The sequence below is a fragment of the Dendrobates tinctorius genome, unplaced genomic scaffold (assembly GCF_039654945.1).
Source record: "Dendrobates tinctorius isolate UK_male_01 unplaced genomic scaffold, ASM3965494v1 ptg000204l, whole genome shotgun sequence".
NCBI lineage: Eukaryota > Metazoa > Chordata > Amphibia > Anura > Dendrobatidae > Dendrobates > Dendrobates tinctorius.
The window spans coordinates 2,823,347-2,965,618 of record NW_027361871.1 but is presented as its reverse complement, the minus strand read 5'-3'; the positions used below and the strand labels follow the sequence as shown (position 1 = coordinate 2,965,618).

Sequence of the window (142,272 nt, the reverse complement as noted above, 5' to 3'; positions counted from 1 at the left end):
GAGCCGTGCAGACAGAGCAGATAGGGAGCCATGCAGACAGAGCGGCTAGGGAGCCGTGCAGACAGAGCGGCTAGGGAGCCAATGCACAGATAAAGCTGCGAGGGTGCAGATGCACAGATAAAGCTGCGAGGGTGCAGATGCACAGATAAAGCTGCGAGAGTGCAGCTTTATCTGTGCATCTGCACCCTCGCAGCTTTATCTGTGCATCTGCACCCTCGCAGCTTTATCTGTGCATCTGCACCCTCGCAGCTTTATCTGTGCATCTGCACCCTCGCAGCTTTATCTGTGCATCTGCACCCTCGCAGCTTTATCTGTGCATCTGCACCCTCGCAGCTTTATCTGTGCATCTGCACCCTCGCAGCTTTATCTGTGCTTTATCCGTGTCTGCACGGCTCCCTAACCGCTCTGCCTGCTCGGCTCCCTAGCCGCTCTGCCTGCCCGGCTCCCTTAGAGCCCAGCCTACTCCGCACTCCTGCGGCTCCGCCTACCTGCACCTCCTGTGTGAACAGGTCCAAACCTGTTCCTTCATATTCCACTCCTTTCTGCCTGTATCCATACCTGCACCTCCTGTGTGAACAGGTCCAAATCCTGTTCCATCATACACCACTCCCTCCTGCCTACACCTGCTGTGTGAATAGGTCCCTACCTGCCCCTTCTCATACCACGCGAATCTGTCCTGTTTCTCCAAGCCGTGCCCGACTGTCCTGTGTCTCCAAACCGTGCCCGCCTGTACTGTGTCTCCAAGCCATGCCTGCCTGTCCTGTGTCTCCAAGCCGTGCCCGCCTGTCCTGTGTCTCCAAGCCGTGTCCGCCTGTCCTGTGTCTCCAAGCTGTGTCCGCCTCTCCTGTGTCTCCAAGCCGTGTCCGCCTGTCCTGTGTCTCCAGGCCGTGTCCGCCTGTCCTGTGTCTCCAAGCCGTGCCCGCCTGTCCCGTGTCTCCAAGCCGTGCTGGCTTGCCCTCTGTCTCAGCCTGCTTGTCACTCGCACCTGTCCAGGTGTCCTGTTCCCGAGTGGGATCAGCAGCCACAGCCAGACACCACCCTGGAGTGGCACCCGGCAGCTACCTGCCGCACAAGCCTGACCTCACCATCAGAGGCTCCAGTGAAGACCAAGGTAGCTGCCATAGTTACGCCCCATCCAAGGTAGTCTGGTTTGTGGCACAGTGGGGCCACAACCCCCCGGCTCGTGCCATTCAGCCAAGGCGCGAGCGTGACAGTTTGCACAGGCCTTGTTTCAGTGGGAGTGGCGAAACTAAATAGTCAAGGGCTCCAGGTGATTGGTAAGGGACATATTACACAGGTGCACCATGACTGCATAAGAACCAGAGAGTTCAGGCGCCGCCCCCCTATACACACAGTCTGGAAACATGGATAGCAGAGGCACAGAGCTGGCAACAGACAGAATTCACAGCATGGCTTGAAGCAGAAAGTAAGTTGGTGTGCGGGGGATGGGAGGCCATGCAGTGATGCCAGCAGGGTTGTTACAGCTTGTTTTGCTTTTTTCTCCTCGGTGACCCATTCATAACAGAATCACCAGCCATACCGCAGATTCTAGGGTACTCAAAAGCAGGAAAAAGTTGTTAAAAAAAAAAAAGAAAAACGAAATGAAAAAAAATGTCAATTTTTTAAAAAATATTTTTTCCTCTTTTTTCCTCTGGGGCCGTAGGAGGATTTTTTTTTCTTTTTCCTAATGGAGATTAAGCAATTGTCTGATCGTGTGGAGCAGCTGGCTGCTGAAGTGCAGGGAATTTCCACCTACCTCATTCAGTCACATGCTGCTGAACCTAAGATTCCTACTCCTGATGTGTTTTCTGGGGATCGGTCTAAATTTCTGAATTTTAAGAATAATTGTAAATTATTTCTGGCCTTGAAGCCTAACTCATCGGGGAGCTCTGTGCAGCAGGTGAAAATTGTCATCTCCTTGCTGCGCGGCGATCCGCAGGATTGGGCTTTTCTCTGACACCTGAAAATCCTATTCTGACTAATGTGGATGCATTTTTTCAAGCCTTGGGGTTGTTGTATGATGAACCTAATGCTGTTGATCAAACTGAGAGAACCCTGTTGGCATTAAACCAGGGTCAGGATTCTGCAGAGTTATACTGTCAAAAATTCCGAAAGTGGGCGGTCCTTACTACATGGAATGATAGTGCATCGGCAGCTCTCTTTCGGAAGCGTTTATCAGAGACCATAAAAGATGTTATGGTGGGATTTCCTGTTCCCTCTGGTCTGGATGATTCCATGTCATTAGCCATTCAAGTTGATCGGCATTTACGTGAACATAAAACTACACGGGAGGTGCTGCCACCTTTTGAACAAACGTCTGAACCTATGCAATGTGATGGGGTTTTGTCTAGGGCGTAACGTCAGGAGTTTAGAAGGCATAATAAGCTGTGTTTTTTCTGTGGAGACGCCTCTCATATTATTTCTGTCTGCCCAAAACGAGAGAAACGTTTTGCACACACATTTGCTGTGGGCAGAATACAACCTAAGTTTCTATTGGCAATTACTCTGATCTGCTCCTTATCTACGTTTTCCACGAAGGCTTTTGTGGATTCAGGAGCAGCGTTGAATCTGATGGATTTGGACTTTGCTAAACGTTGTGGTTTTTCCATGACGCCTCTGCGGACACCTATTCCTTTGAGGGGTATTGATGCTACTCCTTTGGCGGAGAATAAACCTCAGTTTTGGACCCAGGTGACAATGCGAGTTGCCCCAGACCACCAAGAAAATTGTAAATTTTTGGTGCTGCATAATTTGCATGATACTATTGTTCTGGGTTTTCCTTGGTTGCAAACTCATAATCCAGTTTTGGATTGGAAATCTGGGTCTGTGGTGAGTTGGGGTTGTCAGTGTGTTCTTAGGGAAGCTTCTGTTTTCTCCACCTCTCCTCAGTCTCATAATATTCCTGATTATCTGGCCGATTTTTCTGATGTATTTAGTGAGAGCAAGTCTGCGTCTTTGCCTCCTCATAGGAGTTATGACTGTGCAATTGAGTTGATGCCTGGGTGTAAATTTCCCAAGGGTCGGCTTTTCAACTTATCAGTACCCGAACATGATTCTATGTGATCCTATATTAAGGAGTCATTGGAAAAGGGTCATATTAGACCATCCTCGTCACCTTTAGGTGCTGTTTTTTTTCTGTGGCCAAGAAAGATGGTTCATTAAGACCGTGTATTGATTATCGTTCCCTTAACAAGATGACGGTTAAATATCAGTACCCGTTACCTCTGATGTCTGATTTATTCACCAGAGTTAAGAGTGCCTGCTGGTTTACTAAGCTTGATCTCAGGGGGCATATAATCTTATTCGCATCAAGCACGGGGATGAATGGAAGACGACGTTTAATACTCCGGAGGGACATTTTGAGTACTTGGTGATGGCTTTTGGGCTCACTAATGCCCCTTCTGTCTTCCAGTCCTTTATGAATGACATGTTCCGTGACTTTGTGGATAAGTTTTTGATCATCTATCTGGATGATATTTTGATCTTTTCTAGTGATTGGGATTCTCATGTGGAACACGTCCGGATTGTGTTCCGGATTTTGAGGGAGAATTCCCTGTTTGTTAAGGGATCGAAATGCCTCTTTGATGTACAGAGGATTTCATTTTTGGGATTTATCTTATCTCCATCGACTATTGAAATGGACCCAGCCAAGGTGCAGACCATTTATGATTGGGTTCAGCCTACTTCTTTGAAGGCCCTCCAGAAGTTTTTGGGTTTTGCTAATTTCAATCATAAATTTATAGGTAATTTTTCTGGTATTGTCAAACCACTGACTGATCTGACCAAGAAGGGCGCTGATGTGCTGAATTGGTCTCCTGAGGCTGTCTCAGCATTTCAGGAGCTTAAGCGGAGATTTACTTCACGTCCAGTTTTACGGCAACTTAATGTCTCACTTCCATTTCAGGTGGAGGTAGATGCTTCTGAGATTGGTGCAGGAGCTGTTTTGTCCCAAAAAGACCCTGTGACTTCTAAGATGAATCCCTGTGCCTTCTTTTCTCGAAAGTTCTCCCCATCTGAACGCAACTATGACGTGGGGAATCGGGAATTGTTGGCCATGAAGTGGGCATTTGAGGAGTGGAGACATTGGTTGGAGGGAGCTAGACATCAAGTTGTGGTCCTCACCAATCACAAGAATTTGATTTATCTGGAGTCGGCCAAACGCTTGAATCCTAGACAGTCTAGATGGGCCTTGTTTTTCACGCGTTTTAATTTTGTGGTCTCTTTTCTTCCGGGCACTAAGAATGTTAAGGCAGACGCCCTTTCTAGGAGTTTCTTTGCCGATTCCCTTAGTGTGACCGAGCCTACTACCATCCTAGGTGAGGGGGTAGTTCTTTCTGCCATTTCGCCCGATTTGAGACGTGCCCTGGAGGAATTTCAGGAGGATAAACCTGAGTGTTGTCTTATGGGAAAATGGTATGTTCCTGACCAGTGGAGAGAGTGATGTCTGAAATTCATTGCTCCGCATTGGCTGGTCATCCAGGTATTTTTGGTACCAGAGATTTGGTGAGTCAGTGCTTTTGGTGGCCTGCCTTATCTCATGACGTTAGGAATTTTGTACAGTCCTGTGGGACTTGTTCTCGGTCTAAACTCTGTTCTCGTGGGCTGCTGATGCCCTTGCCGGTGCCCAGGAGGCCATGGACCCATATCTCAATGGATTTTTTTATGATCTTCCTGTCTCTCAGAGAATGACTGTTATCTAGGTGATTTGTGATAGATTTTCGAAGATCGTTCATCTTGTACCACTCACAAAGTTGCCATCTTCCGCTGAGTTGGTGCCCTTGTTTTTACAACAGGTCGTTCGGTTACATGGGATTCCTGAGAACATTGTGTCCGACAGAGGAGTCCAGTTTGTTACCAGATTCTGGAAAGCCTGGGAATCCAGTTACCCTTCTTCTCCGCGTTTCATCCCCCAGACCAATGGACAGACTGAGAGAACAAACCAGACCTTGGAGTCTTATTTGAGATGTTTTTTTTTCTGCTGATCAGGATGATTGGGTCTCATTTTTGCCCTTGGCCGAATTCGCACTGAACAATAGAGCTAGTTCTGCCTCTTTGATGTCACCCTTTTTCTGTAATTTTGGGTTTCATCCTCGATTCTCTTCAGGGCAAGTGGAATCTTCGTCCTGCCCAGGTGTGGACACTGTGGTTAAGAGAATGCAGCAGATATGGGACCAAGTAGTGGATAAGTTGTCACTCTCTCAGGAAAAGGCCCGGCGATTTTCCAACCGGCATAGGACCATTGGTCCCCGGTTTAAAGTGGGTGATATGGTTTGGTTGTCATCTAAGAATATTCCTATGAAGGTTGCATCTCCTAAATTTAAGCCAAGATTTATTGGTCCTTATAAGATTTTGGAAATTCTTAAACTTGTTTCGTTTCGTTTGGCTCTTCCAGTTACGTTCAAGATCCATGACGTATTTCACAAATCTCTGTTGAAGAGGTTTGTTGAGTCAGTGGTTCCTATGGCAGCACCTCCTGACCCTGTATTGGTTGAAGTCAATGTGAAATATGAGGTAGAGAAAATATTTGATTTTCGTTTGGTTAGACGGAGACTCCAGTATTTGGTCAAATGGAAGGGTTATGGTCAGGAGGATAATTCTTGGGTCTCTGCCTCCGATATTCATGCCAATAGATTGGTTCGTGCTTTTCACTGGGCCCATCCTGATCAGCCTGGTGGCGTGGATGAGGGTTCAGTGACCCCTCCTCAAGGGGGGGTACTGTTGTGAGTTCATTCTCTGGTTCACCAGTTGTGAGTTCTCCAGGTAGTGATTGTGATTTGATCGGTGGAGATCTGCCACCTGAGAATGAGGATGATGATTGGACCTCAGGAGTCTCAGATTGGATTTAAGACAGCCAACGCCCTATTCAGTTGCTGGTGATTCCTTCTGGCTTGTCAGCTCTTGGTTTTCAGCTCTGTTCCAGTCATCTAAAGCTAAGTTTTTCTGCTAATGTTCACCCTTGATTTTGTTGGTCTATTCAGTTTTTTAGTGTGGTCAGCCAGCCCCGGCTGGGGGCTGTGCTGAATTTCCACTCTTATTTATCAGTATTTTGCCAATTTGCTTGTTGTCCCTTACTAGTTTGGTCACTTTTTGCTCTGTCTCAGAATATTTCAGAGTGCTGATATAGTGGGAGAATTCTAGTGACTTCAGGGTTAATTTTGCTATCAAAAGTGTTGGACATTATTTTTGTAGGTTTTTTTGCAGGTTGCAGACAGTGTCTTTCCTTTCCTCTCTAGTTAGTTTGGGCCCCATCGTTTGCTCAGCCTATTTTCCTGCCTGTGTTTGTGCCTTCATCTTGTTTCACCGTCAATACATGTGTGGGGGCTATCTATTCCTTTGGGGTCTGCTCTGGGGCAGTTAGTTTTCCCCTTGTCATGCTTCAGGCTTATTTAGTCCTCCGGCTGTGATGAAGTGTCTAGAAACATCGTAGGTGCGTTCCACGGCTGCTGCTAGTTGTGTGGTAGGATCAGGGATCTGCAATCTGCATAGTTACCAACTTCTCTGATTTTCTGTGACTTAGCTTGTTTTGTTTTTTTCTCCTCGGTGACCCATTCATACCAGAGTACATTATACTATATGGAGGACTATGGGTAGTGTATTATACTATATGGAGGACAATGAGGAGTGCATTACACTTTTTGCAGGGCTATGGGAGGTGCATTACACTGTATGGAGGACTATGAGGAGTGCACTATACTGTATGGAGGTGTCACAATCCATGTTTGGATTGTGGCAGATCTGGCTCACATATAACCTTTTTTTCTTCAAGCCTCTGTGTTATGAATGGGTCACCAAGGAGGAAACAAGACCAAGCCAAGTCACAGAAAACCAGAGAGGTTGGTAACTACGTGGATTGCAGACCCCTGATCCTAACCACACAACTAACAGCAGCCGTGGAGCGTACCTACGATGATTCTAGATGCCTCGTCACAGCCGGAGGACTAAATAAACCTAAAGCAAGAAAAGGGGAAATCTAAAACTGCCCCAGAGCAGACCCCAAAGGAATAGACAGCCCCCACACATGTATTGACGGTGAGACAAGAAGAAAACACGAACACAGGTAGGAAAATAGGCTGAGCAAACGATGGGGCCCACACTAGCTAGAAAGGACAGGAAAGGAAAGATACTGTCTGCAATCATGCCAAAAAACCCTGCAAAGATGTCCAACACTTCTGATAACAAAAAATACCCTGAAGTCACTAGACTTCTCCCAATATATCAGCACTCCGGCATATTCTGAGAACAGAGCAAAAAGGGGCCAATCTAATACGGGTCAAAAAGCAAACTGGCACATACAGTGACTTAAGAGTGGAAATTCAGCCCCAGCCAGGGATGGCTGGCCACACAAAAAACTGAATAGACCAAACCAAATCAAATGTGAACATTAGCAAAAATAACTTAGCTTGAGAAGGCAGGAACTAAGCTGGAAACTAAGACCTCAGGAGGCAGGAAAAAATCACCAGCATGGGAATAGGGAGTCGGCTGTCTTAAATCCAGTCTGAGACTCCAGATGTCCACTCCTCTTCCTCATTATCAGGTGGCAGGTCTCTGTTAATTAGATCAGCTTCACTACCTCCTGCCACCACCAGAGGGAGCCCGAAAAGAGACCTCACAACTCCTGTCAGCACAACCAGCTCCCTCACCAGAAACCAGAGGCAGACCAGAAAATGAGTTCACAACACCTTTGGCTCAATGTTAGTTTTGCCACCGGTGGCCGCTGGGGTTATTACAACCTTGGTTGCTGCTAATGGGTTGCCCCCGGTGGCCGCTGGGGTTACTACATGTGTAAATTAGCCAGCAGGAGTTAACTGTTGTGAATTTTCTTTCTGGACTCCCTCTGGTTATTACTGAAGGTAGTGGAGCTGGTCAGATTGACAGAGGGGTTGCAAGTTCTCTTTCTGGGCTCCCTCTGGTGGTTACTGGAGGTAGTGGAGCTGATCTGATTGACAGAGGCTTGCCACCTGATAATGAGGATGATGATTGGAGATCTGGGGTTTCAGATTGGGGTTTAAGATAGCCGACTCCCTCTATTCCTGCTGGTGATTTTCTTCCTGTGCCTTCAGAGGTCTGATGTCTCCTGCTCTGTCCCTGCATGGTTTAGCTAAGTGGTTCATTTGCTTTTCTGTTTGCATTTGATATGGTTTTGTCTATCTCTGCTTTGTGCGGGTCAGCCAGCTCCGGCTGGGGCTGTGCTGAATCACCTCCCATATGTTAAGGCTTGTGCCAGTTTGTTTTGTCCCCTGTTATATTGGTCTCTTTTTGCTTTGCTTTCAGAATATACCAGAGTGCTGATATAGTGGGGGCGAAGTCGTGCGACTTCAGTGTTTTTTGTGCATCAGACGTGTTGGACTTTTTGCAGGGTTTTTTGCGTGATTGCAGACAGTGTCTTTCCTTTCCTGTCCTGTCTAGTCAGTGTGGGCCCCATCATTTTCTCAGTCTATTTTCCTACCTGTGTTTGTGTTTTCATCTTGTCTCAGTGACAATATATGTTTGTGGGCTATCTATTCCTTTGGGGTCTGCTCTGGGGCAGTTTAAATTTCCCCTTTCTTGCTTTAGGCTTAGTTAGCTCTCCGGCTGTGCCGAGGTGTCTAGGATCATCCAAACATCAGAAAAAATGAGAGGTTTTTTTCCAAAAAAAGGAAATTATTTTTAAAGCAAAATAGTACAATGTTTTGTCATCTATATAAAAGTTTTTAATTTATTGAGTACAAATACATTTCTCAAAAGACAAAACACGTAGTTACAAAAAGTTACACATAAAAGGCAGGTAGTAATGCAACCGTAGTTGTGACATGGAGACATATGTAAATGCCTAGATGCTAGAAACTCCCACATATACAACAATGGCCACACTGTAAACGCCAATAAGTACCATCTCTTAAGCATTCAGGTAAACACAAGTAACAAAAGAATGCAAATAGAGATTCATTATGTAAAAAAGAACAGTCCCCTTGAGGGATTACATCGCCCCCCGAGGAAGCGAGGTTCGAAACGCGCGTCGGGGTGTTCCTGTGTGACGTGGTAAGACTTTGCCAACAAGCAGCAACCTTGTACGCCTTCAGAGTCCTCCTGGATGGAGAAAGAAAAATGTTGTGAAGAAGAAACGGAGAGTGGTGGTCATGGGGGATTCCCTGTTGAGAGGAACTGAGGCCGCTATCTGCAGACCGGATATAACTTCAAGAGAAATGTGTTGTCTTCCAGGTGCAAAAATTAAAGATGTGTCTGACAGGATATCAGGACTCTTCAGACCTACAGATGACTACCCATTCCTGCTACTACATGTGGGGACAAATGACACCGCAAGAAACGACCTGGAAACCATCTGCAGAGACTTTGAAGACTTAGGCAAGAAAGTTCAGTCCCTCTGTCCTTGTTCACATTCACGTCACTTGACAAGTGGAAAGGTTTTAAATACAAGAGTTAGGACTGTCCCACAAGGGTTGCCGTGACGTGGCGGGATGGCTTCTACATTATTTTGATCAAAATTATGTTAACTAAATACCCTTATTACTATTATTACTACCTTCATGCAATTTTTGCAATATATTTTTTTTACTTTTTTATTCCAGGATATTTGTTTTGTGTTTTGTTTTTGGTTTTCTCTGTGTAAAGGTCATGTGTTCATATGCAATTACATTTTGCATGCACATTAATTTACTTTTTCTGCTCAGACCCAGTTTCTCATTTGTTTCATTGTGCATTCTGTGCATATAAGGGTGTGACCGCCCTGTTTCTGAGTTGGAAAATCCATCCTGTCTGGCCTATACTATTACTGGTGGTTCAGTCCCTCTGTCCTTGTTCACATTCACGTCACTTGACAAGTGGAAAGGTTTTAAATACAAGAGTTAGGACTGTCCCACAAGGGTTGCCGTGACGTGGCGGGATGGCTTCTACATTATTTTGATCAAAATTATGTTAACTAAATACCCTTATTACTATTATTACTACCTTCATGCAATTTTTGCAATATATTTTTTTTACTTTTTTATTCCAGGATATTTGTTTTGTGTTTTGTTTTTGGTTTTCTCTGTGTAAAGGTCATGTGTTCATATGCAATTACATTTTGCATGCACATTAATTTATTTTTTCTGCTCAGACCCAGTTTCTCATTTGTTTCATTGTGCATTCTGTGCATATAAGGGTGTGACCGCCCTGTTTCTGAGTTGGAAAATCCATCCTGTCTGGCCTATACTATTACTGGTGGTTCAGTCCCTCTGTCCTTGTTCACATTCACGTCACTTGACAAGTGGAAAGGTTTTAAATACAAGAGTTAGGACTGTCCCACAAGGGTTGCCGTGACGTGGCGGGATGGCTTCTACATTATTTTGATCAAAATTATGTTAACTAAATACCCTTATTACTATTATTACTACCTTCATGCAATTTTTGCAATATATTTTTTTTACTTTTTTATTCCAGGATATTTGTTTTGTGTTTTGTTTTTGGTTTTCTCTGTGTAAAGGTCATGTGTTCATATGCAATTACATTTTGCATGCACATTAATTTACTTTTTCTGCTCAGACCCAGTTTCTCATTTGTTTCATTGTGCATTCTGTGCATATAAGGGTGTGACCGCCCTGTTTCTGAGTTGGAAAATCCATCCTGTCTGGCCTATACTATTACTGGTGGTTCAGTCCCTCTGTCCTTGTTCACATTCACGTCACTTGACAAGTGGAAAGGTTTTAAATACAAGAGTTAGGACTGTCCCACAAGGGTTGCCGTGACGTGGCGGGATGGCTTCTACATTATTTTGATCAAAATTATGTTAACTAAATACCCTTATTACTATTATTACTACCTTCATGCAATTTTTGCAATATATTTTTTTTACTTTTTTATTCCAGGATATTTGTTTTGTGTTTTGTTTTTGGTTTTCTCTGTGTAAAGGTCATGTGTTCATATGCAATTACATTTTGCATGCACATTAATTTACTTTTTCTGCTCAGACCCAGTTTCTCATTTGTTTCATTGTGCATTCTGTGCATATAAGGGTGTGACCGCCCTGTTTCTGAGTTGGAAAATCCATCCTGTCTGGCCTATACTATTACTGGTGGTTCAGTCCCTCTGTCCTTGTTCACATTCACGTCACTTGACAAGTGGAAAGGTTTTAAATACAAGAGTTAGGACTGTCCCACAAGGGTTGCCGTGACGTGGCGGGATGGCTTCTACATTATTTTGATCAAAATTATGTTAACTAAACTAAATACCCTTATTACTATTATTACTACCTTCATGCAATTTTTGCAATATATTTTTTTTACTTTTTTATTCCAGGATATTTGTTTTGTGTTTTGTTTTTGGTTTTCTCTGTGTAAAGGTCATGTGTTCATATGCAATTACATTTTGCATGCACATTAATTTACTTTTTCTGCTCAGACCCAGTTTCTCAAGAAAGTGAAAGAACTGGGAGCGCAGGTGGTCTTCTCTTCCATCCTCCCAGTGGATGGCCATGGAACAAGGAGGTGGAATAAGATTCTGCAGGTGAACAACTGGCTACGTCGATGGTGCCGTCAGCAACGATTTGGATTTCTGGATCACGGAGTGAACTACTTATACGATGGACTACTTGCTAGAGATGGGGTGCACCTTACGAAGACTGGAAAGCATGTATTTGGAAGTCGCCTTGCTACACTTGTAAGGAGAGCTTTAAACTAGAACAACATGGGAAGGGAAGCAAAAGACCAGAAAAAGCCATACACCTGACAAATGCTATTGAGAACTCTGCTATTAGAAGTGGAAAGGAAGAACAAAGACAAAAGAATCTAATTAATAAAAATATTGGAGAAAGAGAAACCAATCACAAACTAAAATGTTTCTATACTAATGCACAAAGCATGGGCAACAAACAAGGAGAATTGGAACTACTAACACAGGAAAAGAAATATGATGTAATTGGAATCACTGAAACTTGGTGGGACAATACACATGATTGGAATACAAGACTAGAAGGATACAACTTATTTGCAAGAAACAGACTTGATAAACGAGGAGGGGGTGTCGCATTGTATGTTAGAAACGCGTATATCTGCACAGAGATTGAAGCCTCAGAGACTGGGAGTTCTGTGGAAACTGTTTGGGTAAGAATACAAGGAAAGAACAATGGAAAGGACACCATTGTAGGCATTTACTACAGGCCACCTGTGCAAGCTGAAGATATGGATGAACTCTTTATGCATCAAATGGCCAAGTTCTCCAAAAAATATGACATAGTTGTCATGGGAGATTTCAACTATCCAGACATTTGTTGGGAATCTCTCTCAGGCAAAACTAACAGGTCAAGGAAATTCTTATCCTCTCTTGCTGACAACTTTATCTTCCAAAAGGTAAGGGAGAAAACAAGGGGAACTGCTACCTTGGATCTAATCCTTATAAACAGGGAGGAAATGGTTGAGGAGGTACAAGTGGCTGGGACCCTAGGAGGTAGCGACCATGCTATTTTAGAATTTTGGATAACTAGAGGCGGAAGACCTGTGAAGACTCAGACGTCAAGGTTAGATTTCAGAAAGGCAGATTTTAAGGGATTCAGAAAGAGAATTGGAGGGATCCAATGGCTGGATATCCTTAAAGACAAAAATGTCCAGGAAGGATGGGAAATCTTGAAAAATGTAATTCTCAAAGCACAGTTGTTAACAATTCCGAAAAGAGGGAAGAATAATAAGCATTTAAGGAAACCAGGATGGATGAACACAGAACTTAAGCACATGCTAAAAAGGAAGAAAAAAATGTTTATAAAATGGAAAGAGGGAGGCATATCTAAAGAAGAATATAATGCTGTCTGCAGAACCTGCAGGGCACAAATCAGATTATCTAAAGCTGAAAATGAATTGAGGCTTGCAAGAGATGTCAAAAGCAATAATAAAGGATTTTGGGGATATGTCAAAAGTAAAAGAAAAGTCAAAGATGCTATAGGATTTTTACAGGATGAAAATGATGAAATGGTAAGACAGGATGTTGAGAAGGCTGAACTTTTAAATTCCTATTTTGCATCTGTTTTCTCTCAGAAAGGAAATGTAACATCAACTGTTATTCACTGTCCTATTAAGGGAATAGAAGAATCCAGGATATCTATAAACAGAGAGATAGTGAGGAAACACTTAGCTAACCTAAATGAATTCAAGTCTCCAGGTCCAGATGAATTACACCCCAGAGTACTGAAGGAGATAGCAGAAGAAATTTTTGAACCCCTCTCTATAATCTTTGAAAATTCTTGGAGAACAGGAGAAGTGCCAGAAGACTGGAGAAGAGCAAATGTTGTTCCTATCTTCAAAAAGGGGAAGAAGGTGGACCCAGGTAACTATAGGCCGGTGAGTCTGACTTCTATACCAGGAAAGGTCTTTGAACAAATTATTAAACAACATGTATGTCAATACCTGGATAAGAATGAAGTGATTAAACAGAGTCAGCATGGGTTTGTAACTAATAAGTCATGTCAGACTAACTTAATTTCCTTCTATGACGGTATCACTGATTGGGTGGATCAAGGAAATGCTGTAGATATAGTATATCTTGACTTCAGCAAAGCATTTGACAAAGTCTCTCATACAATCCTTATTGAAAAAATGACTAGGTATGGAATGGACAAGGCAACTGTTAGGTGGATTCATAACTGGCTTAGTGATCGGACCCAAAGAGTGGTCGTAAATGGCTGCACATCCAGTTGGAAGAATGTCTCAAGTGGGGTACCACAGGGCTCTGTCCTGGGCCCTGTATTGTTCAACATCTTTATCAACGATTTAGATGAAGGAATTGAGGGTAAACTGATTAAATTTGCTGATGACACAAAGCTAGCAGGGATGGCTAATACTAGAGAAGAGAGAGAGAGGATTCAAAAAGATTTAAACAAACTGGAGAAGTGGGCAGCAACTAACAGAATAGTTTTTAACAGGGAGAAATGCAAAGTACTACATCTGGGCAATAAAAATGGAAAAAGCATATATAGAATGGGAGGAATAGGGCTAAGTGACAGCACATGTGAAAAAGACTTGGGTATACTAATAGATCACAGACTGAATATGAGTCAACAGTGTGATGCAGCAGCAAAAAAGGCAAATGCAATTCTAGGATGTATTAACAGAAGCATACAGTCTAGATCACGTGAAGTCATTATTTCCCTCTACTCCTCTTTGGTCAGACCTCATCTGGAATATTGTGTCCAGTTTTGGGCACCACATTTTAAAAAAGACATCAACAAACTGGAGCAAGTTCAGAAAAGAGCGACCAGAATGGTGACCGGTCTGCAAACCCTGTCTTATGAGGAAAGGTTGCAGGATTTGGGAATGTTTAGTTTGCAAAAGAGAAGACTGAGAGGAGACTTAATAGCTGTCTACAAATATCTAAAGGGCTGTCACATTGTAGAAGGATCAACTTTATTCTCATTTGCCCAAGGAAAGACTAGAAGCAATGGGATGAAACTGAATGGGAGGAGACACAGATTAGATATTAGAAAAAACTTTTTGACAGTTAGAGTGATCAATGAGTGGAACAGGCTGCCACGAGAAGTGGTGAGTTCTCCTTCAATGGAAGTCTTCAAACAGAGGCTGGACAGACATCTGACTGGGATGATTTAGCGAATCCTGCTTTGAGCAGGGGGTTGGACCAGATGGCCCAGGAGGTCCCTTCCAACTCTACGATTCTATGATTCTATGGTAACATTTCCTTAATATGGGTGAGGAAACTCCCGTGGTCTGTTTATGTATATGATCACCATTGTTAATGCCGTTTGTAGGACTGTATTGGGACTGTTCCTTTTTACATAATGAATCTCTATTTGCATTCTTTTTTTACTTGTGTTTAACTGAATGCTTAAGAGATGGTACTTATTGGCATTTACAGTGTGGCCATTGTTGTATATATGGGAGTTTCTAGCATCTAGGCATTTACATACAGTATGTCTCCATATCACAACTACGGTTGCATTACTACCTGCCTTTTATATGTGTAACTTTTTGTAACTACGTGTTTTGTCTTTTGAGAAATTTATTTGTACTCAATAAGTTAAAAACTTTTATATAGATGACAAAACGTTGTACTATTTTTTTCTTTAAAAATAATTTCCTTTTCTTGGAAAAAAAACCTCTATTTTTTTCTGATGTTTGGCTATTGGACAGAGAGTGTTCCTAAAATTAATTAAAATATGGTATTATTGTATATCCATATCCCTGGTTATGTGTTTATGTCTAGGATCATCGTAGGTACGCTCCACGGCTACTGCTAGTTGTGTGGATAGGATCAGGGGTCTGCAATCCGCTTAGTTACCAACCTCTCTGGTTTTCTGTGGCTTAGCCTGGGCCTGCTATCCTCCTCGGTGACGCATTCATAACAGAATCACCAGCCTAACTGTAGACTCTAGGATACTCTAAAGAAAGAAAGTTAAAAAAAATAGTGTCAGAATTTATTTTTATAAATCTTTGCCTCTTTTTTTTCTGGGGCTGCAGGAGGATATTTTTTTGTCTAAATGGAGACTAAGCAATCGTTTGATCGTGTTGAGCAGCTCGCTGCTAAAGTGTGGGGAATTTCTGCCTATCTCACTCAATCATCTGCTGTTGAACCAAAAATCCCTACTCCTGATGTGTTTTCTGGGGATTGGTCTAAATTTTTGAATTTTAAGAATAATTGTAAACTATTTTTTGCTTTGAAACCTAACTCATTGGGGAGCTCTTTGCAGCAGGTAAAAATTGTCATTTCCCTGCTGCGCGGCGATCCCCAGGATTGGGCCTTTTCTTTGACACCCGGAGATCCTATTCTGGCTAATGTGGATGCATTTTTTCAAGCCTTGGGGTTGTTGTATGATTAACCTAATGCTATTGATCAAGCTGAGAAAACCTCATTGGCATTGAACCAGGGTCAGGAATTTGCAGAGATATATTGTCAAAAATTACGAAAGTTTGCGGTCCTTACTAAATGGAATGACTATGCCCTAGCAGCTCTCTTTCGGAAGGGTTTGGCAGAAACCGTAAAAGATGGTATGGTGGGATTTCCTGTTTCCTCTAGTCTTGACGACTCTGTCATTGACCATTCAAATTGATCGGCGTTTACGTGAATGTAAAACTACACAAGAGGCGTTGCCGCCTTTCGAACTAACTTCTGAACCCATGCAATGTGATAAGGTTTTGTCTAGGGCGCAACGTCAGGAGCTTAGAAGGAGTAATAAGCTGTGTTTTTTCTTTTGGGATGCCTTTCATACTATTTCTGTCTGCCCTAAACAAGAAAAGTGTTTTGCTCACACATTTGTGGTGGGCAGTGTACAGCCTAAGTTCCTTTTGGCGATTACCCTGATCTGCTCCTTGTCTACATTTCCCGCTAAGGCTTTTGTCGATTCAGGAGCAGCTTTGAATCTGATGGATTTGGACTTTGCTAAACGTTGTGGTTTTCCCATGATACCCCTGCGGACTCCTATCCCTTTGAGGGGTATTGATGCTACTCCTTTGGCGGAGAATAAACCCCAGTTTTGGACCCAGGTGATAATGCGGGTCGCCCCAGACCACCAAGAAAATTGTAAATTTTTGGTATTGCACAATTTGCATGATACTATTGTTCTGGGTTTTCCTTGGTTGCAAACTCATAATCCTGTTTTGGATTGGAAATCTGTGTCTGTAGTGAGTTGGTGTTGTCAATGTGTTCTTAGTGACACTCCTGTTTTCTCCACCTCTCCCCAGTCTCATGATATTCCTGACTATTTGGCTGATTTTTCTGATTTATTTCGTGAGAGTAAGTCTGCATCTTTGCTTCCTCATAGGAGTTATGACTGTGCAATTGAGTTAATGTCCGGGTGTAAATTTCGCAAGGGTCGGCTTTTCAACTTATCAGTACCTAAACATGATGCTATGCAATCTTATATCAAGGAGTCGTTGGAGAAGGGTCATATTAGACCATCCTCTTCTTCTTTAGGTGCTGTTTTTTTGTGGCCTAAGAAAGATGGTTCATTAAGGCAATGTACTGACTATCATTCCCTTAACAAAATCACTGTTAAATATCAGTACCCGTTACCCCTGATTTCTGATTTATTTTCCATAGTTAAAAGTGCCTGTTGGTTTACCAAGCTTGACCTCAGGGGGCGTATAATCTTATTTGCATCAAGCACGGAGATGAATGGAAGATGGCGTTTAATACTCCTGAGGGACATTTTGAGTACCTGGTGATGCCTTTTGGGCTCACTAATGCCCCTTCTGTCTTCCAATCTTTTATGAACGATATTTTCCAGGACTTTGTGGATAAGTTTTTGATCATTTATCTGGATGATATTTTGATCTTTTCCAATGATTGGGATTCTCATGTGGAACATGTCCGGACTGTGTTCTGGATTTTGAGGGAAAATTCTCTGTATGTTAAGGGATCGAAGTGCCTCTTTGGTGTACAGAGGATTTCATTTTTGGGATTCATTTTGTCCCCGTCTGCTCTTGAAATGGACCCAGCCAAGATACAGGCCATTTATGATTGGGTTCAGCCCTCTTCTTTGAAGGCTCTCTAGAAGTTTTTGGATTTTGCTAATTTCTACCGTAAATTTATAAGTAATTTTTCTGGTATTGTCAAACCACTGACTGATTTGACGAAAAAGGGCGCTGATGTGGTGAATTCGTCTCCAGAGGCAGTCTCGGCATTTTAGGAGCTTAAGCAGAGATTCACTTCTGCTCCGGTTCTACAGCAACCTGATGTCTCACTCCCATTTCAGGTGGAGATAGATGCTTCTGAGATTGGTACAGGAGCCATTTTGTCGCAAAGAGATCCGGTGACTTCTAAGATGAATCCCTGTGCCTTCTTTTCTTGAAAATTTTCCCCATCTGAATGTAACTATGACGCCGGGAATCGGGAATTGTTGGCCATGAAATGGGCATTTGCAGAGTGGAGACATTCGTTGGAGGGAGCTAGACATCAAGTTGTGGTCCTCACCGACCACAAGAACTTGATTTATCTTGAATCAGCCAAACGCTTTAATCCTAGACAGGCTAGGCAGGCCTTGTTTTTCACGCGTTTTAATTTTGTGGTCTCTTTTCTTCCGGGCACTAAGAATGTTAGGCGGACGCCCTTTCTAGGAGTTTCTTTGCGAATTCTCTTGATGTGACCAAGCCTACTACCATTCTAAAAGAGGGTGTAGTTCTTTCCACCATCTAACCCAATTTGAGACATGCCCTGGAGGAATTTCAGGAGGACAAACCTGAACGTTGCCCTATGGGAAAATTGTATGTCCCTGACCAGTGGAGGAAAAGAGTAATATCTGAAATTCATTGCTCCGCGTTGGCTGGTCATCCAGGTATTTTTGATACCAGAGATTTGGTGAGTTAGTCTTTTTGATGGCTTCCCTTATCTTGTGATGTCAGGAATTTTGTGCAGTCCTGTGGGACTTGTTCTCGGTCTAAGCCCTGTTCTCGTTCTAGTGGGTTGTTGATGCCTCTGCCAGTGCCCAGGAGGCCATGGACCCATATCTCAATGGATTTTATTTCTGATCTTCCTGTCTCTCAGAGAATGACTGTTATCTGGGTGATTTGTAATAGATTTTCGAAGGTAGTCCATCTTGTACCACTCCTAAAGTTGCCATCTTCTTCTAAGTTGGTGCCCTTGTTTTTACAAGAGTTGGTTCGGTAGCACAGGATTCCTGAGAACATTGTGTCGGACAGAGGAGTCCGGTTTGTTTTCAGATTTTGGAGAGCTTTTTGTTCCAAACTGGGAATTCAGTTATCTTTCTCCTCTGCATTTCATCCTCAGACCAGTGGGCAGACTGAGAGAACAAACCAGACTTTGGAGTCCGATTTGAGATGTTTCATATCTGCTGATCAGGATGACTGGGTTTCATTTTTGCACTTGGCCGAATTCGCGCTAAACAATAGAGCTAGTTCTGCCACTTTGATGTCGCCCTTTTTCTGTAACTTTGGGTTTCATCCTCAATTTTCTTCAGGGCAGGTTGAATCTTCGGTCTGCCCAAGTGTGGATTCTGTGGTAGAGAGAATGCAGCAGATTTGAGACCAAGTGGTGGATAAGTTTTTGTTCCTCTCAGGAAAAAGCCCAACGGTTTTCCAACCGGCATAGGACCATTGGTCCCTGGTTTAAAGTGGGTGATATGGTTTGGTTGTCTTCAAAGAATATTCCTATAAAGGTTGCGTCTCCAAAATTCAAGCCAAGATTCATTGGACCTTATAAGATTTTGGAAATCCTTAATCCCGTTTATTTCCGTTTGGCTCTTCCAGTTACGTTTAAGATTCATAACGTGTTTCATAAATCTTTGTTGGAGAGGTTTGTGGAGCCAGTAGTTCCTATGGCGGAGCCTCCTGACCCTGTATTGGTTAAAGGCAATTTGGAGTATGAGGTAGAGAAAATATTGGATTCTCGTTTGGCTAGACGGAGACTTCAGTACTTGCTTAAATGGAAGGGTTATGGCCAGGAGGATAATTCTTGGGTCTCTGCTTCTGACATTCATGCCGAAAGATTGGTTTGTGCTTTTCACCGGGCCCATCCCGACTGGCCTGGTGGTGTGGATGAGGGTTCAGTGACACCTCCTTAAGGGGGGGTACTGTTGTGAATTCTCTTTCTGGCCTCCCTCTGGTTATTACTGAAGGTAGTGGAGCTGGTCAGATTGACAGAGGGGTTGCGAATTCTCTTTCTGGGCTCCCTCTGGTGGTTACTGGAGGTAGTGGAGCTGATCTGATTTACAGAGGCTTGCCACCTGATAATGACGATTGGAGATCTGGGGTTTCAGATTGGGATTTAAGACAGCCGACTACCTCTATCCATGCTGGTTATTTTCTTCCTGTGCCTTCAGAGGTCTGATGTCTCCTGCTCTGTCCCTGCATGGTTTAGCTAAGTGGTTTATTTGCTTTTCTGTTTGCATTTGATCTGGTTTTGTCTATCTCTGCTTTGTGTGGGTCAGTCAGCTCCGGCTGGGGCTGTGCTGAATCACCGCCTATATGTTACTGCTTGTGCCAGTTTGTTTTTTCCCCTGTTATATTGGTCTCTTTTTGCTTTGCTTTCAGAATATACCAGAGTGCTGATATAGTGGGGGCGAAGTCGTGCAACTTCAGTATTTTTTGTGCATCAGACTTGTTGGACTTTTTGCAGGTTTTTTTGCGTGATTGCAGACAGTGTCCTCCTTTCCTGTCCTGTCTAGTCAGTGTGGGCCCCATCATTTTCTCAGTCTATTTTCCTACCTGCGTTTGTGTTTTCATCTTGTCTCAGTGACAATATATGTTTGGGGGCTATCTATTCCTTTGGGGTCTGCTCTGGGGCAGTTTAAATTTCCCCTTTCTTGCTTTAGGCTTAGTTAGCTCTCCGGCTGTGCCGAGGCGTCTACGATCATCGTAGGTACGCTCCACGGCTACTGCTAATTGTGTGGCTAGGATCATGGGTCTGCAATTCGCTTAGTTACCAACCTCTCTGGTTTTCTGTGGCTTAGCCTGGGCCTGCTATCCTCCTCGGTGACCCATTCATAACAGTTAACCCTCCCCTCCTTCTTATAAAAAGGTGTCAGGTGCTCTGAATCACTGTTGGTGATATTGTTCATTCCCCAACCAACCTTGGAGGAGAGAGTAGCTATTGGGAGCAGTGCTTTGAACCTCATCCAGAGCTTTGGTGTATCAGCTATTCAGGTGGAAGCTGTGTCCGGGTGCCGTACTTTGTTGCCTCAGGATCATTGGTAACAGAGAAAGCTAAGTTGTTTGTTTTTCCCTGTTCATTATTTTTCCCAATGTTATATTAGTACAGCGGTGGGACCAGTGTCCTTACTAACCAGTTCCCTAGTAAGGGATAGGTGCAGTGCTAGTGATGGATTCAGGTATCCTGGTCGGCGACAGGTGAAGAGCCTGTTTAGGGAATGTTAGGAGTGTTCAGGGACAGTGCCTCAGGGGAGTGCAGGATGTCTCCACGTCCCCATTCCCTATTGTTGGGCCCACCATTGTAACTGTGTCCCCGGTGTTCCCTTGTCTGTCTTGTTGTTTCAGTTACCGACCTGCGGGTCGCGTCACACAGGACAAGTCTGCGCGAGATTATCACCAACCCTTACCAATTTTTTCTGATAAGCCATGACCCACATGCAGGTCTCTACCCAACTGCTTCAGCCCCTCACTGATGAGCTTAGGGTGCTGCGTGGTGAGGTGGTGCATCAGCTGCAGCAGTTGGTGGGGTTTGGGGCCTTGGTTCAGGTGCAGGCTCAACCGGAACCCAAGATTTCTCTCCCTGACAGGTTTTCTGGAGGGAGAGACAAATTCTTGGTTTTTCAGCAGGCCTGTAAGTTATACATCAGGCTTCGTCCTCGTTCATCAAGGAGTGAGGAACAATGGGTGGGAATTTTTATGTCCCTTCTTAAGGGGGATCCTCAATCCTGGGCTTTCTCCCTGCCGATCAATTCACCATCCTTACGATCTGTGGACAAGTTCTTTGCTGCATTGGCGTTAGTGTATGGGGATCCTGATGGCATCTCCCTGGCGGAAACCCGGAAGCAGGGAGCCCGGCTTGCTGAGGAGTACTGCTCAGAGTTCAGGAGGTGGGCCACTGACAAGCATTGAAATGACCCTGCACTTAGGAGTCATTTTGTGCAGGGTCTGTTTCCAAATTTGCAGGATACTCTGGTGCTGTGCGCTGCCCCAGGTTGCTGGAGGCCACCATGTCCCTTGCCATCTGGGTGGATAGATGCCAAATGTACCCCCTATAGTCCTCGCTAGGAAGGAGGACACACCAGTGCGGACTGAGGAACCCATGCAGCTTGAAGTAGTTGGGGATAAAAAGGGGTTGCCTGCGGTTCACCGTGGGGTGGGGGTATGTTTTTCCTGTAGGAAGCCTGGCCATTTCATAGGAGCCTGCCCAGTGCGTGCCAAACCTCCAGACAAACCCATACAAGTAGGAGGAGCTAGTTTTCATACAGTATTGCCTGCAGGTCGTGGAGTGGTGGGGGCATGTTTTACTGTGGGCAGACTGATCATGTCCTAAAGGCACCAAATTATCTGTTCCAGCTAAGAAGCTGTGTTCCCCTGGTCATGTGGAGGGAGACGACCAGGGAGTGTAGATTTCCTCCATTTTGCCCTTTCAAGGTACTATGTCAGCAGAAGTGGTGGTTGGCGGGGTACCCAAGGGCATACCGGTACTTGTGGACAGTGGAGCAGGAGTCAGCCTGGTGGATGTTCGCTTTGTCCAGACTCATGGCTTGAGGTGTAGGATCCTAGTCAATTCCCTAAGCGTCCAGGCCATTGACTCTGTCCCACTGAGCCAGGGGAGGTTGACCCAAGTCGTGGATAACATACCTCTCCATATAGGACATCATGAGGAGTCCCTGTCATGCTACGTCTTGGAGGGAATGCCAGTACCTTTTGTTTTAGGCAACCCTTGGTTGAAAAAACACAACCTGGTAATAGATTGGCAGTCTAGGGAAGTAGTCAGCTGGTATCAGTCATGTGAGGGCTGCTGCCTGGGGACTACTGTCTCTGCCGTCTCTACAACCATCCCCTTCCTCTCCAGTGGGGGCAACAGAGGTGCTGCCGGGGAGTAGGGGCAAGTCTCAACCCTCGCCATTAGCCAACCCTGAGAGGCGCAGGCCTCGTAGTAGGAGGAGTCGGAGGGTGGTGGTTCCCTCTGTGAATTGTGGGGGTGTGAGTGTGGTGACACAGGGGGACGCCTCTGTTGTCCGTTCCGTAAAGAGTTCACCGTCTTGTGGCAAAAGAATGTGTGGCAATAAACGTTCAGGTCCGGACCTGTGTGTGAACGAGTATGTAAGGGTGGCCACCAAAAACATCCAGTGGAAGTGTGTTGCTGGGGTCTGGAGTTCTCAGGTGATCAGGCCGTATCGGGTGTCAGCCATCCTCGGCCCAGGGACTTACCAGCTGGAGTTACCCCCAAACATGCCCATACACAACTCTTTCCCAATGTCGGCGTTCTGGAGATTTGTGGTGCCTCCGGAGCATACATTGCCACTTCCATCTGCCCACATTTGCCATAACCCTGAGAGTCGGGTAGTTGCTGAGGTGAACTCTGGATCTGAGCATCCTCACTCTAGGTGGTTTTCTGGTGAGGTACGGTCTTGAGTGTCCAGAGGCCCCTCATTGGGGGGGTACTGTCACAATCCATGTTTGGATTGTGGCAGATCTGGCTCACATATAACCTTTTTTTTTCTTAAAGCCTCTGGCTTAATGTTAGTTTTGCCCCCGGTGGCCGCTGAGGTTATTACAACCTTGTTGGCTACTAATGGGTTTTGCCCCCAGTGGCCGCTGGGGTTATTACAACCTAGTTGCTGCTAATGGATTTTTCCTCCGGTAGCTGCTGGGGATACTTCATGTGTAAATTATCTAGCAGGTGTTAACCCTCCCCTCCTTCCTATAAAAGGGTGTCAGGTGCTTTGAATCACTGTTGGTGATATTGTTCATTCCCCAACCAACCTTGGAGGAGAGAGGAGCTATTGGGAGCAGTGCTTTGCAGCTCATCCAGAGCTTTGGTGTCAGCTGTTCAGGTGGAAGCTGAATCTGGGTGCCGTACTCTGTTGCTAGGAGCATTTGCAGCAGAGCAAAGCAAAGTGTGTTTTCCCTGTTTGTTGTTTTCCCTAATGTTATATTAGTATAGCGGTGGGACCAGTGTCCGCACTAACCAGTACCTTAGTAAGGGATAGGTGCAGGATTAGTGTGTGATTCAGGTATCCTCGTCGGCGACAGGTGAAGAGCCTGTATAGGGAACGTTAGGAGTGTTCAGGGACAGTGCCTCAGGGGAGTGCAGGAGGTCTCCACGTCCCCATTCCCTATTGTTGGGCCCACCGTTGTAACTGTGTCCCCGGTGTTCCCTTGTATTGTCTTGTCATTTTAGTTGCTGACTTAGAATCATAGAATCGTATAGTTGGATGGGACCTCCTGGGCCATCTGATCCAACCCCCTGCTCAAAGCAGGATTCGCTAAATCATCCCAGACAAATGTCTGTCCAACCTCTCTTTGAAGACTTCCATTGAAGCAGAACTCACCACTTCTTGTGGCAGCCTGTTCCACTCATTGATCACTATGTCAAAAAGTTTTTTCTAATATCTAATCTGTGTCTCCTCCCATTCAGTTTCATCCCATTGCTGCTAGTCTTTCCTTGTGCAAATGAAAATAAAGATGATCCTTCTACAATGTGACGGCCCTTGAGATATTTGTAGACAGCTAATAAGTCTCCTCTCAGTCTTCTCTTTTGCAAACTAAACATTCCCAAATCATGCAACCTTTCCTCATAAGACAGGATTTGCAGACCGGTCACCATTCTGGTCGCTCTTTTCTGAACTTGCTCCAGTTTGTTGATGTCTTTTTTAAAATGTGTCGCCCAAAACTGGACACAGTATTCCAGATGAGGTCTGACCAAAGAGGAGTAGAGGGCAATAATGACTTCACGTGATCTAGACTGTATGCTTCTGTTAATATATCCTAGAATTGCATTTACCTTTTTTGCTGCTGCATCACACTGTTGACTCATATTCAGTCTGTGATCTATTCGTATACCCAAGTCTTTTTCACATGTGCTGTTGCTTAGCCCTATTCCTCCTATTCTGTATATGCTTTTTCATTTTTATTGCCCAGATGTAGTACTTTGCATTTTTCCCTGTTAAAAACCATTCCGTTAGTTGCTGCCCACTGCTCCAGTTCATTTATATATTTTTGAATCCTCTCTCTCCTCTAGTATTAGCTATCCCTCCTAGCTTTGTGTCATCAGCAAATTTAATCAGTTTACCCTCAATTCCTTCATCTAAATCATTGATAAAGATGTTGAACAATACAGGGCCAAGGACAGAGCCCTGTGGTACCCCACTTGAGACATTCTTCCAACTGGATGTGCAGCCATTTACGACCACTCTTTGGGTCCGATCACTAAGCCAGTTATGAATCCACCTAACAGTTGCCTTGTCCATTCCATACCTAGTCATTTTTTCAATAATGATTGTGTGAGATACTTTGTCAAATGCTTTGCTGAAGTCAAGATATACTATATCTACAGCATTTCCCTGATCCACCCAATCAGTGATTCTGTCATAGAAGGAAATTAAGTTAGTCTGACATGACTTATTAGTTACAAACCCATGCTGACTGTTTATTCACTTCATTCTTATCCAGGTACTGACATACATGTTGTTTAATAATTTGTTCAAAGATCTTTCCTGGTATAGAAGTCAGACTCGCCGGCCTATAGTTGCCTGGGTCCACCTTCTTCCCTTTTTGAATATAGGAACAACATTTACTTTTCTCCAGTCTTCTGGGACTTCTCCTGTTCTCCAAGAATTTTTAAAGATTATGGAGAGGGGTTCAAAAATTTCTTCTGCTATCTCCTTCAGTACTCTGGGGTGTAATTCATCTGGACCTGGAGACTTGAATTCATTTAGGTTAGCTAAGTGTTTCCTCACTATCTTTCTGTTTATAGGTATCCTGGATTCTTCTATTCCCTTAATACGACAGTGAAGAACAGTTGATGTTACATTTCCTTTTTGAGAGAAAGCAGATGCAAAATAGCAATTTAAAATTTCGGCCTTCTCAACATCCTGTCTTACCATTTCATCATTTTCGGTTCGCATCACACAGGACCAGTCTACGCGACATTATCACCAACCCTTACCAATTTTTCTGGTGAGCCATGACCCACATACAGGTCTCTACCCAACTGCTTCAGCCCCTCATTGATGAGCTTAGAGTGCTGTGTGGTGAGGTGGTGCATCAGCTGCAGCAGTTGGTGGGGCTTGTGGCCTTGGTTCAGGCGCAGGCTCAGCCGGAACCCAAGATATCCCAACCTGACAGGTTTTCTGGTGAGAGAGAAATTCTTGGTTTTTCAGCAAGCCTGCAAGTTATACTTCAGGCTTTGTCCTCGTTCATCAGGGAGTGAGGAACAACGGGTGGGAATCATTATGTCCCTTCTGAAGGGGGATCCCCAATCCTGGGCCTTCTCCCTGCCGGTCGATTCACCATCCTTAAGATCTGTAGATGAGTTCTTTGCGGCATTGGCGCTAGTGTATGGGGATCCTGATGGCGTCTCCCTGGCAGAAACCCGACTCTGTAGGATGAAGCATGGGGCCCGGCTTGCTGAGGAGTACTGCTCAGAGTTTATGAGGTGGGCCACTGACACACAGTGGAATGACCCTGCACTTAGGAGTCATTTTTTGCAGGGTCTGTCTCCAGATTTGCAGGATACTCTGGTGCAGTACGCCATCCCCAGGTTGCTGGAGGCCACCATGTCCCTTGCCATCTGGGTGGATAGACACTTCAGGGAGAGACATACACCAAATGTGCCCCCTGTAGTCCTCCCTAGGGAGGAGTACACACCTGTGCGGACTGAGGAACCCATGCAGCTTGGAGTAGTAGGTGCTAAAAGGGGTTGCCTGTGGTTCGTCATGGGATGGGGGTATGTTTTTCCTATGGGAAGCCTGGCTATTTCATAGGAGCCTGCCCAGTGCGTGCCAAACCTCCAGACGAACCCAAACAAGTAGGAGGAGCTAGTTTTCATGCAGTGTTGCCTACGGTTTGTGGAGTGGTGGGGGCATGCTTTTACTGTGGGCAGACTGATCATGTTCTAAAGGCTTGCCCAACGCATGCCAAATTATCTGTTCCAGCTAAGGAGTCGTGTTCCCCTGGCCATTTGGAGGGAGACGACTAGGGAGTGTATATTTCCTCCATTTTGCCCTCCCAAGGTACTATGTCAGCAGAAGTGGTGGTTGGTGGGGTACCCAAGGGCATACCGGTACTTGTGGACAGTGGAGCAGGAGTCAGCCTGGTGGATGATCGCTTTGTCCAGACTCATGGCCTGAGGTGTAGGACCCTAGTCAATTCCCTAAGCGTCCAGGCCATTGACTCTGTCCCACTGAGCCAGAGGAGGTTGACCCAAGTTGTGGATAACATACCTCTGCGTATAAGACATCATGAGGAGTCCCTGTCATGCTACGTTTTGGAGGGAATGCCAGTACCTATTGTTTTAGGCCTCCCTTGATTGAAAAAACACAACCCGGTAATAGATTGGCGGTCTAGGGAAGTAGTCAGCTGGGATCAGTCGTGTGAGGGCTGCTGCCTGGTGACTACTGTCTCTGCCTTCTCTCTACAACCATCCCCTTCCTCTCCTGTGGGGGCAGCAGAGGTGATTCCGGGGAGTAGGGGAAAGTCTCAACCCTCACCATTAGACAACCCTGAGAGTCGCAGGCCTCGTAGTAGGAGGGGTCGGAGGGTGATGGTTCCCTCTGTGAATTGCGGGGGTGGGAGTGTGGTGACACAGGGGGATGCCTCTGTTGTCAGTTCCATAAAGAGTTCACCGTCTTGTGGCAAACGAATGTGTGGTAATAAATGTTCAGGTCCGGACCTGTGTGTGAACGTGTATGTATGGGTGGTCACCAAAAACATTCAGTGGAAGTGTGTTGCTAGGGTCTGGAGTTCTCAGGTGATCGGGCCATATCGGGTGTCGGCCATCCTCGGCCCAGGCACTTACCAACTGGAGTTACCCCTAAATATGCCCATACACAACTCGTTCCCCAGGTCGGTGCTCTGGAAATTTGTGGTGCCTCCGGAGCATACATTGCCACTTCCATCTGAGGTGAACTCTGGATCTGGGCATCCTCACTGTAGGTGGTTTTCTGGTGAGGAGCGGTCTTGAGGGTCCAGAGGCCCCACATTGAAGGGAAGGTACTGTCACAATCCATGTTTGGATTGTGGTAGATCTGGCTCACATATAACCTTTTTTTTTCAAGCCTCTGGCTTAATGTTAGCTTTGCCCCCGGTGGCCGCTGTGGTTATTACAACCTTGTTGGCTGCTAACGGGTTTTGCCCCCAGTGGCCGCTGGGGTTATTACAACCTAGTTGCTGCTAATGGGTTTTGCCTCTGGTGGCCGCTGGGGTTACAACATGTGAAAATTATCCAGCAGGTGTTAACCCTCCCCTCCTTCCTATAAAAGGGTGTCAGGTGCTTTGAATCACTGTTGGTGATATTGTTCATTCCCCAACCAACCTTGGAGGAGAGAGGAGCTATTGGGAGCAGTGCTTTGCAGCTCATCCAGAGCTTTGGTGTCAGCTTTTCAGATGGAAGCTGTATCCGGGTGCTGTACTCTGTTGCTAGGAGCAATTGCAGCAGAGCAAAGCTAAGTTGTTTTCCCTAATGTTATATTAGTACAGCGGTGGGACCAGTGTCCACACTAACCAGTTCCCTAGTAAGGGATAGGTGCAGAGCTGGTGAGGGATTCAGGTATCCTGGTTGGCGATAGGGGAAGAGCCTGTTTAGGGAACGTTAGGAGTGTTCAGGGACAGTGCCTCAGGGGAGTGCAGAAGGTCTCCACGTCCCCGTTCCCTATTGTAGGGCCCACCATTGTAACTGTGTCCCCTGTTATGAGCTCATTTTCTGCTCCACCAGTTGAGAGTTCCCCTTCCGTTCTCCCTCTGGTGGTGATGGGAGGTGGTGAGGTTGGTTTGAGTGGTAGTGATCTGCCACCTGGTGAGGAAGATAGTGATTGGATCTCTGGAGTATCAGACTGGATATAAGACAGCTGACGCCCTATCCTGTTGCTGGTGATTCAGTCTGTTTCTCAGGTCTAGGACTCAGCTCTGTTCCAGTCTTCTATAGATAAGTTTGTTTTTTTGCTAATGTTCACACTTGCTCTTGTTGGTCTTTTCAGTTTTTTGTGTGGTCAGCCAGCCTGGCTGGACTGTGCTGAATTTCCACTCTTATTTGCCAAATTGCCTTTTTTTGTCCCTTATTAGATTGGCCTCTTTTTGCTCTGTCTCAGAATATTTCAGAGTGCTGATATAGTGGGAGAAGTCTAGTGACTTCAGGGTTAATTTTGCTATCAATTGTGTTGGACATTTTGTAGGGTTGTTTTGGCAGACTGCAGACAGTGTCTTTCCTTTCCTGTCCTTTCTAGTTAGTCTGGCCCCATCGTTTGCTCAGCCTATTTTCCTGCCTTTGTTTGTGTTTTCATCTTTTTTCACTGTCAATACATGTGGGGGGCTGTCTCTCCTTTGGGTCTGCTCTGGGGCAGTTAGTTTTCCCCTTTTCCTGCTTTAGGATTATTTAGTTTCTCCAGTTGTGACGAGGCGTCTAGGACCACCGTAGAAATGCTCCACGACTGCTGCTAGTTGCGTGTTAGGATCAGGGGTCTGCAGTCTGCATAGTTACCAACCTCTTTGGTTTTCTGAGACTTAGCTTGTGTTTTTTTTTATTTCCTCCTCGGCTACCCGTTCATAACAGTCCCTGGTATTTCCTTGTCTGTCTTGTTGTTTCAGTTACTGACCTGTGGGTCGCGTCACACAGGACAAGGAGGACTGAGGAGTGCATTATACTGTACAGTACTGTATGGAGGACTACAGGAGTGCATGCTACTGTGTGGAGGACTATGATTAGTGCATTATACTATATTGAGGACTATGGTAGTGCATTATACTATATAGGGGACAATGGGTTCCATTATACTGTATGGAGGACTATTGGGAGTACATTATACTACACTGATGAGCAAAAGGGTAACAATGTTTTGAACTTTTGACATTAAGGTTCCATTTCTCACCATCCAATACTGCCTCTAACGTGAGACTACAATCTTTTATAGACAATCATCTCAAACATAAATTTCATATGATTAATTATGCAGATTGTCATATATAGAAGGACTATGGGAGTTCATTATACTGTATGAAGGACTATGGGAAATGCATTCTACTGTATGGGGGGGCTATAGGGAGGGAATTATACTGTATTGAGGACTATGGGAAGTGCATTATACTATATTGAGAACTATAGTGGAGCATTATACTATATGGAGGACTATAGAGGGTCTTTTTAACTGTATGGAGGACTATGGGGACCGCATTATAATAATAATAATCTTTATTTTTATATAGCGCTAACAAATTCCACAGCGCTTTACAGTTTTGCACACATTAGCATCACTGTCCCTGAAGGCTCACAATCTAAATTCCCTATCAGTATGTCTTTGAAATGTGGGAGGAAACCGGAGTGCCCGGAGGAAACCCAAGCAAACACGGGGAGAACATACAAACTCCTTGCAGATGTTGTCCTTGGTGGGATTCGAACCCAGGACTCCAGCGCTGCAAGGCTACAGCGCTAACCACTGAGCCACCGTGCCACCCATTATACTATATTAAAGACAATGGTGTGCATTTTACTGTATGGAGTACTATTGGGAATGCATTATAATATATGGAGGACTACTGGGAGTGCAGTATACTACACTGATGAGCAAAAAGGTAACAATGTTTTGAACACCTGACTTTCAGGCTCTATATTTCACCATATACTGCTGCTTTGAACATGAGACTACCATCATTTTATAGACAATCATCTCATACATAGATTTCACTTGCAACTATTTAGTATATGATTAGTTATGCAGGTTCTAGTTATGTATAGTAGGATTATTGGGAGTGCATTATACTGTATGGAGCACTATGGGAAGTGCATTATACTATATGGAGGACTATGTGGAGTGCATTATATTATACAGAAAACTATAGGAAGTGCATTATACTGTACAGAGGACCATTATACTATATAGAGGATTATGGAGTAGGTGGCTGTTATACTATATGGAGTCTGAAAGTTTGTAGAGGGTTGTCTGGGAGTCATTATACTGTTTGTAGGGCTAGTAGGGGCCATTATACAATGTGGTGAGGTGTGGGGCCATTGTACTGTATGTAGGCCCATTATTCTGCATAGAGGGCTGTGTGGTGGTCACAGTTGGATGAATGATACTGTGTTGAGGGTCATCATATTTTGTACAAAAATCATAAAGAAACCCCATAAATGATATCAATTTTATTATTTACATTTAAAACACCACCAATTCAGTGGTTCAGGCCACAAAAAAGCAACAAAGACACTGTGAAAAACAAATCCAACCATTTGGAGAATGCTAGGAATCCCTAGTATGGTGCCTATGCTTTCACCTTCCTGACTGTGGAGGTTGGCACCCTATGGGAAAGCGTTTTGGCTTCCCTGCTCACCAATGACTTCCCCTATGGTCCCTAGATATACCGTACAATCATTATAGCATCCCCTTCAGAAGATAAGTGAATACAGGAACCCATCTGTCATGATCCAAGGTGGATCTGACAAGGAAATGGACAAAGTGAACTTTTTTTCCATTGGCTTGGTGCCAAAGTGGGTTGATTGCCCCCGGTGGCCATTAGAATTATTACACGTGGTGTCATTTGTTCTAAGTTGCCCCGGTGGTGGTGAGTGGTATTACACTTTAGTTTTAATGTGCACATATTACAAATCAGGTGTGAGGCTCTATAAAAGAGTTTCAGGTGTGTTTGATGATCGTTTGGTGATATTGATAGGTCATCATTTGGGAAGCAAGCCTGGGTGATGAAGGAGCTGAATGAGAGTCCTGGGCAGCCCAGCCAGAGGGGTTGAGTCAGCTATGGAGTCTGCATGGAGTGCTGGCATGGATTGGTGGAGTTCAGCGTTGGTGTCTGCAAGAAGGACTGGCATGGTGTGGTGGAGTCGCAGTTTATGGTGTCAGCAGGAAGTGCTTGCATTGCTTGGTGGAGTGGCGACTATAGTGAGAGTTGCACTCAGAATGCTGGACTTGGTTGCTGAAAACTGGACTCAAGCATACTGGACTTATTATCAGAAAAGTTGGACTCAAGCATGCTGGACTTTTTGGCAGAAGCTGGACTCATCTTTGTGACCCTGTTTACTGGGCAGCTGCAACTGGTGGTGGACTCTGCTCCAAGGCTGCACTATGGTGATGGATCCGGTTGAAGGAGAAGATGCACGCAGGTGATGGGCTCTGTTGCGGGGAGAATAGGCAACAGAGCAAAGCTAAGTGGTGTTCCCCTGGATTGTCATTTTCCCTTGTGTGTGTTTAGTGCAGTGGTGGGATTAGTTTCTGCAAAGACCAATTCCCTAGTAAGGGTTTTGGTGCGGGGCGAGTCAGGGTTTGAGGTACGCGTGCGTTGCCCGGTGCGGAACCGGCATAGGGAACGTTAGGAGTGCAGGGACACTGGCTCAGGGGAGTACAGGAGGTCTCCACGTCCCTATTCCCTATCGAAGGGCCCTCCGTTGTTATTGTTACCCAGGTTTTCCCTTTATTATTTAAATTCGCCTTACTGGAGGTGGGGTTTCCAGACTTACGTGTATTACCTAAATTCGCCTGTTTGAGGCGGCGTATCCTGCTGCACATGTTATTTAAATTCGCCCAACTGGAGGCGGTGTATCCAGGGTCACGTGTGTCATATGGGTTCGCCTTGCGGTACTCGTGACATCATCACATTCTATCGAGACATATGCTATGATATCAGACGCGTTGAGGCAGAGACTATGGAAGGCGGGTGGCATCTTAGATGAGTACCATATTTGTATATATGCCATGATTTGTGATGACTATACATGTGGCAGCTCCCATGAAAATCATATTGGAGGAGGAGTTTTTTCACCTTTTGGGTTGATCACTTACTGTGCTAAGGTGCACATTTGATGTCATTAGAATTTTTTTGGACATAAATCCATTTAACTGTGTGGTACAAAGGTCTATCCAATAGTCTTTCCTTTATATTTAATTACCTTACATTTCAATTTCCTTGTATCCTTACGTTCGGTTATATGATTTAGGTAATCATTGTGCTTTTAGGTTGCCTTTAAATGAGGTCATTATTTGGACCAAGGTGTTTGTAGTGTTTATCATTTTCACATATTCCTCAGATGTGGAGAGATATCTTTGACAAATGTTAATTTTAACTAATTTCTGTGGTTTATGAGTTGAAGTATAAGGATAAGACATTGACCATAACGACTTAAATTATTTATGAGTGCCACCAATGCCACATGTGTTCTGTATTGTTTTTAATAACTATCTTGGGGGCTGGGGTCTCCTTAGCTGTAGGAGTGGTCTATGCTTAGGAATAGGGGTTCCCTTAATCATTTATCTTGGGAGTGGGGTCTCTATAGTTACAATAGGGCATATCTAGGGACCCTAGGGGCAGTCATCGTTGAGCGGGGGGTGCCAAAACGCTTTCCCTAAGGTGCCAACCTCAGCAGTCAGGAAGGTGAAAGCATTGGCACCATATTAGGGATTCCTAGCATTCTCCAAGTGGTAGGATTTGTTTTTCACAGTGTTTTTGTTGTTTTCTTTGTGGTGTGAACCGCTGAATTGGTGGTGTTCTAAATGTAAAGAATACAATTGATATCTTTTATGGGGTTTCTTTATGATTTTTGTACTTGATTTGATACCCAGGATTGCTATATATTTGTCATCATATTTGCAAGGGGAATTGAGGTGGAGTACAGTAGGGTCATCGTACTGGGTGTGGTGGGTACTTTAGAGGAATTCACTGTGGAGGTATCATATGGTATTTATGTGGCACTTTTGTTGGCATTAAACTTAGTGTGTATTGAAAGATAATTAAGGGCTTTAATAGGAATAATATAACTCTGTAAAGGCTGGAAAGTTGTGAGATATGCTCTTCTGTGACCCTGACAAATTTATTTATGTTTATTTTTTTTTTTGAAGGGAGGCATAATTTCTATGTACACCCCAGTCTGATGGCCATACATATCTGCCTATTTGCCCTTGCCCAAGGTTGTGAAAGGGTTCCAAAATTTTTTTTTTTTACGTTCCCTTGTCGGTGCTACGTCAAAAATAAAATTCTTATGGCTCTTTGTTTGTGAACATGAAAAAAATAAAGAAAATTGTGTGGTCACTAACTGCTTAGAAAGACAATGAAGCCAGGTGGTTAAAAGGTTATTTAATTCATCATAGTAGCTTTATCCCCTTCACCTTTTTAACTCAGTGTCGTTCCGGAGATCCTGGTTGATTCGTACAATCTAATGTCAATACTATCCAGGAAATAGAAAATACTTTGAATCACCTGCAGATTATCTTCATTCCAAAAACAAACACAAGTATATTTGAGTACTGTTATGTCATTTCTGTTTTTATGACAGCATGTATATATGCTGTTCTTTGGTGTCATTACACATAAGACTACCTTGGTCCCCAATTATGTCTCATTGAGACAAATCTCCCTTGACTCTGCGCTGGAAAATTGTCCTCACCAGCCATGTCAGATTATCTTATCTCTGGTCATTGAATGTGAACAATCTAAAAAGGGAGTGTAGTGAAACATCCACAAGGGGGAGTTGGTGAGGGAAGAGAGGTTACACACTAAGAGCAGCAACCCTGAGCAACAGCACAGGTGCCACAGGTAATGAGAGAGAATAGTCAGACGAACCGAGTCAGAAACTAGCAGGAGCAAACGTACCAGAAGGAGCAGCAATACACGTAGTCAAAATACCAAGCCGAGAGTCAGAAAGCCAGAACATGAGAACGGGGTCAAAGGCATGAGACAAAATACGTGGTCAGGGTACAAGCCGGGGGGTCAGATGCCAGAGAGGGAACGTAACAGCAGAGACAAATATCAAGAGATGGGGTCAGAGATCAGTCCGGGTCATACACGTGAATATCAGTCAAAGGCAGGAGGATCACCAAGGTACAAGGGTCAGAGGCTCTAAACTGGAAGCTTGAGCTATCACGGACACTGGTCAGCAGGCTGTGAGAGACTGAAATAGCCCAGCTAGCTCCAGAACAAGGCTGAGGAGATTAACCAACGCATGACCAGTCCGGAGTAAAGACAGCAGAAGATAAACTCCGGACTGGACCATGACAGTACCCCCCTTTCAATGGGGGGCCACTGGACCCCAGGCTTCCCTGGATGACGAGCGTGAAAGGCCCGGACCAACCGATCCGCATGGACCGAACGCACCGGCACCCATGACCGATCCTCAGGACCGTATTCTTTCCAATGGACCAAGTACTGAAGTGGACGACGGAGCATGCGAGAATCCACCACATGTTCCACCTCGTACTCGGTCTGACCATCTACCATAACAGGCGGCGGGTGCGAGGGAGACTCATCAGAGGAAGGCACCGACGGCTTCAGAAGCGCCTTATGGAACACATTAGGAATCCGTAATGACGGAGGCAAATGCAGGCGAAAGGCCACAGGATTAATCACTTCTAAAATCTCATATGGACCAATAAACTTGGGACCCAACTTAGCAGAGGGAATTCTCAGCCTTATGTTTTTGGTGGATAACCATACCTTATCTGACCTTACCTGATAAGTCGTCCCCACCGAGCGTCGTTTATCCGCAAAAAATTTATATTTGCCCTGAGCCTCCCCAATGAACCTCCAACCACAAAAAGGCCGAATCAGCCCCTGGACACTCCAAATCTAGTCTGGAGGATTCACCAAAATGAGGGTGAAACCCATAGTTGCAGAAGAAAGGAGAAGTACCAGTAGACTGATTGACACGATTATTGAAGGCGAATTCCGCTATAGGTATCACAGAGCACCAATCATCCTGTCTGGATGTGACAAGACACCGCAGGATCTGCTCCAAAGACTGATTGGTCCTTTCAGTCTGACCATTGGTCTCGGGATGGTAGGCCGATGAAAAGGTCAGACTGATGCCCAGCCTTTTACAAAAAGCTCTCCAGAATTTTGCCACGAATTGCACCCCTCTATCAGACACCACACTGACAGGCACACCATGCAACCGAATCACATGCTCAATGAATAGCTTAGATAGAGTCTCAGTATTAGGAAGGCCCGTTAAGGGTACAAAATGTGCTTGTTTACTGAACCTATCCGCAACTTCCCAGATCACAGTTTTGCCATTAGAGGGTGGGAGACCGGTGATGAAATCCATGGACAAGTGAGTCCACGGTCTATTTGGAATTGGCAGTGGCACCAATTCCCTGGCTGGCCGGTTGTGGAAGGCTTTAGCGCGGGCACAAATTTCACAGGAGGACACAAAACCAGTGACGTCAGAAGTCAACGAGGGCCACCAGAACAGCCTAGTGATGGCTTTACGAGTGGCCGAGATTCCAGGATGCCCACTCAGAGCTGAGTCGTGGAACTCCCGAAGCACCCTTAGCCAATACTGGACAGGCACAAAGAGCTTATTTTCAGATATGGACGGAGGAGCAAGAGATTGGGCCTCACGAATCTCCTGCTCCAATCGGGGACACCACAGCCACCACCACCCCGCGCTGAAGAATGGAGGAAGGAGGCTCAGGAGGCGATACCGGATCTAGGCTGCGAGACAAGGCATCCACCTTCACATTCTTGGAACCTGGTCTGAAAGTAATGGAAAACTGAAATCGGGAAAAAAAGTGACCACCTTGCCTGTCTCGGAGTCAGACGTTTGGTGGATTCGATGTAAGAGAGGTTCTTGTGATCTGTAATGACAGTGATACGATGGACAGCCCCCTCCAAAAAATGCCTCCATTCTTCAAAAGCCAATTTAATGGCCAACAACTCTCAGGTTACCCACCTCATAATTTTTCAGCAGAGGAAATTTTTTTAGAAAAGAAGGCACAGGGTCTTAAGTTAGTTAATGTGGTGGGCCCCTGGGACAACACAGCCCCCACTCCCACCTCAGAGGCATCCACTTCTATGATGAATGGTTTAGACAAGTCAGGTTGAACCAGTACCGGAGCAGTCATGAAACGTTCTTTTAGCAAAGAAAACACCGCCACAGCTAGAGCTGACCAGTTTTTGAGATTCGCCCCCTTTTGGGTGAGATCAGTGAGGGGTTTGACCACTTGACAGAACCCCTTGATGAATTTTCTATAATAATTGGCGAACCCCAGAAATCGCTGAAGACCCTTGAGATCTCTTGGTTGCACCCAATCCACAATGGCCTGTACCTTCCTAGGGTACATACGAAACCCCTCAGCGGACAGGATGACCCCTAGAAAGGACAATTCTTGAGTAAAAAATGAACATTTATCCAATTTGGCAAAGAGTGAGTTCTCCCTGAGCCTCTGGAGAACCGCATGAAGATGACTCATATGACTTTGTCTATCAGAAGAATATATGAGTATGTCATCAAGATAAACAACTGCAAAGCATCCAATAAAATCAGAAAAAACATGGTTAATGAAATTCTGGAATACCGCTGGTGCATTAGTCAAACCGAAGGGCATAACCAAATTTTCAACAGACCCTCAGAGGTGAGAAACGCAGTTTTCCATTCATCCCCCTCCCACACACGGATGAGATTGTATGCTCCCCTGAGATGCAACTTAGAGAACCACCTGGCCCCCGACAATTGATTGTACAAATCAGGTATCAGTGGGAGAGGATAAGTGTTTCTTATGGCTATTTTGTTCAGTTCTCGAAAATGGAGGTATGGGCGTAAACCACCATCCATTTTTTTACAAAAAAGAACCCCGCTGCCACGGGAGAGACAGATGGCCGTATATGCCCTTTTCGGAGGCTCTCAGAGATATACTCCTTCATAGCAGACCGCTCAGGGCCGGAGAGATTGTACAGCCGGGCTTTGGGCAATTTGGCACTGGGAGCAAGATCCACGGCACAATCGAATGGGTGGTGTGGTGGTAGAACCTCAGCCTTCTTTTCGGAGAACACATCCTCAAAATCCTTCAGGTACTACGGAATACCCTCCAGACTGACCGATGACATAGACACAGTAGCAAGACAATTTTCAGAACAACCAGGTCCCCATTTAACAATATCCTGGGACCTCCAGTCAATAACCCTAACACCAGGCCAGCAGGGAGGTTATCCAAAACAAAGCATGACATGCGCTCCTGGTGTAGGGCCCCTGTTGTGATCTCATTTTCTCATTCACCTTTGATGTCCGATGAACTCCCTCTGCTGGTGAAAGGAGGTGGTGAAACTGATTTGGATGGGAGAAACCTGTCACCTGAACAGGTGGATTGCGATTGGACATCCGGAATCTCTGAGTGGATATAAGGCAGCTGACGCCTTGTAGGGTTGCTGGTGATTTCTCTGCTCTGAGCTCTGGCCTCCAGTTCAGTTCCTGTTTTCTAAAGCTAAGTTTTGCTATGTTATTGTTCCATGAGATTTTGTCTGATTTGCTTAGTTTTGTGTTCTGCCAGCCCCGGCTGGGGCTCTGCTGAATTTCCATTTTTGTCCCTGATTGGTTTAATCTCTTTTGCTCTGTCTTCAGAATATATCGGAGTGTTGATATAGGGATTTTGAAGTCTAGTGACTTCAGGGCCGTTTTTCCTATCAGACGTGTTGGGACATTTTTGGTAGGGTTTTTGCGGATCGCAGCCAGCATCTTTTCTGTCCTTTCCTATCTAGTTAGTTGGGCCCCATCGTTTGCTCTACCTGTCTTTCTGTCTGTGTTTGTGTTTGTGTTTTCATCTGTTTTCACCGACAATACATGTTGGGGGTTGTCTATTGCTTTGGGGTCTGCTCTGGGGCAGTTTAGATTTCCCCTTTCTTTCCTTAGGCTTATGTAGTTCTCCGGCTGTGAAGAGGCATCTAGGACCACCGTAGAACGCTCCACGGCTACTGTTAGTTGTTGTGAATAGGATCAGGGGTCTGCAATCCGCTAGCTACCAACCTCTCCGGTTTTCTGGACTTAGCTTGCATTTTTGTTTTTTCCTCCTCCGGTGACTCATTCATAACAGGCCCCCACCCTGAGGGTGAATTCTTTAGAAATGAAATGGAGACCATCCTTAGTGAGAGGTGTAGAGTCAATAGCCACAATTTTTAAGGGAGTCCCCTACCTAACTGTCCCTAATCTACAGCGAGCCACCAGCTTAGAGTCAATCAGGTTCAGAGATGACCCACAGTCAACAAAAGCCGACATATGGAAAAACCCGTTCTCAACACCAAGTTTCACCTTTAGCAGTATCTTAGAAAATGAAGAAAAAGGTACCTGAGAGTCTGGGTGACCTCCACGACTATCACCCAGACTCAGCCTCTTGTTAGTCGGAGGACAGGAGGGGCAGTCTTTTTTCCAATGTCTGGGATCTCCGCAGTAAAAACACAACTTTCCGTCATGTCGCCATTTCCTCTCCTTCTCCTGGGGGTTAGTGGCTCCCACCTCCATAGGTTTAGATGGAAGCAAAACATCAGGGTTAGCAGGGAAAACGGAAACCTTCGTTGAGTAACACCTCTGTCCCGCAGTCTCTGATCCATACGGATAGCCTGAGTCATAGAGTCCTCCAATGAGCTGGGAGGTGGATGGAGAGCCAGAGCATCCTTCAAGCAATCCGACAGTCCCTTCCTGAACAGACATCTCAGTGCGGAGTCATCCCAGGACACCTCAGTGGACCATCGACGGAATTCGGAGCTGTACCATTCGGCTGAGTGTTTCCCTTGCCCCAGACCCATAATAGTGTCCTCTGCCACCCTAACATGGTCCGGTTCATCATAGATAAGTCCTAGGGCCTCAAAGAACCTATCTACTGTGGTGTAGTAACCACTGTGTTCGCTAGGGGGCGCTGTGTAGATGTCCCAAGAGAACGGATGAGTGGCAGAATCCTGAAGGATGGTTATGTATCTCTAAGTGGGTGACTTTGAGATGGAGACTTGTGTACAGTTGTGGCCAAATGTATTGACACCCCTGCAATTCTGTCAGATAATACTCAGTTTCTTCCTGAAAATGATTGCAAACACAAATTCTTTGGTATTATTATCTTCATTTAATTTGTCTTAAATGAAAAAACACAAAAGAGAATGAAGCAAAAAGCAAAACATTGATCATTTCACTCAAAACTCCAAAAATGGGCCAGACAAAAGTATTGGCACCCTCAGCCTAATACTTGGTTGCACAACCTTTAGCCAAAATAACTGCGACTAACCGCTTCCGGTAACCATCAATGAGTTTCTTACAATGCTCTGCTGGAATTTTAGACCATTCTTCTTTGGCAAACTGCTCCAGGTCCCTGATATTTGAAGGGTGCCTTCTCCAAACTGCCATTTTTAGATCTCTCCACAGGTGTTCTATGGGATTCATGTCTGGACTCATTGATGGCCACCTTAGAAGTCTCCAGTGCTTTCTCTCAAACCATTTTCTAGTGCTTTTTGAAGTGTGTTTTGGGTCATTGTCCTGCTGGAAGACCCATGACCTCTGAGGGAGACCCAGCTTTCTCACACTGGGCCCTACATTATGCTGCAAAATTTGTTGGTAGTCTTCAGACTTCATAATGCCATGCACACGGTCAAGCAGTCCAGTGCCAGAGGCAGCAAAGCAACCCCAAAACATCAGGGAACCTCCGTCATGTTTGACTGTAGGGACCGTGTTTTTTTCTTTGAATGCCTCTTTTTTTTCTCCTGTAAACTCTATGTTGATGCCTTTGCCCAGAAAGCTCTACTTTTGTCTCATCTGACCAGAGAACATTCTTCCAAAATGTTTTAGGCTTTTTCAGGTAAGTTTTGGCAAACTCCAGCCTGGCTTTTTTATGTCTCGGGGTAAGAAGTGGGGTTTTCCTGGGTCTTCTACAATACAGTCCCTTTTCATTCAGACGTCGATGGATAGTACGGGTTGACACTGTTGTACCCTCGGACTGCAGGGCAGCTTGAACTTGTTTGGATGTTAGTCAAGGTTCTTTATCCAACATCAGCACAATTTTGCGTTGAAATCTCTTGTCAATTTTTCCTTTCCGACCACATCTAGGGAGGTTAGCCACAGTGCCATGGGCTTTACACTTCTTGATGACACTGCGCACCTTAGACACAGAAACATTCAGGTCTTTGGAGATGGACTTGTAGCCTTGAGATTGCTCATGCTTCCTCACAATTTGGTTTCTCAAGTCCTCAGACAGTTCTTTGGTCTTCTTTCTTTTCTCCATGCTCAATGTGGTACACACAAGGACACAGGACAGAGGTTGAGTCAACTTTAATCCATGTCACCTGGCTGCAAGTGTGATTTAGTTATTGCCAACACCTGTTAGGTGCCACAGGTAAGTTACAGGTGATGTTAATTACACAAATTAGAGAAGCATCACATGATTTTTCGAACAGTGCCAATACTTTTGTCCACCCTCTTTTTTATGTTTGGTGTGGAATTATATCCAATTTGGCTTTAGGACAATTCTTTTTGTATTTTTTCATTTAAGACAAATTAAATGAAGATAATAATACCAAAGAATTTGTGTTTGCAATCATTTTCAGGAAGAAACTGAGTATTATCTGACAGAATTGCAGGGGTGTCAATACTTTTGGCCATGACTGTATATGTGATCAGCAATATCGGTGCTGAGGTGTTGTTTCAAAGTGTAAGGGAGAAGTCTTCAGGTAACTAGAGAGATGGGCGGGTACTGGTTACCTGCAAACCCACCCAGGGGTGTGTCTGAAAACACCTGTGTTAAAAGGCTATGTGAGTGTGTGAAGGACCTGTGATGAGGTCATAGTCACGTGACCCGGTGGGCGTGGCTATAGACCATATAATGTGGCCAGGGTAGGTCACATGTGGTGAATGCTGGGACCTGGTTGGTCTAGTGTGGAAGGTCCTGCAGAAATGGAGCTTCCTGCCTGACAGCACGTGTGGACGCTGTGAGCAATGGCGATGTGTGCCTGAGAGTTCCCTGGAGGGGATAAACGTGTGCGGGATGCTGAAGCTGCATGAGGAGCCCTGACGTGGGTGAGATAATTGTGAGGCTAAGAGAACCTACGTACTGGACACTGATAACCAGAGTAAGCACTATAATGGACGCTATGCAGATGTTATGAAGTTATGTTGCTTCTATGGTTTACGATGGTGAATAAACCGCAAGGACTGTTATGGTTTGTTGGAAAATCCGTGCCAGATTTGGTTTTGTTCACTGCCTAGCAAGAATCCCCTACTTAGATGACAACGCTACCTCACACTACCGACATCCATTCAGGGGCAGTAGGGGTCAACGAGAAAGCCCAGGATTGGGGACCCTCCCTAAGTAAGGAGATAACAATCCCCACCCGCTGAGTCTCATCCCCAGACGATCGTGGTCTAAGAGAAAACCATAATTTACAATGCTCCGTGAATATGTGAAATGTATCCTTTTTGCCAGAAAATGCGTCAGAAGTTTCACTGAGGCTTCAGGAGAGTGCAAAATAACATCTACAGAGTCACCTGGTGGACAAACAATATGAGAGGTGTTTCTCTGCATGGTCTTAATAGTCTCAGTCAGTTCTTTCTGTAAGTGGGTATCAGACATGACAAGGGACTGATGATTCACAGAAAAGTCCTGCGCCGTCTGCGTCAAACTGGACACTTGATCTGCCAAGTTATGCAGCAGATCCATGACCAAAGAAAAAAAGTGCAAAATCCCGTTAATGTATAGGTTAGTGATAATGTACTGAAACCTCCACCAGGGGGAGCTGGTGAGGGAATAGAGGTTACACACTAAGAGCAGCAACCCTGAGCAACAGAACAGGTGCCACAGGTAATGAGAGAATAGTCAGACGAACCGAGTCAGAAACTAGCAGGAGCAGACGTACCAGAAGGAGCAGCAATACACGTAGTCAAAATACCAAGCCGAGAGTCAGAAAGCCAGAACATGAGCACGGGGTCCAAAACATGAGACGAAATACATGGTCGGGGTACAAGCCGGGGGGTCAGATGCCAGAGAGGGAACGTAACAGCAGAGACGAATACCAAGAGATAGGGTCAGAGATCAGTCCGGGTCATACACGTGAATATCAGTCAAAAGCAGGAGGATCACCAAGGTACAAGGGTCAGAGGCTCTAAACTGGAAGCTTGAGCTATCACTAACACTGTTCAGCAGGCTGTGAGAGACTGAAATAGCCCAGCTAGCTCCAGAACAACGCTGAGGAGATTAAACCCCGCATGACCAGTCCGAGTGAAGACAGCAGAAGATAAACTCCAGACTGGACCATGACAGGGAGTAAGCTGGCACCGGTTTTCTGTCACAACCCGAACCCAATTTCATGACGATATTGAAACCTGCAAGTAAATGTTTTCCATTTAAACAAAAAGACTTTATCCAAATGTCATAGAGTGGAAACGTTTACTTGATACATTTAATCACTCTTTCTTGGAACCTACATGGTGGGCCATTTATATGGATACACCTAAATAAAATGGGAATGGTTGGTGATATTAACTTCCTGTTTGCGTCACATTAGTATATGCGAGGGGGAAAACTTTCAAGATAGGTGGTGACCAGTGGATTGGTCATTGTGGGCTAGTTGAATGGCCACCAAGGTCTCATGATCTGATCCCCTTAGACTTTCATCTTTGGGGTCATCTTAAGGCAATTGTCTATGCTGTGAAGATATGAGATGTGCAGCATCTGAAACAATGGATACTGGAAGCCTATGCTAATATTTCTTCTGCGGTGTTGCTATCAGTGTGTCAAGAGTGGGAGAAGAGGGTTGCATTGACAATCCAACACAATGGTCAGCACTTTGAACACATTTTATAAGTGGTCATAAACTTGTAAATAACTCATGAAAGAATAAAGTTACGTTAAAACCAAGCACACCATTGTTTTTCTTGTGAAATTCTCAATGAGATTGATGTGTCACATGACCCTCTTCCCAATGAAAAAAATAAAGTTGGATCCAAAATGGCCGACTTCAAAATGGCCACCATGGTCACCACCTATCTTGAAAGTTTTTCCCCTCCCATATACTAATGTGCCACAAACAGGAAGTTGATATCACCAACCATTCCCATTTTATTTTGGTGTATCCATATAAATTGCCCACCTTGTACATTTGTTCCATCCTTGCTTTAATGGAATAGAAACAGATTGAGAACTCTAGACCTGTGAGTGTTTTCTGTGGTATGGTCAGAGGAGTCTTCAATCTTTAAAACCATGACTGTAAGAAGTGATTGTTGTTCATTGAATAGTTATAATTTGAAGGCCTTTTCATTTGTTTTACACAATTTTCGCAGTCTCCTCAGTATCACTCTCTTGCCAAAAATGATATATTTTATAGGGAGATTTCACGGTACCCACAAACATTAATATGAATTCAGGAGACAATTAGGATTTTCACAAGAAAGCCTGTTTTCAAGTCTTTAACATTTTAAGTTTGATATAAGCTTATTTTGTGTTTTTTGTATAGAGTCAAAAGAATGTCTAAACTATGAAGACTCAAAGGATTACAATTGGAAAGAACATTGCCAATTCAAATCAGTGGTTTTACATTCGAAACCTAAGACAGCTGACCCTAGCACCCAAAGAAAAGTGGGGTTCTCCTTATTATCTACTTTAGGTGTTGCAAGACCTAAGACTTCTAATTTGGAAAATTTAAAGTTTTTCAAGTAGAATAAATGGACTTTATTTGCTTGTTATGTGGGCACAGTATGCTAAAGTTAGTTAGCACATTGAAGCTCAAATTTGAGTTGGATATTTATGCTTAAAGGTGTTGTCCGGGCTTTTCACATAATCTCAGTACATATCTGGGCTGCAGAATTATGACAATAAGTAATTTACTTTCTGTCACTAGTTTGCACGGTTTTCTAGATATTCTGAACAGAACGTCCAAGGGGGGTGTGTTATGGCATTGAAATGAGAACTGGTCATAACCTCCTACTCTACTCCAAACATGCCCTCTATAGCAACAACCCCACCCTCTATAGCTACAGGCCCTCCCTGTCCACATGAAGAAGCCCTCATCACACAGTAACAAATACTCCCCCTCTAGCAGCCTCACTGCAGAGAGCAGACCAACCAGCTGCTCCTCCCCTAGACACACTCTGAGCACTGATCTATGGAAAGTGAAACTAGTGAGGAGGGAAAATCGTCCTGTATTCTGGGCCACTCCATGATTGCAATACATAACTCATTATCAGTAATTCCTTCCCTCACTGTCCCAGGCTGCTGGCAGCAGTGAGAACAGACTGTGTGATGGCCAGTGATGGGGGTCTGCAGCTTCTAATCTGCACAGGGGATGGCAGTCGCTGATGTAATCTGTTGTGTGACAAAGCCTCTGCTGTGTGAATGAGACAGCTCTATGTCACTGATGTCTTCACACAGCAGCAGATTTGGTGCAGTGTATGTGTGAGCACTGTGTCTCTAATGACACAAATACTGATGGGAGCAGCCTGTCCCAGAATACAGGATGATTTTCCCTCCTCACTACTTTCACTTTCCATAGAGCACTGTTCAGCGTGTGTCTGGGGGAGGAGCAGCTGGGTGGTCTGCTCTCTGCAGTGAGGCTGCTAGAGGGGGGGATTTGTTACTGTGTGATGAGGGCTTCTTCATGTGGACGGGGAGGGCCTGTAGCTATGGAGGGTGGGGTTGTTGCTATAGAGGGTATGTTTGGAGTAGAATAGGAGGTTACGACTAGTTCTCATTTCAATGCTATAACACACCCCTCCTTGGACGTTCTATTCAGAATATCTAGAAAACCATGCAAACTAGTGACAGAAAGTAAATTACTTATTGTCATAATTCTGCAGACTAGATATGTACTGAGATTATGTGAAGAGCCCGGACAACCCCTTTAATATGGAAATAGGCAGTTACATAAACTTTTTAACATTTGTTAGTAGGCTGCAAAATTATTGTTTGATGTACTGTTTTAATTATTTTATTGATATTTAATTGTCCATATATGCTCCATAAAATAAATGAAACATTCAGCAACATCTCTCAGAATAACTTTTCTTGTTGTATTATCTTACATGCATGAGTTATATACAGTTCCTTGAGAAAGTATTCGGCCCCCTGGAACGTTTCAACCTTTTCCCACTGGTGATTCTGTCACACTAAGGTGCGACCCGTCTTAATTGTCTGTGGCCGAATTGTAGCTTTGGCACAAGGTATACGTATACTCGAGAAAAGAATACACAAGACAAGAGGGTATCGTGTCAGTATGATTCTTCTCTGTCTTTAATCAAACGTGTACAGCTTTTATAACAGAATTTGAGCTACATCATCAGTTACATCATGGACATATTTCCAGTTACTATTTGCTTTTCTCAGGTCGCTACACAATCATTATGTACACTTCTAGGCTACCGTTTACTGCTCCCACATTGCTAAACAATACTTATATACACAAGTATTGTCTTCTAGCTTGGCTCACCCTGGTCCACCCAGTTTATTCAATATTTGATGAAGCTTAGGTGAGTGATACCATACAGAAACAACTCTAAGAAAATATAAGAAAATATAAGAAAATCAGAAGTATCTTAAAGCAACATGATCCCAATATCCAGCAAAGCGTCCATATAGTGATACAGTTTTGATTCTTGTATATATTCATGTGCCATATATTCTTCCCTTAACATTCCCTCCTTTGGAGATATGCAAAATCAAAACCCTAATCTCGTCGAACCTATCGATCTGTCCTCCCGGCCTACCTATCTCAACAATGCTGGAACCTAACTAACTAATCTTCACCGTATATACGAGACGACCCATCTCTAGTAGATGGACCCCCTCCTAACGGACTTTGCACAGGAGGAAGTCAGATCCTGGACTTTCCCTCATTGGCTTGCTTCAAGCAGGCATATTCCGGAGGTGCTGCTTGCATGTTTTCATTGGGACATCTTTCATACAGGGGATCTTCAAAATCGGCATGCATGGTCATCACTGTGGTTTCCATAGTTTTCATCATCATTTTCTTAAGGCATGGCACTATGCAGCATAGAATTAAAGAAAATATGATCAAAGGACATAAAATAACTTTTGCAAACTTAATGGGTCAATAATTGCCTTTAAGGCATCCCCAGTGTATTTTATAAACCGTTGTTGATTATTGTATAAATAGTTTATCCGCATTGCATTCTTATTTACGGGGATGGTGGGTTGAAACACAACTATTGTCTCGTTCTTGACTCTGAATTTGTCAAGTGCTCCCTGTGTGCCCCCACTGGTATCTATGCTTCTTAGCCAAAATTTACCTTTTGTGTCACCATTTTCCCTCCCAAGTTTAGTACTTGAGCCTAGTACATATAACCCTTGCTCATACTCTGAAGGGTTGTCAATAGTAAGGTACAGAACTATGCATCCCTCCTTGGGGCAGTGAGTGGCAGTGACAGGGAGTATTGAATCTGGAAGGCCACTCTGACCCTTAAAATGGGCTTTGGACAGGGTCATGCGACTTAATAGGCTTATTCCCCATTTGTCCCTTCGCTGTAGGGCCTGGGCTGGTTGATGTCTCCAGTCACTTTCACCAGTGTGCCACCCAACAAGAGACTAATCCTCCCAGTTTGAACCTTCCCCTATTTCAGCAGTAGTGACACAGATGAATTGTGTATTAAACCTGATATGAAACTGTGCCATGGGGCCTGGACATTCTTATTGTGAGACAGTAGTCAAATTGATATGTTACTCTTGGGGTGGAGACATTATACCAGAAAGTCAGTATGCCCTTCTCATGAGTGACTACCCCTTGGTGATTGACTACCCCTTGAGCTAGGAGAAGGATAAGTGCCAGATGGATGAAGAGTGGCAGCCGCTACTGGACTCTGGATCCGGCATCTCCTTGCAGTGGGAAGCGAGGACCCATGGACTGCTGCGATAGTTGACAGGACTTGGAACAGGCTGTCATCTCTAGGTTCAAGGGTACGTCTGTTGAACCTCTTGGTGATGAGGACTCAGTCACCGGGCAGGATCTGGTGGGCTCCTATGTCCTCAGGATCTGGGATGGATGAAAAGACTCGAAAATGCATTTTAGTCACATGTTTTTAAACTTAGTCTACATATAGGCAATTATACTTGTGCGTGTATGTGACCCAAGGGAAAGACTAAACTCTTATGCTATGACCCCTGTTTCCTGTATAGCATCAAGTATGTAGAGTTTTGTTCGAGGCCTTAAATTTTCCTTGTTCATCCTTAGGCGTATTTCATCCTGTATAACTTCATCTTAGGTCCATTTCTTCTTTTCTTCCTTGGATACTTGTTTCTGGAGTGTTATTCCTTTTCCTCTGTTTCCGTGTCAACCGGTATTACTGCTGCTTCTTTTGCTGTTACTTCAGCTAGTCTGTTGCCCACTGCTTCCCTTGAAGTGTCTCCAGTGTGTGTGCTTTTACTTTTACCACCGCAACTCTTCCTGGCATCAACAAGGACTCCATTAATTCTTGTATGGCTTTGTGGTGTCAGACTGGCGTTCCGTTAGCCGTGATGAAGCCTCTTTCCCTCCAGATTGATCTTGACAGCTTCATGTTGAGTGGACCTCTCGTATGCTTCTGTCAAGGCCCGCAGTCCTGCCTTTGGATGTAGGCAGTGGTTTTGCTGGCAGCAAGTTACTTCTGTGGCTACTGCTATACCAGTGTGCGAACGGCCTTCTTGGTCTGCATACCTTGGTCTATCCACAAAGAGCATCAGGTCAGGAAATCCAGGTGTTCTCTTGCCTCATGACAGCAAGACAATCGCATTCCGCCATTTCAGAGTCGACTACCTCTTCCACTAATGTGTCAGAGATGTGGTTTTCATCCTCCATCTTCCTCCCCCCTTTGGCTGAGGTAGAAGAGTAGCTGGATTATGGACAGCACATCTGGAGATGGTGACGTTGTCTGGGAGCAGAGTAGGGCATTGCAGACAGAAATATCAGAAGCTTTATCCAGCACAGGTGGGTTGCAAACACGGTTCTCATGCAGGTTTGGACTTCACGAGTCACTTGGTCAGGTTTTGGAGAGTAGAAGCCAGGAGGGCATTGTCTTCCTCCGGGAAGCTGTGTTAGGACTCCATTTACATGGTCAGGCTTCTTCATGACAAACAGACAAAATAGTTCAGTATAGCGTGGCAGTCCTAGAGCTGTGAAAATGTGATTGCAATTTAGCATATAAAACACACTGATACCTTCTTTGGTTAACCTTAAAATAGTTATAAAAAAGGTTGCATGTGTAGAAGAGCAGTATTGTCTTGGCTGTCTTCAGTCAGGGTCGGAGGTCATCCATATGTATTGTAAAAAAAAAAGTGGCTGTGGGATGTATCCTCTTCCAGGGCTCCAGGACCGTGGTCATGGCTCGGGTGAACATAGAGAGGCTATACTGTGCCCCTTGAGGCATCATAGTCCAAATATATTGCTGGCCCTCGTGTGAAAACAAGCAGGTACTGGCTTGCAGCATGTAGAAATAAACTGAAGAAAGCATTGGCCAGGTCAATCACCGTGAACCATAGAAAAATAAATAGAATTGATAAAAACAAAACATAGTGTGTGGGTTTGGTACCATAGATGTGTTCAGTACTATAACTTCATTGACATGTATTATCATGTATTATCCATAACTTCATAGAAATAATTGCAAATTATGAAATGGAGGGTAAATATTGCAATTTCCTTGGCAGCTGGGCTACTGGCTTCTGCCCCACCTTTACAAACTGGATTTTCTGCCTGCCAATATTGAATCTGGAATCAGTGCCATTAGTTCAACGCCCACATGATCTACAGATGTGTCCTGTAAAAAAAAAAGAAAAGACTACATACTTCTTCAGCAAGTAGATCAATGTCCCTGATCAATCTTCTGATTGCATCGGAACCCACCAGGAATTTGAGAGGAGTATCCTCAACCTCTGTCTGGGTGAGAGATGTTGTTTCTCTATTGTATTTTTGTGGGGGGGGGCTGCAAGAGTATTTCAAATCTGAGATCCAGAAACTTTTTGTTACATTGGTGGAAGAAATTATCCACAGGTTCTCCTTTTCCCTGCATGACATCCTGGAGAATGGGGGGTCTGGCAAGCTGCTTACTAGGGTATCTGTCTCCTGGTATTTCCAGGAGTCCTTGTGTGGAGTAGATTGTGTACAAAAGAATGAGCTTTGAGGCTTAAAAGATGATGATGATGATGATGATAATTATGTCCCCTCACCATATAACGATAAATACTGTAGATTATCAGTCTGAGCTATTTATTTCCTGTCTCTTCCTGTTCTGTTTAATTATATACCTCCATGTCATATTCATCTTTTTCTTCATTATTCTTTTCATAAACGACATTAATTAATAAACCTATAATGGATGCTGGACAGGATGTAGCATAAGACGTGCCGTCTATATAAATAGTTGGAAAGAAGGTACGGCTCTTTGGGTTGGTCATCTGACAGTCAGAACAAGTCTCACGATATTCTGCATTCTGCGTTTGACAGCTGGCACACGTCCAGTCATCTGGAATGTATATAGAAGTATAAATGAATGTAATGCAGATATTGCAACTGACATCTTCCTGTGTAAATATTTGTTTTGCACAAAATTCAGCAATCTTGTTATATTCCTCTCCTCATCCCTTTTTTCCTAACTTCCTCTGCCTTCTTATAAAATGCTTCAGGGTCCTGTAACACCTCATAATACCTGAGGCTGGGACGCTGCTCTCCACTCATTAACACATTCTTCTATCCCTTCTTATCTAATGCTCCTCCCCTCGTGATCGGAGGGTTTCTTAACGTACATTTTCTTTCTCACTCCACTATGGGTCATATCTGTCTTATAGATATTGACTGACTGCTCCCACCCCTTCTATCATCTGAATTCTGAGTATATCTGAAAAACATATGTATGTGGGCGTCTTGAAACAAATTCTCACGGGGTTATGAACAGTTGGATATGTGACTGTAAAAGCTGTATGTACTCCTTATGTCCGAGTAAAGGGGTCTTCAGTGAACATAGTGATGTCTAGCTATCTTGAACACAGTAATATAGGGAATTAACCAACAACTAACACCAGAGTATTTCACAAATCTTGTGTATCCAGAAACTGCGTAGTATAAAAATACCTTATAAATTGTTAAAATTTCTGTTTCCTCAAAACTTTCGCTCTAAAATATTTCAAAGAAAACCATCTCATAGAGAAATGTAGTGACATTAGTAAAACAATAACTAAAAAGTAACAATAGACCTCGGATCTCACAGAGATATCTGTACAAATCAAGCAATTACCATTCAAGTAATTCTCTTTCTACCTGAACCAACTAACCTTATAATTATAGTATGCAGAACAAAACCAGTTTATCCAATTCTCTAATTTCACAACATATATATGTATACACACATAGAATGTATTCAAAAATTTTAACCACATGCTAGTACGCCTCCTGCAAATTATACACACTACAAAAGACAAAAGACAATGAATTTAAAACTGGTACTGACATCAAATACTGCGAATCCTTGACACCAAAACAATTCGCAATTTACCTATCCATATGCCAGCCTGATTTGTAGAGGTGAAAAATCTACACCTGGGCAAACCATACTTTTCAGGGAGAGAGCAATCACTCAGTCACATCAACACGGTAATTGAAATTACCCTTCCACCCATATAACTTATGAACCTATGCTGCAGCTAAAACACCATCATCTTAGCCAGATGATGTCCGGTGGGAAACCCGCAAGAAGTCACCAACCACTTAGAGGTTGGAAAATCACTGAGAGTAATCAAGCCCCTACTCCCACTTGCCCACTGGGAGAGACACAGTTCAGACTTCTGCGATCATCGGTCAAGCCGAGAGCAGGACCGGAACCAGAGTGACAGTGAATTTGCTCAGTACGTCTCCCTATCTATATTTTTTTTTTTTTTTCCTTTTCAGGCTGGCTGAGGTAACAATCACGTATGCAAACAACCAAAACAGCAAAGCAGAGAGGCAAAGCAGATAAGGCAGACAATTAAACTTTTAGATTACCGTAATTATAAATATGCTTGAAGGGTTACTGTGTGTATACTATAAAACAACTTATTACACTCTATATTTTATATCCTCCGGACTGAATACAGATAATGTAGCGTGATTGTTAAACACTTTGCATTCAGGAAATGCAGCTGAAATAGCAGTCTAACCAGTATGGCAGTATATTCAATATGAGAGCTGCGGACAGGCGTGTCACAACAATGCATCAATACTTCAAACATAAAAAAAACTATTATGAATGTATTCCTTATCCCTTTCACTGTTCTTTTGTTACCAAGGCAACTAGGGCTGCTAGGGCTGGGCTTTTTGTCACTTTAGGTATAGTAAATAGTGGTAATCACCTCTAGATAGGTGGTTGATATTTCAGCAGAGGGGGGAAAAATTAGTAATCACCTCTTTCCTTAAAAATATGTATATGCCGTGTCATTCACGTCACCGGGCCCAGTTTATACTGTGGGCGTATGGCCAGACGTGAGCACCTATACGTGTATATATATAATATATACATAACTTCTTCGACCGTCTAAGGTCGGAACCAGGGTGATAACCCAGTGGAAACATCCCCTTTGTACTCTGCTCTGTTTGTTTCTAGTAGCCCTAGTGCAGTATGAAATAGTTTTTAACAGATACTAGATGGATTCTAGATACACCCTCCGAATTGGTTAGACCGGATAATACACACAGACAATTAAGGAATTATATACCTGACCGGGTCCGTAGGCTCAGGACTTTCAAACGTGGTCAGTTTAAGGGTTCAGAGAAGACAGCCAACTATCTCCTCCCAGCCGGACGTGAATACAGAAGGTTAGGTAAGATGATATATTTTCTCACCAGGTCTCGAGCTGCAGTCTCGTCCCGCTGGAAAGACGTCCGTCCTGGGGGGAGATTTTGTTGCGGCTGTGATCATCTGGTATCGTCCTGAGCCCCACTGTTTGAGCGCCAACTGGTGATTCTGTCACACTAAGGTGCGACCCGTCTTAATTGTCTGTGGCCGAATTGTAGCTTTGGCACAGGGTATACGTATACTCGAGAAAAGAATACACAAGACAAGAGGGTATCGTGTCAGTATGATTCTTCTCTGTCTTTAATCAAACGTGTACAGCTTTTATAACAGAATTTGAGCTACATCATCAGTTACATCATGGACATATTTCCAGTTACTATTTGCTTTTCTCAGGTCGCTACACAATCATTATGTACACTTCTAGGCTACCGTTTACTGCTCCCACATTGCTAAACAATACTTATATACACAAGTATTGTCTTCTAGCTTGGCTCACCCTGGTCCACCCAGTTTATTCAATATTTGATGAAGCTTAGGTGAGTGATACCATACAGAAACAACTCTAAGAAAATATAAGAAAATATAAGAAAATCAGAAGTATCTTAAAGCAACATGATCCCAATATCCAGCAAAGCGTCCATATAGTGATACAGTTTTGATTCTTGTATATATTCATGTGCCATATATTCTTCCCTTAACACCACATATCATGCTTCAAACATAAAGATACCAAATGTAAATGAAAAACCAACAACAAGTGGGACACAATTGTGAAGTTGAACAAAATTTATTGTTTTTTTAAATTTTTGTGGAAATTCAAAAACTGAAAAGTGGGGCGTGCAATATTATTCGGCCCCTTTAACTTAATACTTTGTTGCGCCACCTTTTGCAGCGATTACAGCTGCAAGTCGCTTGGAATATGTCTCTATCAGTTTTGTACATCGAGAGACTGAAATTCTTGCCCATTCTTCCTTGGCAAACAGCTCAAGCTCAGTGTGGTTTGATGGAGATCGTTTATGAACAGCAGTTTTCAGCTCTTTCCACAGATTCTCGATTGGATTCAGGTCTGGACTTTGACTTGGCCATTCTTACACCTGGATACATTTATTTGTGAACCATTCCATTGTAGATTTTGCTTTATGTTTGGGATCATTGTCTTGTTGGAAGGCAAATCTCCGTCCCAGTCTCAGTTCTTTTGCAGACTCCAACAGGTTTTCTTCAAGAATGGTCCTGTATTTGGCTCCATCCATCTTCCTTGTCCCTGCTGAAGAAAGGCAGGCCCAAACCATGATGCTGCCACCACCATGTTTTACAGTGGGGATGTGTGTTCAGGGTGATGAGCTGTGTTGCCTTTACGCCAAACATATCCTTTGGCACTGTTGCCAAAAAGTTCCATTTTGGTTTCATCTGACCAGAGCACCTTCTTCCACATGTTTGGTGTGTATCCTAGGTGGCTTGTTGCAAACTTTAAACAACACTTTTTATGGATATCTTTGAGAAATGGCTTTCCTCTTGCCACTCTTCCATAAAGGCCAAATTTGTGCAGTGTATGACTGATTGTTGTCCTATGGACAGACTGTCCCACCTCAACTTTAGATCTCTGCAGTTCATCCAGAGTGATCATGGGCCTCTTGGCTGCATCTCTGATCAGTCTTCTCCTTGTTTGAGATGAAAGTTTAGAGGGACGGCCGGGTCTTGCTAGATTTGCAGTGGTATAATACTCCTTCCATTTCAATATGATCGCTTGCACAGTACTCCTTGGGATGTTTAAAGTTTTAGAAATCATTTTGTATCCAAATTCGACTTTAACCCCTTTCCTACAATGGACGTACTATTCCGTCCATGTGACCTGGGACCTAAGTCCCAAGGACGGAATAGTATGTCTAGTGCGATCAGCGGGGCTCACGTGGTGATCACCGCTCATCACGGCTGGGTGTCAGCTGATTATCACAGCTGACACCCGGCACAATGTGTCAGGGGCAGTCACGGACTGCCCCCGACATGTTAACCCCTTGCACACCGCGATCAAACACAATCGCGGTGTACCGGGGGTTAAAGGGAAGCATCGGCAGGGAGGGGGCTCCCTCCGTGCTTCCCTGAGCCCTCCACAGCAGCGCAATGTGCAGCGCTGCTGCGGGGGGCTCCATCCCTGCAGGTTCCCGAATCCAACATGGCGACGGGGACCTTCGGGGGCCTGCAGGGAGCTGACATCCTCAGTGCCTGCAAAGCGCAGGCATGAGGAAGTCTGCGTCTATACCTGTGACAGATCGCTGATCTGTCACAGTGATCTGTGATGTCCCCCCTGGGACAACCTAATAAAGTTAAAAAAAAGTGTAAAATAATTTTAAAAAAATTGCTAAATAAATTAAAAAAAAACATATTCCCTAATAAATTCATTTTTTGGAAATAAAAAAAGTAAATAAAAGTGCACATATTTGGTATCGCTGCATCCGTAACGACCCGCCCTATAAAACTGTCCCATAAGTTAACCCCTTTAGCAAACCCCTTAAAAAATAAAAATAAAAAACGAAGCAAAAAATAATGATTTATTATCATACTGCCGAACAAAAAGTGAAACAACGCACGATCAAAAAGACGCATATAAATATCCATGGTACCGCTGAAAACGTCATCTTGTCCCGCAAAAAACGAGCTGCCACACAGCGTCATCAGCAAAAAAATAAAAAAGTTATAGCTTGCAGAATAAAGCGATGCAAAAATAATTATTTTTTATATAAAATTGTTTTCATTGCATAAAAGTGCTAAAACATAAACAACATAAATGAGGTATTGTAACCGTACTGACCCGAAGAATAAAACCGCTTTATCAATTTTACCGCACGCAGAATGGTGTAAACGCACCCCCCAAAAGAAATTCACGAAACGCTGTTTTTTGTTCATTCTGCATCCCAAAAATCGGAATAAAAAGCGATCAAAAGATGTCACATGCCCGAAAATGATACCAATACAAAACGTCAACTCGTCCCGCAAAAAATAAGACCTCACATGACTCGGTGGCTCAAAATATGGAAAAATTATAGCTCTCAATATGTGGTGATGCAAAATCTATTTTTACAATAAAAAGCGTCTTTTAGTGTGTGACAGCTGCCAAATATAAAAACCGCCATAAATAGTAAATCAAACCCCCGTTATCATCACTTTAGTTAGGGAAAAATAATAAAATTAAAAAAATGTATTTATTTCCATTTTCCCGTTAGGGTTAGGGCTAGGGTTAGGGCTGAGATTAGGGTTAGGGGTGTGTTGGGGTTAGGGTTGGAGTTAGAATTGGGGGGTTTCCACTGTTTGGGCACATCAGGTGCTCGCCAAGCGCAACATGGCATCTGATCTCAATTCCAGCCAATTCTGCGTTGAAAAAAGCAAATGGTGCTCCTTCCCTTCCAAGCTCTGCCATGCACCCAAACAGTGTTTTACCCCCACATATGGGGTATCAGCCTACTCAGAACAAATTGCAAAACAACTTTTGGGGTCCAATTTCTCCTGTTGCCCTTAGGAAAAAAAAATTGGGGGGCAAAAATATCATTTTTGTGGAAAAAAATATGATTTTATTTTCACGCCCGTGCGTTATAAACTTCTGTGAAGCACTTGGGGGTTCAAAGTGCTCACCACACATCTAGATAAGTTCCATGGGTGGTCTAGTTTCCAAAATGGGGTCACTTGTGGGGAGTTTGAATAGTTTAGGCACATCAGAGCCTCTCCAAACGCACATGACACCCGCAGACCATTCCATTCAAATGCGAAACTTCAAAGCCTTTGTCCTCGATCCAGCTTCTGTCACATTCTGCAAAATTGTCAGTCTTTTAAATGAATGCTCTTCAAAATTTACTTGGTTTCGTAAGTGTTATGAGAGAAAGAAATGTTATTCCACATTTCAGCTTTGCGTGGAATGGAATGTTTTGCTGCATTAACCAGTTTGAATGTTCGATTGGTGCTGCAATCTTCCTTGGATTTCAAACACATTCCTTCTTCTGGTGCTATGGCTTAGTTGGTTAAAGCACCTGTCTCATTAACAGGAGATCCTGAGTTCAAATCTCAGTAGTGCCTTGTTTTCATCACCTCACAAAGAAGCGTCCAGCTCTTCTGGTAGTGCAATTGTGAGTTTAAAAATCTCTTCTATCTAAGAGATATAAAGGAAGAAAGATGGCTTCAAGCATGACAATGTAAAACCAGTTGATTTAGTTTTGAAATGCCTCCTTTCTATGCATCTCTAATCCGTCTATCCAATGTATCTCACCTTTATGTCCTTTGGCTTAGTTGGTCAAAGAGCCTGTTTAGTAAACAGAAAATCTTGAATTTGAATGCCAGCAGTGCTATTCTTTCTTTATGTCAGTTTGGGGCTTCTTAACCCTCTAAGCAGGCTTTCTAATGTATCACACCTGTTTGTCCTTTGTCTTAGTTGGTCAAAGAGCCTGTTTAGTAAACAAAAAATCTTGAATTTGAATGCCAGCAGTCCTCTTCCTTCTTTATCTCAGTTTAGGGCTGTTTAACTCTCTAAGCAGGCTTTTTAATGTTTCGCACCTGTTTGTCCTTTGGCTTAGTTGGTCAAAGAGCCTATTTAGTACATGGAAAATCTTGATTTTGAATGTCAGCAGTGATTTCTATTCTTCATCTCATTTTGTGGGTTTTTACCCCAAAAAGAGGACTTTTACTCTTGTTTGTCATCAAATATTAATTTCCCACAGCCCTAATATAGTGTAATTGAGAAAAAAAATTCTCTGCTGTTGAAACACTTTAAAAGGAATTAGATGATATAATTTTCTTTACAGAATATAGGATGGCATCAAGCTTTACAAATTAAAACCAGTGGATTTACACATCTGACTCTGCAAAGTTTGATAGCAGCACAGGAGTATTGTAAACTTTCATGCTTGAAGTGTCCACCGCTTGGGTTAAAAATGAAAACCAAACCATTTAACGCGAAAGAAGAAGCAGATCAATCTGACGAGGATGGGCTTCGAACCCATGCATGCCTTAACCACTCGGCCACCTAGCGCCCGCGCGTTATGGTGGGAAGATGTGATGAGGATTTTTACCAGTCAGTGTTTTTTCGCTGAAGATTGTATGTTGGCTTTTGTCAGAGTTGCCTTATCTCGTCACCTACAGTGCCTATTGTTTGAAGTTACCTTGGGGAAAACTCTATCAGAAATGAACCAGTGCTGAGGTTTTTAATATCAATTAGTCAGAATTTTTCCTCCTTTTGGTTTTGCCATGGCATTCCTTCAATCTGTCTATTCTGTGTCATAACTTGGAAGCAAAACAAGTCCCAAATTTCAGCTGTGCTAAAAGATGGATCATTCAAATGCAAAACTTCAAAGCCTTTGTCCTCGATACAGCTTCTGTAAATTTGTCAGTCTTTTAACCCCTTCATGACCAAGCCTATTTTGACTTTAATGACCAGGCCATTTTTTGCAATTCTGACCACTGTCCCTTTATGAGGTAATAACTCTGGAACGCTTCAACGCATCCTTGCAATTCCGAGACTGTTTTTTCGTGACATATTGGGCTTCATGTTAGTGGTAAATTTAGGTCGATAATTTTTGCGTTTGTTTGTGAAAAAATCGGAAATTTGGTGAAAATTTTGAAAATTTTGCAATTTTCACATTTTGAATTTTTATTCTGTTAAGCCACAGAGTTATATGACACAAAATAGTTACTAACTAACATTTCCCACATGTCTACTTTACATCAGCACAATTTTTGAAACAACATTTTTTTTTTGTTAGGAAGTTATAAGGGTTAAAAGTTGACCAGCGATTTCTCATGTTTACAACAAAATTTAAAAAAACATTTTTTTAGGGACCACCTCACATTTGAAGTCACTTTGAGGGGTCTATATGGCAGAAAATACCCAAAAGTGACACCATTCTAAAAACTGCACCCCTCAAGCTACTCAAAACTACATTCAAGAAGATTATTAACCCTTCAGGTGCTTCACAGGAACTAAAGCAATGTGGAAGGAAAAAATGGACATTTTAATTTTTCCAACAAAAATTTTTTTAGCATCAATTTATTCATTTTCACATGGGCAACAGGATAAAATGGATGCTAAAATTTGTTGGGCAATTTCTCCTGAGTACACTGATATCTCACATGTGGTCATAAACCACTGTGTTTTGTCGCACGGCAGGGCTCAGAAGGGTAGGAGCACCATTTGACTTTTTGAATGGAAAATTAGCTCCAATTCTTAGCGGTTGCCATGTCGCATTTGGAGAGCCCCTGTGTGCCTAAACATTGGAGCTCCCCCGCAAGTGACCCCATTTTGGAAACTAGACCCCCCAAGGAACTTATCTAGGTGCATAGTGAGCACCTTGAACCCCCAGGTGCTTCACAAATTGATCCGTAAAAAAGAAAAAGTACTTTTTTTTCACAAAAATTTTGTTTTAGCCTCAATTTTTTCATTTTCACATGAGCAACAGGATAAAATGGATGCTAAAATTAGTTGGGCAATTTCTTCTGAGTACACCAATACCTCATATGTGGTCATAAACCACTGTTTGGGCGCACAGCAGGGCCCGGAAGGGAAGGAGTGCCATTTGACTTTTTGATTGGAAAATTAGCTCCAATCGTTAGCGGACATTGTCGCGTTTGGAGAGTCCCTGTGTGCCTAAACATTGGAGTTCCCCCACAAGTGACCCCATTTTGGAAACTAGACCCCCAAAAGAACTTATCTAGATGCATAGCGCGCACCTTGAACCCCCAGGTGCATCTCACATTGATCCGTAAAAAAGAAAAAGCACTTTTTATTTCACAAAAATTTTGTTTTAGCCTCGATTTTTTCATTTTCACATGGGCAATAGGATAAAATGGACGCTAAACTTTGTTGGGCAATTTATCCTGAGTACACCGATACCTCATATGTGGTCATAAACCACTGTTTGGGTGCACAGCAGGGCCCGGAAGGGTAGGAGCGCCATTTGACTTTTTGAATAGAAAATTAGCTCCAATCATTAGCGGACACCATGTCGCTTATGGAAAGTATGTAGTGTACGTCAGGTTGGTGTGTGTGGTGTAGTATTCACCACACACACACCCCAAACTGATGTACACTATGTCACACACACCAACCTGACACACTACGCCACACATACCAACTTGACACACTATGTCAGGTTGATGTGCGTGGTGTAGTGTATGTCAGGTTTGTGTGCATGGTGTGGTGTAGTGTACGTCAGGTTGGTGTGTGTGGTATAGTATACACCAAACACACACCAACCTGGCGTACACTACAGAACACACACCAACCTGACGTACACTACGCCACACACACCAACCTGACACATTACGTCAGGTTGATGTGCGTGGTGTAGTGTATGTCAGGTTGGTCTGCATGGTGTGGTGTAGTGTATGTCAGGTTGGTGTGTGTGTGGTATAGTATACATCAAACACACACCAACCTGGTATACACTACAGCACACACACCAACCTGACGTACACTACGCCACACACACCAACCTGACACATTACGTTAGGTTGATGTGCGTGGTGTAGTGTATGTCAGGTTGGTCTGCATGGTGTGGTGTAGTGTACGTCAGGTTGGTGTGTGTGGTATAATATACACCAAACACACACCAACCTGGCGTACACTACAGCACACACACCAACCTGACGTACACTATGCCACACACACCAACCTGACACATTACGTCAGGTTGATGTGCGTGGTGTAGTGCATGTCAGGTTGGTCTGCATGGTGTGGTGTAGTATACGTCAGGTTGGTGTGTGTGGTATAGTATACACCAAACATACACCAACCTGGCGTACACTACAGCACACACACCAACCTGACGTACACTACGCCACACACACCAACCTGACGTACTACGTCAGGTTGATGTGCGTGGTGTAGTGTATGTCAGGTTGGTCTGCATGGTACCATACGGGAAACTTGAGTTCCAGGGGTGCTGGGCCGCGCTCCGTCCTCATCTCCAAAAATCATGGCCTTTATCACCACCTCCTGGAAGACAAGGAAGGTGTGGTTCTGGCCTGCACATCGTGATAGCACGCATGCGTTATTCAGTGCCATTTGTACGATGTGCACAGCCAGTTTTTTGTACCACACCGTCGCCTTCCGCATGGCACTATAGGGCTGGAGGACTTGATCAGAAAGATCAACTCCCCCCATGTGATGGTTGTATGCCAGGACAAAGTCCGATTTGTGGACTGGTGCTGGAGTACCTCGAATGGTGGTGGCCGTGGTGCCGGCACCATGGATTGTGGTCAAGATAAAGACTTCTCTTTTGTCTTTGAACTTGACAACAAGCATGTTGCCGCTACATTGGGCTCGGCTCTCACCCTTTGGGAGAGGCTGCTCAATTAGCGGCAAAGGGAGACCCCTCTGGTTTCTGCGCATGGTACCGCAAGTGACGGTAGCTCTGGCAGAGAGGGATTGAAATAGTGTGATGCTTGTATAAAAGTTATCAACGTACAGATGGTAACCTTTATCAAGCATTGGGTGGACCAAATCCCACACTATTTTCCCACTCACCCCCAGAGCAGGTGGACATTCTGGGGGCTGGATCTTGGCGTCCTTTCCTTGGTAAACTCTAAAGGTGAGAGTGTACCCTGAGGTACTCTCACACAGCTTGTAGAGTTTTATCCCGTACCTCGCCCTTTTGCTGGGCAGGTACTGACGGAAATGAAGCCTCCCTTTGTAGTGGACGAGGGATTCATCCACACAAATTTCCCTTTCGGGAATGTACACTTCAGCAAACTTGTTGCTGAAGTGTTCGATGACTGGCCGAATTTTGAACAGTCTATCAAAATTCGGGTCATCGCGGGGAAGGATTTCAGTGTTGTCCCTGAAATGAAGAAATTTATGAATTGCCTCAAAACGTCTGCAAGTCATAACCATGCCAAATACTGGAGTTTGATATAAAATATCGGTACTCCAGTATTGGCGAATTTCTGGTTTCTTCACAATCCCCATGTGAAGAACCAGTCCCCAATATTTAATCATTTCTACAGAGTCCACGGGACTCCAAGTAGAGAATGAAGAAATTGGGTGTTGGGCCAAAAATTGTTGGGCGTACAAGTTTGTTTGCTCCACCATGAGACTGACGATTGACTCCGAGAAAAATACTTTGAAAAAGTCTATTTCCCTGAAGTTGGCAGTCTCAAACTGGATTCCTGGTTGGGGAACGAAATCAGGAATCCGTGGAGCAAAGTTTTCAGGGACGGGTGTTGTGAGTTCATTTTCCCCTCCGTCACTGAGGCCTGGTGAACTCCCTATTCTAGTGAAGGAAGGTAGTGAGCCTGATTATCAGGCACCTGGGACTAATGAAGACGATTGGCTGAGTGGAGTCACTGACTGGATTTAAGGCAGCCTACGCCCTTTCTGCCCTGCGGGTGTTTTCTCTGTGGACTCTTGGACACCAGTCTGATTCCTGCTCTCCTAAAGCTAAGTTTTCTGTTTTGCCTTTTTGCATTTAAGATTTGTTTTTGTTTTTCTTGCTTTTTGGATTCTGCCACTCCTGCTGGAGTGTGCAGTGTTCCGTTAGCTCTGTCTTCAGAAAGTACCTTAGTGCTGATTTAGTTTTTGAAGCTTAGTTGCTTCAGGGCCATTTTTATATCAGCTTGTTGGCTTTTGTCTCTGATAGGGTTTTGGCAGATTGCAGACAGCAGCCTTCCTATCCGTTCCTATATAGGTAGCTTTTGGACCCCGTCTTTGCTCAGTTTGTCTTTCTGTCTGTGTAAGTGTTTTCATCTTGCTTCACCGTCATTATATGTGGGGGGCTGCCTATTGCTTTGGGGTCTGCTCTGGGGCATTTAGATTTCCCCTTTCCTTCTTTAGGCCTATGTATCTCTCCAGCTGTGATCGAGGGGTCTAGGTCATCGTAGGAACCCCCCACGGCTACTGCTAGTTGTGTTGATAGGTTCAGGGGTCTGCAATCTGAAAAAAAAGTGTGTATATTCTTTCCTCTATATCTCTGAGGCCGTAGGGGGAATTTTTTTTTCTCTCAATGGAGATAAAGCAAGTGTCTGATCGTGTGGAGCAGCTCGCTGCTGAAGTGCGAGGAATTTCCGCCTATCTTGCTCGTTCACATGCTGTTGAACCAAAGATCCCCACACCTGATGTATTTTTTGGGGATCGATCTAAATTTTTGAGTTTCAAAAATAATTGTAAATTATTTTTTGCTTTGAAGCCTAACTCGTCGGGGAGCCCCGCGCAGCAGGTTAAAATTGTCATCTCTTTGCTGCGCAGCGATCCCCAGGATTGGGCGGGTTTTTTTAAACCAGATGACCCTATTCTGACTAATGTGAACTCATTTTTTCAAGCCTTGGGGTTGCTGTACGACGAACCTAATGCTATTGATCAGGCTGAAAAGACCCTGTTAGCATTGAACCAGGGTCGAGAATCTGCAGAGTTGTACTGTCAAAAGTTCCGAAAGTGGGCGGTCCTTACTACCTGATATGATAGTGCCTTGGCTGCTCTCTTTCGGAAGGGTTTGTCAGAAGCCGTAAAAGATACTATGGTGGGATTTCCTGTTCCCTCTGGTCTGGACGATTCTATGTCTTTAGCCATTCAGGTTGATCGGCGTTTACGTGAACGCAGGATTACACGAGAGGTGTTGCCACCGGTTGAACAGACGTCTGAACCTATGCAATGTGATAGTTTTGTCTAAGGCGCAACGTCAGGAATTCAGAAGGCGTAATAAGCTGTGTTTTTTCTGTGGAGATGCCTCACATATTATTTCTGTTTGTCCTAAACGTGAGAAACGCTTTGCACACACATTTTCTGTTGGTGGGGTTCAGCCTAAGTTTCTTTTGGCGATTACTCTGATCTGTTCCCTGTCCACATTTTCCGCCAAGGCTTTCGTGGATTCGGGAGCAGCGCTAAACCTAATGAACTTGGATTTTGCTAAACGTTGTGGATTTCCGTTGACACCTCTGCAGACGCCTATCCCTTTGAGGGGGATTGATGCTACCCCTCTGGCTAAAAATAAACCTCAGTTTTGGACCCAGTTGGTCATGCGGGTCGCCCCAGACCACCAAGAAAATTGCAGATTTTTGGTATTGCATGGTCTGCATGATGCTGTTGTTCTGGGGTTTCCCTGGTTGCAGATTCATAATCCGGTTTTGGATTGGAAGTCTGTGTCTGTGGTGAGTTGGGGTTGCCGGTGAACCTTTAGTGAGGCTCCGGTTTTTTCCACCTCTCCTCAGTCGCATGAGGTTCCTGACTATTTGGCGGACTTCTATGATGTATTTAGTGAGAATGAGTCTGCGTCCTTGCCTCCTCATAGGAGTTATGACTGTGCAATTGAACTAAGCCTGGGGTGTAAATTTCCTAAGGGTCGGCTCTTCAATTTATCTGTAAATTGTGTGATTAAAAATCTCTTCTATCTAAGAGATATAAAGGAAGAAAGATGGCTTCAAGCATGACAATGTAAAACCAGTTGATTTAGTTTTGAAATGCCTCCTTTCTATGCATCTCTAATCCGTCTATTCAATGTATCTCACCTTTATGTCCTTTGGCTTATTTGGTCAAAGAGCCTGTTTAGTAAACAGAAAATCTTGAATTTGAATGCCAGCAGTGCTATTCTTTCTTTATGTCAGTTTGGGGCTTCTTAACTCTCTATGCAGGCTTTCTAATGTATCACACCTGTTTGTCCTTTGTCTTAGTTGGTCAAAGAGCCTGTTTAGTAAACAGAAAATCTTGAATTTGAATGCCAGCAGTGCTATTCTTTCTTTATGTCAGTTTGGGGCTTCTTAACTCTCTAAGCAGGCTTTCTAATGTATCACACCTGTTTGTCCTTTGTCTTAGTTGGTCAAAGAGCCTGTTTAGTAAACAGAAAATCTTTAATTTGAATGCCAGCAGTCTTCTTCCTTCTTTATCTCAGTTTAGGGCTGTTTAACTCTCTAAGCAGGCTTTCTAATGTATCACACCTGTTTGTCCTTTGTCTTAGTTGGTCAAAGAGCCTATTTAGTAAATGGAAAATCTTGATTTTGAATGTCAGCAGTGCTTTCTATTCTTCATCTCATTTTGTGGGTTTTTACCCCAAAAAGAGGACTTTTACTCTTGTTTGTCATCAAATATTAATTTCCCACAGCCCTAATATAGTGCAATTGAGAAAAAAAATTCTCTGCTGTTGAAACACTTTAAAAGGAATTAGAGGATATAATTTTCTTTACAGAATATAGGATGGCATCAAGCTTTACAAATTAAAACCAGTGGATTTACACATCTGACTCTGCAAAGTTTGATAGCAGCACAGGAGTATTGTAAACTTTCATGCTTGAAGTGTCCACCGCTTGGGTTAAAAATGAAAACCAAACCATTCAACGCAAAAGAAGAAGCAGATTAATCCGACGAGGATGGGATTCGAACCACTCAGCCACCTCGTCTACATAGCGCCCGCGCGTTAAGGTGGGAAGATGTGATGAGGGTTTTTACCAGTCAGTGTTTTTTCACTGAAGATTGTATGTTGGCTTTTGTCAGAGTTGCCTTATCTCGTCACCTACAGTGCCTGTTGTTTGAAGTTAGCTTGGGGAAAACTCTATCAGAAATGAACCAGTGCTGAGGTTTTTAATATCAATTAGTCATAATTTTTCCTCCTTTTGGTTTTGCCATGGCATTCCTTCAATCTGTCTATTCTGTGTCATTACTTGGAAGCAAAACAAGTCCCAAATTTCAGCTGTGCTAAAAGATGGCTCATTCAATTGCAAAACTTCAAAGCCTTTGTCCTCGATACAGCTTCTGTAAATTTGTCAGTCTTTTAAATGAATGCTCTTCAAAATTTACTTGGTTTCTTAAGTGTTATGACTGAGAATGAAATCTTATTCCATGTTTCTGCTGTACGTGGAATGGAACTCAAGCTCAATATTGTTTTACTGCGCTGTTTTGCTGCGCTAACCAGTTGAATGTTTGATTGGTGCTTCAATCTTCCTTGCATTTCAAATGCATGCCATCTTCTGGTGCTGTGGCTTAGTTGGTTGTCTAGTAAACACGAGATCCTGATTTCGAATCTCAGCAGTGCCTTGTTTTCATCTCCTCACAAAGAAGCTTCCTATCTTAAAAATAGGTGTTTCACTTGCGACTGATAGTGCAATTGTGAGATTAAAAATCTCTTCTATCTAAGAGATATAAAGGAAGAAAGATGGCTTCAAGCATGACAAAGTAAAACCAGTTGATTTAGTTTTGAAATGCCTCCTTTCTATGCATCTCTAATCCGTCTGTCCAATGTATCTCACCTTTATGTCCTTTGGCTTAGTTGGTCAAAGAGCCTGTTTAGTAAACAGAAAATCTTGAATTTGAATGCCCGCAGTGCTATTCTTTCTTTATGTCAGTTTGGGGCTTCTTAACTCTCTAAGCAGGCTTTCTAATGTATCACACCTGTTTGTCCTTTGTCTTAGTTGGTCAAAGAGCCTGTTTAGTAAACAGAAAATCTTGAATTTGAATGCCAGCAGTCCTCTTCCTTCTTTATCTCAGTTTAGGGCTGTTTAACTCTCTAAACAGGCTTTCTAATGTATCACACCTGTTTGTCCTTTGTCTTAGTTGGTCAAAGAGCCTATTTAGTAAATGGAAAATCTTGAACTTGAATGCCAGCAGTCCTTTTCCTTCTTTATCTCAGTTTAGGGCTGTTTAACTCTCTAAGCAGGCTTTTTAATGTTTCGCACCTGTTTGTCCTTTGGCTTAGTTGGTCAAAGAGCCTATTTAGTAAATGGAAAATCTTGATTTTGAATGTCAGCAGTGCTTTCTATTCTTCATCTCATTTTGTGGGTTTTTACCCCAAAAAGAGGACTTTTACTCTTGTTTGTCATCAAATATTAATTTCCCACAGCCCTAATATTGCAATTGAGAAAAAAAAATCTCTGCTGTTGAAACACTTTAAAAGGAATTAGAGGATATAATTTTCTTTACAGAATATAGGATGGCATCAAGCTTTACAAATTAAAACCAGTGGATTTACACATCTGACTCTGCAAAGTTTGATAGCAGCACAGGAGTATTGTAAACTTTCATCCTTGAAGTGTCCACCGCTTGGGTTAAAAATGGAAACCAAACTATTCAATGCGAAAGAAGAGGCAGACTAATCCGACGAGGATGGGATACGAACCCATGCATGCAGAGCACAATGGATTAGCACTCCATCGCCTTAACCACTCGGCCATCTCGTCTACATAGCGTCCATGTGTTAAGGTGGGAAGATGTGATGAGGGTTTTTACCAGTCAGTGTTTTTTCACTGAAGATTGTATGTTGGCTTTTGTCATAGTTGCCTTATCTCGTCACCTACAGTGCCTGTTGTTTGAAGTTAGCATGGGGAAAACTCTATCAGAAATGAACCAGTGCTGAGGTTTTTAATATCAATTAGTCATAATTTTTCCTCCTTTTGGTTTTGCCATGGCATTCCTTCAATCTGTCTATTCTGTGTCATAACTTGGAAGCAAAACAAGTCCCAAATTTCAGCTGTGCTAAAAGATGGCTCATTCAATTGCAAAACTTCAAAGCCTTTTGTCCTCGATACAGCTTCTGTAAATTTGTCAGTCTTTTAAATGAATGCTCTTCAAAATTTACTTGGCTTCTTAAGTGTTATGACTGAGATTGAAATCTTATTCCATGTTTCTGCTCTACGTGGAATGGAACTCAAGCTCAATATTGTTTTGCTGCGCTAACCAGTTGAATGTTCGATTGGTGCTTCAATCTTCCTTGGATTTCAAATCCATGCCTTCTTATGGTGCTGTGGCTTAGTTTGTTAAAGCGCCTGTCTAGTAAATAGGAGATCCTGAGTTTGAATCTCAGCAGTGCCTTGTTTTCATCTCCTCACAAAGAAGCTTCCTATCTTAAAATTAGGTGTTTCACTTGCGACTGATAGTGCAATTGTGAGATTAAAAATCTCTTCTATCTAAGAGATTTAAAGGAAGAAAGATGGCTTCAAGCATGACAATGTAAAACCAGTTGCTTTAGTTTTGAAATGCCTCCTTTCTATGCATCTCTAATCCGTCTGTCCAATGTATCTCACCTTTATGTCCTTTGGCTTAGTTGGTCAAAGAGCCTGTTTAGTAAACAGAAAATCTTGAATTTGAATGCCAGCAGTGCTATTCTTTCTTTATGTCAGTTTGGGGCTTCTTAACTCTCTAAGCAGGCTTTCTAATGTATCACACCTGTTTGTCCTTTGTCTTAGTTGGTCAAAGAGCCTGTTTAGTAAACAGAAAATCTTGAATTTGAATGCCAGCAGTCCTCTTCCTTCTTTATCTCAGTTTAGGGCTGTTTAACTCTCTAAGCAGGCTTTCTAATGTATCACACCTGTTTGTCCTTTGTCTTAGTTGGTCAAAGAGCCTATTTAGTAAATGGAAAATCTTGAATTTGAATGCCAGCAGTTCTTTTACTTCTTTATCTCAGTTTAGGGCTGTTTAACTCTCTAAGCAGGCTTTTTAATGTTTCGCACCTGTTTGTCCTTTGGCTTAGTTGGTCAAAGAGCCTATTTAGTAAATGGAAAATCTTGATTTTGAATGTCAGCAGTGCTTTCTATTCTTCATCTCATTTTGTGGGTTTTTACCCCAAAAAGAGGACTTTTACTCTAGTTTGTCATCAAATATTAATTTCCCACAGCCCTAATATAGTGCAATTGAGAAAAAAAAATCTCTGCTGTTGAAACACTTTAAAAGGAATTAGAGGACACAATTTTCTTTACAGAATATAGGATGGCATCAAGCTTTACAAATTAAAACCAGTTTATTTACACATCTGACTCTGCAAAGTTTGATAGCAGCACAGGAGTATTGTAAACTTTCATGCTTGAAGTGTCCACCGCTTGGGTTAAAAATGGAAACCAAACTATTCAATGCGAAAGAAGAGGCAGATTAATCCGATGAGAATGGGATTCAAACCCATGCATGCAGAGCACAATGGATTAGCACTCCATCGCCTTAACCACGCAGCCATCTCTTCTACATAGCGCCCGTGCGTTAAGGTGGGAGGATGTGATGAGGGTTTTTACCAGTCAGTGTTTTTTCACTGAAGATTGTATGTTGGCTTTTGTCAGAGTTACCTTATCTCGTCACCTACAGTGCCTGTTGTTTGAAGTTAGCTTGGGGAAAACTCTATCAGAAATGAACCAGTGCTGAGGTTTTTAATATCAATTAGTCATAATTTTTCCTCCTTTTGGTTTTGCCATGGCATTCCTTCAATCTGTCTCTTCTGTGTCATAACTTGGAAGCAAAACAAGTCCCAAATTTCAGCTGTGCTAAAAGATGGATCATTCAATTGCAAAACTTCAAAGCCTTTGTCCTCGATACAGCTTCTGTAAATTTGTCAGTCTTTTAAATGAATGCTCTTCAAAATTTACTTGGTTTCTTAAGTGTTATGACTGAGAATGAAATCTTATTCCATGTTTCTGCTGTATGTGGATTGGAACTCAAGCTCAATATTGTTTTGCTGCGCTAACCAGTTGAATGTTCGATTGGTGCTTCAATCTACCTTGGATTTCAAATCCATGCCATCTTCTGGTCCTGTGGCTTAGTTGGTTAAAGCGCCTGTCTAGTAAATAGGAGATCCTGAGTTTGAATCTCAGCAGTGCCTTGTTTTCATCTCCTGACAAAGAAGCTTCCTATCTTAAAAATAGGTGTTTCACTTGCGACTGATAGTGCAATTGTGAGATTAAAAATCTCTTCTTTCTAAGAGATTTAAAGGAAGAAAGATGGCTTCAAGCATGACAATGTAAAACCAGTTGATTTAGTTTTGAAATGCCTCCTTTCTATGCATCTCTAATCCGTCTGTCCAATGTATCTCACCTTTATGTCCTTTGTCTTAGTTGGTCAAAGAGCCTATTTAGTAAACAGAAAATCTTGAATTTGAATGCCAGCAGTCTTCTTCCTTCTTTATCTCAGTTTAGGGCTGTTTAACTCTCTAAGCAGGCGTTCTAATGCATCACACCTGTTTGTCCTTTGTCTTAGTTGGTCAAAGAGCCTATTTAGTAAATGGAAAATCTTGATTTTGAATGCCAGCAGTCCTTTTCCTTCTTTATCTCAGTTTAGGGCTGTTTAACTCTCTAAGCAGGCTTTTTAATGTTTCGCACCTGTTTGTCCTTTGTCTTAGTTGGTCAAAGAGCCTGTTTAGTAAACAGAAAATCTTGAATTTGAATGCCAGCAGTCTTCTTCCTTCTTTATCTCAGTTTAGGGCTGTTTAACTCTCTAAGCAGGCTTTCTAATGTATCACACCTGTTTGTCCTTTGTCTTAGTTGGTCAAAGAGCCTATTTAGTAAATGGAAAATCTTGATTTTGAATGCCAGCAGTCCTTTTCCCTCTTTATCTCAGTTTAGGGCTGTTTAACTCTCTAAGCAGGCTTTTTAATGTTTCGCACCTGTTTGTCCTTTGTCTTAGTTGGTCAAAGAGCCTATTTAGTAAATGGAAAATCTTGAGTTTGAATGCCAGCAGTCCTTTTCCTTCTTTATCTCAGTTTAGGGCTGTTTAAATCTCTAAGCAGGCTTTTTAATGTTTCACACCTGTTTGTCCTTTGGCTTAGTTGGTCAAAGAGCCTATTTAGTAAATGGAAAATCTTGAGTTTGAATGCCAGCAGTCCTTTTTTCTTCTTTATCTCAGTTTAGGGCTGTTTAACTCTCTAAGCAGGCTTTTTAATGTTTCGCACCTGTTTGTCCTTTGGCTTAGTTGGTCAAAGAGCCTATTTAGTAAATGGAAAATCTTGATTTTGAATGTCAGCAGTGCTTTCTATTCTTCATCTCATTTTGTGGGTTTTTACCCCAAAAAGAGGACTTTTACTCTTGTTTGTCATCAAATATTAATTTCCCACAGCCCTAATATAGTGCAATTGAGAAAAAAATCTCTGCTGTTGAAACACTTTAAAAAGAATTAGAGGATATAATTTTCTTTACAGAATATAGGATGGCATTAAGCTTTACAAATTAAAACCAGTAGATTTACAGATCTGACTCTGCAAAGTTTGATAGCAGCACAGGAGTATTGTAAACTTTCATGCTTGAAGTGTCCACCGCTTGGGTTAAAAATGAAAACCAAACCATTCAACACGAAACAAGAAGCAGCTTAATCCGACGAGGATGGGATTCGAACCCATGCATGCAGAGCACAATGGATTAGCAGTCCATCGCCTTAACCACTCGGCCACCTCGTCTACATAGCACCTGTCCATTTAGGTGGGAAGATGTTGAGAGGGTTTTTACCAGTCAGTGTTTTTTCACTGAAGATTGTATGTTGGCTTTTGTCAGAGTTGCCTTATCTCGTCAACTACAGTGCCTGTTGTTTGAAGTTAGCTTGGGGAAAACTCTATCAGAAATGAACCAGTGCTGAGGTTTTTAATATCAATTAGTCATAATTTTTCCTCCTTTTGGTTTTGCCATGGCATTTCTTCAATCTGTCTATTCTGTGTCATAACTTGGAAGCAAAACAAGTCCCAAATTTCAGCTGTGCTAAAAGATGGCTCATTCAATTGCAAAACTTCAAAGCCTTTGTCCTCGATACAGCTTCTGTAAATTTGTCAGTCTTTTAAATGAATGCTCTTCAAAATTTACTTGGTTTCTTAAGTGTTATGACTGAGAATGAAATCTTATTCCATGTTTCTGCTGTATGTGGATTGGAACTCAAGCTCAATATTGTTTTGCTGTGCTAACCAGTTGAATGTTCGATTGGTGCTTCAATCTTCCTTGGATTTCAAGTCCATGCCATCTTCTGGTCCTGTGGCTTAGTTGGTTAAAGTGCCTGTCTAGTAAACAGGAGATCCTGAGTTTGAATCTCAGCAGTGCCTTGTTTTCATCTCCTCACAAACAAGCTTCCTATCTTAAAAATAGGTGTTTCACTTGCGACTGATAGTGCAATTGTGAGATTAAAAATCTCTTCTATCTAAGAGATTTATAGGAAGAAAGATGGCTTCAAGCTTGACAATGTAAAACCAGTTGATTTTGTTTTGAAATGCCTCCTTTCTATGCATCTCTAATCCGTTTATCCAATGTATCTCACCTTTATGTCCTTTGGCTTAGTTGGTCAAAGAGCCTGTTTAGTAAACAGAAAATCTTGAATTTGAATGCCAGCAGTGCTATTCTTTCTTTATGTCAGTTTGGGGCTTCTTATCTCTCTAAGCAGGCTTTCTAATGTATCACACCTGTTTGTCTTAGTTGGTCAAAGAGCCTGTTTAGTAAAGAGAAAATCTTGAATTTGAATGCCAGCAGTCCTCTTCCTTCTTTATCTCAATTTAGGGCTGTTTAACTCTCTAAGCAGGCTTTCTAATGTATCACACCTGATTGTCCTTTGTCTTAGTTGGTCAAAGAGCCTATTTAGTAAATGGAAAATCTTGAATTTGAATGCCAGCAGTCCTTTTCCTTCTTTATCTCATTTTAGGGCTGTTTATCTCTCTAAGCAGGCTTTTTAATGTTTCGCACCTGTTTGTCCTTTGGCTTAGTTGGTCAAAGAGCCTATTTAGTAAATGGAAAATCTTGATTTTGAATGTCAGCAGTGCTTTCTAATCTTCATCTCATTTTGTGGGTTTTTACCCCAAAAAGAGGACTTTTACTCTTGTTTGTCATCAAATATTAATTTCCCACAGCCCTAATATAGTGCAATTGAGAAAAAAAATTCTCTGCTGTTGAAACACTTTAAAAAGAATTAGAGGATATAATTTTCTTTACAGAAAATAGGATGGCATTAAGCTTTACAAACTAAAACCAGTAGATTTACAGATCTGACTCTGCAAAGTTTGATAGCAGCACAGGAGTATTGTAAACTTTCATGCTTGAAGTGTCCACCGCTTGGGTTAAAAATGAAAACCAAACCATTCAACACGAAAGAAGAAGCAGCTTAATCCGACGAGGATGGGATTCGAACCCATGCATGCAGAGCACAAAGGATTAGCAGTCCATCGCCTTAACCACTCGGCCACCTCGTCTACATAGCACCTGTGCGTTTAGGTGGGAAGATGTTGAGAGGGTTTTTACCAGTCAGTGTTTTTTCACTGAAGATTGTATGTTGGCTTTTGTCAGAGTTGCCTTATCTCGTCAACTACAGTGCCTGTTGTTTGAAGTTAGCTTGGGGAAAACTCTATCAGAAATGAACCAGTGCTGAGGTTTTTAATATCAATTAGTCATAATTTTTCCTCCTTTTGGTTTTGCCATGGCATTTCTTCAATCTGTCTATTCTGTGTCATAACTTGGAAGCAAAACAAGTCCCAAATTTCAGCTGTGCTAAAAGATGGCTCATTCAATTGCAAAACTTCAAAGCCTTTGTCCTCGATACAGCTTCTGTAAATTTGTCAGTCTTTTAAATGAATGCTCTTCAAAATTTATTTGGTTTCTTAAGTGTTATGACTGAGAATGAAATCTTATTCCATGTTTCTGCTGTATGTGGATTGGAACTCAAGCTCAATATTGTTTTGCTGTGCTAACCAGTTGAATGTTCGATTGGTGCTTCAATCTTCCTTGGATTTCAAATCCATGCCATCTTCTCGTCCTGTGGCTTAGTTGGTTAAAGTGCCTGTCTAGTAAACAGGAGATCCTGAGTTTGAATCTCAGCAGTGCCTTGTTTTCATCTCCTCACAAACAAGCTTCCTATCTTAAAAATAGGTGTTTCACTTGCGACTGATAGTGCAATTGTGAGATTAAAAATCTCTTCTATCTAAGAGATTTATAGGAAGAAAGATGGCTTCAAGCTTGACAATGTAAAACCAGTTGATTTTGTTTTGAAATGCCTCCTTTCTATGCATCTCTAATCCGTTTATCCAATGTATCTCACCTTTATGTCCTTTGGCTTAGTTGGTCAAAGAGCCTGTTTAGTAAACAGAAAATCTTGAATTTGAATGCCAGCAGTGCTATTCTTTCTTTATGTCAGTTTGGGGCTTCTTATCTCTCTAAGCAGGCTTTCTAATGTATCACACCTGTTTGTCTTAGTTGGTCAAAGAGCCTGTTTAGTAAACAGAAAATCTTGAATTTGAATGCCAGCAGTCCTCTTCCTTCTTTATCTCAATTTAGGGCTGTTTAACTCTCTAAGCAGGCTTTCTAATGTATCACACCTGATTGTCCTTTGTCTTAGTTGGTCAAAGAGCCTATTTAGTAAATGGAAAATCTTGAATTTGAATGCCAGCAGTCCTTTTCCTTCTTTATCTCAGTTTAGGGCTGTTTATCTCTCTAAGCAGGCTTTTTAATGTTTCGCACCTGTTTGTCCTTTGGCTTAGTTGGTCAAAGAGCCTATTTAGTAAATGGAAAATCTTGATTTTGAATGTCAGCAGTGCTTTCTAATCTTCATCTCATTTTGTGGGTTTTTACCCCAAAAAGAGGACTTTTACTCTTGTTTGTCATCAAATATTAATTTCCCACAGCCCTAATATAGTGCAATTGAGAAAAAAAATTCTCTGCTGTTGAAACACTTTAAAAAGAATTAGAGGATATAATTTTCTTTACAGAAAATAGGATGGCATTAAGCTTTACAAACTAAAACCAGTAGATTTACAGATCTGACTCTGCAAAGTTTGATAGCAGCACAGGAGTATTGTAAACTTTCATGCTTGAAGTGTCCACCGCTTGGGTTAAAAATGAAAACCAAACCATTCAACACGAAAGAAGAAGCAGCTTAATCCGACGAGGATGGGATTCGAACCCATGCATGCAGAGCACAAAGGATTAGCAGTCCATCGCCTTAACCACTCGGCCACCTCGTCTACATAGCACCTGTGCGTTTAGGTGGGAAGATGTTGAGAGGGTTTTTACCAGTCAGTGTTTTTTCACTGAAGATTGTATGTTGGCTTTTGTCAGAGTTGCCTTATCTCGTCAACTACAGTGCCTGTTGTTTGAAGTTAGCTTGGGGAAAACTCTATCAGAAATGAACCAGTGCTGAGGTTTTTAATATCAATTAGTCATAATTTTTCCTCCTTTTGGTTTTGCCATGGCATTTCTTCAATCTGTCTATTCTGTGTCATAACTTGGAAGCAAAACAAGTCCCAAATTTCAGCTGTGCTAAAAGATGGCTCATTCAATTGCAAAACTTCAAAGCCTTTGTCCTCGATACAGCTTCTGTAAATTTGTCAGTCTTTTAAATGAATGCTCTTCAAAATTTATTTGGTTTCTTAAGTGTTATGACTGAGAATGAAATCTTATTCCATGTTTCTGCTGTATGTGGATTGGAACTCAAGCTCAATATTGTTTTGCTGTGCTAACCAGTTGAATGTTCGATTGGTGCTTCAATCTTCCTTGGATTTCAAATCCATGCCATCTTCTCGTCCTGTGGCTTAGTTGGTTAAAGTGCCTGTCTAGTAAACAGGAGATCCTGAGTTTGAATCTCAGCAGTGCCTTGTTTTCATCTCCTCACAAACAAGCTTCCTATCTTAAAAATAGGTGTTTCACTTGCGACTGATAGTGCAATTGTGAGATTAAAAATCTCTTCTATCTAAGAGATTTATAGGAAGAAAGATGGCTTCAAGCTTGACAATGTAAAACCAGTTGATTTTGTTTTGAAATGCCTCCTTTCTATGCATCTCTAATCCGTTTATCCAATGTATCTCACCTTTATGTCCTTTGGCTTAGTTGGTCAAAGAGCCTGTTTAGTAAACAGAAAATCTTGAATTTGAATGCCAGCAGTGCTATTCTTTCTTTATGTCAGTTTGGGGCTTCTTATCTCTCTAAGCAGGCTTTCTAATGTATCACACCTGTTTGTCTTAGTTGGTCAAAGAGCCTGTTTAGTAAAGAGAAAATCTTGAATTTGAATGCCAGCAGTCCTCTTCCTTCTTTATCTCAATTTAGGGCTGTTTAACTCTCTAAGCAGGCTTTCTAATGTATCACACCTGATTGTCCTTTGTCTTAGTTGGTCAAAGAGCCTATTTAGTAAATGGAAAATCTTGAATTTGAATGCCAGCAGTCCTTTTCCTTCTTTATCTCAGTTTAGGGCTGTTTATCTCTCTAAGCAGGCTTTTTAATGTTTCGCACCTGTTTGTCCTTTGGCTTAGTTGGTCAAAGAGCCTATTTAGTAAATGGAAAATCTTGATTTTGAATGTCAGCAGTGCTTTCTAATCTTCATCTCATTTTGTGGGTTTTTACCCCAAAAAGAGGACTTTTACTCTTGTTTGTCATCAAATATTAATTTCCCACAGCCCTAATATAGTGCAATTGAGAAAAAAAATTCTCTGCTGTTGAAACACTTTAAAAAGAATTAGAGGATATAATTTTCTTTACAGAAAATAGGATGGCATTAAGCTTTACAAACTAAAACCAGTAGATTTACAGATCTGACTCTGCAAAGTTTGATAGCAGCACAGGAGTATTGTAAACTTTCATGCTTGAAGTGTCCACCGCTTGGGTTAAAAATGAAAACCAAACCATTCAACACGAAAGAAGAAGCAGCTTAATCCGACGAGGATGGGATTCGAACCCATGCATGCAGAGCACAAAGGATTAGCAGTCCATCGCCTTAACCACTCGGCCACCTCGTCTACATAGCACCTGTGCGTTTAGGTGGGAAGATGTTGAGAGGGTTTTTACCAGTCAGTGTTTTTTCACTGAAGATTGTATGTTGGCTTTTGTCAGAGTTGCCTTATCTCGTCAACTACAGTGCCTGTTGTTTGAAGTTAGCTTGGGGAAAACTCTATCAGAAATGAACCAGTGCTGAGGTTTTTAATATCAATTAGTCATAATTTTTCCTCCTTTTGGTTTTGCCATGGCATTTCTTCAATCTGTCTATTCTCTGTCATAACTTGGAAGCAAAACAAGTCCCAAATTTCAGCTGTGCTAAAAGATGGCTCATTCAATTGCAAAACTTCAAAGCCTTTGTCCTCGATACAGCTTCTGTAAATTTGTCAGTCTTTTAAATGAATGCTCTTCAAAATTTATTTGGTTTCTTAAGTGTTATGACTGAGAATGAAATCTTATTCCATGTTTCTGCTGTATGTGGATTGGAACTCAAGCTCAATATTGTTTTGCTGTGCTAACCAGTTGAATGTTCGATTGGTGCTTCAATCTTCCTTGGATTTCAAATCCATGCCATCTTCTCGTCCTGTGGCTTAGTTGGTTAAAGTGCCTGTCTAGTAAACAGGAGATCCTGAGTTTGAATCTCAGCAGTGCCTTGTTTTCATCTCCTCACAAACAAGCTTCCTATCTTAAAAATAGGTGTTTCACTTGCGACTGATAGTGCAATTGTGAGATTAAAAATCTCTTCTATCTAAGAGATTTATAGGAAGAAAGATGGCTTCAAGCTTGACAATGTAAAACCAGTTGATTTTGTTTTGAAATGCCTCCTTTCTATGCATCTCTAATCCGTTTATCCAATGTATCTCACCTTTATGTCCTTTGGCTTAGTTGGTCAAAGAGCCTGTTTAGTAAACAGAAAATCTTGAATTTGAATGCCAGCAGTGCTATTCTTTCTTTATGTCAGTTTGGGGCTTCTTATCTCTCTAAGCAGGCTTTCTAATGTATCACACCTGTTTGTCTTAGTTGGTCAAAGAGCCTGTTTAGTAAACAGAAAATCTTGAATTTGAATGCCAGCAGTCCTCTTCCTTCTTTATCTCAATTTAGGGCTGTTTAACTCTCTAAGCAGGCTTTCTAATGTATCACACCTGATTGTCCTTTGTCTTAGTTGGTCAAAGAGCCTATTTAGTAAATGGAAAATCTTGAATTTGAATGCCAGCAGTCCTTTTCCTTCTTTATCTCAGTTTAGGGCTGTTTATCTCTCTAAGCAGGCTTTTTAATGTTTCGCACCTGTTTGTCCTTTGGCTTAGTTGGTCAAAGAGCCTATTTAGTAAATGGAAAATCTTGATTTTGAATGTCAGCAGTGCTTTCTAATCTTCATCTCATTTTGTGGGTTTTTACCCCAAAAAGAGGACTTTTACTCTTGTTTGTCATCAAATATTAATTTCCCACAGCCCTAATATAGTGCAATTGAGAAAAAAAATTCTCTGCTGTTGAAACACTTTAAAAAGAATTAGAGGATATAATTTTCTTTACAGAAAATAGGATGGCATTAAGCTTTACAAACTAAAACCAGTAGATTTACAGATCTGACTCTGCAAAGTTTGATAGCAGCACAGGAGTATTGTAAACTTTCATGCTTGAAGTGTCCACCGCTTGGGTTAAAAATGAAAACCAAACCATTCAACACGAAAGAAGAAGCAGCTTAATCCGACGAGGATGGGATTCGAACCCATGCATGCAGAGCACAAAGGATTAGCAGTCCATCGCCTTAACCACTCGGCCACCTCGTCTACATAGCACCTGTGCGTTTAGGTGGGAAGATGTTGAGAGGGGTTTTACCAGTCAGTGTTTTTTCACTGAAGATTGTATGTTGGCTTTTGTCAGAGTTGCCTTATCTCGTCAACTACAGTGCCTGTTGTTTGAAGTTAGCTTGGGGAAAACTCTATCAGAAATGAACCAGTGCTGAGGTTTTTAATATCAATTAGTCATAATTTTTCCTCCTTTTGGTTTTGCCATGGCATTTCTTCAATCTGTCTATTCTGTGTCATAACTTGGAAGCAAAACAAGTCCCAAATTTCAGCTGTGCTAAAAGATGGCTCATTCAATTGCAAAACTTCAAAGCCTTTGTCCTCGATACAGCTTCTGTAAATTTGTCAGTCTTTTAAATGAATGCTCTTCAAAATTTATTTGGTTTCTTAAGTGTTATGACTGAGAATGAAATCTTATTCCATGTTTCTGCTGTATGTGGATTGGAACTCAAGCTCAATATTGTTTTGCTGTGCTAACCAGTTGAATGTTCGATTGGTGCTTCAATCTTCCTTGGATTTCAAATCCATGCCATCTTCTCGTCCTGTGGCTTAGTTGGTTAAAGTGCCTGTCTAGTAAACAGGAGATCCTGAGTTTGAATCTCAGCAGTGCCTTGTTTTCATCTCCTCACAAACAAGCTTCCTATCTTAAAAATAGGTGTTTCACTTGCGACTGATAGTGCAATTGTGAGATTAAAAATCTCTTCTATCTAAGAGATTTATAGGAAGAAAGATGGCTTCAAGCTTGACAATGTAAAACCAGTTGATTTTGTTTTGAAATGCCTCCTTTCTATGCATCTCTAATCCGTTTATCCAATGTATCTCACCTTTATGTCCTTTGGCTTAGTTGGTCAAAGAGCCTGTTTAGTAAACAGAAAATCTTGAATTTGAATGCCAGCAGTGCTATTCTTTCTTTATGTCAGTTTGGGGCTTCTTATCTCTCTAAGCAGGCTTTCTAATGTATCACACCTGTTTGTCTTAGTTGGTCAAAGAGCCTGTTTAGTAAACAGAAAATCTTGAATTTGAATGCCAGCAGTCCTCTTCCTTCTTTATCTCAATTTAGGGCTGTTTAACTCTCTAAGCAGGCTTTCTAATGTATCACACCTGATTGTCCTTTGTCTTAGTTGGTCAAAGAGCCTATTTAGTAAATGGAAAATCTTGAATTTGAATGCCAGCAGTCCTTTTCCTTCTTTATCTCAGTTTAGGGCTGTTTATCTCTCTAAGCAGGCTTTTTAATGTTTCGCACCTGTTTGTCCTTTGGCTTAGTTGGTCAAAGAGCCTATTTAGTAAATGGAAAATCTTGATTTTGAATGTCAGCAGTGCTTTCTAATCTTCATCTCATTTTGTGGGTTTTTACCCCAAAAAGAGGACTTTTACTCTTGTTTGTCATCAAATATTAATTTCCCACAGCCCTAATATAGTGCAATTGAGAAAAAAAATTCTCTGCTGTTGAAACACTTTAAAAAGAATTAGAGGATATAATTTTCTTTACAGAAAATAGGATGGCATTAAGCTTTACAAACTAAAACCAGTAGATTTACAGATCTGACTCTGCAAAGTTTGATAGCAGCACAGGAGTATTGTAAACTTTCATGCTTGAAGTGTCCACCGCTTGGGTTAAAAATGAAAACCAAACCATTCAACACGAAAGAAGAAGTAGCTTAATCCGACGAGGATGGGATTCGAACCCATGCATGCAGAGCACAAAGGATTAGCAGTCCATCGCCTTAACCACTCGGCCACCTCGTCTACATAGCACCTGTGCGTTTAGGTGGGAAGATGTTGAGAGGGTTTTTACCAGTCAGTGTTTTTTCACTGAAGATTGTATGTTGGCTTTTGTCAGAGTTGCCTTATCTCGTCAACTACAGTGCCTGTTGTTTGAAGTTAGCTTGGGGAAAACTCTATCAGAAATGAACCAGTGCTGAGGTTTTTAATATCAATTAGTCATAATTTTTCCTCCTTTTGGTTTTGCCATGGCATTTCTTCAATCTGTCTATTCTGTGTCATAACTTGGAAGCAAAACAAGTCCCAAATTTCAGCTGTGCTAAAAGATGGCTCATTCAATTGCAAAACTTCAAAGCCTTTGTCCTCGATACAGCTTCTGTAAATTTGTCAGTCTTTTAAATGAATGCTCTTCAAAATTTATTTGGTTTCTTAAGTGTTATGACTGAGAATGAAATCTTATTCCATGTTTCTGCTGTATGTGGATTGGAACTCAAGCTCAATATTGTTTTGCTGTGCTAACCAGTTGAATGTTCGATTGGTGCTTCAATCTTCCTTGGATTTCAAATCCATGCCATCTTCTCGTCCTGTGGCTTAGTTGGTTAAAGTGCCTGTCTAGTAAACAGGAGATCCTGAGTTTGAATCTCAGCAGTGCCTTGTTTTCATCTCCTCACAAAGAAGCTTCCTATCTTAAAAATAGGTGTTTCACTTGCAACTGATAGTGCAATTGTGAGATTAAAAATCTCTTCTATCTAAGAGATTTATAGGAAGAAAGATGGCTTCAAGCTTGACAATGTAAAACCAGTTGATTTTGTTTTGAAATGCCTCCTTTCTATGCATCTCTAATCCGTTTATCCAATGTATCTCACCTTTATGTCCTTTGGCTTAGTTGGTCAAAGAGCCTGTTTAGTAAACAGAAAATCTTGAATTTGAATGCCAGCAGTGCTATTCTTTCTTTATGTCAGTTTGGGGCTTCTTATCTCTCTAAGCAGGCTTTCTAATGTATCACACCTGTTTGTCTTAGTTGGTCAAAGAGCCTGTTTAGTAAACAGAAAATCTTGAATTTGAATGCCAGCAGTCCTCTTCCTTCTATATCTCAATTTAGGGCTGTTTAACGCTCTAAGCAGGCTTTCTAATGTATCACACCTGATTGTCCTTTGTCTTAGTTGGTCAAAGAGCCTATTTAGTAAATGGAAAATCTTGAATTTGAATGCCAGCAGTCCTTTTCCTTCTTTATCTCAGTTTAGGGCTGTTTATCTCTCTAAGCAGGCTTTTTAATGTTTCGCACCTGTTTGTCCTTTGGCTTAGTTGGTCAAAGAGCCTATTTAGTAAATGGAAAATCTTGATTTTGAATGTCAGCAGTGCTTTCTAATCTTCATCTCATTTTGTGGGTTTTTACCCCAAAAAGAGGACTTTTACTCTTGTTTGTCATCAAATATTAATTTCCCACAGCCCTAATATAGTGCAATTGAGAAAAAAAATTCTCTGCTGTTGAAACACTTTAAAAAGAATTAGAGGATATAATTTTCTTTACAGAATATAGGATGGCATTAAGCTTTACAAACTAAAACCAGTAGATTTACAGATCTGACTCTGCAAAGTTTGATAGCAGCACAGGAGTATTGTAAACTTTCATGCTTGAAGTGTCCACCGCTTGGGTTAAAAATGAAAACCAAACCATTCAACACGAAAGAAGAAGCAGCTTAATCCGACGAGGATGGGATTCGAACCCATGCATGCAGAGCACAAAGGATTAGCAGTCCATCGCCTTAACCACTCGGCCACCTCGTCTACATAGCACCTGTGCGTTTAGGTGGGAAGATGTTGAGAGGGTTTTTACCAGTCAGTGTTTTTTCACTGAAGATTGTATGTTGGCTTTTGTCAGAGTTGCCTTATCTCGTCAACTACAGTGCCTGTTGTTTGAAGTTAGCTTGGGGAAAACTCTATCAGAAATGAACCAGTGCTGAGGTTTTTAATATCAATTAGTCATAATTTTTCCTCCTTTTGGTTTTGCCATGGCATTTCTTCAATCTGTCTATTCTGTGTCATAACTTGGAAGCAAAACAAGTCCCAAATTTCAGCTGTGCTAAAAGATGGCTCATTCAATTGCAAAACTTCAAAGCCTTTGTCCTCGATACAGCTTCTGTAAATTTGTCAGTCTTTTAAATGAATGCTCTTCAAAATTTATTTGGTTTCTTAAGTGTTATGACTGAGAATGAAATCTTATTCCATGTTTCTGCTGTATGTGGATTGGAACTCAAGCTCAATATTGTTTTGCTGTGCTAACCAGTTGAATGTTCGATTGGTGCTTCAATCTTCCTTGGATTTCAAATCCATGTCATCTTCTGGTCCTGTGGCTTAGTTGGTTAAAGTGCCTGTCTAGTAAACAGGAGATCCTGAGTTTGAATCTCAGCAGTGCCTTGTTTTCATCTCCTCACAAAGAAGCTTCCTATCTTAAAAATAGGTGTTTCACTTGCGACTGATAGTGCAATTGTGAGATTAAAAATCTCTTCTATCTAAGAGATTTATAGGAAGAAAGATGGCTTCAAGCTTGACAATGTAAAACCAGTTGATTTTGTTTTGAAATGCCTCCTTTCTATGCATCTCTAATCCGTTTATCCAATGTATCTCACCTTTATGTCCTTTGGCTTAGTTGGTCAAAGAGCCTGTTTAGTAAACAGAAAATCTTGAATTTGAATGCCAGCAGTGCTATTCTTTCTTTATGTCAGTTTGGGGCTTCTTATCTCTCTAAGCAGGCTTTCTAATGTATCACACCTGTTTGTCTTAGTTGGTCAAAGAGCCTGTTTAGTAAACAGAAAATCTTGAATTTGAATGCCAGCAGTCCTCTTCCTTCTTTATCTCAATTTAGGGCTGTTTAACTCTCTAAGCAGGCTTTCTAATGTATCACACCTGATTGTCCTTTGTCTTAGTTGGTCAAAGAGCCTATTTAGTAAATGGAAAATCTTGAATTTGAATGCCAGCAGTCCTTTTCCTTCTTTATCTCAGTTTAGGGCTGTTTATCTCTCTAAGCAGGCTTTTTAATGTTTCGCACCTGTTTGTCCTTTGGCTTAGTTGGTCAAAGAGCCTATTTAGTAAATGGAAAATCTTGATTTTGAATGTCAGCAGTGCTTTCTAATCTTCATCTCATTTTGTGGGTTTTTACCCCAAAAAGAGGACTTTTACTCTTGTTTGTCATCAAATATTAATTTCCCACAGCCCTAATATAGTGCAATTGAGAAAAAAAATTCTCTGCTGTTGAAACACTTTAAAAAGAATTAGAGGATATAATTTTCTTTACAGAATATAGGATGGCATTAAGCTTTACAAACTAAAACCAGTAGATTTACAGATCTGACTCTGCAAAGTTTGATAGCAGCACAGGAGTATTGTAAACTTTCATGCTTGAAGTGTCCACCGCTTGGGTTAAAAATGAAAACCAAACCATTCAACACGAAAGAAGAAGCAGCTTAATACGACGAGGATGGGATTCGAACCCATGCATGCAGAGCACAAAGGATTAGCAGTCCATCGCCTTAACCACTCGGCCACCTCGTCTACATAGCACCTGTGCGTTTAGGTGGGAAGATGTTGAGAGGGGTTTTACCAGTCAGTGTTTTTTCACTGAAGATTGTATGTTGGCTTTTGTCAGAGTTGCCTTATCTCGTCAACTACAGTGCCTGTTGTTTGAAGTTAGCTTGGGGAAAACTCTATCAGAAATGAACCAGTGCTGAGGTTTTTAATATCAATTAGTCATAATTTTTCCTCCTTTTGGTTTTGCCATGGCATTTCTTCATTCTGTCTATTCTGTGTCATAACTTGGAAGCAAAACAAGTCCCAAATTTCAGCTGTGCTAAAAGATGGCTCATTCAATTGCAAAACTTCAAAGCCTTTGTCCTCGATACAGCTTCTGTAAATTTGTCAGTCTTTTAAATGAATGCTCTTCAAAATTTATTTGGCTTCTTAAGTGTTATGACTGAGATTGAAATCTTATTCCATGTTTCTGCTCTACGTGGAATGGAACTCAAGCTCAATATTGTTTTGCTGCGCTAACCAGTTGAATGTTCGATTGGTGCTTCAATCTTCCTTGGATTTCAAATGCATGCCATCTTCTGGTGCTGTGGCTTAGTTGGTTAAAGCGCCTGTCTAGTAAACAGGAGATCCTGAGTTCGAATCTCAGCAGTACCTTGTTTTCATCTTCTCACAAAGAAGCTTCCTATCTTAAAAATAGGTGTTTCACTTGTGACTGATAGTGCAATTGTGAGATTAAAAATCTCTTCTATCTAAGAGATATAAAGGAAGAAAGATGGCGTCAAGCATGACAATGTAAAACCAGTTGATTTCGTTTTGAAATGCCTCCTATCTATGCATCTCTAATCCGTTTATCCAATGTATCTCACCTTTATGTCCTTTGGCTTAGTTGGTCAAAGAGCCTGTTTAGTAAACAGAAAATCTTGAATTTGAATGCCAGCAGTCCTCTTCCTTCTTTATCTCAGTTTAGGGCTGTTTAACTCTCTAAGCAGGCTTTCCAATGTATCACACCTGATTGTCCTTTGTCTTAGTTGGTCAAAGAGCCTATTTAGTAAATGGAAAATCTTGAATTTGAATGCCAGCAGTCCTTTTCCTTCTTTATCTCAGTTTAGGGCTGTTTAACTCTCTAAGCAGGCTTTTTAATGTTTCGCACCTGTTTGACCTTTGGCTTAGTTGGTCAAAGAGCCTATTTAGTAAATGGAAAATCTTGATTTTGAATGTCAGCAGTGCTTTCTATTCTTCATCTCATTTTGTGGGTTTTTACCCCAAAAAGAGGACTTTTACTCTTGTTTGTCATCAAATATTAATTTCCCACAGCCCTAATATAGTGCAATTGAGAAAAAAAATTCTCTGCTGTTGAAACACTTTAAAAAGAATTAGAGGATATAATTTTCTTTACAGAATATAGGATGGCATTAAGCTTTACAAATTAAAACCAGTAGATTTACAGATCTGACTCTGCAAAGTTTGATAGCAGCACAGGAGTATTGTAAACTTTCATGCTTGAAGTGTCCACCGCTTGGGTTAAAAATGAAAACCAAACCATTCAACACGAAAGAAGAAGCAGCTTAATCCGACGAGGATGGGATTCGAACCCATGCATGCAGAGCACAATGGATTAGTAGTCCATCTCCTTAACCACTCGGCCACCTCGTCTACATAGCACCTGTGCATTTAGGTGGGAAGATGTTGAGAGGGTTTTTACCAGTCAGTGTTTTTTCACTGAAGATTGTATGTTGGCTTTTGTCAGAGTTGCCTTATCTCGTCAACTACAGTGCCTGTTGTTTGAAGTTAGCTTGGGGAAAACTCTATCAGAAATGAACCAGTGCTGAGGTTTTTAATATCAATTAGTCATAATTTTTCCTCCTTTTGGTTTTGCCATGGCATTTCTTCAATCTGTCTATTCTGTGTCATAACTTGGAAGCAAAACAAGTCCCAAATTTCAGCTGTGCTAAAAGATGGCTCATTCAATTGCAAAACTTCAAAGCCTTTGTCCTCGATACAGCTTCTGTAAATTTGTCAGTCTTTTAAATGAATGCTCTTCAAAATTTATTTGGCTTCTTAAGTGTTATGACTGAGATTGAAATCTTATTCCATGTTTCTGCTCTACGTGGAATGGAACTCAAGCTCAATATTGTTTTGCTGCGCTAACCAGTTGAATGTTCGATTGGTGCTTCCATCTTCCTTGAATTTCAAATGCATGCCATCTTCTGGTGCTGTGGCTTAGTTGGTTAAAGCCTGAGTTCGAATCTCAGCAGTGCCTTGTTTTCATCTCCTCACAAAGAAGCTTCCTATCTTAAAAATTGGTGTTTCACTTGCGACTGATAGTGCAATTGTGAGATTAAAAATCTCTTCTATCTAAGAGATATAAAGGAAGAAAGATGGCGTCAAGCATGACAATGTAAAACCAGTTGGTTTAGTTTTGAAATGCCTCCTATCTATGCATCTCTAATCCGTTTATCCAATGTATCTCACCTTTATGTCCTTTGGCTTAGTTGGTCAAAGAGCCTGTTTAGTAAACAGAAAATCTTGAATTTGAATGCCAGCAGTGCTATTCTTTCTTTATGTCAGTTTGGGGCTTCTTAACTCTCTAAGCAGGCTTTTTAATGTATCACACCTGTTTGTCTTAGTTGGTCAAAGAGCCTGTTTAGTAAAGAGAAAATCTTGAATTTGAATGCCAGCAGTCCTCTTCCTTCTTTATCTCAATTTAGGGCTGTTTAACTCTCTAAGCAGGCTTTCTAATGTATCACACCTGATTGTCCTTTGTCTTAGTTGGTCAAAGAGCCTATTTAGTAAATGGAAAATCTTGAATTTGAATGCCAGCAGTCCTTTTCCTTCTTTATCTCAGTTTAGGGCTGTTTATCTCTCTAAGCAGGCTTTTTAATGTTTCGCACCTGTTTGTCCTTTGGCTTAGTTGGTCAAAGAGCCTATTTAGTAAATGGAAAATCTTGATTTTGAATGTCAGCAGTGCTTTCTAATCTTCATCTCATTTTGTGGGTTTTTACCCCAAAAAGAGGACTTTTACTCTTGTTTGTCATCAAATATTAATTTCCCACAGCCCTAATATAGTGCAATTGAGAAAAAAAATTCTCTGCTGTTGAAACACTTTAAAAAGAATTAGAGGATATAATTTTCTTTACAGAATATAGGATGGCATTAAGCTTTACAAACTAAAACCAGTAGATTTACAGATCTGACTCTGCAAAGTTTGATAGCAGCACAGGAGTATTGTAAACTTTCATGCTTGAAGTGTCCACCGCTTGGGTTAAAAATGAAAACCAAACCATTCAACACGAAAGAAGAAGCAGCTTAATCCGACGAGGATGGGATTCGAACCCATGCATGCAGAGCACAAAGGATTAGCAGTCCATCGCCTTAACCACTCGGCCACCTCGTCTACATTGCACCTGTGCGTTTAGGTGGGAAGATGTTGAGAGGGTTTTTACCAGTCAGTGTTTTTTCACTGAAGATTGTATGTTGGCTTTTGTCAGAGTTGCCTTATCTCGTCAACTACAGTGCCTGTTGTTTGAAGTTAGCTTGGGGAAAACTCTATCAGAAATGAACCAGTGCTGAGGTTTTTAATATCAATTAGTCATAATTTTTCCTCCTTTTGGTTTTGCCATGGCATTTCTTCAATCTGTCTATTCTGTGTCATAACTTGGAAGCAAAACAAGTCCCAAATTTCAGCTGTGCTAAAAGATGGCTCATTCAATTGCAAAACTTCAAAGCCTTTGTCCTCGATACAGCTTCTGTAAATTTGTCAGTCTTTTAAATGAATGCTCTTCAAAATTTATTTGGTTTCTTAAGTGTTATGACTGAGAATGAAATCTTATTCCATGTTTCTGCTGTATGTGGATTGGAACTCAAGCTCAATATTGTTTTGCTGTGCTAACCAGTTGAATGTTCGATTGGTGCTTCAATCTTCCTTGGATTTCAAATCCATGCCATCTTCTGGTCCTGTGGCTTAGTTGGTTAAAGTGCCTGTCTAGTAAACAGGAGATCCTGAGTTTGAATCTCAGCAGTGCCTTGTTTTCATCTCCTCACAAAGAAGCTTCCTATCTTAAAAATAGGTGTTTCACTTGCGACTGATAGTGCAATTGTGAGATTAAAAATCTCTTCTATATAAGAGATTTATAGGAAGAAAGATGGCTTCAAGCTTGACAATGTAAAACCAGTTGATTTTGTTTTGAAATGCCTCCTTTCTATGCATCTCTAATCCGTTTATCCAATGTATCTCACCTTTATGTCCTTTGGCTTAGTTGGTCAAAGAGCCTGTTTAGTAAACAGAAAATCTTGAATTTGAATGCCAGCAGTGCTATTCTTTCTTTATGTCAGTTTGGGGCTTCTTATCTCTCTAAGCAGGCTTTCTAATGTATCACACCTGTTTGTCTTAGTTGGTCAAAGAGCCTGTTTAGTAAACAGAAAATCTTGAATTTGAATGCCAGCAGTCCTCTTCCTTCTTTATCTCAATTTAGGGCTGTTTAACTCTCTAAGCAGGCTTTCTAATGTATCACACCTGATTGTCCTTTGTCTTAGTTGGTCAAAGAGCCTATTTAGTAAATGGAAAATCTTGAATTTGAATGCCAGCAGTCCTTTTCCTTCTTTATCTCAGTTTAGGGCTGTTTATCTCTCTAAGCAGGCTTTTTAATGTTTCGCACCTGTTTGTCCTTTGGCTTAGTTGGTCAAAGAGCCTATTTAGTAAATGGAAAATCTTGATTTTGAATGTCAGCAGTGCTTTCTAATCTTCATCTCATTTTGTGGGTTTTTACCCCAAAAAGAGGACTTTTACTCTTGTTTGTCATCAAATATTAATTTCCCACAGCCCTAATATAGTGCAATTGAGAAAAAAAATTCTCTGCTGTTGAAACACTTTAAAAAGAATTAGAGGATATAATTTTCTTTACAGAATATAGGATGGCATTAAGCTTTACAAACTAAAACCAGTAGATTTACAGATCTGACTCTGCAAAGTTTGATAGCAGCACAGGAGTATTGTAAACTTTCATGCTTGAAGTGTCCACCGCTTGGGTTAAAAATGAAAACCAAACCATTCAACACGAAAGAAGAAGCAGCTTAATCCGACGAGGATGGGATTCGAACCCATGCATGCAGAGCACAAAGGATTAGCAGTCCATCGCCTTAACCACTCGGCCACCTCGTCTACATAGCACCTGTGCGTTTAGGTGGGAAGATGTTGAGAGGGGTTTTACCAGTCAGTGTTTTTTCACTGAAGATTGTATGTTGGCTTTTGTCAGAGTTGCCTTATCTCGTCAACTACAGTGCCTGTTGTTTGAAGTTAGCTTGGGGAAAACTCTATCAGAAATGAACCAGTGCTGAGGTTTTTAATATCAATTAGTCATAATTTTTCCTCCTTTTGGTTTTGCCATGGCATTTCTTCAATCTGTCTATTCTGTGTCATAACTTGGAAGCAAAACAAGTCCCAAATTTCAGCTGTGCTAAAAGATGGCTCATTCAATTGCAAAACTTCAAAGCCTTTGTCCTCGATACAGCTTCTGTAAATTTGTCAGTCTTTTAAATGAATGCTCTTCAAAATTTATTTGGCTTCTTAAGTGTTATGACTGAGATTGAAATCTTATTCCATGTTTCTGCTCTACGTGGAATGGAACTCAAGCTCAATATTGTTTTGCTGCGCTAACCAGTTGAATGTTAGATTGGTGCTTCAATCTTCCTTGGATTTCAAATGCATGCCATCTTCTGGTGCTGTGGCTTAGTTGGTTAAAGCCTGAGTTCGAATCTCAGCAGTACCTTGTTTTCATCTTCTCACAAAGAAGCTTCCTATCTTAAAAATAGGTGTTTCACTTGTGACTGATAGTGCAATTGTGAGATTAAAAATCTCTTCTATCTAAGAGATATAAAGGAAGAACGATGGCGTCAAGCATGACAATGTAAAACCAGTTGATTTCGTTTTGAAATGCCTCCTATCTATGCATCTCTAATCCGTTTATCCAATGTATCTCACCTTTATGTCCTTTGGCTTAGTTGGTCAAAGATCCTGTTTAGTAAACAGAAAATCTTGAATTTGAATGCCAGCAGTGCTATTCTTTCTTTATGTCAGTTTGGGGCTTCTTAACTCTCTAAGCAGGCTTTCTAATGTATCACACCTGTTTGTCTTAGTTGGTCAAAGAGCCTGTTTAGTAAACAGAAAATCTTGAATTTGAATGCCAGCAGTCCTCTTCCTTCTTTATCTCAGTTTAGGGCTGTTTAACTCTCTAAGCAGGCTTTTTAATGTTTCGCACCTGTTTGTCCTTTGGCTTAGTTGGTCAAAGAGCCTATTTAGTAAATGGAAAATCTTGATTTTGAATGTCAGCAGTGCTTTCTATTCTTCATCTCATTTTGTGGGTTTTTACCCCAAAAAGAGGACTTTTACTCTTGTTTGTCATCAAATATTAATTTCCCACAGCCCTAATATAGTGCAATTGAGAAAAAAAATTCTCTGCTGTTGAAACACTTTAAAAAGAATTAGAGGATATAATTTTCTTTACAGAATATAGGATGGCATTAAGCTTTACAAATTAAAACCAGTAGATTTACAGATCTGACTCTGCAAAGTTTGATAGCAGCACAGGAGTATTGTAAACTTTCATGCTTGAAGTGTCCACCGCTTGGGTTAAAAATGAAAACCAAACCATTCAACACGAAAGAAGAAGCAGCTTAATCCGACGAGGATGGGATTCGAACCCATGCATGCAGAGCACAATGGATTAGCAGTCCATCTCCTTAACCACTCGGCCACCTCGTCTACATAGCACCCGTGCATTTAGGTGGGAAGATGTTGAGAGGGTTTTTACCAGTCAGTGTTTTTTCACTGAAGATTGTATGTTGGCTTTTGTCAGAGTTGCCTTATCTCGTCAACTACAGTGCCTGTTGTTTGAAGTTAGCTTGGGGAAAACTCTATCAGAAATGAACCAGTGCTGAGGTTTTTAATATCAATTAGTCATAATTTTTCCTCCTTTTGGTTTTGCCATGGCATTTCTTCAATCTGTCTATTCTGTGTCATAACTTGGAAGCAAAACAAGTCCCAAATTTCAGCTGTGCTAAAAGATGGCTCATTCAATTGCAAAACTTCAAAGCCTTTGTCCTCGATACAGCTTCTGTAAATTTGTCAGTCTTTTAAATGAATGCTCTTCAAAATTTATTTGGCTTCTTAAGTGTTATGACTGAGATTGAAATCTTATTCCATGTTTCTGCTCTACGTGGAATGGAACTCAAGCTCAATATTGTTTTGCTGCGCTAACCAGTTGAATGTTCGATTGGTGCTTCCATCTTCCTTGAATTTCAAATGCATGCCATCTTCTGGTGCTGTGGCTTAGTTGGTTAAAGCGCCTGTCTAGTAAACAGGAGATCCTGAGTTCGAATCTCAGCAGTGCCTTGTTTTCATCTCCTCACAAAGAAGCTTCCTATCTTAAAAATTGGTGTTTCACTTGTGACTGATAGTGCAATTGTGAGATTAAAAATCTCTTCTATCTAAGAGATATAAAGGAAGAAAGATGGCGTCAAGCATGACAATGTAAAACCAGTTGGTTTAGTTTTGAAATGCCTCCTATCTATGCATCTCTAATCCGTTTATCCAATGTATCTCACCTTTATGTCCTTTGGCTTAGTTGGTCAAAGAGCCTGTTTAGTAAACAGAAAATCTTGAATTTGAATGCCAGCAGTGCTATTCTTTCTTTATGTCAGTTTGGGTCTTCTTAACTCTCTAAGCAGGCTTTTTAATGTATCACACCTGTTTGTCTTAGTTGGTCAAAGAGCCTGTTTAGTAAAGAGAAAATCTTGAATTTGAATGCCAGCAGTCCTCTTCCTTCTTTATCTCAGTTTAGGGCTGTTTAACTCTCTAAGCAGGCTTTCCAATGTATCACACCTGATTGTCCTTTGTCTTAGTTGGTCAAAGAGCCTATTTAGTAAATGGAAAATCTTGAATTTGAATGCCAGCAGTCCTTTTCCTTCTTTATCTCAGTTTAGGGCTGTTTAACTCTCTAAGCAGGCTTTTTAATGTTTCGCACCTGTTTGTCCTTTGGCTTAGTTGGTCAAAGAGCCTATTTAGTAAATGGAAAATCTTGATTTTGAATGTCAGCAGTGCTTTCTATTCTTCATCTCATTTTGTGGGTTTTTACCCCAAAAAGAGGACTTTTACTCTTGTTTGTCATCAAATATTAATTTCCCACAGCCCTAATATAGTGCAATTGAGAAAAAAAATTCTTTGCTGTTGAAACACTTTAAAAAGAATTAGAGGATATAATTTTCTTTACAGAATATAGGATGGCATTAAGCTTTACAAATTAAAACCAGTAGATTTACAGATCTGACTCTGCAAAGTTTGATAGCAGCACAGGAGTATTGTAAACTTTCATGCTTGAAGTGTCCACCGCTTGGGTTAAAAATGAAAACCAAACCATTCAACACGAAAGAAGAAGCAGCTTAATCCGACGAGGATGGGATTCGAACCCATGCATGCAGAGCACAATGGATTAGCAGTCCATCTCCTTAACCACTCGTCCACCTCGTCTACATAGCACCTGTGCGTTTAGGTGGGAAGATGTTGAGAGGGTTTTTACCAGTCAGTGTTTTTTCACTGAAGATTGTATGTTGGCTTTTGTCAGAGTTGCCTTATCTCGTCAACTACAGTGCCTGTTGTTTGAAGTTAGCTTGGGGAAAACTCTATCAGAAATGAACCAGTGCTGAGGTTTTTAATATCAATTAGTCATAATTTTTCCTCCTTTTGGTTTTGCCATGGCATTTCTTCAATCTGTCTATTCTGTGTCATAACTTGGAAGCAAAACAAGTCCCAAATTTCAGCTGTGCTAAAAGATGGCTCATTCAATTGCAAAACTTCAAAGCCTTTGTCCTCGATACAGCTTCTGTAAATTTGTCAGTCTTTTAAATGAATGCTCTTCAAAATTTATTTGGCTTCTTAAGTGTTATGACTGAGATTGAAATCTTATTCCATGTTTCTGCTCTACGTGGAATGGAACTCAAGCTCAATATTGTTTTGCTGCGCTAACCAGTTGAATGTTCGATTGGTGCTTCCATCTTCCTTGAATTTCAAATGCATGCCATCTTCTGGTGCTGTGGCTTAGTTGGTTAAAGCGCCTGTCTAGTAAACAGGAGATCCTGAGTTCGAATCTCAGCAGTGCCTTGTTTTCATCTCCTCACAAAGAAGCTTCCTATCTTAAAAATTGGTGTTTCACTTGTGACTGATAGTGCAATTGTGAGATTAAAAATCTCTTCTATCTAAGAGATATAAAGGAAGAAAGATGGCGTCAAGCATGACAATGTAAAACCAGTTGGTTTAGTTTTGAAATGCCTCCTATCTATGCATCTCTAATCCGTTTATCCAATGTATCTCACCTTTATGTCCTTTGGCTTAGTTGGTCAAAGAGCCTGTTTAGTAAACAGAAAATCTTGAATTTGAATGCCAGCAGTGCTATTCTTTCTTTATGTCAGTTTGGGTCTTCTTAACTCTCTAAGCAGGCTTTTTAATGTATCACACCTGTTTGTCTTAGTTGGTCAAAGAGCCTGTTTAGTAAAGAGAAAATCTTGAATTTGAATGCCAGCAGTCCTCTTCCTTCTTTATCTCAGTTTAGGGCTGTTTAACTCTCTAAGCAGGCTTTCCAATGTATCACACCTGATTGTCCTTTGTCTTAGTTGGTCAAAGAGCCTATTTAGTAAATGGAAAATCTTGAATTTGAATGCCAGCAGTCCTTTTCCTTCTTTATCTCAGTTTAGGGCTGTTTAACTCTCTAAGCAGGCTTTTTAATGTTTCGCACCTGTTTGTCCTTTGGCTTAGTTGGTCAAAGAGCCTATTTAGTAAATGGAAAATCTTGATTTTGAATGTCAGCAGTGCTTTCTATTCTTTATCTCATTTTGTGGGTTTTTACCCCAAAAAGAGGACTTTTACTCTTGTTTGTCATCAAATATTAATTTCCCACAGCCCTAATATAGTGCAATTGAGAAAAAAAATTCTTTGCTGTTGAAACACTTTAAAAAGAATTAGAGGATATAATTTTCTTTACAGAATATAGGATGGCATTAAGCTTTACAAATTAAAACCAGTAGATTTACAGATCTGACTCTGCAAAGTTTGATAGCAGCACAGGAGTATTGTAAACTTTCATGCTTGAAGTGTCCACCGCTTGGGTTAAAAATGAAAACCAAACCATTCAACACGAAAGAAGAAGCAGCTTAATCCGACGAGGATGGGATTCGAACCCATGCATGCAGAGCACAATGGATTAGCAGTCCATCTCCTTAACCACTCGTCCACCTCGTCTACATAGCACCTGTGCGTTTAGGTGGGAAGATGTTGAGAGGGTTTTTACCAGTCAGTGTTTTTTCACTGAAGATTGTATGTTGGCTTTTGTCAGAGTTGCCTTATCTCGTCAACTACAGTGCCTGTTGTTTGAAGTTAGCTTGGGGAAAACTCTATCAGAAATGAACCAGTGCTGAGGTTTTTAATATCAATTAGTCATAATTTTTCCTCCTTTTGGTTTTGCCATGGCATTTCTTCAATCTGTCTATTCTGTGTCATAACTTGGAAGCAAAACAAGTCCCAAATTTCAGCTGTGCTAAAAGATGGCTCATTCAATTGCAAAACTTCAAAGCCTTTGTCCTCGATACAGCTTCTGTAAATTTGTCAGTCTTTTAAATGAATGCTCTTCAAAATTTATTTGGCTTCTTAAGTGTTATGACTGAGATTGAAATCTTATTCCATGTTTCTGCTCTACGTGGAATGGAACTCAAGCTCAATATTGTTTTGCTGCGCTAACCAGTTGAATGTTAGATTGGTGCTTCAATCTTCCTTGGATTTCAAATGCATGCCATCTTCTGGTGCTGTGGCTTAGTTGGTTAAAGCCTGAGTTCGAATCTCAGCAGTACCTTGTTTTCATCTTCTCACAAAGAAGCTTCCTATCTTAAAAATAGGTGTTTCACTTGTGACTGATAGGGCAATTGTGAGATTAAAAATCTCTTCTATCTAAGAGATATAAAGGAAGAACGATGGCGTCAAGCATGACAATGTAAAACCAGTTGATTTCGTTTTGAAATGCCTCCTATCTATGCATCTCTAATCCGTTTATCCAATGTATCTCACCTTTATGTCTTTTGGCTTAGTTGGTCAAAGATCCTGTTTAGTAAACAGAAAATCTTGAATTTGAATGCCAGCAGTGCTATTCTTTCTTTATGTCAGTTTGGGGCTTCTTAACTCTCTAAGCAGGCTTTCTAATGTATCACACCTGTTTGTCTTAGTTGGTCAAAGAGCCTGTTTAGTAAACAGAAAATCTTGAATTTGAATGCCAGCAGTCCTCTTCCTTCTTTATCTCAGTTTAGGGCTGTTTAACTCTCTAAGCAGGCTTTTTAATGTTTCGCACCTGTTTGTCCTTTGGCTTAGTTGGTCAAAGAGCCTATTTAGTAAATGGAAAATCTTGATTTTGAATGTCAGCAGTGCTTTCTATTCTTCATCTCATTTTGTGGGTTTTTACCCCAAAAAGAGGACTTTTACTCTTGTTTGTCATCAAATATTAATTTCCCACAGCCCTAATATAGTGCAATTGAGAAAAAAAATTCTCTGCTGTTGAAACACTTTAAAAAGAATTAGAGGATATAATTTTCTTTACAGAATATAGGATGGCATTAAGCTTTACAAATTAAAACCAGTAGATTTACAGATCTGACTCTGCAAAGTTTGATAGCAGCACAGGAGTATTGTAAACTTTCATGCTTGAAGTGTCCACCGCTTGGGTTAAAAATGAAAACCAAACCATTCAACACGAAAGAAGAAGCAGCTTAATCCGATGAGGATGGGATTCGAACCCATGCATGCAGAGCACAATGGATTAGCAGTCCTTCTCCTTAACCACTCGGCCACCTCGTCTACATAGCACCCGTGCATTTAGGTGGGAAGATGTTGAGAGGGTTTTTACCAGTCAGTGTTTTTTCACTGAAGATTGTATGTTGGCTTTTGTCAGAGTTGCCTTATCTCGTCAACTACAGTGCCTGTTGTTTGAAGTTAGCTTGGGGAAAACTCTATCAGAAATGAACCAGTGCTGAGGTTTTTAATATCAATTAGTCATAATTTTTCCTCCTTTTGGTTTTGCCATGGCATTTCTTCAATCTGTCTATTCTGTGTCATAACTTGGAAGCAAAACAAGTCCCAAATTTCAGCTGTGCTAAAAGATGGCTCATTCAATTGCAAAACTTCAAAGCCTTTGTCCTCGATACAGCTTCTGTAAATTTGTCAGTCTTTTAAATGAATGCTCTTCAAAATTTATTTGGCTTCTTAAGTGTTATGACTGAGATTGAAATCTTATTCCATGTTTCTGCTCTACGTGGAATGGAACTCAAGCTCAATATTGTTTTGCTGCGCTAACCAGTTGAATGTTCGATTGGTGCTTCCATCTTCCTTGAATTTCAAATGCATGCCATCTTCTGGTGCTGTGGCTTAGTTGGTTAAAGCGCCTGTCTAGTAAACAGGAGATCCTGAGTTCGAATCTCAGCAGTGCCTTGTTTTCATCTCCTCACAAAGAAGCTTCCTATCTTAAAAATTGGTGTTTCACTTGTGACTGATAGTGCAATTGTGAGATTAAAAATCTCTTCTATCTAAGAGATATAAAGGAAGAAAGATGGCGTCAAGCATGACAATGTAAAACCAGTTGGTTTAGTTTTGAAATGCCTCCTATCTATGCATCTCTAATCCGTTTATCCAATGTATCTCACCTTTATGTCCTTTGGCTTAGTTGGTCAAAGAGCCTGTTTAGTAAACAGAAAATCTTGAATTTGAATGCCAGCAGTGCTATTGTTTCTTTATGTCAGTTTGGGTCTTCTTAACTCTCTAAGCAGGCTTTTTAATGTATCACACCTGTTTGTCTTAGTTGGTCAAAGAGCCTGTTTAGTAAAGAGAAAATCTTGAATTTGAATGCCAGCAGTCCTCTTCCTTCTTTATCTCAGTTTAGGGCTGTTTAACTCTCTAAGCAGGCTTTCCAATGTATCACACCTGATTGTCCTTTGTCTTAGTTGGTCAAAGAGCCTATTTAGTAAATGGAAAATCTTGAATTTGAATGCCAGCAGTCCTTTTCCTTCTTTATCTCAGTTTAGGGCTGTTTAACTCTCTAAGCAGGCTTTTTAATGTTTCGCACCTGTTTGTCCTTTGGCTTAGTTGGTCAAAGAGCCTATTTAGTAAATGGAAAATCTTGATTTTGAATGTCAGCAGTGCTTTCTATTCTTCATCTCATTTTGTGGGTTTTTACCCCAAAAAGAGGACTTTTACTCTTGTTTGTCATCAAATATTAATTTCCCACAGCCCTAATATAGTGCAATTGAGAAAAAAAATTCTTTGCTGTTGAAACACTTTAAAAAGAATTAGAGGATATAATTTTCTTTACAGAATATAGGATGGCATTAAGCTTTACAAATTAAAACCAGTAGATTTACAGATCTGACTCTGCAAAGTTTGATAGCAGCACAGGAGTATTGTAAACTTTCATGCTTGAAGTGTCCACCGCTTGGGTTAAAAATGAAAACCAAACCATTCAACACGAAAGAAGAAGCAGCTTAATCCGACGAGGATGGGATTCGAACCCATGCATGCAGAGCACAATGGATTAGCAGTCCATCTCATTAACCACTCGTCCACCTCGTCTACATAGCACCTGTGCGTTTAGGTGGGAAGATGTTGAGAGGGTTTTTACCAGTCAGTGTTTTTTCACTGAAGATTGTATGTTGGCTTTTGTCAGAGTTGCCTTATCTCGTCAACTACAGTGCCTGTTGTTTGAAGTTAGCTTGGGGAAAACTCTATCAGAAATGAACCAGTGCTGAGGTTTTTAATATCAATTAGTCATAATTTTTCCTCCTTTTGGTTTTGCCATGGCATTTCTTCAATCTGTCTATTCTGTGTCATAACTTGGAAGCAAAACAAGTCCCAAATTTCAGCTGTGCTAAAAGATGGCTCATTCAATTGCAAAACTTCAAAGCCTTTGTCCTCGATACAGCTTCTGTAAATTTGTCAGTCTTTTAAATGAATGCTCTTCAAAATTTATTTGGCTTCTTAAGTGTTATGACTGAGATTGAAATCTTATTCCATGTTTCTGCTCTACGTGGAATGGAACTCAAGCTCAATATTGTTTTGCTGCGCTAACCAGTTGAATGTTCGATTGGTGCTTCAATCTTCCTTGGATTTCAAATGCATGCCATATTCTGGTTCTGTGGCTTAGTTGGTTAAAGCGCCTGTCTAGTAAACAGGAGATCCTGAGTTCGAATCTCAGCAGTGCCTTGTTTTCATCTCCTCACAAAGAAGCTTCCTATCTTAAAAATTGGTGTTTCACTTGTGACTGATAGTGCAATTGTGAGATTAAAAATCTCTTCTATGTAAGAGATAGAGCCTTCAAAGAGCCTGTTTAGTAAACAGAAAATCTTGAATGTGAATGCCAGCAGTGCTATTCTTTCTTTATGTCAGTTTGGGGCTTCTTAACTCTCTAAGCAGGCTTTTTAATGTATCACACCTGTTTGTCTTAGTTGGTCAAAGAGCCTGTTTAGTAAACAGAAAATCTTGAATTTGAATGCCAGCAGTCCTCTTCCTTCTTTATCTCAGTTTAGGGCTGTTTAACTCTCTAAGCAGACTTTCTAATGTATCACACCTGATTGTCCTTTGTCTTAATTGGTCAAAGAGCCTATTTAGTAAATGGAAAATCTTGAATTTGAATGCCAGCAGTCCTTTTCCTTCTTTATCTCAGTTTAGGGCTGTTTAACTCTCTAAGCAGGCTTTTTAATGTTTCGCACCTGTTTGTCCTTTTGCTTAGTTGGTCAAAGAGCCTATTTAGTAAATGGAAAATCTTGATTTTGAATGTCAGCAGTGCTTTCTATTCTTCATCTCATTTTGTGGGTTTTTACCCCAAAAAGAGGACTTTTACTCTTGTTTGTCATCAAATATTAATTTCCCACAGCCCTAATATAGTGCAATTGAGAAAAAAAATTCTCTGCTGTTGAAACACTTTAAAAAGAATTAGAGGATATAATTTTCTTTACAGAATATAGGATGGCATTAAGCTTTACAAATTAAAACCAGTAGATTTACAGATCTGACTCTGCAAAGTTTGATAGCAGCACAGGAGTATTGTAAACTTTCATGCTTGAAGTGTCCACCGCTTGGGTTAAAAATGAAAACCAAACCATTCAACACGAAAGAAGAAGCAGCTTAATCCGACGAGGATGGGATTCGAACCCATGCATGCAGAGCACAATGGATTAGCAGTCCATCGCCTTAACCACTCGGCCACCTCGTCTACATAGCACCTGTGCATTTAGGTGGGAAGATGTTGAGAGGGTTTTTACCAGTCAGTGTTTTTTCACTGAAGATTGTATGTTGGCTTTTGTCAGAGTTGCCTTATCTCGTCAACTACAGTGCCTGTTGTTTGAAGTTAGCTTGGGGAAAACTCTATCAGAAATGAACCAGTGCTGAGGTTTTTAATATCAATTAGTCATAATTTTTCCTCCTTTTGGTTTTGCCATGGCATTTCTTCAATCTGTCTATTCTGTGTCATAACTTGGAAGCAAAACAAGTCCCAAATTTCAGCTGTGCTAAAAGATGGCTCATTCAATTGCAAAACTTCAAAGCCTTTGTCCTCGATACAGCTTCTGTAAATTTGTCAGTCTTTTAAATGAATGCTCTTCAAAATTTATTTGGCTTCTTAAGTGTTATGACTGAGATTGAAATCTTATTCCATGTTTCTGCTCTACGTGGAATGGAACTCAAGCTCAATATTGTTTTGCTGCGCTAACCAGTTGAATGTTCGATTGGTGCTTCCATCTTCCTTGAATTTCAAATGCATGCCATCTTCTGGTGCTGTGGCTTAGTTGGTTAAAGCGCCTGTCTAGTAAACAGGAGATCCTGAGTTCGAATCTCAGCAGTGCCTTGTTTTCATCTCCTCACAAAGAAGCTTCCTATCTTAAAAATTGGTGTTTCACTTGTGACTGATAGTGCAATTGTGAGATTAAAAATCTCTTCTATCTAAGAGATATAAAGGAAGAAAGATGGCGTCAAGCATGACAATGTAAAACCAGTTGGTTTAGTTTTGAAATGCCTCCTATCTATGCATCTCTAATCCGTTTATCCAATGTATCTCACCTTTATGTCCTTTGGCTTAGTTGGTCAAAGAGCCTGTTTAGTAAACAGAAAATCTTGAATTTGAATGCCAGCAGTGCTATTCTTTCTTTATGTCAGTTTGGGTCTTCTTAACTCTCTAAGCAGGCTTTTTAATGTATCACACCTGTTTGTCTTAGTTGGTCAAAGAGCCTGTTTAGTAAAGAGAAAATCTTGAATTTGAATGCCAGCAGTCCTCTTCCTTCTTTATCTCAGTTTAGGGCTGTTTAACTCTCTAAGCAGGCTTTCCAATGTATCACACCTGATTGTCCTTTGTCTTAGTTGGTCAAAGAGCCTATTTAGTAAATGGAAAATCTTGAATTTGAATGCCAGCAGTCCTTTTCCTTCTTTATCTCAGTTTAGGGCTGTTTAACTCTCTAAGCAGGCTTTTTAATGTTTCGCACCTGTTTGTCCTTTGGCTTAGTTGGTCAAAGAGCCTATTTAGTAAATGGAAAAAGCGCCTGTCTAGTAAACAGGAGATCCTGAGTTCGAATCTCAGCAGTGCCTTGTTTTCATCTCCTCACAAAGAAGCTTCCTATCTTAAAAATTGGTGTTTCACTTGTGACTGATAGTGCAATTGTGAGATTAAAAATCTCTTCTATGTAAGAGATAGAGCCTTCAAAGAGCCTGTTTAGTAAACAGAAAATCTTGAATTTGAATGCCAGCAGTGCTATTCTTTCTTTATGTCAGTTTGGGGCTTCTTAACTCTCTAAGCAGGCTTTTTAATGTATCACACCTGTTTGTCTTAGTTGGTCAAAGAGCCTGTTTAGTAAACAGAAAATCTTGAATTTGAATGCCAGCAGTCCTCTTCCTTCTTTATCTCAGTTTAGGGCTGTTTAACTCTCTAAGCAGACTTTCTAATGTATCACACCTGATTGTCCTTTTTCTTAGTTGGTCAAAGAGCCTATTTAGTAAATGGAAAATCTTGAATTTGAATGCCAGCAGTCCTTTTCCTTCTTTATCTCAGTTTAGGGCTGTTTAACTCTCTAAGCAGGCTTTTTAATGTTTCGCACCTGTTTGTCCTTTTGCTTAGTTGGTCAAAGAGCCTATTTAGTAAATGGAAAATCTTGATTTTGAATGTCAGCAGTGCTTTCTATTCTTCATCTCATTTTGTGGGTTTTTACCCCAAAAAGAGGACTTTTACTCTTGTTTGTCATCAAATATTAATTTCCCACAGCCCTAATATAGTGCAATTGAGAAAAAAAATTCTCTGCTGTTGAAACACTTTAAAAAGAATTAGAGGATATAATTTTCTTTACAGAATATAGGATGGCATTAAGCTTTACAAATTAAAACCAGTAGATTTACAGATCTGACTCTGCAAAGTTTGATAGCAGCACAGGAGTATTGTAAACTTTCATGCTTGAAGTGTCCACCGCTTGGGTTAAAAATGAAAACCAAACCATTCAACACGAAAGAAGAAGCAGCTTAATCCGACGAGGATGGGATTCGAACCCATGCATGCAGAGCACAATGGATTAGCAGTCCATCGCCTTAACCACTCGGCCACCTCGTCTACATAGCACCTGTGCATTTAGGTGGGAAGATGTTGAGAGGGTTTTTACCAGTCAGTGTTTTTTCACTGAAGATTGTATGTTGGCTTTTGTCAGAGTTGCCTTATCTCGTCAACTACAGTGCCTGTTGTTTGAAGTTAGCTTGGGGAAAACTCTATCAGAAATGAACCAGTGCTGAGGTTTTTAATATCAATTAGTCATAATTTTTCCTCCTTTTGGTTTTGCCATGGCATTTCTTCAATCTGTCTATTCTGTGTCATAACTTGGAAGCAAAACAAGTCCCAAATTTCAGCTGTGCTAAAAGATGGCTCATTCAATTGCAAAACTTCAAAGCCTTTGTCCTCGATACAGCTTCTGTAAATTTGTCAGTCTTTTAAATTAATGCTCTTCAAAATTTATTTGGCTTCTTAAGTGTTATGACTGAGATTGAAATCTTATTCCATGTTTCTGCTCTACGTGGAATGGAACTCAAGCTCAATATTGTTTTGCTGCGCTAACCAGTTGAATGTTCGATTGGTGCTTCAATCTTCCTTGGATTTCAAATGCATGCCATCTTCTGGTGCTGTGGCTTAGTTGGTTAAAGCGCCTGTCTAGTAAACAGGAGATCCTGAGTTCGAATCTCAGCAGTGCCTTGTTTTCATCTCCTCACAAAGAAGCTTCCTATCTTAAAAATTGGTGTTTCACTTGTGACTGATAGTGCAATTGTGAGATTAAATATCTCTTCTATCTAAGAGATATAAAGGAAGAAAGATGGCGTCAAGCATGACAATGTAAAACCAGTTGATTTAGTTTTGAAATGCCTCCTATCTATGCATCTCTAATCCGTTTATCCAATGTATCTCACCTTTATGTCCTTTGGCTTAGTTGGTCAAAGAGCCTGTTTAGTAAACAGAAAATCTTGAATTTGAATGCCAGCAGTGCTATTCTTTCTTTATGTCAGTTTGGGGCTTCTTAACTCTCTAAGCAGGCTTTCTAATGTATCACACCTGTTTGTCTTAGTTGGTCAAAGAGCCTGTTTAGTAAACAGAAAATCTTGAATTTGAATGCCAGCAGTCCTCTTCCTTCTTTATCTCAGTTTAGGGCTGTTTAACTCTCTAAGCAGGCTTTCTAATGTATCACACCTGATTGTCCTTTGTCTTAGTTGGTCAAAGAGCCTATTTAGTAAATGGAAAATCTTGAATTTGAATGCCAGCAGTCCTTTTCCTTCTTTATCTCAGTTTAGGGCTGTTTAACTCTCTAAGCAGGCTTTTTAATGTTTCGCACCTGTTTGTCCTTTGGCTTAGTTGGTCAAAGAGCCTATTTAGTAAATGGAAAATCTTGATTTTGAATGTCAGCAGTGCTTTCTATTCTTCATCTCATTTTGTGGGTTTTTACCCCAAAAAGAGGACTTTTACTCTTGTTTGTCATCAAATATTAATTTCCCACAGCCCTAATATAGTGCAATTGAGAAAAAAAATTCTCTGCTGTTGAAACACTTTAAAAAGAATTAGAGGATATAATTTTCTTTACAGAATATAGGATGGCATTAAGCTTTACAAATTAAAACCAGTAGATTTACAGATCTGACTCTGCAAAGTTTGATAGCAGCACAGGAGTATTGTAAACTTTCATGCTTGAAGTGTCCACCGCTTGGGTTAAAAATGAAAACCAAAACATTCAACACGAAAGAAGAAGCAGCTTAATCCGACAAGGATGGGATTCGAACCCATGCATGCAGAGCACAATGGATTAGCAGTCCATCGCCTTAACCACTCAGCCACCTCGTCTACATAGCACATGTGCGTTTAGGTGGGAAGATGTTGAGAGGGTTTTTACCAGTCAGTGTTTTTTCACTGAAGATTGTATGTTGGCTTTTGTCAGAGTTGCCTTATCTCATCAACTACAGTGCCTGTTGTTTGAAGTTAGCTTGGGGAAAACTCTATCAGAAATGAACCAGTGCTGAGGTTTTTAATATCAATTAGTCATAATTTTTCCTCCTTTTGGTTTTGCCATGGCATTTCTTCAATCTGTCTATTCTGTGTCATAACTTGGAAGCAAAACAAGTCCCAAATTTCAGCTGTGCTAAAAGATGGCTCATTCAATTGCAAAACTTCAAAGCCTTTGTCCTCGATACAGCTTCTGTAAATTTGTCAGTCTTTTAAATGAATGCTCTTCAAAATTTATTTGGCTTCTTAAGTGTTATGACTGAGATTGAAATCTTATTCCATGTTTCTGCTCTATGTGGAATGGAACTCAAGCTCAATATTGTTTTGCTGCGCTAACCAGTTGAATGTTCGATTGGTGCTTCAATCTTCCTTGGATTTCAAATGCATGCCATCTTCTGGTGCTGTGGCTTAGGAGGAGATCCTGAGTTTGAATCTCAGCAGTGCCTTGTTTTCATCTCCTCACAAAGAAGCTTCCTATCTTAAAAATTGGTGTTTCACTTGTGACTGATAGTGCAATTGTGAGATTAAAAATCTCTTCTATCTAAGAGATATAAAGGAAGAAAGATGGCGTCAAGCATGACAATGTAAAACCAGTTGATTTAGTTTTGAAATGCCTCCTATCTATGCATCTCTAATCCGTTTATCCAATGTATCTCACCTTTATGTCCTTTGGCTTAGTTGGTCAAAGAGCCTGTTTAGTAAACAGAAAATCTTGAATTTGAATGCCAGCAGTGCTATTCTTTCTTTATGTCAGTTTGGGGCTTCTTAACTCTCTAAGCAGGCTTTCTAATGTATCACACCTGTTTGTCTTAGTTGGTCAAAGAGCCTGTTTAGTAAACAGAAAATCTTGAATTTGAATGCCAGCAGTCCTCTTCCTTCTTTATCTCAGTTTAGGGCTGTTTAACTCTCTAAGCAGGCTTTCTAGGTGGGAAGATGTTGAGAGGGTTTTTACCAGTCAGTGTTTTTTCACTGAAGATTGTATGTTGGCTTTTGTCAGAGTTGCCTTATCTCGTCAACTACAGTGCCTGTTGTTTGAAGTTAGCTTGGGGAAAACTCTATCAGAAATGAACGAGTGCTGAGGTTTTTAATATCAATTAGTCATAATTTTTCCTCCTTTTGGTTTTGCCATGGCATTTCTTCAATCTGTCTATTCTGTGTCATAACTTGGAAGCAAAACAAGTCCCAAATTTCAGCTGTGCTAAAAGATGGCTCATTCAATTGCAAAACTTCAAAGCCTTTGTCCTTGATACAGCTTCTGTAAATTTGTCAGTCTTTTAAATGAATGCTCTTCAAAATTTATTTGGCTTCTTAAGTGTTATGACTGAGATTGAAATCTTATTCCATGTTTCTGCTCTACGTGGAGTGGAACTCAAGCTCAATATTGTTTTGCTGCGCTAACCAGTTGAATGTTCGATTGGTGCTTCAATCTTCCTTGGATTTCAAATGCATGCCATCTTCTGGTGCTGTGGCTTAGTTGGTTAAAGCGCCTGTCTAGTAAACAGGAGATCCTGAGTTCGACTCTCAGCAGTGCCTTGTTTTCATCTCCTCACAAAGAAGCTTCCTATCTTAAAAATAGGTGTTTCACTTGTGACTGATAGTACAATTGTGAGATTAAAAATCTCTTCTATTTAAGAGATATAAAGGAAGAATGATGGCGTCAAGCATGACATTGTAAAACCAGTTGATTTAGTTTTGAAATGCCTCCTTTCTATGCATCTCTAATCCGTTTATCCAATGTATCTCACCTTTATGTCCTTTGGCTTAGTTGGTCAAAGAGCCTGTTTAGTAAACAGAAAATCTTGAATTTGAATGCCAGCAGTGCTATTCTTTCTTTATGTCAGTTTGGGGCTTCTTAACTCTCTAAGCAGGCTTTCTAATGTATCACACCTGTTTGTCCTTTATCTTAGTTGGTCAAAGAGCCTGTTTAGTAAACAGAAAATCTTGAATTTGAATGCCAGCAGTGCTATTCTTTCTTTATGTCAGTTTGGGGCTTCTTAACTCTCTAAGCAGGCTTTCTAATGTATCACACCTGTTTGTCCTTTGTCTTAGTTGGTCAAAGAGCCTGTTTAGTAAACAGAAAATCTTGAATTTGAATGCCAGCAGTGCTATTCTTTCTTTATGTCAGTTTGAGGCTTCTTAACTCTCTAAGCAGGCTTTCTAATGTATCACACCTGTTTGTCCTTTGTCTTAGTTGGTCAAAGAGCCTGTTTAGTAAACAGAAAATCTTGAATTTGAATGCCAGCAGTCCTCTTCCTTCTTTATCTCAGTTTAGGGCTGTTTAACTCTCTAAGCAGGCTTTCTAATGTATCACACCTGTTTGTCCTTTGTCTTAGTTGGTCAAAGAGCCTATTTAGTAAACAGAAAATCTTGAATTTGAATGCCAGCAGTCCTCTTCCTTCTTTATCTCAGTTTAGGGCTGTTTAACTCTCTAAGCAGGCTTTCTAATGTATCACACCTGTTTGTCCTTTGGCTTAGTTGGTCAAAGAGCCTATTTAGTAAATGGAAAATCTTGATTTTGAATGTCAGCAGTGCTTTCTATTCTTCATCTCATTTTGTGGGTTTTTACCCCAAAAAGAGGACTTTTACTCTTGTTTGTCATCAAATATTAATTTCCCACAGCCCTAATATAGTGCAATTGAGAAAAAAAATTCTCTGCTGTTGAAACACTTTAAAAAGAATTAGAGGATATAATTTTCTTTACAGAATATAGGATGGCATTAAGCTTTACAAATTAATACCAGTAGTTTTACAGATCTGACTCTGCAAAGTTTGATAGCAGCACAGGAGTATTGTAAACTTTCATGCTTGAAGTGTCCACCGCTTGGGTTAAAAATGAAAACCAAACCATTCAACACGAAAGAAGAAGCAGCTTAATCCGACGAGGTTGGGATTCGAACCCATGCATGCAGAGCACAATGGATTAGCAGTCCATCGCCTTAACCACTCGGCCACCTCGTCTACATAGCACCTGTGCGTTTAGGTGGGAAGATGTTGAGAGGGATTTTACCAGTCAGTGTTTTTTCACTGAAGATTGTATGTTGGCTTTTGTCAGAGTTGCCTTATCTCATCAACTACAGTGCCTGTTGTTTGAAGTTAGCTTGGGGAAAACTCTATCAGAAATTAACCAGTGCTGAGGTTTTTAATATCAATTAGTCATAATTTTTCCTCCTTTTGGTTTTGCCATGGCATTTCTTCAATCTGTCTATTCTGTGTCATAACTTGGAAGCAAAACAAGTCCCAAATTTCAGCTGTGCTAAAAGATGGCTCATTCAATTGCAAAACTTCAAAGCCTTTGTCCTCGATACAGCTTCTGTAAATTTGTCAGTCTTTTAAATGAATGCTCTTCAAAATTTATTTGGCTTCTTAAGTGTTATGACTGAGATTGAAATCTTATTCCATGTTTCTGCTCTACGTGGAATGGAACTCAAGCTCAATATTGTTTTGCTGCGCTAACCAGTTGAATGTTCGATTGGTGCTTCAATCTTCCTTGGATTTCAAATGCATGCCATCTTCTGGTGCTGTGGCTTAGTTGGTTAAAGCGCCTGTGTTTCACTTGTGACTGATAGTGCAATTGTGAGATTAAAAATCTCTTCTATCTAAGAGATATAAAGGAAGGAAGATGGCGTCAAGCATGACAATGTAAAACCAGTTGATTTAGTTTTGAAATGCCTCCTATCTATGCATCTCTAATCCGTTTATCCAATGTATCTCACCTTTATGTCCTTTGGCTTAGTTGGTCAAAGAGCCTGTTTAGTAAACAGAAAATCTTGAATTTGAATGCCAGCAGTGCTATTCTTTCTTTATGTCAGTTTGGGGCTTCTTAACTCTCTAAGCAGGCTTTCTAATGTATCACACCTGTTTGTCTTAGTTGGTCAAAGAGCCTGTTTAGTAAACAGAAAATCTTGAATTTGAATGCCAGCAGTCCTCTTCCTTCTTTATCTCAGTTTAGGGCTGTTTAACTCTCTAAGCAGGCTTTCTAATGTATCACACCTGATTGTCCTTTGTCTTAGTTGGTCAAAGAGCCTATTTAGTAAATGGAAAATCTTGAATTTGAATGCCAGCAGTCCTTTTCCTTCTTTATCTCAGTTTAGGGCTGTTTAACTCTCTAAGCAGGCTTTTTAATGTTTCGCACCTGTTTGTCCTTTGTCTTAGTTGGTCAAAGAGCCTATTTAGTAAATGGAAAATCTTGATTTTGAATGTCAGCAGTGCTTTCTATTCTTCATCTCATTTTGTGGGTTTTTACCCCAAAAAGAGGACTTTTACTCTTGTTTGTCATCAAATATTAATTTCCCACAGCCCTAATATAGTGCAATTGAGAAAAAAAATTCTCTGCTGTTGAAACACTTTAAAAAGAATTAGAGGATATAATTTTCTTTACAGAATATAGGATGGCATTAAGCTTTACAAATTAAAACCAGTAGTTTTACAGATCTGACTCTGCAAAGTTTGATAGCAGCACAGGAGTATTGTAAACTTTCATGCTTGAAGTGTCCACCGCTTGGGTTAAAAATGAAAACCAAACTATTCAACACGAAAGAAGAAGCAGCTTAATCCGACGAGGTTGGGATTCGAACCCATGCATGCAGAGCACAATGGATTAGCAGTCCATCGCCTTAACCACTCGGCCACCTCGTCTACATAGCACCTGTGCGTTTAGGTGGGAAGATGTTGAGAGGGATTTTACCAGTCAGTGTTTTTTCACTGAAGATTGTATGTTGGCTTTTGTCAGAGTTGCCTTATCTCATCAACTACAGTGCCTGTTGTTTGAAGTTAGCTTGGGGAAAACTCTATCAGAAATTAACCAGTGCTGAGGTTTTTAATATCAATTAGTCATAATTTTTCCTCCTTTTGGTTTTGCCATGGCATTTCTTCAATCTGTCTATTCTGTGTCATAACTTGGAAGCAAAACAAGTCCCAAATTTCAGCTGTGCTAAAAGATGGCTCATTCAATTGCAAAACTTCAAAGCCTTTGTCCTCGATACAGCTTCTGTAAATTTGTCAGTCTTTTAAATGAATGCTCTTCAAAATTTATTTGGCTTCTTAAGTGTTATGACTGAGATTGAAATCTTATTCCATGTTTCTGCTCTATGTGGAATGGAACTCAAGCTCAATATTGTTTTGCTGCGCTAACCAGTTGAATGTTCGATTGGTGCTTCAATCTTCCTTGGATTTCAAATGCATGCCATCTTCTGGTGCTGTGGCTTAGTTGGTTAAAGCGCCTGTCTAGTAAACAGGAGATCCTGAGTTTGAATCTCAGCAGTGCCTTGTTTTCATCTCCTCACAAAGAAGCTTCCTATCTTAAAAATTGGTGTTTCACTTGTGACTGATAGTGCAATTGTGAGATTAAAAATCTCTTCTATCTAAGAGATATAAAGGAAGAAAGATGGCGTCAAGCATGACAATGTAAAACCTGTTGATTTAGTTTTGAAATGCCTCCTATCTATGCATCTCTAATCCGTTTATCCAATGTATCTCACCTTTATGTCCTTTGGCTTAGTTGGTCAAAGAGCCTGTTTAGTAAACAGAAAATCTTGAATTTGAATGCCAGCAGTGCTATTCTTTCTTTATGTCAGTTTGGGGCTTCTTAACTCTCTAAGCAGGCTTTCTAATGTACCACACCTGTTTGTCCTTTGTCTTAGTTGGTCAAAGAGCCTGTTTAGTAAACAGAAAATCTTGAATTTGAATGACAGCAGTCCTCTTCCTTCTTTATCTCAGTTTAGGGCTGTTTAACTCTCTAAGCAGGCTTTCTAATGTATCACACCTGTTTGTCCTTTGTCTTAGTTGGTCAAAGAGCCTATTTAGTAAACAGAAAATCTTGAATTTGAATGCCAGCAGTGCTATTCTTTCTTTATGTCAGTTTGGGGCTTCTTAACTCTCTAAGCAGGCTTTCTAATGTATCACACCTGTTTGTCCTTTGTCTTAGTTGGTCAAAGAGCCTGTTTAGTAAACAGAAAATCTTGAATTTGAATGCCAGCAGTCCTCTTCCTTCTTTATCTCAGTTTAGGGCTCTTTAACTCTCTAAGCAGGCTTTCTAATGTATCACACCTGTTTGTCCTTTGTCTTAGTTTTTTCAAAGAGCCTGTTTAGTAAACAGAAAATCTTGAATTTGAATGCTAGCAGTCCTCTTCCTTCTTTATCTCAGTTTAGGGCTGTTTAACTCTCTAAGCAGGCTTTCTAATGTATCACACCTGTTTGTCCTTTGTCTTAGTTGGTCAAAGAGCCTATTTAGTAAACAGAAAATCTTGAATTTGAATGCCAGCAGTCCTCTTCCTTCTTTATCTCAGTTTAGGGCTGTTTAACTCTCTAAGCAGGCTTTCTAATGTATCACACCTGTTTGTCCTTTGGCTTAGTTGGTCAAAGAGCCTATTTAGTAAATGGAAAATCTTGATTTTGAATGTCAGCAGTGCTTTCTATTCTTCATCTCATTTTGTGGGTTTTTACCCCAAAAAGAGGACTTTTACTCTTGTTTGTCATCAAATATTAATTTCCCACAGCCCTAATATAGTGCAATTGAGAAAAAAAATTCTCTGCTGTTGAAACACTTTAAAAGGAATTAGAGGATATAATTTTCTTTACAGAATATAGGATGGCATCAAGCTTTACAAATTAAAACCAGTGGATTTACAGATGTGACTCTGCAAAGTTTGATAGTAGCACAGGAGTATTGTAAACTTTCATGCTTGAAGTGTCCACCGCTTGGGTTAAAAATGAAAACCAAACCATTCAACACGAAAGAAGAAGCAGATTAATCCGACGAGGATGGGATTCTAACCCATGCATGCAGAGCACAATGGATTAGCAGTCCATCGCCTTAACCACTCTGCCACCTCGTCTACATAGCACCTGTGCGTTTAGGTGGGAAGATGTTGAGAGGGTTTTTACCAGTCAGTGTTTTTTCACTGAAGATTGTATGTTGGCTTTTGTCAGAGTTGCCTTATCTCGTCAACTACAGTGCCTGTTGTTTGAAGTTAGCTTGGGGAAAACTCTATCAGAAATGAACCAGTGCTGAGGTTTTTAATATCAATTAGTCATAATTTTTCCTCCTTTTGGTTTTGCCATGGCATTCCTTCAATCTTTCTATTCTGTGTCATAACTTGGAAGCAAAACAAGTCCCAAATTTCAGCTGTGCTAAAAGATGGCTCATTCAATTGCAAAACTTCAAAGCCTTTGTCCTCGATACAGCTTGTGTAAATTTGTCAGTCTTTTAAATGAATGCTCTTCAAAATTTACTTGGCTTCTTAAGTGTTATGACTGAGATTGAAATCTTATTCCATGTTTCTGCTCTACGTGGAATGGAACTCAAGCTCAATATTGTTTTGCTGCGCTAACCAGTTGAATGTTCGATTGGTGCTTCAATCTTCCTTGGATTTCAAATGCATTCCATTTTCTCGTGCTGTGGCTTAGTTGGTTAAAGCGCCTGTCTAGTAAACAGGAGATCCTGAGTTCGAATCTCAGCAGTGCCTTGTTTTCATCTCCTCACAAAGAAGCTTCCTATCTTAAAAATAGGTGTTTCACTTGCGACTGATGGTGCAATTGTGAGATTAAAAATCTCTTCTATCTAAGAGATATAAAGGAAGAAAGATGGCTTCAAGCATGACAATGTAAAACCAGTTGCTTTAGTTTCGAAATGCCTCCTTTCTATGCATCTCTAATCCGTTTATCCAATGTATCTCACCTTTATGTCCTTTGGCTTAGTTGGTCAAAGAGCCTGTTTAGTAAACAGAAAATCTTGAATTTGAATGCCAGCAGTGCTATTCTTTCTTTATGTCAGTTTGGGGCTTCTTAACTCTCTAAGCAGGCTTTCTAATGTATCACACCTGTTTGTCCTTTGTCTTAGTTGGTCAAAGAGCCTGTTTAGTAAACAGAAAATCTTGAATTTGAATGCCAGCAGTCCTCTTCCTTCTTTATCTCACTTTAGGGCTGTTTAACTCTCTAAGCAGGCTTTCTAATGTATCACACCTGTTTGTCCTTTGTCTTAGTTTTTTCAAAGAGCCTGTTTAGTAAACAGAAAATCTTGAGTTTGAATGCTAGCAGTCCTCTTCCTTTTTTATCTCAGTTTAGTGCTGTTTAACTCTCTAAGCAGGCTTTCTAATGTATCACACCTGTTTGTCCTTTGTCTTAGTTGGTCAAAGAGCCTATTTAGTAAATGGAAAATCTTGAATTTGAATGCCAGCAGTCCTTTTCCTTCTTTATCTCAGTTTAGGGCTGTTTAACTCTCTAAGCAGGCTTTTTAATGTTTCACACCTGTTTGTCCTTTGGCTTAGTTGGTCAAAGAGCCTATTTAGTAAAAGGAAAATCTTGATTTTGAATGTCAGCAGTGCTTTCTATTCTTCATCTCATTTTGTGGGTTTTTACCCCAAAAAGAGGACTTTTACTCTTGTTTGTCATCAAATATTAATTTCCCACAGCCCTAATATAGTGCAATTGAGAAAAAAAATTCTCTGCTGTTGAAACACTTTAAAAGGAATTAGAGGATATAATTTTCTTTACAGAATATAGGATGGCATCAAGCTTTACAAATTAAAACCAGTGGATTTACAGATCTGACTCTGCAAAGTTTGATAGCAGCACAGGAGTATTGTAAACTTTCATGCTTGAAGTGTCCACCGCTTGGGTTAAAAATGAAACCCAAACCATTCAACACGAAAGAAGAAGCAGATTAATCCGACGAGGATGGGATTCGAACCCATGCATGCAGAGCACAATGGATTAGCAGTCCATCTCCTTAACCACTCGGCCACCTCGTCTACATAGTGCCCGTGCATTTAGGTGGGAAGATGTTGAGAGGGTTTTTACCAGTCAGTGTTTTTTCACTGAAGATTGTATGTTGGCTTTTGTCAGAGTTGCCTTATCTCGTCAACTACAGTGCCTGTTGTTTGAAGTTAGCTTGGGGAAAACTCTATCAGAAATGAACCAGTGCTGAGGTTTTTAATATCAATTAGTCATAATTTTTCCTCCTTTTGGTTTTGCCATGGCATTTCTTCAATCTGTCTATTCTGTGTCATAACTTGGAAGCAAAACAAGTCCCAAATTTCAGCTGTGCTAAAAGATGGCTCATTCAATTGCAAAACTTCAAAGCCTTTGTCCTCGATACAGCTTCTGTAAATTTGTCAGTCTTTTAAATGAATGCTCTTCAAAATTTACTTGGCTTCTTAAGTGTTATGACTGAGATTGAAATCTTATTCCATGTTTCTGCTCTACGTGGAATGGAACTCAAGCTCAATATTGTTTTGCTGCGCTAACCAGTTGAATGTTCGATTGGTGCTTCAATCTTCCTTGGATTTCAAATGCATGCCATGTTCTGGTGCTGTGGCTTAGTTGGTTAAAGCGCCTATCTAGTAAACAGGAGATCCTGAGATCAAATCTCAGCAGTACCTTGTTTTCATCTCCTCACAAAGGAGCTTCCTATCTTAAAAATAGGTGTTTCACTTGCGACTGATAGTGCAATTGTGAGATTAAAAATCTCTTCTATCTAAGAGATAATGTAAAACCAGTTGATTTAGTTTTGAAATGCCTCCTTTCTATGCATCTCTAATCCGTTTATCCAATGTCTCTCACCTTTATGTCCTTTGGCTTAGTTGGTCAAAGAGCCTGTTTAGTAAAGAGAAAATCTTGAATTTGAATGCCAGCAGTGCTATTCTTTCTTTATGTCAGTTTGGGGCTTCTTAACTCTCTAAGCAGGCTTTCTAATGTATCACACCTGTTTGTCCTTTGTCTTAGTTGGTCAAAGAGCCTGTTTAGTAAACAGAAAATCTTGAATTTGAATGCCAGCAGTCCTCTTCCTTCTTTATCTCAGTTTAGGGCTGTTTAACTCTCTAAGCAGGCTTTCTAATGTATCACACCTGTTTGTCCTTTGTCTTAGTTTTTTCAAAGAGCCTGTTTAGTAAACAGAAAATCTTGAGTTTGAATGCTAGCAGTCCTCTTCCTTCTTTATCTCAGTTTAGGGCTGTTTAACTCTCTAAGCAGGCTTTCTAATGTATCACACCTGTTTGTCCTTTGTCTTAGTTGGTCAAAGAGCCTATTTAGTAAACAGAAAATCTTGAATTTGAATGCCAGCAGTCCTCTTCCTTCTTTATCTCAGTTTAGGGCTGTTTAACTCTCTAAGCAGGCTTTCTAATGTATCACACCTGTTTGTCCTTTGGCTTAGTTGGTCAAAGAGCCTATTTAGTAAATGGAAAATCTTGATTTTGAATGTCAGCAGTGCTTTCTATTCTTCATCTCATTTTGTGGGTTTTTACCCCAAAAAGTGGACTTTTACTCTTGTTTGTCATCAAATATTAATTTCACACAGCCCTAATATAGTGCAATTGAGAAATAAAATTCTCTGCTGTTGAAACACTTTAAAAGGAATTAGAGGATATAATTTTCTTTACAGAATATAGGATGGCATCAAGCTTTACAAATTAAAACCAGTGGATTTACAGATCTGACTCTGCAAAGTTTGATAGCAGCACAGGAGTATTGTAAACTTTCATGCTTGAAGTGTCCACCGCTTGGGTTAAAAATGAAAACCAAACCATTCAACACGAAAGAAGAAGCAGATTAATCCGACGAGAATGGGATTCGCACCCATGCATGCAGAGAACAATGGATTAGCAGACCATCGCCTTAACCACTCGGCCACCTCGTCTACATAGTGCCCGTGCGTTTAGGTGGGAAGATGTTGAGAGGGTTTTTACCAGTCAGTGTTTTTTCACTGAAGATTGTATGTTGGCTTTTGTCAGAGTTGCCTTATCTCGTCAACTACAGTGCCTGTTGTTTGAAGTTAGCTTGGGGAAAACTCTATCAGAAATGAACCAGTGCTGAGGTTTTTAATATCAATTAGTCATAATTTTTCCTCCTTTTGGTTTTGCCATGGCATTTCTTCAATCTGTCTATTCTGTGTCATAACTTGGAAGCAAAACAAGTCCCAAATTTCAGCTGTGCTAAAAGATGGCTCATTCAATTGCAAAACTTCAAAGCCTTTGTCCTCGATACAGCTTCTGTAAATTTGTCAGTCTTTTAAATGAATGCTCTTCAAAATTTACTTGGCTTCTTAAGTGTTATGACTGAGATTGAAATCTTATTCCATGTTTCTGCTCTACGTGGAATGGAACTCAAGCTCAATATTGTTTTGCTGCGCTAACCAGTTGAATGTTCGATTGGTGCTTCAATCTTCCTTGGATTTCAAATGCATGCCATCTTCTGGTGCTGTGGCTTAGTTGGTTAAATCGCCTGTCTAGTAAACAGGAGATCCTGAGATCGAATCTCAGCAGTACCTTGTTTTCATCTCCTCACAAAGGAGCTTCCTATCTTAAAAATAGGTGTTTCACTTGCGACTGATAGTGCTATTGTGAGATTAAAAATCTCTTCTATCTAAGAGATATAAAGGAAGAAAGATGGCTTCAAGCATGACAATGTAAAACCAGTTGCTTTAGTTTTGAAATGCCTCCTTTCTATGCATCTCTAATCCGTTTATCCAATGTATCTCACCTTTATGTCCTTTGGCTTAGTTGGTCAAAGAGCCTGTTTAGTAAACAGAAAATCTTGAATTTGAATGCCAGCAGTGCTATTCTTTCTTTATGTCAGTTTGGGGCTTCTTAACTCTCTAAGCAGGCTTTCTAATGTATCACACCTGTTTGTCCTTTGTCTTAGTTGGTCAAAGAGCCTGTTTAGTAAACAGAAAATCTTGAATTTGAATGCCAGCAGTCCTCTTCCTTCTTTATCTCAGTTTAGTGCTGTTTAACTCTCTAAGCAGGCTTTCTAATGTATCACACCTGTTTGTCCTTTGTCTTAGTTTTTTCAAAGAGCCTGTTTAGTAAACAGAAAATCTTGAGTTTGAATGCTAGCAGTCCTCTTCCTTTTTTATCTCAGTTTAGTGCTGTTTAACTCTCTAAGCAGGCTTTCTAATGTATCACACCTGTTTGTCCTTTGTCTTAGTTGGTGAAAGAGCCTATTTAGTAAATGGAAAATCTTGAATTTGAATGCCAGCAGTCCTTTTCCTTCTTTATCTCAGTTTAGGGCTGTTTAACTCTCTAAGCAGGCTTTTTAATGTTTCGCACCTGTTTGTCCTTTGGCTTAGTTGGTCAAAGAGCCTATTTAGTAAAAGGAAAATCTTGATTTTGAATGTCAGCAGTGCTTTCTATTCTTCATCTCATTTTGTGGGTTTTTACCCCAAAAAGAGGACTTTTACTCTTGTTTGTCATCAAATATTAATTTCCCACAGCCCTAATATAGTGCAATTGAGAAAAAAAATTCTCTGCTGTTGAAACACTTTAAAAGGAATTAGAGGATATAATTTTCTTTACAGAATATAGGATGGCATCAAGCTTTACAAATTAAAACCAGTGGATTTACAGATCTGACTCTGCAAAGTTTGATAGCAGCACAGGAGTATTGTAAACTTTCATGCTTGAAGTGTCCACCGCTTGGGTTAAAAATGAAACCCAAACCATTCAACACGAAACAAGAAGCAGATTAATCCGACGAGGATGGGATTCGAACCCATGCATGCAGAGCACAATGGATTAGCAGTCCATCTCCTTAACCACTCGGCCACCTCGTCTACATAGTGCCTGTGCATTTAGGTGGGAAGATGTTGAGAGGGTTTTTACCAGTCAGTGTTTTTTCACTGAAGATTGTATGTTGGCTTTTGTCAGAGTTGCCTTATCTCGTCAACTACAGTGCCTGTTGTTTGAAGTTAGCTTGGGGAAAACTCTATCAGAAATGAACCAGTGCTGAGGTTTTTAATATCAATTAGTCATAATTTTTCCTCCTTTTGGTTTTGCCATGGCATTTCTTCAATCTGTCTATTCTGTGTCATAACTTGGAAGCAAAACAAGTCCCAAATTTCAGCTGTGCTAAAAGATGGCTCATTCAATTGCAAAACTTCAAAGCCTTTGTCCTCGATACAGCTTCTGTAAATTTGTCAGTCTTTTAAATGAATGCTCTTCAAAATTTACTTGGCTTCTTAAGTGTTATGACTGAGATTGAAATCTTATTCCATGTTTCTGCTCTACGTGGAATGGAACTCAAGCTCAATATTGTTTTGCTGCGCTAACCAGTTGAATGTTCGATTGGTGCTTCAATCTTCCTTGGATTTCAAATGCATGCCATGTTCTGGTGCTGTGGCTTAGTTTGTTAAAGCGCCTATCTAGTAAACAGGAGATCCTGAGATCAAATCTCAGCAGTACCTTGTTTTCATCTCCTCACAAAGGAGCTTCCTATCTTAAAAATAGGTGTTTCACTTGCGACTGATAGTGCAATTGTGAGATTAAAAATCTCTTCTATCTAAGAGATAATGTAAAACCAGTTGATTTAGTTTTGAAATGCCTCCTTTCTATGCATCTCTAATCCGTTTATCCAATGTCTCTCACCTTTATGTCCTTTGGCTTAGTTGGTCAAAGAGCCTGTTTAGTAAAGAGAAAATCTTGAATTTGAATGCCAGCAGTGCTATTCTTTCTTTATGTCAGTTTGGGGCTTCTTAACTCTCTAAGCAGGCTTTCTAATGTATCACACCTGTTTGTCCTTTGTCTTAGTTGGTCAAAGAGCCTGTTTAGTAAACAGAAAATCTTGAATTTGAATGCCAGCAGTCCTCTTCCTTCTTTATCTCAGTTTAGGGCTGTTTAACTCTCTAAGCAGGCTTTCTAATGTATCACACCTGTTTGTCCTTTGTCTTAGTTTTTTCAAAGAGCCTGTTTAGTAAACAGAAAATCTTGAGTTTGAATGCTAGCAGTCCTCTTCCTTCTTTATCTCAGTTTAGGGCTGTTTAACTCTCTAAGCAGGCTTTCTAATGTATCACACCTGTTTGTCCTTTGTCTTAGTTGGTCAAAGAGCCTATTTAGTAAACAGAAAATCTTGAATTTGAATGCCAGCAGTCCTCTTCCTTCTTTATCTCAGTTTAGGGCTGTTTAACTCTCTAAGCAGGCTTTCTAATGTATCACACCTGTTTGTCCTTTGGCTTAGTTGGTCAAAGAGCCTATTTAGTAAATGGAAAATCTTGATTTTGAATGTCAGCAGTGCTTTCTATTCTTCATCTCATTTTGTGGGTTTTTACCCCAAAAAGTGGACTTTTACTCTTGTTTGTCATCAAATATTAATTTCACACAGCCCTAATATAGTGCAATTGAGAAATAAAATTCTCTGCTGTTGAAACACTTTAAAAGTAATTAGAGGATATAATTTTCTTTACAGAATATAGGATGGCATCAAGCTTTACAAATTAAAACCAGTGGATTTACAGATCTGACTCTGCAAAGTTTGATAGCAGCACAGGAGTATTGTAAACTTTCATGCTTGAAGTGTCCACCGCTTGGGTTAAAAATGAAAACCAAACCATTCAACACGAAAGAAGAAGCAGATTAATCCGACGAGAATGGGATTCGAACCCATGCATGCAGAGAACAATGGATTAGCAGACCATCGCCTTAACCACTCGGCCACCTCGTCTACATAGTGCCCGTGCGTTTAGGTGGGAAGATGTTGAGAGGGTTTTTACCAGTCAGTGTTTTTTCACTGAAGATTGTATGTTGGCTTTTGTCAGAGTTGCCTTATCTCGTCAACTACAGTGCCTGTTGTTTGAAGTTAGCTTGGGGAAAACTCTATCAGAAATGAACCAGTGCTGAGGTTTTTAATATCAATTAGTCATAATTTTTCCTCCTTTTGGTTTTGCCATGGCATTTCTTCAATCTGTCTATTCTGTGTCATAACTTGGAAGCAAAACAAGTCCCAAATTTCAGCTGTGCTAAAAGATGGCTCATTCAATTGCAAAACTTCAAAGCCTTTGTCCTCGATACAGCTTCTGTAAATTTGTCAGTCTTTTAAATGAATGCTCTTCAAAATTTACTTGGCTTCTTAAGTGTTATGACTGAGATTGAAATCTTATTCCATGTTTCTGCTCTACGTGGAATGGAACTCAAGCTCAATATTGTTTTGCTGCGCTAACCAGTTGAATGTTCGATTGGTGCTTCAATCTTCCTTGGATTTCAAATGCATGCCATCTTCTGGTGCTGTGGCTTAGTTGGTTAAAGCGCCTGTCTAGTAAACAGGAGATCCTGAGATCGAATCTCAGCAGTACCTTGTTTTCATCTCCTCACAAAGGAGCTTCCTATCTTAAAAATAGGTGTTTCACTTGCGACTGATAGTGCAATTGTGAGATTAAAAATCTCTTCTATCTAAGAGATATAAAGGAAGAAAGATGGCTTCAAGCATGACAATGTAAAACCAGTTGCTTTAGTTTTGAAATGCCTCCTTTCTATGCATCTCTAATCCGTTTATCCAATGTCTCTCAAGCTTTACAAATTAAAACCAGTGGATTTACAGATCTGACTCTGCAAAGTTTGATAGCAGCAAAGGAGTATTGTAAACTTTCATGCTTGAAGTGTCCACTGCTTGGGTTAAAAATGAAAACCAAACCATTCAACACGAAAGAAGAAGCAGATTAATCTGACGAGGATGGGATTCGAACCCATGCATGCAGAGAACAATGGATTAGCAGTCCATCGCCTTAACCACTCGGCCACCTCGTCTACATAGTGCCCGTGCATTTAGGTGGGAAGATGTTGAGAGGGTTTTTACCAGTCAGTGTTTTTTCACTGAAGATTGTATGTTGGCTTTTGTCAGAGTTGCCTTATCTCGTCAACTACAGTGCCTGTTGTTTGAAGTTAGCTTGGGGAAAACTCTATCAGAAATGAACCAGTGCTGAGGTTTTTAATATCAATTAGTCATAATTTTTCCTCCTTTTGGTTTTGCCATGGCATTTCTTCAATCTGTCTATTCTGTGTCATAACTTGGAAGCAAAACAAGTCCCAAATTTCAGCTGTGCTAAAAGATGGCTCATTCAATTGCAAAACTTCAAAGCCTTTGTCCTCGATACAGCTTCTGTAAATTTGTCAGTCTTTTAAATGAATGCTCTTCAAAATTTACTTGGCTTCTTAAGTGTTATGACTGAGATTGAAATCTTATTCCATGTTTCTGCTCTACGTGGAATGGAACTCAAGCCCAATATTGTTTTGCTGCGCTAACCAGTTGAATGTTCGATTGGTGCTTCAATCTTCCTTGGATTTCAAATGCATGCCATCTTCTGGTGCTGTGGCTTAGTTGGTTAAAGCGCCTCTCTAGTAAACAGGAGATCCTGAGATCGAATCTCAGCAGTACCTTGTTTTCATCTCCTCACAAAGGAGCTTCCTATCTTAAAAATAGGTGTTTCACTTGCGACTGATAGTGCAATTGTGAGATTAAAAATCTCTTCTATCTAAGAGATATAAAGGAAGAAAGATGGCTTCAAGCATGACAATGTAAAACCAGTTGTTTTAGTTTTGAAATGCCTCCTTTCTATGCATCTCTAATCCGTTTATCCAATGTCTCTCAAGCTTTACAAATTAAAACCAGTGGATTTACAGATCTGACTCTGCAAAGTTTGATAGCAGCAAAGGAGTATTGTAAACTTTCATGCTTGAAGTGTCCACTGCTTGGGTTAAAAATGAAAACCAAACCATTCAACACGAAAGAAGAAGCAGATTAATCTGACGAGGATGGGATTCGAACCCATGCATGCAGAGAACAATGGATTAGCAGTCCATCGCCTTAACCACTCGGCCACCTCGTCTACATAGTGCCCGTGCATTTAGGTGGGAAGATGTTGAGAGGGTTTTTACCAGTCAGTGTTTTTTCACTGAAGATTGTATGTTGGCTTTTGTCAGAGTTGCCTTATCTCGTCAACTACAGTGCCTGTTGTTTGAAGTTAGCTTGGGGAAAACTCTATCAGAAATGAACCAGTGCTGAGGTTTTTAATATCAATTAGTCATAATTTTTCCTCCTTTTGGTTTTGCCATGGCATTTCTTCAATCTGTCTATTCTGTGTCATAACTTGGAAGCAAAACAAGTCCCAAATTTCAGCTGTGCTAAAAGATGGCTCATTCAATTGCAAAACTTCAAAGCCTTTGTCCTCGATACAGCTTCTGTAAATTTGTCAGTCTTTTAAATGAATGCTCTTCAAAATTTACTTGGCTTCTTAAGTGTTATGACTGAGATTAAAATCTTATTCCATGTTTCTGCTCTACGTGGAATGGAACTCAAGCTCAATATTGTTTTGCTGCGCTAACCAGTTGAATGTTCGATTGGTGCTTCAATCTTCCTTGGATTTCAAATGCATGCCATCTTCTGGTGCTGTGGCTTAGTTGGTTAAAGCGCCTATCTAGTAAACAGGAGATCCTGAGATCGACTCTCAGCAGTACCTTGTTTTCATCTCCTCACAAAGGAGCTTCCTATCTTAAAAATAGGTGTTTCACTTACGACTGATAGTGCAATTGTGAGATTAAAAATCTCTTCTTTCTAAGAGTTAATGTAAAACCAGTTGCTTTAGTTTTGAAATGCCTCCTTTCTATGCATCTCTAATCCGTTTATCCAATGTATCTCACCTTTATGTCCTTTGGCTTAGTTGGTCAAAGAGCCTGTTTAGTAAGCAGAAAATCTTGAATTTGAATGCCAGCAGTGCTATTCTTTCTTTATGTCAGTTTGGGGCTTCTTAACTCTCTAAGCAGGCTTTCTAATGTATCACACCTGTTTGTCCTTTGTCTTAGTTGGTCAAAGAGCCTGTTTAGTAAACAGAAAATCTTGAATTTGAATGCCAGCAGTGCTATTCTTTCTTTATGTCAGTTTGGGGCTTCTTAACTCTCTAAGCAGGCATCCTAATGTATCACACCTGTTTGTCCTTTGTCTTAGTTGGTCAAAGAGCCTGTTTAGTAAACAGAAAATCTTGAATTTGAATGCCAGCAGTGCTATTCTTTCTTTATGTCAGTTTGGGGCTTCTTAACTCTCTAAGCAGGCTTTCTAATGTATCACACCTGTTTGTCCTTTGTCTTAGTTGGTCAAAGAGCCTGTTTAGTAAACAGAAAATCTTGAATTTGAATGCCAGCAGTCCTCTTCCTTCTTTATCTCAGTTTAGGGCTGTTTAACTCTCTAAGCAGGCTTTCTAATGTATCACACCTGTTTGTCCTTTGTCTTAGTTTTTTCAAAGAGCCTGTTTAGTAAACAGAAAATCTTGAGTTTGAATGCTAGCAGTCCTCTTCCTTTTTTATCTCAGTTTAGTGCTGTTTAACTCTCTAAGCAGGCTTTCTAATGTATCACACCTGTTTGTCCTTTGTCTTAGTTGGTCAAAGAGCCTATTTAGTAAATGGAAAATCTTGAATTTGAATGCCAGCAGTCCTTTTCCTTCTTTATCTCAGTTTAGGGCTGTTTAACTCTCTAAGCAGGCTTTTTAATGTTTCGCACCTGTTTGTCCTTTGGCTTAGTTGGTCAAAGAGCCTATTTAGTAAAAGGAAAATCTTGATTTTGAATGTCAGCAGTGCTTTCTATTCTTCATCTCATTTTGTGGGTTTTTACCCCAAAAAGAGGACTTTTACTCTTGTTTGTCATCAAATATTAATTTCCCACAGCCCTAATATAGTGCAATTGAGAAAAAAAATTCTCTGCTGTTGAAACACTTTAAAAGGAATTAGAGGATATAATTTTCTTTACAGAATATAGGATGGCATCAAGCTTTACAAATTAAAACCAGTGGATTTACAGATCTGACTCTGCAAAGTTTGATAGCAGCACAGGAGTATTGTAAACTTTCATGCTTGTAGTGTCCACTGCTTGGGTTAAAAATGAAAACCAAACCATTCAACACGAAAGAAGATGCAGATTAATCCGACGAGAATGGGATTCGAACCCATGCATGCAGAGAACAATGGATTAGCAGACCATCGCCTTAACCACTCGGCCACCTCGTCTACATAGTGCCCGTGCATTTAGGTGGGAAGATGTTGAGAGGGTTTTTACCAGTCAGTGTTTTTTCACTGAAGATTGTATGTTGGCTTTTGTCAGAGTTGCCTTATCTCGTCAACTACAGTGCCTGTTGTTTGAAGTTAGCTTGGGGAAAACTCTATCAGAAATGAACCAGTGCTGAGGTTTTTAATATCAATTAGTCATAATTTTTCCTCCTTTTGGTTTTGCCATGGCATTTCTTCAATCTGTCTATTCTGTGTCATAACTTGGAAGCAAAACAAGTCCCAAATTTCAGCTGTGCTAAAAGATGGCTCATTCAATTGCAAAACTTCAAAGCCTTTGTCCTCGATACAGCTTCTGTAAATTTGTCAGTCTTTTAAATGAATGCTCTTCAAAATTTACTTGGCTTCTTAAGTGTTATGACTGAGATTGAAATCTTATTCCATGTTTCTGCTCTACGTGGAATGGAACTCAAGCTCAATATTGTTTTGCTGCGCTAACCAGTTGAATGTTCGATTGGTGCTTCAATCTTCCTTGGATTTCAAATGCATGCCATCTTCTGGTGCTGTGGCTTAGTTGGTTAAAGCGCCTGTCTAGTAAACAGGAGATCCTGAGTTCGAATCTCAGCAGTGCCTTGTTTTCATCTCCTCACAAAGAAGCTTCCTATCTTAAAAATAGGTGTTTCACTTGCGACTGATAGTGCAATTGTGAGATTAAAAATCTCTTCTATCTAAGAGATATAAAGGAAGAAAGATGGCTTCAAGCATGACAATGTAAAACCAGTTACTTTAGTTTTGAAATGCCTCCTTTCTATGCATCTCTAATCCGTTTATCCAATGTCTCTCAAGCTTTACAAATTAAAACCAGTGGATTTACAGATCTGACTCTGCAAAGTTTGATAGCAGCACAGGAGTATTGTAAACTTTCATGCTTGAAGTGTCCACTGCTTGGGTTAAAAATGAAAACCAAACCATTCAACACGAAAGAAGAAGCAGATTAATCTGACGAGGATGGGATTCGAACCCATGCATGCAGAGCACAATGGATTAGCAGTCCATCGCCTTAACCACTCGGCCACCTCGTCTACATAGCACCTGTGTGTTTAGGTGGGAAAATGTTGAGAGGGTTTTTACCAGTCAGTGTTTTTTCACTGAAGATTGTATGTTGGCTTTTGTCAGATTTGACTTATCTCGTCAACTACAGTGCCTGTTGTTTGAAGTTAGCTTGGGGAAAACTCTATCAGAAATGAACCAGTGCTGAGGTTTTTAATATCAATTAGTCATAATTTTTCCTCCTTTTGGTTTTGCCATGGCATTTCTTCAATCTGTCTATTCTGTGTCATAACTTGGAAGCAAAACAAGTCCCAAATTTCAGCTGTGCTAAAAGATGGCTCATTCAATTGCAAAACTTCAAAGCCTTTGTCCTCGATACAGCTTCTGTAAATTTGTCAGTCTTTTAAATGAATGCTCTTCAAAATTTACTTGGCTTCTTAAGTGTTATGACTGAGATTAAAATCTTATTCCATGTTTCTGCTCTACGTGGAATGGAACTCAAGCTCAATATTGTTTTGCTGCGCTAACCAGTTGAATGTTCGATTGGTGCTTCAATCTTCCTTGGATTTCAAATGCATGCCATCTTCTGGTGCTGTGGCTTAGTTGGTTAAAGCGCCTATCTAGTAAACAGGAGATCCTGAGATCGAATCTCAGCAGTACCTTGTTTTCATCTCCTCACAAAGGAGCTTCCTATCTTAAAAATAGGTGTTTCACTTACGACTGATAGTGCAATTGTGAGATTAAAAATCTCTTCTTTCTAAGAGTTAATGTAAAACCAGTTGATTTAGTTTTGAAATGCCTCCTTTCTATGCATCTCTAATCCGTTTATCCAATGTATCTCACCTTTATGTCCTTTGGCTTAGTTGGTCAAAGAGCCTGTTTAGTAAACAGAAAATCTTGAATTTGAATGCCAGCAGTGCTATTCTTTCTTTATGTCAGTTTGGGGCTTCTTAACTCTCTAAGCAGGCTTTCTAATGTATCACACCTGTTTGTCCTTTGTCTTAGTTGGTCAAAGAGCCTGTTTAGTAAACAGAAAATCTTGAATTTGAATGCCAGCAGTGCTATTCTTTCTTTATGTCAATTTGGGGTTTCTTAACTCTCTAAGCAGGCATCCTAATGTATCACACCTGTTTGTCCTTTGTCTTAGTTGGTCAAAGAGCCTGTTTAGTAAACAGAAAATCTTGAATTTGAATGCCAGCAGTGCTATTCTTTCTTTATGTCAGTTTGGGGCTTCTTAACTCTCTAAGCAGGCTTTCTAATGTATCACACCTGTTTGTCCTTTGTCTTAGTTGGTCAAAGAGCCTGTTTAGTAAACAGAAAATCTTGAATTTGAATGCCAGCAGTCCTCTTCCTTCTTTATCTCAGTTTAGGGCTGTTTAACTCTCTAAGCAGGCTTTCTAATGTATCACACCTGTTTGTCCTTTGTCTTAGTTTTTTCAAAGAGCCTGTTTAGTAAACAGAAAATCTTGAGTTTGAATGCTAGCAGTCCTCTTCCTTTTTTATCTCAGTTTAGTGCTGTTTAACTCTCTAAGCAGGCTTTCTAATGTATCACACCTGTTTGTCCTTTGTCTTAGTTGGTCAAAGAGCCTATTTAGTAAATGGAAAATCTTGAATTTGAATGCCAGCAGTCCTTTTCCTTCTTTATCTCAGTTTAGGGCTGTTTAACTCTCTAAGCAGGCTTTTTAATGTTTCGCACCTGTTTGTCCTTTGGCTTAGTTGGTCAAAGAGCCTATTTAGTAAAAGGAAAATCTTGATTTTGAATGTCAGCAGTGCTTTCTATTCTTCATCTCATTTTGTGGGTTTTTACCCCAAAAAGAGGACTTTTACTCTTGTTTGTCATCAAATATTAATTTCCCACAGCCCTAATATAGTGCAATTGAGAAAAAAAATTCTCTGCTGTTGAAACACTTTAAAAGGAATTAGAGGATATAATTTTCTTTACAGAATATACGATGGCATCAAGCTTTACAAATTAAAACCAGTGGATTTACAGATCTGACTCTGCAAAGTTTGATAGCAGCACAGGAGTATTGTAAACTTTCATGCTTGAAGTGTCCACCGCTTGGGTTAAAAATGAAAACCAAACCATTCAACACGAAAGAAGAAGCAGATTAATCCGACGAGGATGGGATTCGAACCCATGCATGCAGAGCACAATGGATTAGCAGTCCATCGCCTTAACCACTCGTCCACCTCGTCTACATAGTTCCTGTGCGTTTAGGTGGGAAGATGTTGAGAGGGTTTTTACCAGTCAGTGTTTTTTCACTGAGGATTGTATGTTGGCTTTTGTCAGATTTGACTTATCTCGTCAACTACAGTGCCTGTTGTTTGAGGTTAGCTTGGGGAAAACTCTATCAGAAATGAACCAGTGCTGAGGTTTTTAATATCAATTAGTCATAATTTTTCCTCCTTTTGGTTTTGCCATGGCATTTCTTCAATCTGTCTATTCTGTGTCATAACTTGGAAGCAAAACAAGTCCCAAATTTCAACTGTGCTAAAAGATGGCTCATTCAATTGCAAAACTTCAAAGCCTTTGTCCTCGATACAGCTTCTGTAAATTTGTCAGTCTTTTAAATGAATGCTCTTCAAAATTTACTTGGCTTCTTAAGTGTTATGACTGAGATTGAAATCTTATTCCATGTTTCTGCTCTACGTGGAATGGAACTCAAGCTCAATATTGTTTTGCTGCGCTAACCAGTTGAATGTTCGATTGGTGCTTCAATCTTCCTTGGATTTCAAATGCATGCCATCTTCTGGTGCTGTGGCTTAGTTGGTTAAAGCGCCTGTCTAGTAAACAGGATGATCCTCACAAAGAAGCTTCCTTTCTTAAAAATAGGTGTTTCACTTGCGACTGATAGTGCAATTGTGAGATTAAAAATCTCTTCTATCTAAGAGATATAAAGGAAGAAAGATGGCTTCAAGCATGACAATGTAAAACCAGTTGATTTAGTTTTGAAATGCCTCCTTTCTAGGCATCTCTAATCAGTTTATCCAATGTATCTCACCTTTATGTCCTTTGGCTTAGTTGGTCAAAGAGCCTGTTTAGTAAACAGAAAATCTTGAATTTGAATGCCAGCAGTGCTATTCTTTCTTTATGTCAGTTTGGGGCTTCTTAACTCTCTAAGCAGGCTTTCTAATGTATCACACCTGTTTGTCCTTTGTCTTAGTTGGTCAAAGAGCCTGTTTAGTAAACAGAAAATCTTGAATTTGAATGCCAGCAGTCCTCTTCCTTCTTTATCTCAGTTTAGGGCTGTTTAACTCTCTAAGCAGGCTTTCTAATGTATCACACCTGTTTGTCCTTTGTCTTAGTTTTTTCAAAGAGCCTGTTTAGTAAACAGAAAATCTTGAGTTTGAATGCTAGCAGTCCTCTTCCTTCTTTATCTCAGTTTAGGGCTGTTTAACTCTCTAAGCAGGCTTTCTAATGTATCACACCTGTTTGTCCTTTGTCTTAGTTGGTCAAAGAGCCTATTTAGTAAACAGAAAATCTTGAATTTGAATGCCAGCAGTCCTCTTCCTTCTTTATCTCAGTTTAGGGCTGTTTAACTCTCTAAGCAGGCTTTCTAATGTATCACACCTGTTTGTCCTTTGGCTTAGTTGGTCAAAGCGCCTATTTAGTAAATGGAAAATCTTGATTTTGAATGTCAGCAGTGCTTTCTATTCTTCATCTCATTTTGTGGGTTTTTACCCCAAAAAGAGGACTTTTACTCTTGTTTGTCATCAAATATTAATTTCCCACAGCCCTAATATAGTGCAATTGAGAAATAAAATTCTCTGCTGTTGAAACACTTTAAAAGGAATTAGAGGATATAATTTTCTTTACAGAATATAGGATGGCATCAAGCTTTACAAATTAAAACCAGTGGATTTACAGATCTGACTCTGCAAAGTTTGATAGCAGCACAGGAGTATTGTAAACTTTCATGCTTGAAGTGTCCACCGCTTGGGTTAAAAATGAAAACCAAACCTTTCAACACGAAAGAAGAAGCAGATTAATCCAACGAGGATGGGATTCGAACCCATGCATGCAGAGAACAATGGATTAGCAGTCCATCGCCTTAACCACTCGGCCACCTTGTCTACATAGTGCCCGTGCATTTAGGTGGGAAGATGTTGAGAGGGTTTTTACCAGTCAGTGTTTTTTCACTGAAGATTGTATGTTGGCTTTTGTCAGAGTTGCCTTATCTCGTCAACTACAGTGCCTGTTGTTTGAAGTTAGCTTGGGGAAAACTCTATCAGAAATGAACCAGTACTGAGGTTTTTAATATCAATTAGTCATAATTTTTCCTCCTTTTGGTTTTGCCATGGCATTTCTTCAATCTGTCTATTCTGTGTCATAACTTGGAAGCAAAACAAGTCCCAAATTTCAGCTGTGCTAAAAGATGGCTCATTCAATTGCAAAACTTCAAAGCCTTTGTCCTCGATACAGCTTCTGTAAATTTGTCAGTCTTTTAAATGAATGCTCTTCAAAATTTACTTGGCTTCTTAAGTGTTATGACTGAGATTAAAATCTTATTCCATGTTTCTGCTCTACGTGGAATGGAACTCAAGCTCAATATTGTTTTGCTGCGCTAACCAGTTGAATGTTCGATTGGTGCTTCAATCTTCCTTGGATTTCAAATGCATGCCATCTTCTGGTGCTGTGGCTTAGTTGGTTAAACCGCCTATCTAGTAAACAGGAGATCCTGAGATCAAATCTCAGCAGTACCTTGTTTTCATCTCCTCACAAAGGAGCTTCCTATCTTAAAAGTAGGTGTTTCACTTACGACGGATAGTGCAATTGTGAGATTAAAAATCTCTTCTTTCTAAGAGTTAATGTAAAACCAGTTGATTTAGTTTTGAAATGCCTCCTTTCTATGCATCTCTAATCCGTTTATCCAATGTATCTCACCTTTATGTCCTTTGGCTTAGTTGGTCAAAGAGCCTGTTTAGTAAACAGAAAATCTTGAATTTGAATGTCAGCAGTGCTATTCTTTCTTTATGTCAGTTTGGGGCTTCTTAACTCTCTAAGCAGGCTTTCTAATGTATCACACCTGTTTGTCCTTTGTCTTAGTTGGTCAAAGAGCCTGTTTAGTAGACAGAAAATCTTGAATTTGAATGCCAGCAGTGCTATTCTTTCTTTATGTCAGTTTGGGGCTTCTTAACTCTCTAAGCAGGCATCCTAATGTATCACACCTGTTTGTCCTTTGTCTTAGTTGGTCAAAGAGCCTGTTTAGTAAACAGAAAATCTTGAATTTGAATGCCAGCATTGCTATTCTTTCTTTATGTCAGTTTGGGGCTTCTTAACTCTCTAAGCAGGCTTTCTAATGTATCACACCTGTTTGTCCTTTGTCTTAGTTGGTCAAAGAGCCTGTTTAGTAAACAGAAAATCTTGAATTTGAATGCCAGCAGTCCTCTTCCTTCTTTATCTCAGTTTAGGGCTGTTTAACTCTCTAAGCAGGCTTTCTAATGTATCACACCTGTTTGTCCTTTGTCTTAGTTTTTTCAAAGAGCCTGTTTAGTAAACAGAAAATCTTGAGTTTGAATGCTAGCAGTCCTCTTCCTTTTTTATCTCAGTTTAGTGCTGTTTAACTCTCTAAGCAGGCTTTCTAATGTATCACACCTGTTTGTCCTTTGTCTTAGTTGGTCAAAGAGCCTATTTAGTAAATGGAAAATCTTGAATTTGAATGCCAGCAGTCCTTTTCCTTCTTTATCTCAGTTTAGGGCTGTTTAACTCTCTAAGCAGGCTTTTTAATGTTTCGCACCTGTTTGTCCTTTGGCTTAGTTGGTCAAAGAGCCTATTTAGTAAAAGGAAAATCTTGATTTTGAATGTCAGCAGTGCTTTCTATTCTTCATCTCATTTTGTGGGTTTTTACCCCAAAAAGAGGACTTTTACTCTTGTTTGTCATCAAATATTAATTTCCCACAGCCCTAATATAGTGCAATTGAGAAAAAAAATTCTCTGCTGTTGAAACACTTTAAAAGGAATTAGAGGATATAATTTTCTTTACAGAATATACGATGGCATCAAGCTTTACAAATTAAAACCAGTGGATTTACAGATCTGACTCTGCAAAGTTTGATAGCAGCACAGGAGTATTGTAAACTTTCATGCTTGAAGTGTCCACCGCTTGGGTTAAAAATGAAAACCAAACCATTCAACACGAAAGAAGAAGCAGATTAATCCGACGAGGATGGGATTCGAACCCATGCATGCAGCGCACAATGGATTAGCAGTCCATCGCCTAAACCACTCGTCCACCTCGTCTACATAGCGCCTGTGCGTTTAGGTGGGAAGATGTTGAGAGGGTTTTTACCAGTCAGTGTTTTTTCACTGAAGATTGTATGTTGGCTTTTGTCAGATTTGACTTATCTCGTCAACTACAGTGCCTGTTGTTTGAAGTTAGCTTGGGGAAAACTCTATCAGAAATGAACCAGTGCTGAGGTTTTTAATATCAATTAGTCATAATTTTTCCTCCTTTTGGTTTTGCCATGGCATTTCTTCAATCTGTCTATTCTGTGTCATAACTTGGAAGCAAAACAAGTCCCAAATTTCAGCTGTGCTAAAAGATGGCTCATTCAATTGCAAAACTTCAAAGCCTTTGTCCTCGATACAGCTTCTGTAAATTTGTCAGTCTTTTAAATGAATGCTCTTCAAAATTTACTTGGCTTCTTAAGTGTTATGACTGAGATTGAAATCTTATTCCATGTTTCTGCTCTACGTGGAATGGAACTCAAGCTCAATATTGTTTTGCTGCGCTAACCAGTTGAATGTTCGATTGGTGCTTCAATCTTCCTTGGATTTCAAATGCATGCCATCTTCTGGTGCTGTGGCTTAGTTGGTTAAAGCGCCTGTCTAGTAAACAGGATGATCCTCACAAAGAAGCTTCCTATCTTAAAAATAGGTGTTTAACTTGAGACTGATAGTGCAATTGTGAGATTAAAAATCTCTTCTATCTAAGAGATATAAAGGAAGAAAGATGGCTTCAAGCATGACAATGTAAAACCAGTTGATTTAGTTTTGAAATGCCTCCTTTCTATGCATCTCTTATCCATTTATCCAATGTATCTCACCTTTATGTCCTTTGGCTTAGTTGGTCAAAGAGCCTGTTTAGTAAACAGAAAATCTTGAATTTGAATGCCAGCAGTGCTATTCTTTCTTTATGTCAGTTTGGGGCTTCTTAACTCTCTAAGCAGGCTTTCTAAAGTATCACACCTGTTTGTCCTTTGTCATAGTTGGTCAAAGAGCCTGTTTAGTAAACAGAAAATCTTGAATTTGAATGCCAGCAGTCCTCTTCCTTCTTTATCTCAGTTTAGGGCTGTTTAACTCTCTAAGCAGGCTTTCTAATGTATCACACCTGTTTGTCCTTTGTCTTAGTTGGTCAAAGAGCCTATTTAGTAAATGGAAAATCTTGAATTTGAATGCCAGCAGTCCTTTTCCTTCTTTATCTCAGTTTAGGGCTGTTTAACTCTCTAAGCAGGCTTTTTAATGTTTCGCACCTGTTTGTCCTTTGGCTTAGTTGTTCAAAGAGCCTATTTAGTAAAAGGAAAATCTTGATTTTGAATGTCAGCAGTGCTTTCTATTCTTCATCTCATTTTGTGGGTTTTTACCCCAAAAAGAGGACTTTTACTCTTGCTTGTCATCAAATATTAATTTCCCATAGCCCTAATATAGTGCAATTGAGAAAAAAAATTCTCTGCTGTTGAAACACTTTAAAAGGAATTAGAGGATATAATTTTCTTTACAGAATATAGGATGGCATCAAGCTTTACAAATTAAAACCAGTGGATTTACAGATCTGACTCTGCAAAGTTTGATAGCAGCACAGGAGTATTGTAAACTTTCATGCTTGAAGTGTCCACCGCTTGGGTTAAAAATGAAAACCAAACCATTCAACACGAAAGAAGAAGCAGATTAATACGACGAGGATGGGATTCGAACCCATGCATGCAGAGCACAATGGATTAGCAGTCCATCGCCTTAACCACTCGTCCACCTCGTCTACATAGCGCCTGTGCGTTTAGGTGGGAAGATGTTGAGAGGGTTTTTACCAGTCAGTGTTTTTTCACTGAAGATTGTATGTTGGCTTTTGTCAGAGTTGCCTTATCTCGTCAACTACAGTGCCTGTTGTTTGAAGTTAGCTTGGGGAAAACTCTATCAGAAATGAACCAGTGCTGAGGTTTTTAATATCAATTAGTCATAATTTTTCCTCCTTTTGGTTTTGCCATGGCATTTCTTCAATCTGTCTATTCTGTGTCATAACTTGGAAGCAAAACAAGTCCCAAATTTCAGCTGTGCTAAAAGATGGCTCATTCAATTGCAAAACTTCAAAGCCTTTGTCCTTGATACAGCTTCTGTAAATTTGTCAGTCTTTTAAATGAATGCTCTTCAAAATTTACTTGGCTTCTTAAGTGTTATGACTGAGATTGAAATCTTATTCCATGTTTCTGCTCTATGTGGAATGGAACTCAAGCTCAATATTGTTTTGCTGCGCTAACCAGTTGAATGTTCGATTGGTGCTTCAATCTTCCTTGGATTTCAAATGCATGCCATTTTCTGGTGCTGTGGCTTAGTTGGTTAAAGCGCCTGTCTAGTAAACAGGAGATCCTGACTTCGAATCTCAGCAGTGCCTTGTTTTCATCTCCTCACAAAGAAGCATCCTATCTTAAAAATAGGTGTTTCACTTGAGACTGATAGTGCAATTGTGAGATTAAAAATCTCTTCTATCTAAGAGATATAAAGGAAGAAAGATGGCTTCAAGCATGTCAATGTAAAACCAGTTGATTTAGTTTTGAAATGCCTCCTTTCTATGCATCTCTAATCCATTTATACAATGTATCTCACCTTTGTGTCCTTTGGCTTAGTTGGTCAAAGAGCCTGTTTAGTAAACAGAAAATCTTGAATTTGAATGCCAGCAGTGCTATTCTTTCTTTATGTCAGTTTGGGGCTTCTTAACTCTCTAAGCAGGCTTTCTAAAGTATCACACCTGTTTGTCCTTTGTCATAGTTGGTCAAAGAGCCTGTTTAGTAAACAGAAAATCTTGAATTTGAATGCCAGCAGTCCTCTTCCTTCTTTATCTCAGTTTAGGGCTGTTTAACTCTCTAAGCAGGCTTTCTAATGTATCACACCTGTTTGTCCTTTGTCTTAGTTGGTCAAAGAGCCTATTTAGTAAATGGAAAATCTTGAATTTGAATGCCAGCAGTCCTTTTCCTTCTTTATCTCAGTTTAGGGCTGTTTAACTCTCTAAGCAGGCTTTTTAATGTTTCGCACCTGTTTGTCCTTTGGCTTAGTTGTTCAAAGAGCCTATTTAGTAAAAGGAAAATCTTGATTTTGAATGTCAGCAGTGCTTTCTATTCTTCATCTCATTTTGTGGGTTTTTACCCCAAAAAGAGGACTTTTACTCTTGCTTGTCATCAAATATTAATTTCCCATAGCCCTAATATAGTGCAATTGAGAAAAAAAATTCTCTGCTATTGAAACACTTTAAAAGGAATTAGAGGATATAATTTTCTTTACAGAATATAGGATGGCATCAAGCTTTACAAATTAAAACCAGTGGATTTACAGATCTGACTCTGCAAAGTTTGGTAGCAGCACAGGAGTATTGTAAACTTTCATGCTTGAAGTGTCCACCGCTTGGGTTAAAAATGAAAACCAAACCATTCAACACGAAAGAAGAAGCAGATTAATGCGACGAGGATGGGATTCGAACCCATGCATGCAGAGCACAATGGATTAGCAGTCCATCGCCTTAACCACTCGTCCACCTCTTCTACATAGCGCCTGTGCGTTTAGGTGGGAAGATGTTGAGAGGGTTTTTACCAGTCAGTGTTTTTTCACTGAAGATTGTATGTTGGCTTTTGTCAGAGTTGCCTTATCTCGTCAACTACAGTGCCTGTTGTTTGAAGTTAGCTTGGGGAAAACTCTATCAGAAATGAACCAGTGCTGAGGTTTTTAATATCAATTAGTCATAATTTTTCCTCCTTTTGGTTTTGCCATGGCATTTCTTCAATCTGTCTATTCTGTGTCATAACTTGGAAGCAAAACAAGTCCCAAATTTCAGCTGTGCTAAAAGATGGCTCATTCAATTGCAAAACTTCAAAGCCTTTGTCCTCGATACAGCTTCTGTAAATTTGTCAGTCTTTTAAATGAATGCTCTTCAAAATTTACTTGGCTTCTTAAGTGTTATGACTGAGATTGAAATCTTATTCCATGTTTCTGCTCTATGTGGAATGGAACTCAAGCTCAATATTGTTTTGCTGCGCTAACCAGTTGAATGTTCGATTGGTGCTTCAATCTTCCTTGGATTTCAAATGCATGCCATTTTCTGGTGCTGTGGCTTAGTTGGTTAAAGCGCCTGTCTAGTAAACAGGAGATCCTGACTTCGAATCTCAGCAGTGCCTTGTTTTCATCTCCTCACAAAGAAGCATCCTATCTTAAAAATAGGTGTTTCACTTGAGACTGATAGTGCAATTGTGAGATTAAAAATCTCTTCTATCTAAGAGATATAAAGGAAGAAAGATGGCTTCAAGCATGTCAATGTAAAACCAGTTGATTTAGTTTTGAAATGCCTCCTTTCTATGCATCTCTAATCCATTTATACAATGTATCTCACCTTTGTGTCCTTTGGCTTAGTTGGTCAAAGAGCCTGTTTAGTAAACAGAAAATCTTGAATTTGAATGCCAGCAGTGCTATTCTTTCTTTATGTCAGTTTGGGGCTTCTTAACTCTCTAAGCAGGCTTTCTAAAGTATCACACCTGTTTGTCCTTTGTCATAGTTGGTCAAAGAGCCTGTTTAGTAAACAGAAAATCTTGAATTTGAATGCCAGCAGTCCTCTTCCTTCTTTATCTCAGTTTAGGGCTGTTTAACTCTCTAAGCAGGCTTTCTAATGTATCACACCTGTTTGTCCTTTGTCTTAGTTGGTCAAAGAGCCTATTTAGTAAATGGAAAATCTTGAATTTGAATGCCAGCAGTCCTTTTCCTTCTTTATCTCAGTTTAGGGCTGTTTAACTCTCTAAGCAGGCTTTTTAATGTTTCGCACCTGTTTGTCCTTTGGCTTAGTTGTTCAAAGAGCCTATTTAGTAAAAGGAAAATCTTGATTTTGAATGTCAGCAGTGCTTTCTATTCTTCATCTCATTTTGTGGGTTTTTACCCCAAAAAGAGGACTTTTACTCTTGCTTGTCATCAAATATTAATTTCCCATAGCCCTAATATAGTGCAATTGAGAAAAAAAATTCTCTGCTGTTGAAACACTTTAAAAGGAATTAGAGGATATAATTTTCTTTACAGAATATAGGATGGCATCAAGCTTTACAAATTAAAACCAGTGGATTTACAGATCTGACTCTGCAAAGTTTGATAGCAGCACAGGAGTATTGTAAACTTTCATGCTTGAAGTGTCCACCGCTTGGGTTAAAAATGAAAACCAAACCATTCAACACGAAAGAAGAAGCAGATTAATCCGACGAGGATGGGATTCGAACCCATGCATGCAGAGCACAATGGATTAGCAGTCCATCGCCTTAACCACTCGTCCACCTCTTCTACATAGCGCCTATGCGTTTAGGTGGGAAGATGTTGAGAGGGTTTTTACCAGTCAGTGTTTTTTCACTGAAGATTGTATGTTGGCTTTTGTCAGAGTTGCCTTATCTCGTCAACTACAGTGCCTGTTGTTTGAAGTTAGCTTGGGGAAAACTCTATCAGAAATGAACCAGTGCTGAGGTTTTTAATATCAATTAGTCATAATTTTTCCTCCTTTTGGTTTTGCCATGGCATTTCTTCAATCTGTCTATTCTGTGTCATAACTTGGAAGCAAAACAAGTCCCAAATTTCAGCTGTGCTAAAAGATGGCTCATTCAATTGCAAAACTTCAAAGCCTTTGTCCTCGATACAGCTTCTGTAAATTTGTCAGTCTTTTAAATGAATGCTCTTCAAAATTTACTTGGCTTCTTAAGTGTTATGACTGAGATTGAAATCTTATTCCATGTTTCTGCTCTATGTGGAATGGAACTCAAGCTCAATATTGTTTTGCTGCGCTAACCAGTTGAATGTTCGATTGGTGCTTCAATCTTCCTTGGATTTCAAATGCATGCCATTTTCTGGTGCTGTGGCTTAGTTGGTTAAAGCGCCTGTCTAGTAAACAGGAGATCCTGACTTCGAATCTCAGCAGTGCCTTGTTTTCATCTCCTCACAAAGAAGCATCCTATCTTAAAAATAGGTGTTTCACTTGAGACTGATAGTGCAATTGTGAGATTAAAAATCTCTTCTATCTAAGAGATATAAAGGAAGAAAGATGGCTTCAAGCATGTCAATGTAAAACCAGTTGATTTAGTTTTGAAATGCCTCCTTTCTATGCATCTCTAATCCATTTATACAATGTATCTCACCTTTGTGTCCTTTGGCTTAGTTGGTCAAAGAGCCTGTTTAGTAAACAGAAAATCTTGAATTTGAATGCCAGCAGTGCTATTCTTTCTTTATGTCAGTTTGGGGCTTCTTAACTCTCTAAGCAGGCTTTCTAAAGTATCACACCTGTTTGTCCTTTGTCATAGTTGGTCAAAGAGCCTGTTTAGTAAACAGAAAATCTTGAATTTGAATGCCAGCAGTCCTCTTCCTTCTTTATCTCAGTTTAGGGCTGTTTAACTCTCTAAGCAGGCTTTCTAATGTATCACACCTGTTTGTCCTTTGTCTTAGTTGGTCAAAGAGCCTATTTAGTAAATGGAAAATCTTGAATTTGAATGCCAGCAGTCCTTTTCCTTCTTTATCTCAGTTTAGGGCTGTTTAACTCTCTAAGCAGGCTTTTTAATGTTTCGCACCTGTTTGTCCTTTGGCTTAGTTGTTCAAAGAGCCTATTTAGTAAAAGGAAAATCTTGATTTTGAATGTCAGCAGTGCTTTCTATTCTTCATCTCATTTTGTGGGTTTTTACCCCAAAAAGAGGACTTTTACTCTTGCTTGTCATCAAATATTAATTTCCCATAGCCCTAATATAGTGCAATTGAGAAAAAAAATTCTCTGCTGTTGAAACACTTTAAAAGGAATTAGAGGATATAATTTTCTTTACAGAATATAGGATGGCATCAAGCTTTACAAATTAAAACCAGTGGATTTACAGATCTGACTCTGCAAAGTTTGATAGCAGCACAGGAGTATTGTAAACTTTCATGCTTGAAGTGTCCACCGCTTGGGTTAAAAATGAAAACCAAACCATTCAACACGAAAGAAGAAGCAGATTAATACGACGAGGATGGGATTCGAACCCATGCATGCAGAGCACAATGGATTAGCAGTCCGTCGCCTTAACCACTCGTCCACCTCATCTACATAGCGCCTGTGCGTTTAGGTGGGAAGATGTTGAGAGGGTTTTTACCAGTCAGTGTTTTTTCACTGAAGATTGTATGTTGGCTTTTGTCAGAGTTGCCTTATCTCGTCAACTACAGTGCCTGTTGTTTGAAGTTAGCTTGGGGAAAACTCTATCAGAAATGAACCAGTGCTGAGGTTTTTAATATCAATTAGTCATAATTTTTCCTCCTTTTGGTTTTGCCATGGCATTTCTTCAATCTGTCTATTCTGTGTCATAACTTGGAAGCAAAACAAGTCCCAAATTTCAGCTGTGCTAAAAGATGGCTCATTCAATTGGAAAACTTCAAAGCCTTTGTCCTCGATACAGCTTCTGTAAATTTGTCAGTCTTTTAAATGAATGCTCTTCAAAATTTACTTGGCTTCTTAAGTGTTATGACTGAGATTGAAATCTTATTCCATGTTTCTGCTCTATGTGGAATGGAACTCAAGCTCAATATTGTTTTGCTGCGCTAACCAGTTGAATGTTCGATTGGTGCTTCAATCTTCCTTGGATTTCAAATGCATGACATTTTCTGGTGCTGTGGCTTAGTTGGTTAAAGCGCCTGTCTAGTAAACAGGAGATCCTGAGTTCGAATTTCAGCAGTGCCTTGTTTTCATCTCCTCACAAAGAAGCATCCTATCTTAAAAATAGGTGTTTCACTTGCGACTGATAGTGCAATTGTGAGATTAAAAATCTCTTCTATCTAAGAGATATAAAGGAAGAAAGATGGCTTCAAGCATGACAATGTAAAACCAGTTGATTTAGTTTTGAAATGCCTCCTTTCTATGCATCTCTAATCCGTTTATCCAATGTATCTCACCTTTATGTCCTTTGTCTTAGTTGGTCAAAGAGCCTGTTTAGTAAACAGAAAATCTTGAATTTGAATGCCAGCAGTGCTATTCTTTCTTTATGTCAGTTTGGGGCTTCTTAACTCTCTAAGCAGGCTTTCTAATGTATCACACCTGTTTGTCCTTTGTCATAGTTGGTCAAAGAGCCTGTTTAGTAAACAGAAAATCTTGAATTTGAATGCCAGCAGTCCTCTTCCTTCTTTATCTCAGTTTAGGGCTGTTTAACTCTCTAAGCAGGCTTTCTAATGTATCACACCTGTTTGTCCTTTGTCTTAGTTGGTCAAAGAGCCTATTTAGTAAATGGAAAATCTTGAATTTGAATGCCAGCAGTCCTTTTCCTTCTTTATCTCAGTTTAGGGCTGTTTAACTCTCTAAGCAGGCTTTTTAATGTTTCGCACCTGTTTGTCCTTTGGCTTAGTTGGTCAAAGAGCCTATTTAGTAAAAGGAAAATCTTGATTTTGAATGTCAGCAGTGCTTTCTATTCTTCATCTCATTTTGTGGGTTTTTACCCCAAAAAGAGGACTTTTACTCTTGTTTGTTATCAAATATTAATTTCCCACAGCCCTAATATAGTGCAATTGAGAAAAAAAATTCTCTGCTGTTGAAACACTTTAAAAGGAATTAGAGGATATAATTTTCTTTACAGAATATACGATGGCATCAAGCTTTACAAATTAAAACCAGTGGATTTACAGATCTGACTCTGCAAAGTTTGGTAGCAGCACAGGAGTATTGTAAACTTTCATGCTTGAAGTGTCCACCGCTTGGGTTAAAAATGAAAACCAAACCATTCAACACGAAATAAGAAGCAGATTAATGCGACGAGGATGGGATTCGAACCCATGCATGCAGAGCACAATGGATTAGCAGTCCGTCGCCTTAACCACTCGTCCACCTCGTCTACATAGTGCCTGTGCGTTTAGGTGGGAAGATGTTGAGAGGGTTTTTACCAGTCAGTGTTTTTTCACTGAAGATTGTATGTTGGCTTTTGTCAGAGTTGCCTTATCTCGTCAACTACAGTGCCTGTTGTTTGAAGTTAGCTTGGGGAAAACTCTATCAGAAATGAACCAGTGCTGAGGTTTTTAATATCAATTAGTCATAATTTTTCCTCCTTTTGGTTTTGCCATGGCATTTCTTCAATCTGTCTATTCTGTGTCATAACTTGGAAGCAAAACAAGTCCCAAATTTCAGCTGTGCTAAAAGATGGCTCATTCAATTGCAAAACTTCAAAGCCTTTGTCCTCGATACAGCTTCTGTAAATTTGTCAGTCTTTTAAATGAATGCTCTTCAAAATTTACTTGGCTTCTTAAGTGTTATGACTGAGATTGAAATCTTATTCCATGTTTCTGCTCTACGTGGAATGGAACTCAAGCTCAATAATGTTTTGCTGCGCTAACCAGTTGAATGTTCGATTGGTGCTTCAATCTTCCTTGGATTTCAAATGCATGCCATCTTCTGGTGCTGTGGCTTAGTTGGTTAAAGCGCCTGTCTAGTAAACAGGAGATCCTGAGTTCGAATCTCAGCAGTGCCTTGTTTTCATCTCCTCACAAAGAAGCTTCCTATTTTAAAAATAGGTGTTTCACTTGCGACTGATGACTGGTGAATGTTTTTACCTGTTTGTCCTTTGGCTTAGTTGGTCAAAGAGCCTATTTAGTAAAAGGAAAATCTTGATTTTGAATGTCAGCAGTGCTTTCTATTCTTCATCTCATTTTGTGGGTTTTTACCCCAAAAAGAGGACTTTTACTCTTGTTTGTCATCAAATATTAATTTCCCACAGCCCTAATATAGTGCAATTGAGAAAAAAAATTCTCTGCTGTTGAAACACTTTAAAAGGAATTAGAGGATATAATTTTCTTTACAGAATATAGGATGGCATCAAGCTTTACAAATTAAAACCAGTGGATTTACAGATCTGACTCTGCAAAGTTTGATACCTGCACAGGAGTATTGTAAACTTTCATGCTTGAAGTGTCCACCGCTTGGGTTAAAAATGAAAACCAAATCATTCCACATGATAGAAGAATCAGATTAATCCAACGAGGATGGGATTCAAACCCATGCATGCAGAGCACAATGGATTCTCAGTCCTTCGCCTTAACCACTCGGCCACCTCCTCTACATAGCGGCCACGCGTTTAGGTGGGAAGATGTTGAGAGGGTTTTTACCAGTCAGTGTTTTTTCACTGAAGATTGTATGTTGGCTTTTGTCAGAGTTGCCTTATCTCGTCAACTACAGTGCCTGTTGTTTGAAGTTAGCTTGGGGAAAACTCTATCAGAAATGAACCAGTGCTGAGGTTTTTAATATCAATTAGTCATAATTTTTCCTCCTTTTGGTTTTGCCATGGCATTTCTTCAATCTGTCTATTCTGTGTCATAACTTGGAAGCAAAACAAGTCCCAAATTTCAGCTGTGCTAAAAGATGGCTCATTCAATTGCAAAACTTCAAAGCCTTTGTCCTCGATACAGCTTCTGTAAATTTGTCAGTCTTTTAAATGAATGCTCTTCAAAATTTACTGTGCTTCTTAAGTGTTATGACTGAGATTGAAATCTTATTCCATGTTTCTGCTCTACGTGGAATGGAACTCAAGCTCAATATTGTTTTGCTGCACTAATCAGTTGAATGTTCGATTGGTGCTTCAATCTTCCTTGGATTTCAATTGCATGCTATCTTCTGGTGCTGTGGCTTAGTTGGTTAAAGCGCCTGTCTAGTAAATAGGAGATCCTGAGTTCGAATCTCAGCAGTGCCTTGTTTTCATCTCCTCACAAAGAAGCATCCTATCTTAAAAATAGGTGTTTCACTTGCGACTGATAGTGCAATTATGAGATTAAAAATCTCTTCTATCTAAGAGATATAAAGGAAGAAAGATGGCTTCAAGCATGACAATGTAAAACCAGTTGATTTAGTTTTGAAATGCCTCCTTTCTATGCATCTCTAATCCGTTTATCCAATGTATCTCACCTTTATGTCCTTTGGCTTAGTTGGTCTTGAATTTGAATGCCAGCAGTGCTATTCTTTCTTTATGTCAGTTTGGGGCTTCTTAACTCTCTAAGCAGGCTTTCTAATGTATCACACCTGTTTGTCCTTTGTCATAGTTGGTCAAAGAGCCTGTTTAGTAAACAGAAAATCTTGAATTTGAATGCCAGCAGTCCTCTTCCTTCTTTATCTCAGTTTAGGGCTGTTTAACTCTCTAAGCAGGCTTTCTAATGTATCACACCTGTTTGTCCTTTGTCTTAGTTTGTCAAAGAGCCTATTTAGTAAATGGAAAATCTTGAATTTGAATGCCAGCAGTCCTTTTCCTTCTTTATCTCAGTTTAGGGCTGTTTAACTCTCTAAGCAGGCTTTTTAATGTTTTTCACCTGTTTGTCCTTTGGCTTAGTTGGTCAAAGAGCCTATTTAGTAAAAGGAAAATCTTGATTTTGAATGTCAGCAGTGCTTTCTATTTTTCATCTCATTTTGTGGGTTTTTACCCCAAAAAGAGGACTTTTACTCATGCTTGTCATCAAATATTAATTTCCCATAGCCCTAATATAGTGCAATTGAGAAAAAAAATTCTCTGCTGTTGAAACACTTTAAAAGGAATTAGAGGATATAATTTTCTTTACAGAATATAGGATGGCATCAAGCTTTACAAATTAAAACCAGTGGATTTACAGATCTGACTCTGCAAAGTTTGATAGCAGCACAGGAGTATTGTAAACTTTCATGCTTGAAGTGTCCACCGCTTGGGTTAAAAATGAAAACCAAACCATTCAACACGAAAGAAGAAGCAGATTAATCCGACGAGGATGGGATTCGAACCCATGCATGCAGAGCACAATGGATCAGCAGTCTATCTCCTTAACCACTCTGCCACCTCTTCTACATAGCACCTGTGCGTTTAGGTGGGAAGATGTTGAGAGGGTTTTTACCAGTCAGTGTTTTTTCACTGAAGATTGTATGTTGGCTTTTGTCAGAGTTGCCTTATCTCGTCAACTACAGTGCCTGTTGTTTGAAGTTAGCTTGGGGAAAACTCTATCAGAAATGAACCAGTGCTGAGGTTTTTAATATCAATTAGTCATAATTTTTCCTCCTTTTGGTTTTGCCATGGCATTTCTTCAATCTGTCTATTCTGTGTCATAACTTGGAAGCAAAACAAGTCCCAAATTTCAGCTGTGCTAAAAGATGGCTCATTCAATTGCAAAACTTCAAAGCCTTTGTCCTCGATACAGCTTCTGTAAATTTGTCAGTCTTTTAAATGAATTCTCTTCAAAATTTACTTGGCTTCTTAAGTGTTATGACTGAGATTGAAATCTTATTCCATGTTTCTGCTCTACGTGGAATGGAACTCAAGCTCAATATTGTTTTGCTGCGCTAATCAGTTGAATGTTCGATTGGTGCTTCAATCTTCCTTGGATTTCACATGCATGCCATCATCTGGTGCTGTGGCTTAGTTGGTTAAAGCGCCTGTCTAGTAAACAGGAGATCCTGACTTCGGATCTCAGCAGTGCCTTGTTTTCATCTCCTCACAAAGAAGCTTCCTATCTTAAAAATTGGTGTTTCACTTGTGACTGATAGTGCAATTGTGAGATTAAAAATCTCTTCTATCTAAGAGATATAAAGGAAGAAAGATGGCTTCAAGCATGACAATGTAAAACCACTTGATTTAGTTTTGAAATGCCTCCTTTCTATGCATCTCTAATCCGTTTATCCAATGTATCTCACCTTTATGTCCTTTGGCTTAGTTGGTCAAAGAGCCTGTTTAGTAAACAGAAAATCTTGAATTTGAATGCCAGCAGTGCTATTCTTTCTTTATGTCAGTTTGGGGCTTCTTAACTCTCTAAGCAGGCTTTCTAATGTATCACACCTGTTTGTCCTTTGTCTTAGTTGGTCAAAGAGCCTGTTTAGTAAACAGAAAATCTTGAATTTGAATGCCAGCAGTCCTCTTCCTTCTTTATCTCAGTTTAGGGCTGTTTAACTCTCTAAGCAGGCTTTCTAATGTATCACACCTGTTTGTCCTTTGTCTTAGTTGGTCAAAGAGCCTATTTAGTAAATGGAAAATCTTGAATTTGAATGCCAGCAGTCCTTTTCCTTCTTTATCTCAGTTTAGGGCTGTTTAACTCTCTAAGCAGGCTTTTTAATGTTTCGCACCTGTTTGTCCTTTGGCTTAGTTGGTCAAAGAGCCTATTTAGTAAAAGGAAAATCTTGATTTTGAATGTCAGCAGTGCTTTCTATTCTTCATCTCATTTTGTGGGTTTTTACCCCAAAAAGAGGACTTTTACTCTTGTTTGTCATCAAATATTAATTTCCCACAGCCCTAATATAGTGCAATTGAGAAAAAAAATTATCTGCTGTTGAAACACTTTAAAAGGAATTAGAGGATATAATTTTCTTTACAGAATATACGATGGCATCAAGCTTTACAAATTAAAACCAGTGGATTTACAGATCTGACTCTGCAAAGTTTGGTAGCAGCACAGGAGTATTGTAAACTTTCATGCTTGAAGTGTCCACCGCTTGGGTTAAAAATGAAAACCAAACCATTCAACACGAAATAAGAAGCAGATTAATGCGACGAGGATGGGATTCGAACCCATGCATGCAGAGAACAATGGATTAGCAGTCCATCGCCTTAACCACTCGTCCACCTCGTCTACATAGCGCCTGTGCGTTTAGGTGGGAAGATGTTGAGAGGGTTTTTACCAGTCAGTGTTTTTTCACTGAAGATTGTATGTTGGCTTTTGTCAGAGTTGCCTTATCTCGTCAACTACAGTGCCTGTTGTTTGAAGTTAGCTTGGGGAAAACTCTATCAGAAATGAACCAGTGCTGAGGTTTTTAATATCAATTAGTCATAATTTTTCCTCCTTTTGGTTTTGCCATGGCATTTCTTCAATCTGTCTATTCTGTGTCATAACTTGGAAGCAAAACAAGTCCCAAATTTCAGCTGTGCTAAAAGATGGCTCATTCAATTGCAAAACTTCAAAGCCTTTGTCCTCGATACAGCTTCTGTAAATTTGTCAGTCTTTTAAATGAATGCTCTTCAAAATTTACTTGGCTTCTTAAGTGTTATGACTGAGATTGAAATCTTATTCCATGTTTCTGCTCTATGTGGAATGGAACTCAAGCTCAATATTGTTTTGCTGCGCTAACCAGTTGAATGTTCGATTGGTGCTTCAATCTTCCTTGGATTTCAAATGCATGCCATTTTCTGGTGCTGTGGCTTAGTTGGTTAAAGCGCCTGTCTAGTAAACAGGAGATCCTGACT

The 142,272-nt window shown here is 40.5% G+C and overlaps 1 protein-coding gene and 19 non-coding genes across 22 annotated transcripts in view; 9 read left to right on the top strand and 11 right to left on the bottom strand.

Annotated features, from left to right (window-relative positions):
• The window catches only part of LOC141057362 (ankyrin and armadillo repeat-containing protein-like), a 140,798-nt gene extending 96,724 nt beyond the window's left edge, over positions 1-44,074 (top strand). For all 3 annotated transcript variants that reach the window (XR_012222031.1, XR_012222030.1, XM_073553945.1), the window contains exon 4: positions 43,770-44,074. Coding sequence is in view for 1 of the 3 variants with exons in the window: in XM_073553945.1 (XP_073410046.1) it covers positions 43,770-43,972 (203 nt within the window). In the remaining 2 variants the exon portion in view is untranslated. The remainder of the gene's footprint in view (positions 1-43,769) is intronic.
• A 26,007-nt stretch (positions 44,075-70,081) lies between these two features.
• TRNAS-GCU (transfer RNA serine (anticodon GCU)) lies at positions 70,082-70,163 on the bottom strand. Its single transcript has one exon. It is a non-coding gene; the product is annotated as a tRNA-Ser (tRNA).
• Positions 70,164-83,067: 12,904 nt separating this feature from the next.
• TRNAT-AGU (transfer RNA threonine (anticodon AGU)) lies at positions 83,068-83,141 on the top strand. Its single transcript has one exon. It is a non-coding gene; the product is annotated as a tRNA-Thr (tRNA).
• Positions 83,142-84,058: 917 nt separating this feature from the next.
• On the bottom strand, positions 84,059-84,140 carry TRNAS-ACU (transfer RNA serine (anticodon ACU)). The gene has a single exon. It is a non-coding gene; the product is annotated as a tRNA-Ser (tRNA).
• A 5,660-nt stretch (positions 84,141-89,800) lies between these two features.
• TRNAT-AGU (transfer RNA threonine (anticodon AGU)) lies at positions 89,801-89,874 on the top strand. Its single transcript has one exon. It is a non-coding gene; the product is annotated as a tRNA-Thr (tRNA).
• A 1,690-nt stretch (positions 89,875-91,564) lies between these two features.
• Positions 91,565-91,638, top strand: TRNAT-AGU (transfer RNA threonine (anticodon AGU)). Its single transcript has one exon. It is a non-coding gene; the product is annotated as a tRNA-Thr (tRNA).
• Positions 91,639-94,927: 3,289 nt separating this feature from the next.
• On the top strand, positions 94,928-95,001 carry TRNAT-AGU (transfer RNA threonine (anticodon AGU)). The gene has a single exon. It is a non-coding gene; the product is annotated as a tRNA-Thr (tRNA).
• Positions 95,002-97,692: 2,691 nt separating this feature from the next.
• Positions 97,693-97,774, bottom strand: TRNAS-GCU (transfer RNA serine (anticodon GCU)). The gene has a single exon. It is a non-coding gene; the product is annotated as a tRNA-Ser (tRNA).
• A 556-nt stretch (positions 97,775-98,330) lies between these two features.
• Positions 98,331-98,404, top strand: TRNAT-AGU (transfer RNA threonine (anticodon AGU)). The gene has a single exon. It is a non-coding gene; the product is annotated as a tRNA-Thr (tRNA).
• A 1,661-nt stretch (positions 98,405-100,065) lies between these two features.
• On the bottom strand, positions 100,066-100,147 carry TRNAS-GCU (transfer RNA serine (anticodon GCU)). The gene has a single exon. It is a non-coding gene; the product is annotated as a tRNA-Ser (tRNA).
• A 556-nt stretch (positions 100,148-100,703) lies between these two features.
• On the top strand, positions 100,704-100,777 carry TRNAT-AGU (transfer RNA threonine (anticodon AGU)). Its single transcript has one exon. It is a non-coding gene; the product is annotated as a tRNA-Thr (tRNA).
• Positions 100,778-101,829: 1,052 nt separating this feature from the next.
• Positions 101,830-101,911, bottom strand: TRNAS-GCU (transfer RNA serine (anticodon GCU)). The gene has a single exon. It is a non-coding gene; the product is annotated as a tRNA-Ser (tRNA).
• A 3,035-nt stretch (positions 101,912-104,946) lies between these two features.
• TRNAS-GCU (transfer RNA serine (anticodon GCU)) lies at positions 104,947-105,028 on the bottom strand. The gene has a single exon. It is a non-coding gene; the product is annotated as a tRNA-Ser (tRNA).
• Positions 105,029-106,623: 1,595 nt separating this feature from the next.
• TRNAS-GCU (transfer RNA serine (anticodon GCU)) lies at positions 106,624-106,705 on the bottom strand. Its single transcript has one exon. It is a non-coding gene; the product is annotated as a tRNA-Ser (tRNA).
• Positions 106,706-117,494: 10,789 nt separating this feature from the next.
• TRNAS-GCU (transfer RNA serine (anticodon GCU)) lies at positions 117,495-117,576 on the bottom strand. Its single transcript has one exon. It is a non-coding gene; the product is annotated as a tRNA-Ser (tRNA).
• Positions 117,577-118,573: 997 nt separating this feature from the next.
• Positions 118,574-118,655, bottom strand: TRNAS-GCU (transfer RNA serine (anticodon GCU)). Its single transcript has one exon. It is a non-coding gene; the product is annotated as a tRNA-Ser (tRNA).
• Positions 118,656-121,378: 2,723 nt separating this feature from the next.
• On the top strand, positions 121,379-121,452 carry TRNAT-AGU (transfer RNA threonine (anticodon AGU)). The gene has a single exon. It is a non-coding gene; the product is annotated as a tRNA-Thr (tRNA).
• Positions 121,453-121,819: 367 nt separating this feature from the next.
• On the bottom strand, positions 121,820-121,901 carry TRNAS-GCU (transfer RNA serine (anticodon GCU)). Its single transcript has one exon. It is a non-coding gene; the product is annotated as a tRNA-Ser (tRNA).
• Positions 121,902-137,488: 15,587 nt separating this feature from the next.
• TRNAT-AGU (transfer RNA threonine (anticodon AGU)) lies at positions 137,489-137,562 on the top strand. Its single transcript has one exon. It is a non-coding gene; the product is annotated as a tRNA-Thr (tRNA).
• Positions 137,563-138,065: 503 nt separating this feature from the next.
• TRNAL-GAG (transfer RNA leucine (anticodon GAG)) lies at positions 138,066-138,147 on the bottom strand. The gene has a single exon. It is a non-coding gene; the product is annotated as a tRNA-Leu (tRNA).
• Between the last annotated feature and the right edge of the window lie 4,125 nt (positions 138,148-142,272).